At 43.4% G+C, this 144,179-nt stretch overlaps 1 protein-coding gene across 1 annotated transcript; it reads right to left on the minus strand.

The window, feature by feature from the left end:
- Positions 1–19,013: 19,013 nt before the first annotated feature.
- On the minus strand, positions 19,014–119,283 carry Adamts16 (ADAM metallopeptidase with thrombospondin type 1 motif 16). Its single transcript, XM_051182715.1, has 23 exons — positions 119,224–119,283; positions 119,007–119,109; positions 112,780–113,108; positions 82,561–82,822; positions 79,714–79,913; positions 77,570–77,653; positions 75,221–75,380; positions 73,703–73,808; positions 67,784–67,921; positions 61,298–61,451; positions 59,227–59,322; positions 56,162–56,310; positions 55,002–55,174; positions 53,119–53,249; positions 51,620–51,743; positions 50,600–50,844; positions 47,076–47,214; positions 43,343–43,469; positions 29,413–29,614; positions 29,090–29,284; positions 26,530–26,754; positions 20,290–20,437; positions 19,014–19,172 (listed from the first exon to the last, which is right to left on the minus strand). Exons 1-23 carry the CDS (start codon positions 119,281–119,283, stop codon positions 19,057–19,059), a joined length of 3,666 nt encoding a protein of 1,221 aa, XP_051038672.1. The 3' UTR covers positions 19,014–19,056.
- Between the last annotated feature and the right edge of the window lie 24,896 nt (positions 119,284–144,179).

The following is a 144,179-nucleotide window of genomic DNA, read 5'->3' on the forward strand; positions in this document are numbered from 1 at the left end:
ACTACCATCTATCACTATCATCTCCATAGCTTCTTATCTATCCATTTCTTCACCCAGTGCTGCAGTCTCCAGGAAAGAGAATCATTTGCTATCCAGGCAGAAGTCTGCCCCTTAGGCTCCAGAAAGAGAATATCCACTGGAACAACGTGACAATGACAAGAAGTAGAGAAGAAAGTCACCCAAGCATTCTCTGTGGGCCCTATTCTCCAGACATGGCTTGTTAGCCTAGGGTTGTGGAACTGTGAGTCAGACTAGCATACAGACAATGTTGACACTATTCCACAGGATAAAACAGGCTGAGACATTTATGGCCCAGATGGATATTTAGTCTATAAATATCAAACCAGACAGCACAGCCATTTGTCACTCATCTGGACAAATGCTGAAGCTTGTCGCTAGGATCTTAGAGAGCAGATCCTGAGAAAGCCTATGAGTTGTGGAAAGCTGTGCAGGGGCACAAACAGAAGTGAGCAAGAATCTACCATGGGGATCGGTGCTGGCTTCTAGGGCAGCGGGTTGTGCAGTATTCCCCCAGGAAACACTGAAGACAATCTTAAAATAAAGCTTGGGAAACACTGAGGACTCCCTACCCTGTGTTGTGTCGAGGGAGCCCAGGGCTTTCCCTCTGGTGCCACGTGCAGTAGTTTCCATGTCCCCTTCTCACAACCATCTCCTGCTTCCCTTTTGTCATCATCCCAAATTCTGGGGTTTCCCATCCTCAGGTACCCTGGGGCCACAGTGAAGGCTCATGTTTGAGCCCTTTGCCCTGCTCTCTATGTCTTGTTTTTCTCCTTTAAGCACCCCACCCCTGGCATTGCATACAAGAGTTGGATACTATTCACTGTCCATTCTTTTCTTTCTTAATATCTCTTGATACATTTTACCCAGCTGGCTTTGGCAAAGTTGAGGTTGTATGTGAATACACCAAGGTTCTGTGAACAAAGCCTTGGTCAATTCTGTGGATTTCAGAGACACCAACATAGTGTCATCCTTAAAGGAGGTGGAAGGGAAGGCCCTCTTGGTCCTCGGTCCTGTACCCCACCTGCTTTGCATGAAAATGTCATGTGTTATTCTTCCTGTATGTGCCTGTATACATTCACAGCTGTGTGTGCATGCAGGAATTAAGTGTGTGTGCATACGTGTGTTAATATTTTTACAGATATCAGTCAAATTGGGCTAGGGCATAGTCAATTATGTCAGTGCATCAGGATTAAAAGTTTTAAAGACCCCAACTACAGGTCACATTCTGAGATACAGAGAAGTTGGTGCACCTGAAACAATTCAAGATCTGGCCTAGAGAAAAATGAAGCAAAATGGGACCTAAACTGATGTTGGCTAAGTGCTGAATACAGATACCATGGGAGCCTATCAGGGAAACGGCCATGTCAAATATACACTTCATGCTTGTATTCTAAAAGGTAAAGTTTGTATGTATCTGTTAAAGTGAGAGTATGGGAACAAGTGGAGGTTAGTACATGTCAGTGTCCTAGGAGTTGTGTGTGTGTGTGTGTGTGTGTGTTGTGTGTTCTGTGCATGTGTGAGTAAACACACAGCACAGGGGCTAATGGGTGCAGAGGAAGCGTGCTGTCTGGCAGACAAATGGGAATGGAGGTAGAGATACATCTGCACAGCTGAGGTTCTTTCCAATAGAAATTTACTCACATGTCACTTGTATATTTTGTATGGAGATAAGTATAACAATGAATACCTCTAGCCAGAATTATTTTTAGGGACAACTGCAGGAAAATACATGATAAGATGATGGGGAATAAGAAGGGCTCAGGTGTTTTGACTGAGGGCAGCATCTCAATGTCAAGTTCAGCCTTCACAGTCTTTCCATATTCTTTCCATATTTACTTTCCCCAGGGAAGCTTTAGGTTTAAATCCACAACCTTGTCAAGTTTCTTAGATTTCCCAGATGGATTCCAACCTACCTAGTGCTGAATAGCATTTTACCCAGGGGCTTTACTCCAGGTGTTGCTGGAGTGTGTCTCTAAGCTCTCCAGGAGCAGAAATAATCACCATGGAGGCTTTTACTTCAGCAAAAACAATCCTTCCAACACACCCCACAGCCAACCATGATTTAGGTATACACAGAAGAGGCATTGAATAGTTTCTGTGATATCTAACCGGTCTTCTCCATCCCTGTGGAAGGGTTCTTTGATAGCTTCGCTTTCACCATCCAAACCAGGCACAGGAAACAGGAAGAAAAAAACCTTGGTATCCCCAGACTCCTGATGAGGTGGACATGACATGTGGTCCTCTCAGTGAGACTTTTCATGCCTCAGTTACTGTGGATGTGCTTGTGATGTTTATACTGATTGTCAAGTAAGCAGTATCTGGAGTCACCTTGAAGACAAATTTCTGGGAGTGTCCACTGGAGATCTTGATTATACCATTGAGATGGGATGACACCATTCCCTCAGCTGGGGGCCTGGGCTGAACAGGAAGGGGAAGCAAGCTGAGCATGGGAATTATCTCCCTTTTCTTGTTGATGGTGATGTCATGTGACCAGGTGCCTCAAGCCCCTTCTGCCTTCACTTCATCGTCATGATAGACTGCTTCCTCAAGCTGTGAGCTTGTATAAGCTTTTCCTAACTGAAGTTTATCTTGTCATATATTTTGTCACGACAGTAGGACAAGTGACTAACACAATGCAGGTTTTTTTTTTTTTTCTGAATACTGTATTATTTTTATTTTATAGAAACCAGTCAGTCCTGTTGCTGCGTGTTTGGCTAAATTTCCCACAAAACTCAATTATGGGGCCAGGTCTCAAAGACCAGGCCTTAGTTTAGTATGGGTTCTATTGCCTCCTGTTCTCATCTGCCTGTCCTCAGGTCCTATCCACTGTTCATTGCATTATCCTGTGTTTGCTTCTAGGAAAGTCTTCAAAGTCTTTGTTGAGCTAAATTAGCACATATGAAGAGATGGTTCTTTACTGTAGGAAATAAAAAAATGATTAAGTTTCCCAAGCCTCATAAAAGTGTTCTCCAGGACAGTTATGTTGACCATGCAATTGCTCTGGGGAGGGTCAGGGTGTGACATGCACACATCAGGACAGCTGTTCCCAGAAGGGTCAGTGTGTGAAGTGCAGACTAAGGAGTACAAAAAATCAAATCCTTGCATACTTCTGGCCTGTGTGAGAAATGGAGTAGCTGCCTTGAGAGCTGAATGTGCCTTCCTTTCAAAGTTAAACAAAGTTATACCACAGGACCCACTACACTCCTAGTTACAAACCCCAAAGAAACAAAGACACATGCTCACCCAAACATCTGACACAAATATCCAGAACAGCACTGTTCCTCACAGCTAAAGCATGAGAACAACCCATCAACTGAAGAGTGGATAAACAGAATGTCTGCTCTCATTAGATGTGAGAAGGAAAAGTCACCCTGCTCACTACATTAGCGAGAGAGGTCATAGACAGTGGCTGTGTTCTGTATGAGTCTATGTATTTGAAACACTTTGTAGGCAAAATCATAAAGACAGGAGGCCAATTAGTGGTTGCCAGAGGCTGGGAATCTGAGTGCTATAGGATGGAGTTTCGTTGTGGGATGATTAAAATGTTCTGGAATTGGGTGGCGGTGAGAACCGTGGGCTTACTAAAGCAGTCATGGAGGCATGTTAGTGTGTTATGTCTCGATTGTAAAGAAAGCAGAGCAAGAGAAAGTTTCACAGACATTTGTACAGGAGCCAGTGGGAGACACATTAAAGAAACAGAACCTCGGATCATTATCAGGTGTTTCATTTTCATTTCAATTTTTTTTTGAGAATTTCACATACACACTTCTGCATTTACACCATTTTCACCCTTCCTGTCCTACTAAACTATGAAGTCTACGAACCCAAGCAATGACCAATATGGCAAGATATCATCAGGGGTGCAATAGTGAAGCTTGTGTACTAGGAGTAACCAATTGCCATTGAATTAGAATTAAGGTCAGCCAAATAGAGGGGAGTTCATGCCTAGTACTGTAAACCTGGCCAGCTGCCCGTGGCAGGTGTGATCGTGGACCCCAGAAGAGAACATGCTCCTGTATTGTCATTGTCCTAAACTGTATGATTTCTAAATTCTTCTGAAATATATACCCTTACACCCACAGATAAATATAGCTCTCACACCTCATCAATGGGACGTCCTTTTGCAACAGATAGAGACTATTATAGAAATCAGCTGGTAAAAGTGCAGAGAATAGCTGTCAGTGTAGTGTCTAACCTTAACTGACAGCGACAGAACAGGAATCCACTCACTTCAGCCAGTGTCCCAGGTGCTTTGTAGGTGCGCACAGCACAACACAAATGCTCCCGGACTTGTCAGTAGTTTAGTGAAGAAACAGTGCTGCAAGGAAGGAGCTCATGCCTGGGTGTAGAAGGGGGTGGGGGTTGGTCCAAGACAGCTAACCAGCCACAGCCCTAGGTAGACGTTTCTATGCCTGTGGCTTGGTCTACATTGAGAGTGCTCATATGGGGAACGTGAAAAGGTACCATGAGTTTTGATTCATGAAGGCAACTGGGTATTCACACAGGAGATTAAGACACAGAAAATACAATGGGAACAGTTGTGTGGCTCAGGCTCCCCCAAGAAGAGGGATTGCACAGCAGGCCACAGACGACCACACACAGAGGCACCCATGTAGCCAGGAGGCAAGGAGGAGGAGGAATGGGGAGCACAGGCATGAGAGCCCTTGCTGTGTTTGTCAGAAAGTCAGGCTGGGAAGGGCCATGCACATGGTTTGGAGACTCAAGGTTCCAGGGGGTAGTTTCTAGTTGCTGACAAGATAGATCCTGGCTTAGCATGGGAGTTAAAGATGGAAGCTTGCCCCAGCCCTCTGTTGTGTCTCTAGGAACTGAATAGGCCCATGAGGAGAGGACTCTGAAGTCAGTGGAGAGTTGATACATAGAAAGCAGGACTGCTCTCTTCTCCCTACCAGCTGTCCCCCAGAGATACTGAACATTCCTTTAGTGGTTCTGTCACAGGAGCTGTCTCCTATTATCTGTGGTGGTGTTGGTGCAGCCTGAGTCCTTCCTCTGTGGGGACATTCAGAGGCATAGGCTGATTATTTACCCAACAACTCTTCCTTCGTTCATTCGTTCGTTCCTTCCTTTCTTCTTTCCTCCTTCCATCCCTCCCTTCTTACCTCCCTCTCTTTTTCCTCCCATTTCTTCTTTTATTTTGTCTGTGTTTGAGTGTTTGCCTTGCAATTCTATGCAGCACCAGCATGTACTGTCTGCAGAGGCCACTGTATAGCTAGAACTGAGGTTAAAAATGGTTGTTAGCCTCCATGTAGATGCGGGGAATCTTCTTCAGAAGAACACTCAATGCTCTTAGTCATAGAACCATCTTTAGGTCCCCAGCTTACCAGTTCTTAATGTTGCTGAGTTTTGGGATAACTAGTTTTTCTCAAATCCTTCATTAGTTTTAGGGGCTGGACAAGTGGGCAGAATTCATGAATGGAAGGTCATTCCTAGGAACTCGTCCTGGACCATCCGCTTCTAGACTCTAAGAACCCACACTGCAGGAAAGACACAGAGAGAAAGAGGACAAGGCTAGCTATAAGGTTCCATCTGCAATTGATTTTCCATACACTTAGAGATAAACCAGTCAGAGGAGAAGTCAGGAAGGGGTGGTCTGTAGCCTTGTGGGAATGTGAGGGTCCCATGCCGTGTGAAAGCTGAGTAATTATGGGATGAATCATGGTAACAGGAAACAAATGCTTGGAGGATCCCACCAATGGAAGAGGCTGGAGTGGGGCCTGGTGGGACAGAACTCAGGGCGTGGGTGGGCAGGTCGGGGAAAAATATGCTAATGTTTAGCCTCTTCTGTACCACATTCCCTTGTTGCTAATTGTTGCCTTCTTGCTATCTCATCACAACAAATTTTGCCTGCGTGGGTTGGTAGATTAATTGCTGTCCTCACTTACACATTTTGAGATGCTATCCTGCCTCCATGTCCCTCCCTCACACAGTTCTCTTCTGACCTCAGACCCTTCTAGGCCGGAGGGAAACGCCAAAATGGAGATGCTGAGCTCCTTGGTACAAAGCAAAGAGGCCAAATGATAACTGTTTTGTAAATTTGGACTCTATGAACAATGTATGTCTCATCATGAAATAGAGAAATTAGCACCAAAAGGGCCCTGCTTCCTAAAGGGCTAAATGGTACTTTGAGATTAAAAAAGGACCGTAGGCTTGTCTGTGGGTTCTAGACTTAACTCTGGAAAGTGACTACAGAAACCCCTCTGGAGAAGCCCAGGAGGCATTTAGATGAGTCTGCTCTGCTGCATCTAAGAAGCAATGTGAGTGCACACCCTCCTGAGCTGTGGTTACTGAGACCTGGTGATTGCGGTGGTACGGCGGCAGTGTAGTGTAGAACTTTCCAGCCACCACTCACCTGGGCTGATTATCTCGTGGGAAATAAGGTTCACTGGGAGTTGATTGATGTTTATTCGGGGAGAAATCACTTAGACCTGAAACAGATGACTGCCGCGGCGGGTTCCCCTCCAAGCATGCCACCTGGATGCTCTCCACAACCAGATCAGGAAAGAAGAGAGTGAGCTGGGGTCCAGGACCCCAGACCTAGCCTCCTACAGGTCAGGTCCACCCCTGTGCCCATCCCGCAATGGGCATGGTCAGTGCAACAGGAGTGGGAGGGGTAGATATCTCACTACAACTGACCTGACTGTGGTCAGGAAAGCCTGCAGCCAGACTAAAGCCTGTCTGCTGTGACAACCTGTCTGCTGATGGAACAGGCTCTTTGGACTCATAACAAAGGGGCAAGAATAACAGTGGGTCATTAAAGAGCTGAGTCAGGATTCATTCTCATGAAGTCATGTATGTGGCTGACCCTTGAGTGCAGGCTGGGCTGTTATGAACCATGCCATTATGCATATTCATAAGGTTTTCAGTGAAGATGTTTTCAATTTCCTTGTGCTTATACAGAAAAGTTTCATAGCTGTGTCATGTGATGAATCTCTTACACTTTTTGAGGGGCAGCCAAGCTGCTTTCCACAGGGGCTGGCTACAGCATTGTGCATTCTCAATACTTGGCGCTTAGACACTTCATAATGAACTTGTTATTGTAGCTCTGTTCTGATCGTGGGTGTGAAGTACTGGCTCACTGTGGCGTTAGCTTGTAGTTCCCTAATAATTATTAACATTTGTCATCTCTTTATCTGGATAAAGAGATAAAGGTTTCTGGATAGCAGACCTGGTCTTCACCTTTTGGGACCATTACATTATACAGTTGCCTTTTGACTTGGGATGCTGGTACGCTACAGTAAATGTATTAAGTTGAAAATATTATTAAACTAAAAACACACATGCATCCACCCTCACCACCTCATGGTTTAGGCTAGGCTGTATCATATATGTCCTGAACTCTTACTGCAGTCCACAGGTAGATCTGGTCATCAAAGGGGAACCTGCACTGTACACGTTATGATAAAGTGCAGCATGGCTCATGTAATTTAGTTAGCACCATGCTGAAATGGAAAAAATAACAGGTGGGTGGGGATAGATTTGTATTATTATAAAGTTGCAAATGTTCTGGGTCGCCATGAGGCATGGTCAGTTCTCCCTTAGACTGAGAAATCCACAAACCATTGTTTGCCTCACTCCTCTGGGGCTTGAGAAGGTGGAGAATGACAGCCACAGAAGCCAAGCTGTGTTCACTCAGCCATGGCAGTGTCAGTCCCTAGATGGTGAAGGACAGGAAAGGAGGAGAGTAGCTCATGGTGGAGAAAAGCTGCTTCACGCTCTGCATCCAGGAAGCAGGGAGCAAGGGAGCAAAGAGGCTGGCATCCTTCTCTCCTCTCACGGGCACACCTCTTCCGATGTAAATTCCTTATAGGACATGAAGCATCATCTAGTGAAGCTCCACTATCTCCAAGTACTGTCACATGCTAGAGACAAAAGTCCTTAAACACATGGGCCTCTGGGGACATTCAACAACAGTAAGGTCCAGTCCACTTCCTCCCTCCTTCTTCCTCCTTCTTGTATGTGTGTGTGTGTGTCTGTCTGTCTGTCTGTCTATCTATATGTAGTGCATGCTTGTGTAGAATGTGTGTGAGTGAACCCACTCCTGTATGTGTTGGGAAGACAGAGGAGGCCGTGTAGAATCCTGCGCTACCACCCTCTAACTTAAGCCTTTGATACAAGGTCTCTCACTGAACCTGGATAGGCTGGAATCCAGTGAGTACCAGGGTACTACGGCCTCTGCACTCTCAGTTATACATTTTGAAGATGCTATCCTGCCTCCATGTCCCTCCCTCACACAGTTCTCTTCTGACCTCTTAGCCCTGAGGTTACAGATGAGTATGTAGCCATGCCAAGTTGTTATATGGATGCTGGGATTTCAAGCTTGTACTTTCACAGAAAGTGATATTACCACTGAGCCACCTCTACAGGGTTTCTCATATATATATATATATATATGTATCAGTCTGATATATATATCAGTCTGTATCAGACTGCTCTTCTGCTAGGTGCTACTTGGCTCACACTGCAAAGACTCTGTGATAAACAAGGAAGCAGCTCCATCAGCCCCCATACCACCACTCTGTGTAAATAGTAGGGGCAGGTGAGTTTAATGATTACTTGGGCAAGATGCTTTTATGTACTCCCTAGACCTCTAATATTTTGTCTTCATGACCCTAAGGCTAGTACTGCACAAGCACACAGAGTTACTAGGTGTTTTGAATGTTTATTGTGTCAGGAGCTTTAATGTGGCTGAATGGAGTAAAAGGGAGAACAATAAAGAAAATGGGGATTGGGGGAGGATGCACAGAGGTTTTTGGAATGAAAAGCTTCATAGGTTTTGTGACCCTAGGACCACAAGTTTCATGGCCTGATATTCAGTGACATCTTATTAGCCCAGAGGAATGTGCTCTTGTTTGTGACCTGGGAGCACCCACAAGGAATGTCTCCTGGCTCACCAGAGTGTGACCTTTGGGGAGGGGATTTCTGGCACATAGATGCAGAAGGCAATGCCAGAGTCAGGGGCTTGGTTCTGGAAGTGTTCATACCCACTGTCTCCCAGCATGCTCCCCATTCAGTGAGTACTGCCTGTCTAGCAGGATGTCATGGTTGAGAGAGGGCAAAGAGAAGTCACTCCAGTAGTGATGCATTTCTTTATCTGAAGGTAGGAAAGGAGGTGTGATTCCAGAGTCCTGAGGTGTGTGCCTGAGTTTTCTTTTAGAATGGTAGCTGGTCACCCTGAGTGGCAGAAGGCTCAGAACCAACAACATTTGACCTGTGAAAGGCCATTGCCTTCCTCACCTTCTGTGCAGCTAAATACTAACTTTCCTAAAGGAAGCTAGAGCTGGCAAACCAGCCTCCAGACATGGACCCTTCTCTCTCACTGTGGCTGTGCTTGCACAGACATGGACCGTGCAACTTCAAACATTCTTTTGTTGTAGACTTGCCAGTCTACTATTTCATTATATTTACTATTTCATTAACAAAGAAATCAGTGTTCACCCACACCAATTCATTTATTCTTCAACCGTTACCAATGCTTTCCTCCCGACTAACAAAGAAGTTCTGATTTGCATGGTGATCTTTGTTCTTCCATCCTGCATATTTTCTCATTTATGATGCTTATGGAGCATCTGTGATTTTTTTCCATCCTTTCATTTTTGCAAGCTTGTTGCCTGAAAGACTTGGAATGGGAGACACTTGGGCTGTGCACCATCAGCTTTTACAATGCCAAGTCTCCTTTTGTGTAGTGCTAGAGCTCAAACCTGCAGCCTTGTGCTTGCGGCTTAGTGCTCTGTCTGAATATGCTAGCGTAGAGCTCTACCTGAACGCCCCCTCTAGCCTCAAAGACTCCTTGACTTCCGGACATTCCTGGCCTTTTGGACTGGATTTTCTAGCATTTTCTATCCCCTTTTAGTTACTGCAGAAGGCATCCTCAGCAGTGAGGCTTAAATGAGTCCTGAGCAAAAGTTCCTCACATCCTGCCCAGTCTGAAAGTTGCAGGCTGAGCTGCATCCTCAGGAGTAGGTCCAGATTTTCTGAAGCTGCAAGAATGGAGCTTCGCAGTGGCCCTTCCAATTCCACACCCGAGCAAATTCAGACAGTGGAAGTGTTCACAGGCTGCTCCTTCGGCCCAGTATCTCTCATCTGCACCTCAGCTCCTTTCAGAAAATAAAAATTTCTATCAGAGCACAGAGACTAACTCAAAAACGATGTTACTGTGTAACAAGGAAGAAAGACATCTACTGCACTAGCCAAAGCCCTGTGGCAGAGGGCCTATGTGTTAGTATTCAGACATCTGTACTGGCCTGTCCTGGGGGTTCTCATAGGATACACCCTCAGCTGCAGCCACTAAGAGCACCACCTGTGCACATTCACTATTTTCCCTTTTAAAAGGGCCCTGCTCACCTCCCGTCTTTCTCTCTTTCTCTCTCTGCTTCTCTGACTGCCTCTCTGTCTTTCCCTCCCCCCTTTTCTGCTGCTCCTGTCCCCAGAGGCTACTCTTCCTCCTCCCCTTATCCCTTTCCCCATAGAAAACCCCTCCATGTGAACTCTGTTGCATGGCATCTTTTTCTTGCATCACTCCTTTTTATAAATTACAGCACTAGGATGAGATGGTCTTTACACCTCTCCCTGGGCTTCATGTAGCTCAGTATTGACAATGCTACATACCAGCGATGTCTTCATATGATGTCTCCTCAGCTTCGATTATGATGATACTAAAAATGCACAGAGTGTTGCACAATTGCTTTCAACCTATTAGAGTCTGTTTTTAAAACCAGGGTCTTCCTATGTATCCTAGTTGTCCTGGAACTCACTGTGTAGAGTAGATGAGCCTTGAACTCACAGAGATCTACTGCCTTGCCTCTGGAGTGCCATATTGCCTTATCTTGATGACACTTCCAGAAACAAATGGTTATTCCAAGCATCTTAACCTCTATGTGACCACAAATCTCTAGGAACACTAAAAGCTTCATGAGCTATGTTCTCTTTTCTTCATTTAAGCTTGCCCAGGGCTGACTGAGGTATTGAATAGGCAAGTCCTTTAAAGGTAAAAATGAAGGAAATAGTAAGAAAGCTCCTCCAGTAGGTCAGACAGAAAAGGAGAAAGACTAAGCTGTAGGTGGCTCTGGAAGCCAAGATTGATCTTTCTGTAAATCTAGATGTTCAAGATCAAAGTGTCACCAGGGCTGGCTTCAGGGGAGTGCTCTCTTCCCGGCTTATAGATGCAACCTTTGATTGTGTCCTCACATGATGTCTTAGTTAGGGTTTTTATTGCTGTGAAGAGACACTATGGCAACTCTTATAAAGAAAACATTTAGTTGGGGAGGCTCACTTACAGTTTCAGAAGTTCAGTCCATTATCATCATGGCGGGGAGCATGGCAGATGTAGGCAGATGTGATGCTGGAGCCCAGAGTCCTTACATCTTGATAGGCAGACTACAGGAAGTTCACTGGCTGTCAGTCAAGCTTGATGCCCGGCCCCACAGTGATACACTTCCTCCAAGAAGGCCACGCCTCCTACAGAACCATTCCCTTTGGGGGCCATTTTTTTTAAACCACTGCCACACATGACTCTTGCTTGCAGGGGTGGGAGAAACTGGTGGTTGTTCTCTTATGAACAGCGGCCTTGTTACATTAGGGTCACACCCTCCTGACCTCATCAGACTTCAGGGAACTCACTTAAAATCCTGTTTCTGAAGGCAGCTGCCCTGGAGCTTTTAGGGCATTGGTGTGTGGACTTGGGGAATTCACTTAATTCCATACATAACATGTACCAGGAGAAGAGATCTTAGGCTTCCCAGGGTCCTGGAAACAAGGGTAGCAAGGACAGAAGTGTGGCCAAGCACAGTGAATTCCAGAACAATATCAGTCACATAAGAGTGTGTGTGTGTGGGGGGGGGGAGGTGAAATTAAACAAATACTTGGTTCATTTCCTCTCGGTGATACATTGTCAGGGTTATGGGGGAGGTTTGGATATATCCCAGCTACTGAAGAAAATAGAACTGTGTGACCTCATTTGTATTGGTAGATGCTTCTTCCAGGGAGGACAGCTCTGTGATATCAAATGCCTCTACAGAAGGCACGGAGTTCAGTGTGAGAGAGGATTGGCAGCTAATTGCATCCTTGGCACAGAGACACATGGCGGCATGAGCCAGAGGAAGTAATCCTCCCGGGTTTTGTATCGACACATGCGGCATGCCTTCCTTGGCCCTTCAAAGAGGGTGGTGGTGACCAGATGTGAAAGCATAGCAGGCAGCAGACTTCTGGAGCCTGCCCAGGAGCACAGCGGGGTGCAGCTCTTTCCACACTCCTAGCCACAGGGCACAAAATTGCTGCTAGCTCATCCTTCACTTCAGATTAGCATTTATGATTTGTATACCCTCCCTGATCCTCTGTGGGTCTTTGTCCCAGCTGAGGAGACAGCTTAGTCCAGCTGACAAAAGCATAAGATCAGAGGAAGAAATCACCACCACTGTGAGTCATGGCTCAATGCTAGTACCAGGTGGGTGCTCTGAGATGCTCAGCCCAGGCCCTGAGGGAGATTGGCTGCTTTCAGATCCAGTAAAGAGTCAGGCCCACATAGAAATGGTTGCTTGTGGTGGGAGGGACATTGACAGGAGGCTCTCAACCTGCATATCTCCTCCTTCTCCAAGTAGCCATGTAGCTCTGGACTCTACAGACCTGACATGGCCTCTTCCTGCTCTGCCAAAATGATCCCCGAAAAGCCTACAGAATCACTTCACATTTTGTTTTAAAGCAACACCTTCCCACCAGCTACCTGATCAGTGAGGCCTTGATTTCAAGGCTGGTTCATAGCATTAAGTGTTGCTCAGTGGTTATGTGCGCTTTCCACTCTTCCAGAGGACCCAGGTTTGATTGCCAGCACCCATGTGGCTGCTACTGTCTCCAACTCCAGTTCCAGGGATCTGGAACTCTTTATGCAAGCATTGCAATGAATACATATGGTACATAGCTATACATGCTAGCAAAATACCTATTATAAAATGATTAATTAAAGTTGAACTCAATGATAGTAAAACAGAAAGGTTAGCATCTTATGATTTTTTTGGGAAGTCAGAGAGGTTGAATTAATTTGTTTTATAAGCAATAAAACCAACATGTAGAGTGTAAGATAATATAACACCCCTATTATACCACAGGTCCCTGTTATACCCTGGGGCAGGGCTGACACAGTGGGGGGCCTTGCACAGAGGAAGTGTGATCAGTAGCCTTACTGTAAGGGAACTTGGTCATCACAGCAGAAAAAGGATTAGTTGGAGTTTTCTATCTGTGTTAAAACAGAAAGGAAACTTTTAGGTAAATGTTGATGTGAGATTTCTGAGACGTTTAGGTGGTGTATGATGAGGACACAGGGGACACCACTGAATCGCAGTGTGTATTGTGTGAGTTCCTGGTAAGTAGGTAGACAGAGACAAGGCCACCAGGGGCCATCAGTGAATAGCAGTGTGGACTATGTGAGGTATGAACCAATCGGAAAGCCCTTTCTGGCATCAACGGGGAGAAGGATGAGAGGGGAATTGCTATGGGGACTGTGACTTTTGTGACAATCTGGGCTAGGGAAAGGGATGGAGGGCATGCTTGGATGGAGGAGGGTATCAGCAGTGAACGCTTTGGGGACTCGAAAATCCACAATGAGCTTTCTGGTTTCAAACACTTTGAGTAGGACTGAAATTTAGGGCAGACATGAGCAGTACCTAATACCTATGGAAGTGGAGGGGGAGGAAGAGGCTAGCCTGAGGTGTGGGGAAATGCCTAGTCTTGTCACAGGAAAGACAGTGTTTAGAGTGAGTGAGGAGGAGTTTTATGCTGGGGATGGTGCCCATAGCATGGAAGCATGAAGGAATCCACGTAAGAAGTGGCACTGGTCTTTGCTTTGGCAAGCAGGAGGTTTTTAGTGCCTCTTATAATGGATTTCATGGGAAGGCTCAGGGTAGAAGCCAGAAGTAATGGGTGAGGAGTGGGTATTTGACAGTCCTTCAAATCTGGCCATCTTCCTTCTCTGTGATAAGACAGGACAACAGTGAGGAGCTGGCAACAATATCCATGCTGGTCTCTGTGTTATGTTCCAGTGTCCAGACACAGCTATGTTGCCTTCTGGCCTTCTACTGTGTGAAGTATTATGAACCTGGAATCTGCATGTTACAGCCAGACTGTACAAGCCTCTAGAGTGGACCCGGGTAGGATCAGGGACCCCCACACCAGCAGAGTTGTATTCTACCCTCTTTTAGGTTCTTGTCTGGGGCACAGCTGACTGGCTCATGGGGAGGCTCAGGTGCTGTCTTTTACTGTGATGCCCTCTTGGTCTTTGCCCATGGCTCATGCAGACTCAACCAGAGAAACCCTCATCATTGCAAGGAATGATTGGCCTCTCCTTTTGCATGTAGAGAAGAAACAGACACCAGGAATGTGTGGAGAACCCCCCAAACCAGGTGTGTTGGTAGGTTGACCTGCAGGCCTTTCGGGAAGCATAGTCAAGGTCTCTGTTCCCACTAGGACCACTACTTGTAGGACTCTGTAGCCTCAGCCTCCTGAAGTAAGTAAGCGAGAAACAGTTCTAGGGGCATGACACATTTACAGTAAAAGAAGAACACAGGAAGCTTGGGAGAAGGCAACATGTCAGAGTTGGAGTACTAAGGACAGAGCCAAAAAAAGACAGGGGAGAGCCAGGATGTGAAGGATGTCTTTTGTTCTCCAGCCCAAGGCATCAGTGGGCTTGGCTGAAACAGACTCAAGGGGGGCTTTGATGTGTCCCACGAGATACAGAGGCATGAGCACCCACCAGGAGTAAAGCCAGGGGCCGAATCGTGGCTGCTCTGGCTCCCAGACAGTTCCAGAATTACAAAGATAAGCAGCAATCCTGGGTATGGGGTGGGGAAGAGTGAGCTTTGTCATAGGAACTTTGGGGGATATAGGAGGCTTTCTTTATCTTTAAAGTCTCCTACAGATGTTGGGCACTGGAGTTGCTGGGCTAGCCCAGGAGAAACTGCATCAGGGAGCTTTGGCTGGATCTACAGGGACAGGCAGGCAGACAGGGAGGAGAATGCCGCCTGCTCTGCTTTGACCAGTTGGGGCTGGTTCCTCACTTTGTCTCACCACAGCTTTGTTTTGTCTGACTCCCTCACAGCCCCGAATTCCTGGGGTCTGCCTATAGTCCAGATGGCTGTGGTTTCTGCTGCTGGGACATTCCGGAATCACCCAATTGGGTTCCAAAAACGCAGCACCTGGCCTGATTCCCAAGAGGCTGTCTGTGGCTCAGTGATGGTTTCTGAAGACAATTGACAGAGAAGCAGAGAAAATCCCAGCCTAAGCCTCCATGATAAGGTGCAGCCAGCATCCTTACTCACTGTAAAATCATCAATCACCAAGCAGGCTGAGGCTGTAAAGATGTCTCTCAACTCTCTAGTGCTCTGGCTTTGGCCCCTTTGTCAGAATAGATCAGTATACAACATATCAGGATTCAACATCATCACGTGACCACAGCTCCGAGGGGCTCTGAAACATACAATGCTTCCAGGGCAGTGTGAGTAGCTGTGGGTGAGGTACATGAAGGGCCCTGAGAAGGGAGGGATTGGTTGCTGATCATCTCCATGGGCCCACTGGCACCCAATGCTAGACATCCCATGTGGGGTATATGTGTGTATGGGGGTTGAGGGTAGAAAGGCAGGACCCTGCCATCCACTCGGAATTGGGTTCATTCTCTGTGGCATTTACATGCTCTGCACCTAGTACCATTTTCTGGCCCAAAGCTAAAAACTAAAATCAGAACACACAAATTGAAAAAGGTTGAGGAATGTCCCTCAATCAGAAAGAGATTGTCTGATGACCCTGATATTTGTAGACCCTGCAGAGTGACTACAGTGGGGTCCAAGTCCAGGGGATGGGTCCTGGTGCAGTGAACAAGTTCAGCACTTGTCTTTAAGGAGATCCCAGGTCAGGTAATCAGTGGGAGGTCACACAATGCCTATTTATTTTAGAGTGGTCAGTGGAATTTTAAGATATCTCAGGTGATTGGAGTCTGAAGAAAATGCCTGCATGGAGGCAAAGAATCTAGACCATTGTGGGGACAGACATGTCCACCAAGGGGAAGAAGGACCAGAGCAGTGGGATGAAACTGTGTGCTGTGGACATGAGGACAGAGACTGTGGCTGCTGTCACTGCTGGGCTTCTATTTTCTGGACCAAATCAGTTTTGCAGCTTATATATAGCTTGACGGCCTGGGAGCCACCTGGCTGTCCTGTGCTCTCAGCTCCTTACCCTGAAACTGGAATGGCTCCTCGTAATGAGAGTTGCCGATTCAGCATGCTCTCATATCTCTGCTCCATACTCAGCAGACACTGAACATCCAGACCCAAATGCAATCTTGGACAGTTGCAGGCTTCAATGCTGACAGCAGAGAGCAGATAAAGACTCTGGTCAGACCTGGTGCAGCCTGGGAAAGATCCCTTCTGTGTCCTTCTGAAGAAGACCAGAAGTAGGTGATTGCATGGAGTGGGGGAGGCTGAGAAGAGCCCCGGTTTTCCAGTCCTGCCAGCAGATATAGTTCAGGTTTCCTGTTTGTTGTTTTCCCCGAGAGCAGAGTTACAGGCAGATGGTGGTTCCGCCCTTCACTTCCTCACCTTCTCATGGGCCCACCATCACGCTCAGCATCCTCTCAACACTGTTGCTCCCTGTAGAAGTCAGTGTCTGCCTGGTCCTATCCGTGTGGAGTCCTGCCTTGACTGCCTATGTCAATTTAGGACTGCATATTGTCACGTTACGGGATTGTGACCACATCTTGGTCCTATTTGTCATAAATATAGTCATATTGGTCATACAACTAGGCTGACAGGTATCTAAAGAGGAGCCAATGGAGGTAATAACAGGTTTCTAAGAGTCTTTTGCAAAACTGTCTTAGATGATTGATAAATCAACAGGGCTGTGAAGTCTGGAGAACTAGGACTTTGGAACATGCCACTCTAAGTTATACAGCATCCTATAGAAACCTATGAATCCCTTTTCTGGTCTGTGTCATCAGGGAGCGCTCGATGTGTCTGCTAAATGGTTGTGGGGTCTCTCTGTTGGGGTAGATGAGATGGCCTGTGTACTCAAAGCTATAGGGTGCTCTTGCACCAGCAGGGTCATTTGCTAGCAAAGCATATTGTTCTGGTAAGTAGGACAATCATGGGGAGCTGACATTCCCACAGTGGGTTGGTTAATGAGCCCCTGTGGGAAGGCATCTGCCTCAGTCATAGGAACAGCAATGGCTTTCCATGGGCCCCAACTTCTGAACCAGAGGGAGTGATGTGGTCGTTATTCTGATGGGTTAACTTGGCCAGGCCATGGGACGGTCAAATAAATGCCAGACAACGTGTGCTGTGAAAGTGCATTCTAGACATTGTAGCCTTCTAATTATTAGCCTTTAAAGGAAGACCAACAAAAAGACAGAGGTTCCCCCAGAAAAGGGTGGGCCAATACTGGAAATGTAGCTTGGTTGAAAGAAGACTTGCTCAACACCAGCGAAGCTATGGTTCCATTCCTGGCACATCACAAGCCAGGCACAGAAGCACAACCTGGTAATCCAGCAAGGGGTCAGAAGTTCATGGTCCTTGGCTACACAGTGGATTTACAAAGGCCAGTCTGAATGGAAGCGTTGTACCTGAGTTTGTAGCCTGATGTCTTTTGGGAGTCACACTCAAAATGGCCATGTCAACTGCCTTGTTTCCAGACTGCAGGCTTCTACTACAGACCTCAAAGTGCCGGAGCTCTATAATCAGAGGCCGGTCCCTCGAAGAACCCCCTTCTCTCTACACTGCCTGTAACCTCTGCTTCTCAGGGAAGCCCCGCAGGGATAGATGCACAGATGCTGTCCCAGGGCACAAAGCCTCTGTCACCCACCCCTGCCCATCTCTCCTGCAGTTCTCTTTCATCCTTCACGACAAGGGAGGACACTGCTTTCCTGATCCCTTCTGCCAGCCCTTTACCTCAGAATTAAACTTCATGACAAACCATGATGCAGTTTCAAGGCACACCATACAATATAAAATTTATTGTAAAATTTCAGCAAATATAAATATCTAGGTGCCTATTTGAAAGGCCCTAGGTGGGAAGATCAGCAACAAGCACCAGTAATGACAGGGAGGGGTATGGGGAAAGGTTAGAGGTTACCACGAGGCCTTTCATTTGTAGGTCAAAGGCCTTTGCTCTCAGTTCAAAAGCAGTAAGACATGGAATGTGTTTTTAAAACCACCCAACACACAAACCTGAGCACCAACAGCCCATCGGACACTTGACTGACATCTGTTACTGGGGATCCTGACCTTCCGGGGACACCTAGATTTTAGTGTAACCCATACTTCTGATCCCTCATTTAAAACAGAACACAGAGACATGGGTTGAAATAGGAACTCACTGTAAATAACTGAGAAAGAAAACAAAGTATCAAAGTTGCTCTGCCAGCCCAGAGTCTGGAAGCACAGAAAGCACCTTAGTGTGGATTTTATTTCCCATTTCTAATTACACAAAGTCCTACCTCAGAGTCACCAGAGGATACCTACTCTAGGGGTCACTGGGGTAGGAGAGAGCTATCTCACACGGGACCCTCAGTGTCCACAAACCTTTCCTGATCACAGTGGGGTCTCTGAGGTAGGAGGGAGGCTGGTGTGCTGGATGGCAGATGCTGTGAACATTTTCCACATTTCTTGCCCTTCTCTTTTTAGAAATGCATCCAGCGTTTGCTAACTTAGCTCTGCCTGGCTTTGCCATTTGACTTGGCTAAATGCAAACATGGGGGAAGCTACTTCCTGAGCCCTATAGCACAGACCCTCCTGTCCACATGCAGGAGGTCAACCAGAAGGACACCATTTTCCCACCTAACTGCAGAGTAGAGCATGTCTTTGTGGGTGGAAGTGTGTGTTCCCGCACTCAGAAATATGCGGACACACTCAGGGTCAGAAGCCCAATAGTTCTTCTACTTCCGGTGCCTGTTCATGGACACATCCCAATACACTCTGCACAACTCTCTGATCTGGCCTCTCTCTGCCGCCCTCGGGGCATCTTCTTGCTGCTGAGACTGGTCCCAGCTCACAGGTTGGACTTGGAGCAGGTGTTGCAGCACTGTTTGCTGTAGAACCTGTGGCTGCACATGCCGTGCTGAGGTACCAGATAACACCAGTGGAAGAGGTCTTTGCAGAAGGTGTCTAGAAACAAGCACACTGCGCATTAGCCTGAGGCTCCCATAGACAACCCTGGACTCGGCCAGCCATCTCTGTGGCACAAAGAATGAATTTTTTTATTGCCAAAGAGGAGCTCCCCCCACTCCAGGCTAGTTGTTTGATGGTGAAAGGTCCCCCACAGACAGTTTTGTCTGAACTCTTGATCCCCAGTTGGCGGTGCTGTTTTGGAAGGCTATGGAACCTTTAAAGTTGAGCTTCACTAGAAAAAGGGAACCATATGGGATGGGTCTTGAAGTTGTATAGCCTGGCCCTCACTTGCTTTCCCATTATCTGATTTCTGACTATGGATACAATGTGACCAGCTAACTCCTGCCACCATTTCCCTGACTCCTGACATCATTTCCTACTGTATTCCTTTGAACTGTGAGCCAAAGAAAGACAATCCCTAAGTCCCTATAGATACTTAATGTCAGGCATTTGACCACAGCAATGAGACCACAACTAATGTGAGGGGTCAATGGGGTTTGCAGGGCAGTTGCTTTCACAAAACCCTCCCTGCAAACTGGAGGTCTTCTTGTGCTAAACACTCTGGTACAACTCCTTGCCCAGCAAGGATGCATAAAAATGGATACTGAATGCCAACTGCCTAGTTCCCAGAGTGAGTCCAACTAAGGGCTGCCTCCCAGACAATCGGGCCTAAGATTTGGCCCAGGCAGCCAGAGCACCAGGCTCTTCAATTGCCTAAGGCATTTTGTGCATACACATGGATAGCTTTTCGAGCCTACCAGGGAATAAGGAGGTTTTGTGTATTTCAAGGTCTCTTTTGCTAAAACTGTCTTTCTAAAGACCATGAACAGCATATAAGAAGAGGTAAGCATAAGTTTTTTAAAGGACAGATGCATCCATCACAAACGACTGTTCCTTCTGGGGTGGGATGAGAGCCACAGCGATAGCTTTGTGACTATCTCATTGTAAAAGTGGAGGAGGCAAGAGAAGGAAAGGCTATTACAGTTGCAAGGCCCCAACTCCAGGGTGCTCCAGCCAGCAGCCCCGTGTCCTGGGATCTTCTAAGGAACTTCTTCAGAAGTTTGACATCACCACCTCAAACTCCCAGGTCCAGCTGAGGGTCTCTGGCACTCACCTCTCTTCTCTGCAATAGGGCAGAAATGGGTGTTGCAGGCCAAGGAGGTCTCCGGTTTCTGGTGCAGGAAGCAATCTGAGGCGGGCTGTCCTCCCAGCAGGCACTGCACAGTTCTCCTCTGCACACCACCCCCACAGCTGGCTGTGCACTGCAGAGAGAAAGCACCACAGTCACATGCAGGCTGGATGTCAACACAAGCTCAACCACAGGCATGACACTTGTCAGAGGGCAGCACCATCCTCCACAGTGACAGTCAGAGGGACGAAGATCCCTGAAGTGAAGTGATTTTTTTTGTCCTTCTCCCGTAGAACCACAAACTAGTCCATGATGTGTATTGTCCCTTCCCTTGCTCTCCTCTGCCCTGGAGGTAGCTATATTCAGGATCAACTTCAGCTATGAACCTGTATGGAATGTTCTTGGATGAGTTACTGAGGCTTTGATGGACACAGGGGGCTAGTACCTGCAGGAGACTACCAGGTTACTTTCTCGTGGTATGAAGGACAGTGTCTTTTGGGACAAGATGGCACTTTCATTGAGAAGCTGGAGGGAACCTCAGAGGTGTTAAAAGTCAGACCATTTTGGACACCAGGTTCAGGACTCCTATGCCTGGGTCAGCATGCCAGCCATGAGCTCTTTAAGTTAGGGCACCATGTCTCAGCGCCCTAAGCAACAGTAACACAGGGAGAATGGAGAGTGAGCTAAATAGATCTTTTCACTAGATTTCAAGGTGCATACTTCACAGAAACTGCATAGGAATCATCTGACACTGTGTACAAAAGTGTATGGAAGACCGGCTAGGCTCATAGAGTGGCTTCCATGGGCCTAGGGAGATTAATCCACCTAAGAAAACTGCAAAGTCTAGACTGGATTATATAAGCTGTGTTTAGGCAAGACTGGTGCCTCAAGTATGTGAAGAATGTGAGCAATTAAAGGGACACCTGGAAGATGAGGTCAGTTCTCCGCTAGGATGTCCTGGTGTGCTGCAGACAAACTGACCAGTTGCTTAACTCGCAGGAATCATTCTGTGAAGAATCAAGATATGCATGACTTACTCATGCCGCTCACCCACACTTTCAAGGAAACATACTGGAGGAGTCCCAATGCAGGGAACCGGAGCATCGGGCTAGCACCAACTCACTTGCCTAAAGCAGGGTGCCAGTATCAGTCAACTGGATGCTGAACTTGTCCTTGCTGCCTGCCACCATCAGAGCATTCAGAGCAATCTCAGATTCACTGTGACCAGGGTGACCTTGCCACCTCCAGTGAGGAGCGAAATTGGACACACAGAGTACTGGCTATCTCAAGCTGAAAGAATTACTTTTTCTCATTTCTTCCTCATTGGATAAAGCATGGCCAAGCCTGGGTCTGGAACATTTCCTAGATTTGTGCTCCTTTATTTCAAGATCAGAATTAGTGAAAGTGACCCACAGCTCAGTTTCAGCCTGTAACTATGGCAACCAGAAAAAACAATGAAATGGGCAGATGCAGGTCTTATTTCTGAATCTCCAAGGTCAGATGGGTCAGCAGATGTTTCCCACTGTGTGTCATATTTCTGACGTGCTGCAAAATCTCAGTTCAGCCCTTTGTTCTCGGCTTTGTGCACGTCAGGCCCCCCACTCAGCTCACGGGCTATTGAGAGCTATTGGAGTGTAGGCGGACAGGACCAAGCCAGCAATGGGCCTGGTCTCATTGGGGACATCCGTAGCCATTTCTATCCACCTGCCTCTCATCCTTCAAGCTGAACTTGTCCCTGTTCAGCTGAGGAGTGGACTCAGGGTGGCATGACAGTGAGATGTGTCCAGTCCTATAACACAGCTATGTAGTCCCTTCTACAAGGCTCACCCTTGAGAATCCTGCAATCCAGCTACCAAAATAAAGTCCATAAAAATCTAATGTCTGACATAAGTTTATGATTCTGAGTTGGGCTGCGCTCACAGCTGTCCTCTTCTGGCTGAAGCCCACAGGTTGGACTTTCAAAACCAGTCATGTGCGGTTTGGTGTGCTTTGCCATGGATTCCTTTAGTGAACGCATATTAATCACTCATCACTCCTGTAACAGGTAATGTTCTAGGTACTCGAGGCTCCGCGATGAAGACCAGTGACTCAACACCTGGCCTCAGGGGACTTAAAGAAGTCTCTGGTCAGAGTGTGGTCCTTAGCCAGTGCGAGGAGCGGTGGAGCTCAGACAGGCCCTCACCAGTGCCAGCTCTGGCACCTTCACTTCCCAGGCTTCCATCCCTCCCTGCTCCAGGCTTGGCACCATCCCTGGTGATTCAACAGCCCGAGTTTAGAGTCTGAGAATTCCCCACGAGGAAAAAGACATACTTATGTGAGAAATGGTCTCTCAAATTCTCAACATTTGCATTTCTCCACATTAGACTGGAAGAGAAAGGACATTCAGCCCCCAACTTTGGAAAAGTTTTGAATTGATAAAGATTACAATATACAAGGGGATGAGAAGAAAATATGAAACTTAAAAAACAATGTGTCTTCTTTTTCTTCCCAGGAAGGGAAAGTATGGGAATTGTTTATCAATTATGCAAACACAGTGGCTTCAAACTTAACTGTCTGTTTAGGGTTTTTATCACAGAGTACTTGCTGGGTCTTCCATTCACAAACAGATAAGAGGCACCTGGAGCCCTCAAGAGCAGGGCAGGGGGCAGCAGGGGTCAGGAGAAGGCAGGAGGCCAGCAGGGGTCAGGGGAAAGCATGGAGACAGCAGAGCAGAGACCAGCAGGCTCAGTTGGAGGCTTGCTATAGGCAAGTCAATGACAACATCTTTAAGAGAAAGAAAGTCCAAGCAGAGTCTAGAACCCCAAAGCATTGCCATCTTCCTGTAGTTTCTCAGAAATTCTGCTGAGCAGTCTGCTCATGAAGCACACCCCCTCCTGCTTGGTAACCTTGATGGTTACACAGCCACCTATTGCAGACACCAGTACAAACCTCCTGGATTGGTGGTTTCATGTTGCATTTGTGTCTTTCAAAGTAGAAGCACTTGGATTACCCTATATAACAGATTACCACCCAAGAACTCTTGTAAAGACTTTGCCCAGTTCTTGGATGTGACAAGGAGCCACCACTGTATCCACGAAGATGGTCCTCTCTAGGGTCCAGCAAGTGAGGTTCTCTTGCAATTTTTGGATAGGATTATCATGTCCAGTCTGAGCACACCCCCTTCCTTAATAAGAAGACCACCACACTAAATCAACAATCTCAGGGAGACTGCCAATGGGGTTGTTTCTACTCCTATAGAGACAGGCTAGCAGAAGACATTCACTGACCACTTGTCACTCAAGTGTCTCCATTCCTGATTCTCAGACTTCAGGACACTTCTGGATTAGAAGTGGTCCCAATGTTTGAGAGATCAACAACTCACATGCAGAGGTTATTAAGTGCTAGGTGAGTAGCAAGAAGGATTACTCACTCCATCAGTGGTGAAATGGAACAGTTGCATCTCAAATGATAGCATCTGCTTTAGGGGCTTTTGAATGTAATAACACAAAAACTACTCCTCTGTAAAACTGGTCTTTCTGGAACACAGTGGTTGCTAATCTCTCAGTGAGAATGGATATTTATCTGCTGGGTTCCAATGAACTTGTAGGACCATGGAAATGGAGACCATGGGCTCCACACAGTGCAAAGCTCAGCCCTCAAACCCAGAGGACAATAGATAGCTTTCCATTCTGCCACCTCTCTTCTCAGAGCCTCTATTGAGAGGCATCATTAAGTCTGTCCCTTAATGTAGTGCCTTCATCTAAATCCAGAGCATTTCCCAGGTCCATGGAGATTACATGTATAATGGGATTGTACAAACCTCAGTGGCCTTACTCATAACAACTTCTGACATAATAAGGGTGGGGTTGTGAAGTTTTGTGCAAAGACAGAGGTCCCAAACATGAACTCCCATGTCATTAGGAGGTGTAGATTTCGGGTTATCCATCAGTAGCTCTAAGATGGTTCTTAGTTTCCTTGCCCCACTTAGAACTCTGGGAGATAAGAGCAGATGAGTGACTGCACTGTGTGTACAGGGTAGCATCTAGCCGGAATCTTTGCAAGCCTGTCTATACTCTGTGCATTCTCTTCCCCTTCCCCCTACCTGAAGCTGTCATGACATTTCAGTCATAGTTGTCATCTAATGCAATCCAACAGTATCACCTGTGACGTAGCTGCTGACCCCTTATAGTCAATGCCCTTCGCAAATAATCTGTAATGTCCTGGTGAAGTGCTCTGCTCTGCCAACCTTTGACACACACACTCATCTCTGACATGTGGAGTGAGGAGAATGCAACAGGTGATCACATTTAAGCTGTTCCCAGACCCCAAAGCATGGTGGGGAGGTTAGTTCACCAGACCCACAGTGCACATGACCTAACTGATTTAGGTCAACCTTATTCCATGGCGCACCATGAAATGAGAGGCTAAATAAAGCTATTAGAGGCTAAAGAGACCCCAGATAGCAAATCACTACAATGTCCTTCAACTGGGTCAAGAATAAACCTGTCTGCAGTGGAGGGTCAGCCAGTCACAGGCTATCTATTACTACCTGAAAGTTTACCAAACCAAAATAATTTCCATAGTTTATGTGCAGGGTCAAGAGTACAAATGCTTATGGCAAATACACACATGAGTTATTGCTTGCACTATAAAGGTTATGGTATTGAACCACAAGTGGATCACAGTCCATATAAACCTTAGTCAGTTGATACAAATGACCCATTAGACAAATTAGTCATTTCACACCTACCAGAGCTATTGAAAAGGTATGCTGGGTTTTAGGTTTGGGTTTAAGTAAAGTGTCCATAGACCTTTATACCCCCCAAGAGAACAGGCCCAGGCTGGAGAAAGTTGGTCACTGCTGGCAGGCATGGACTATCTGGGTTGGTCAATTCCACTAGTCACTTGGATCACATGACCACAAGACAGGTGAAGTTCTTAGGCTTTGAGCACACACTTGTTCCTACGGTCATTTACTTCTCAGGACAAAGTGTGAAGACTGACATTGCTTTGCCTGTAGTGAGCAGTGACATTGCCTAGCTCTCAAATCCTCATAAACATACCTTCATCAAAAATAGTTACTAGCTGTTGGAACTGAGTAGGTAGGTGGTCATCAGGCAAAGAAGTTAACTGCAACCACCCCCTGAGGTTTGAATGTGAAACACCCTCACAGGATCAGGTGTTTTAACAGGTGACCTTCAACAGGTGGCATGTTTTTGGAGGCCGTGGAAGCTTTAAGAGGTAGGGCTTAGCTAGAGGAAGTGGATCATGGAGGGGGTGAGAAGGTCCTTGAAATGTGTGCTTCTCTCTGGCTACTAGAAGCATAAAAGGACTGTCCTGAGCAGGGTGCTGGAGGTACATCTGTTGCATGCAGGCCTTGGCAGCTCTAGGGTCTGAGTTCACCCAATCTGGCAACTCCAATACTAGATAGTGAGAAAGAAGGATGGGCTTTGATGAATGATGGATATCCAGGGACCAGGGCCTGAGAAACAGAAGGCCACGGGACTAAGTGCTGGGAAATCGAGGAGAAACAAGACAAGCAAAGAAGGCAAGCCAAAACAGTCACAGTAGAGGTGAAGCAGTGTGTAAGGAGCACAGTGTGGGGATGTCAAAAGTCCCTAGAGTAATGGTTCTCAACCTGCGCGTTATAAACCTTTTGGGGTTCAAACAACCTTTTCTAGGGGTCACCTAAGACCATCTGCATATCATATGTTTATAATATGATTCATATTATGAAGTGACAGTAACTTTATCGTTGGGGTCACCACAACATGAGTAACTGTATTAAGAGGTTACAGCATTAGGAAGGTTCAGAACCACTGCCCTAGAGGGACCCTGTATACCGTCAGCCCAGGCTGCTGCTCCAAGGGCCCAGGAACAACAGGAAAATCCCCATCTCATTTTCATAGCCACTTGGCTAGCTATAAACTAACCACTGCTGTTGTTTTTTTAATGGATCTCATAGTTTTTCTGTTCACACCCATCTCTGGGGATCTCTGCCCAGGTTTTACCAAGAGTATTACATTTCCTTACACTTGACGGCATAAACATTTGTAGTGGTCACAGGGGTCCAATAAGGTTCAGCAACATGTGGAGGCAATCCTCAGCATGCCACACCCACCCCTGAGGGGCCACCCACATGTGGGGAGAGAAAAGCCAGGAGGGCCCAATGGGCTTCAGGGAATATACCCCAACAGGGAGTTACCCCTGACCAATGTGAGCCAGTTACCAGCATCAACATCTTACCTGAGACCAGGGTGAGGCAAACCAGCTGCCTCTTGGGGGGCCTGCGGCATGATATGGAGGGTGCTTGGGGCAGGAAAAAGGTCCACAGGCACGTTCCAGTTCCAGGTCCGGCTTTGGCAGATTTAAGCACCTTTTGGAGGCCAGCTCTCGGTACTTTCCAGAGACGTACTTCTCAGCACACCTGAGGACTCTCTGCTGAGTCCCCGTTGCGCATGTCACCGAGCACTGTGAAGAAGAGGACAAAGAAGGGCCTTAGAGTGAACCAAACGGCCAAAGTGTTCCCTGATGATACCAGCTTTAACACTTTCATGCCTTGGACCCTGGCATTTAAAAAAGGCATTTACAATACCCAACATTAAAGGCAATAAGGTGGATTTGTGGTTGTGTGCTGTGGCACAGCAACTCCAAGCATTCTGGACACTATAGCAGGAGGATGGTGAACTTAGGGCCCTGCCTCAAGACAAAACTATAAACAGCAGATCATAGAAGCATGGCATAGCAGGGAATAAATAAGAATGGTGCAGAAAGAAACCTCAAGGGGCTGATTCTGAGGACACTTTTACTGAGAAACTTAAATGCTGGGCTGTCACTGATAACAACATTAGAGAAATAGTAAGACAAAGGTATATAGCGAATCACAGGTACCTGTATCACCTTCACACCTCCTCTGCAGGCACAATATGGGCTACTAGAGTATCCCAGGGTTAAAAAACCTTCCCCAGACACTTGAGTGGTTCAGGAAAAGGAAGCAGCCAGGCCTGGGGGGTGAGAGCATTTGCTCTCTCTGGTGGTGGGGGGGTAAGAGCATTTGCTCCCTCTGGAATGCATGCCAAGCTGGAGCGGTCCCATCTGCCCATCTCCTGCATGATCAGAGTGGCCATAGACAGACTGGTAAGTGGAAAGAAGAGGCTGTAGCATCTGCTGAGCAGAAATGGCAAGTGAAGCAACATCCTCTATTACACAGACCAGTGTTGGTGTCTGCAGCAGGGATCCAGCTCCAAGAGATATTGCTGGGGTAGACAGGCAATGCTGAGCAGACCCAGGACCATTGGGCCAAGCTGCCAACAGGGGATCTAAGGAAGCAGAGGTCCTCATGCTCACTTGTTGGCTTCCAAGTCCCCTTCCTCCAAGACAGAGTCCCCATTGGAAGACTATGCTATGTTACCTATTGAGTATGACACATACAGAAGCTCTGGTATATGTGTGTAAGTCTTTCTGCAAGTGTGTGTGTGTATGTGTGTGTGTGTGTATCACTGTATTCACTGTATGTGTGAATATACATATTCTCTGTGTATGTACATGTGTGTCCATGTATATATACATATATATATATATATATATATAACATATGTGAATGTGTGTGTGTATGTGTGTGTTCAAACACCTGCATGTGTAGTGCTTTAAATTCCATATCAAGAATCTTCTCTCTAGCTGGGCTGTGGTGGTGTACGCCTTTAATCTCAGCGCTCAGGAGGCAGAGACAGGCAGATCTCTGTGAGTTTGAGGCCAGCCTAGTCTACAAAGCTACACAGAGAAACCCTATCTTGAAAAACAAAAACAAAACAAACAAAAAACAAAAAACAAAAAAATCTCCCTGGACAGAGCCCATAGACTACACAGTCTAAGCCTCCCACTATCTAAATGTACAGCTTCAGAAGTTTACCCAGTAGATTCAGCTTTTCCAATAAAGATGGAAATCCATCCAGAGCCACTTACCCACCTGCTCTGGGTGGAAGTGAACCTGTGCACTTGACTAGCAGTGGCTTCCTTACTCAGCCCAATGACAATGCTGCATTTTGTTTTCAGTGACAGTCAGGGTCTCAGAAAGATGCAAAGCCCTGGGTCATCCGTCTTCCTAAAGAAGACACGACCTGAGGTGTGGGGAACATAGGGCACCTTTGGCCCTGCCCTGAGAAGTATGAGCTGAAACAGTTAGTGGCTTCCTTTCCCAGCTGCCATAGAAAGATAGGGGTGTAACCTTGGGGAACAGCACATCCATGGCTGGTGTGGGAAGATTTCCGAGGCCACCTTGAACTAAGTTGGGCCAAAGTTAGTCATGAAACCTCTGTACTCCAAGCTCAGATCTCCTTGGGTTGTCTTCCTGTGGTGTCTGGGCATCTCCCATCAGTATGAGTGGAGATATGGCCTTGTTTCCATCCATGCTGCATTAGCTACACAGCCAGTGGTTCAGCACATGCAACCCAAGACATTTCTGCACACATGAGTTGGCTACCCATGGAGACCCTCTTTAGCAATGTGTACTGTGCTTTCCAAACTAACACATCTTCTCCCTGATGTACACAAGGCTTGTAAAAGGGGTACTGCTGTTCTTCAGTCCCCGGTGTCATTGTGAAGAGGGACTGGATGTTAAGGGAGGTCGGCATGGGTGCCAGTGAAGCAGGTGATCTGAGGCCGTGGCGACTGAGAGAGGTGACTCACTCAAAGCAAAGGAGAGTGACCTCAAACGGTGTGAGAAGACACAGTGAAGGTAGGGGAGGCAGAAGCAGGCAGCTTGGAGAGAAGAGGCTGACCCTATTCTGAGGGGACCTGACAAGCGTACCTGGGACCAGGCGGACACCAGCCATTGTAGCTTCTTGTGTTTGTGGCAGCGTTTGAGCAGGCAGACTTCGTGGGTCCTAGGCTTGGGTTCTGCAGTGCAGGCCGTGTCGTGCAGCAGCTGGGCCCTGGCTGATGGGTTGGTACTCTTGCAGGACACTGTTCTCTTCCTCCATCCCTTCCCACATGTCCGTGAGCACTGCACAAGAGAGCAAGTGAGTGAAACTTTTAGCAAAGGCAGGACAGTTTTCAGACTTGGCTGGATGTCCCAGGCCTCAGATATGGCATTTCACAGTGTGTGGTCTAGCCACCAACCCTTCTGCTTACCTCTGCCCAGGGCCCGCTGCTCCAAGCAGGTGGACAGCTTTGAGAATTGCAGGCTTGGTAGCTTGAGGGTGCAGGCTGTGGACACAGGCTGGCTGAGATGGGCTCTTCACGGTAGTGTGCCCTCCATGTGCACCGCACAGGCCTGCTCTGAGTGCCACCGCCACATGTCCGGCTGCATGTGCTCCAGTTTCCTACAGACCAGCTGGTAGGGGACACAGAAGCCCATAGTGAAGGTTGTGATGGTGTCATGGCTTCCAGTCAATAGATACTGTGTTGACAAGTGGCCTGTGGTTTTCCAGTGACACCTCACACAAATGTCATCCTTTGCAGTTAGTTTTTAGAGAATGGTCATTTCTGCCCATTGTCACTAGTGCTGGATGTGTCCCTCAACCTTTAAGGGGAATCTGGTTTCCCTGCATTTGCAAATAACCCACCTTAGAACACATCTCTAATCTCCCTCTAAACTAAACTTTATTTTTATAAAAATACAAAACTTCAATCATATCCCAAATAAAAGGCCTCTCTGCTTGCGCCCATTCAGCTTCAACAGCCATTAACACCCAACCTTAACCTATGTAACATTTGCGTGCACAACTTGGGTGCAGCTATTTCAATACAACATCTGTTTGCAAATTCCAGACAGTTATTTCTATGTGCATTTGAAGATTCAAATTCTTCGTGTTTTGTAATGCCTTATGGTATTAAACATGTGTATATGGGGGTGAGATACAGAGGAGCTGTTGAGGGTTGAGGGAGTATGCTCAAAATAAATTGTATGAATAAGTGAAGTTCTCAAAGGACTGACTGACTTCCTGTCGGTGACAGGAACTATTTCCTCATCTTTGATGCTTCCTAAATCCATGCTTTCCCCCCTCTCCCTGATTACAGGACATTGGGTACTGTGCCTCTGTCTTCCCTATTATTTAGCAGTTGGATAATCCAGATTTGATCTGACTTCACCTGTAGTCACTCAGGGCTTGCCATGCCCTGTTGATAGGATGCTGTGATATCTCATTGTCTTTCTGGTTACTGCACATTGTTCTCTCCCAAAGCTACACTATGGATTCCATCTCTGGTTTCAAAGCATCCTTGTGGATGAATGTGATGGCTAAAGTGGGGAGGTGGAATGGAGCCATGTTCATCCCAATGGTGCCCTACTAGGTGTGAGCAAAGCTTGGGAATGATTGCACAGCCTTGTGCAAGGGGGCTTTATGGCCATATGTTCAGCCTATACAGGAGACCCTGAGAATACACACTTTGTCATAGTTATGATATTCAACCAGTACAGTGGCCGTGAGCACATACTATGTAGAGTGAACATAACATTCAACCAGTACAGGGGCCCTGAGGACACACACACTATGATGCCCATTAATTCATTTCTGTGGTCCAGTGTGGGCCTCCTTTGACAGTCTTAAGACTAAGGTGGCAAATCTGAGAGGAGAGGAAGCTGACAGAACTTCCTGGAAGATAAAAGGAAGCCCCCACAATTCCTGCAAACTCAGTTGCATCAGGGTGTTTGTGTTTAGTTTTGTTTCAGAGAAATCTTAAGCTGTTTTGCTCCTCAAAAGATCCCATTACATGTTGAAGCATATTATAAAAAGCCTGTACTTTTGAAATGTATAAAAAGAAAGTACACAAGGACTCTAGCAACTGGTCCCATGTCAACATTGGGAACACTTTGGATTCCTGGTATCAGCAAGATGAGTGTTTTTTATTACATGCTAAACCAATGAATGGCACATCCTTCTGGTGAGGGACTGTTGTCTGCTGCTGTGGTGTGATGGCTCTGGACTTGGATCCTCTTGGCTGCTCTTTGGCCACCTCTGTGCACTTTCATGTTGTTTTTATATTTTTCCATTTCTTATGTTTGCTCTCAGCCCTGCAACCTTATAAGTGGTAATTGATGTCCACACTGGAGCTGTGAAAGAGATCTTGGCTGCCCACAGGCTTTCCACACCTCCTCCCTAAGTCTCCTGTCTCCACCATCTCAAGCCACTCCAACTGGGTTGATCCGTTCTCGACCCGTCTCCCTTAACTGCCAGTCATTAAGAAAGCCTCAGAAGAGGGATTGTGCAGATTGCTTTGGCAAGCGCCAAGTGTCTGTTTTGCTTCACAGGGAAAGCTCAGGGGAAATGCCTTCACTCCAGCTCAGGAAAGAGTGGCAGCCCACGCTGTTCCTGTGTTGCTGCCCGAGGGAGGGTTCCCCGTGCCTTGTTCAGCAGCTGACCAGGGACCATAGCAATGATGGCTTTGCTTCATTTGCCTGTGCCTACCAGTGAAAACAAGAAAGCCACCCTTCCTCAGGCAGCCAGGGCACCCAGGCAAGGTAAGGGTGCACTCAGCCTTCACTGTGGAGGCTTCCTTACTGGGCCCTCCCCGTGTGAGCCTCACAGTGGCTCTGAGTCATACAGAGAGTTGCTTTCTCTCAGACTGTGAGTTGTGTTTCTTGGGATAATTTGCTCTACATAACGTATCTGTACTGATCAACAGCGGCTGAGGTTTAAATCTGGAGCGGTCCTCAAAGGCCAGGGTGTTGAAGACTTGGTGCCATACCTTGGTGCTTATGTGATACACAGTAAACATTAAGAGGTGGGGCCTCGTGGCAGGGAATTGGGTCACTGGGACATGACCTTGGATGCTGAGACGCCAGACCCTCTGGTCTCTCATCTGCTTCCGGGATCCTGTGAGGTAGCAGCTTTCTCAGCTTCACATTCCTGCCATGATGTGATGTTTCCCCATTAGCCCATGCAACAGGGTAACAATCTATGGAAACCTTACAAAACTGTAAATCAACATTAGCTTTTCTCCCTTTTTGTTGACTCATTCATGGCATTGTTACAGTAACAGAGTGCTGATTGACACACCGTCTATTGGCTGTTTTTCAATTAAATCTACCCCCTTGTCCAGTCCAGTTTTAAAGCCAAAAACAACATGTGCCTTCATCCTGTTGTTTGTTGGCTTCATTGGCATTTCAAGGTCAGGCATTCTGTTCTGTGTTTTCTAGTTCACTCTCAGCGGATCTTTTGGGGTCCGTAAACATGGGAAATGATGAACACACAGATCCCAGTCACAGCATATCTGTAAGGAGCCATGATGAGAGTTGCCAGCTCACAGAGAGATGTCACCTGACAGATGATGTCACAGAGAACAGTGGCAGCCTTGAAGCTTCTGCTTTAGCATTTATCATGAGGTGAGTCTCTTGCAACCTGGCTTTCACATGGAACAGCATCTGCCCCAATACTCATGTTCTTTCTTATTAAACCATCTTTATGTTTGCGAGTGAGCCATGAGTTCCATGACGCATTCCACCCAGTGCACACACACGCTCAGTGTTTAGCAGATTCCAGCTGCTTCTGTGGTCTGAAAGGGTGCTAGTCATGCTCTGAAGCCACATAAGCCTCATCTGAATGTGTAAGCCACTTGAGATCCGCCACCCTTTTCAAAAGAAATGTTTTAGATATAACAAATCCCATTCAGCAGTAAACACAGGCACTGTGAAGGAGCTGCCCTTTCCATAAGACAAAACCGACGGGGGCCAGTGCATGGAGAGTGTGGAAGGAAGCATGTGGTCAAGGATCTGTAGATAGATCTCCCTTCTCAGGCGATGAGAATGTAGGATTGGTCTCTCTCTCTCTCTGCCAAAGGGCATTTTTTTTTTTGTCATCATCTCTCCACCATCCCCATAGCAAGTTCTAGCTCTGCAGGAGCCAGTGGGCCTGTTAGGTAACCAGACACGCAAATTCCAGACAGGCAAGTTCGAGCAGTGGAACCAAGTGGACAGGTGTGGCAGTCTGTTGTAGTCTTTGAGCATATGTGATCTCTTGAACAATGCACTCAGAATCTCCAGTCCCTTCTAACATGAAGCAAGCACTGGAGGCTCAGTAGTCAGAGTGTACCAGTCTGGTGAACTTGCTCTGACCTCCTCCACCAAAGGTGCTTAACACAGATGATGGACATACACAGATGGTAAGGACCGTCTAAGTCTCCTGTGACACATCCTTCTACGAGTTCACTCAGGGTCTAGTTCTGCTCTCTAGGTCAGAACAGAAAGCCCACTCCTGACAAATGGCTGGCAAGAGGCAAGTGCTGGAAGCCAAGCCCTCCCTGGCACCTTGAGGATTTCCACTTAGCAGTTACTTCATTTTCTTTAGCCTCAAAAAGTTGGACCATTCTTTTTCTTCTGTAGAGCTGAAGGGGGGATTTATAATGAGCCAAACACAGGCCCAGAATTGTTTTCATGTCTAGATGCTGGATTTCTCTGCTGAAGCGTGCAAAGCCAGACATCAAAAGCTTGCTCCGAAGGAGTCCCTGCAGCGTTAATTTTATAAAACATGAGGAGTCATAGGCGTGCAAAGATTCACTTACCAGAGGCCAAAATGCTACTTTTACCAGAATTTCTTCTCCTACTGTCCCATCAATGTTCATTGCATATTACTTTACAAGTAATCAGTAAGGACCCACAGAACTTCATTTACACAGGTAAAGGCAAGGAAAGGAGAATTCCAGGAGACACACAAACAGCAAGCTGACCTCCGTGTTTTGGATGGTCTCAGTTCATCCAGGTTCTGACAAACGGTGTCTGTCTTAGATCTTTCTCTCTGCGGACCACTGGGTGGTCTCAGGAAACTTCTCATGACACCAAAGAGGGACTGATTAGTTCTTGAGTGATGGTGAAATCATGGTTGCTGGGGAATCTGTGCTCCATGCAGATTTCACCAGGAATGGGAGGGGGGGGTGTTTGATATTGCTAGATCAGCAGAAGTGACTTCTGTTCATCAGCTTTGTCTCTGAGGAAGTTTAGCCTAAGAGGTCTGGTAGCCAACACATGAATGAGCTGAAACAGGAGCAGGTAGTAGTCTCAGTCCCAGGCTCTGTCCTCAGACAAAGTCGAGGTCCATGTTTCCCTTGTTTTGTTGGAAATAACCTGGGGCTTCCTGTGTGCAAGTTTCAGTTTGTGGTAGCAACTCCCTTTGGCCTACTGAAGAGGAGGAAGCTACTCCTTGGGAACTTGGGTTTGCAAGGTCATTTGCTTAGGATGCCTGTAGTGAGATATTCACTTTGTCTGTGCCCATGGCATAGACCACGCCCATTGGGGGTGGAGACAGGGGGAACTAAATCTGAGGAGAAGGCTCAGAGAGCTCTCTTGCTTGCAGCACGGGGACAGGAGTACATCCGGAGGCATCCTTGGGACCAGGAACCTGCTGGTGTTCATCTGTCTACGTTGTAAGTTATTTCTCCCTGAATAAGCATCCATTCGGTCTATTTGTTTCTCCTGATCCTTATTAAACATCAATAGATGTCCTCCAGGAACCTAGCCCTTTGTCCTTTGGTGGAAGAAGGTTTTCCGGTGTTGAAGCAAAGCCACCTGGGAAGTTAGGGGAAATTGTCTCCAATAGTTCATTTCTCCAAACCTCCCAGATAATCCACCTTGGGAAGTGGGGGATGTTTTTGTCCATGAAAGGCAAAGGTAGGTGTCTTTTCACCCTGTGCTTGGACAGGCAGGCTGAGGCAGTGGGATGTTTACAGCTGAGGAGTGGCCCAGATTACCCATTCTGTACGTACACCACTCTGCACCAAAGCCTATAAGTACTTCCTCACTGACAGACTCTCACCATACCCTCTCATGTTCCTCTCTTAGTAGAGAACCACTCAGATGGGTTTCTGTCATGGTGGATCCCTGTGCCTGCTGTCTTCTTCCCAAGACATCATCCAATGGCCTGGGTGGTCTTCTCCCTGCCCATGAGCTCACGCTGGTGAGTGCTCACACTGAATGGAGGTATCTACTCCCTGAGACTCTTCACCCTCGAGGGAGCTCCCTGGCCTTGCTCACCCCCGAAGCACCATCCTGGAGATGCCAAACTTGCCCCTGAATGCCCACAGCCTCTACGTCCACTGTTGTCTCTTGGGTCCCATCCACCCCGCTGCGTCAGCCTTTAAAACCTGTTTGTGCCAACTGGTCTTGTCATTGGAACTATGTCATGTAATTAGGTTTGGTGTAACTTCGTGAAACATGAGCAATGAAGAAAAGAGGCTTGTTGCTAAGAAAATGAACTTGAATCTCAGGGAATGAGTCAGTAAGGACCAGTCATCAAGCAGGACTGCTGTCAAATTAGGTGTGGCCCAGGAAAAAGTAAAATGTGGAGAAGAAAAATATAATCCGAGTTGGTTTTGCACTGAGATGAGTGGGGCAAGGTCACCCATTTCGGAATCTTAAACTGCAAACCAGGTGCTCCAAGCTTGTGGGTGCATCTTTATTCGTCAAAAGGGTTGGATCACTAAGAAGCTCAGCAAATGACACAGTTATGGATCCCAATTGAAAATAAATATTCAAGGCCCCTGGTTATCTTGTGAATTCACCAAGTTTTGAAAACCAGTGGGTGGACAGACGTTGTCTTGATGACTCCTCACCCACCCTGCAGACCCTCTGCTTATGAGCAACTTCATCCAACAGCCAATGGTTCATCTCATCTCCTGCTACCCATGCAGGACCCTGCACTACAGCTGGACCCTGACCACTATTTCCTAAACCACAGCCACCATCCCACTCCCTAGCAAAGCTTCTCATTCCAGCTTGAGCCTTGAGGCTTCATGCCATTTCATGCCTTCACTTTAACTTAGCTGAGTAGATGCTGTCCTCAGGGCAGCCCAGGAGCCCTTGCCTATGGACCAAGCAACAGTCCTAGCCAGACAGACTTTGAAAAAGCCTATGGGAAAGACAGCCACATTTAGAATTGTGAGTGTTACTACGGGCTCCATGGGCATCCAAGGTGACAGCATGATATAGTGTGACAGAGACAAGTCTTAGAGAACCAAGGATTGGAGAGGATCTGAGTGTGGCAGGCAGTACAGTACCATGGGGAGTTGGAAGACTTAGATGATATTTGGGATTCTAGAAAATAATGGTGGGGTTGGCATCTAGAGAAGGGCTCTGTGCCTGTGAGATGGATTGGTAGGGGCAGTGTGGCAGGAGATAGGTGGTCCACGCACTGGAGGCCACTGTGGCTGTAGGTGAGGTGCTGATGGCTTGTTCCTGAAGTGCTGATGCTGACTGTCCAAAGAATGCATGCCCCAAAAGCGGCCATTTCATCATCGCATTTGTGACTCACAGGTTGAAGAAAATGCAGTCTCACAAATTGACAGTCTCCACCAACCAAGCACAAACATGAAGTTTCTGTGTGTGAAGCATCATGCTAGCCCTCACAGTTCCCTTTTGTGCTCAGCAAGTAAACTCATGCTGGGGAGAACTCTTTTTTTCTATAGACACAGGAATCAGCTTGTAACCATGTGCCAACAGGATTGTGCTAACCAATGCCTGTCTTTGCTCCTGACCTTGGCTACATTGCTTGCCCTTTTCTGGGTTCTGACCAGTGGCCCTGGGTCAGGATGTCTGGCATCTTATCTCAGCTCCTTTTCCTTGGAAGACCTTAGACAATCATGAACACCAATAACTGTGTCATGGTCTGTAGACCAGAGTTCATTCTAATACCCCCTCCTCCATGCAGTGTTTACAACAGAAGCTGGTATACAGCAGGCTCTGCGGAACCCTGAACTGCTGCTCTCATAGAGGCATCCATCCTCTGCTGTTCCCTCTTGGTCTCTGCTTCATAGCACTTACGCAGAAAAGTAATTATTAGTACACAGGCCCCAATAAACCCAGTCCCTTATCAACTTAACACACAAACAAGGAGACAAAACCATGTTTCCTATAGCATTACATAAATGTAGGCTTTTGGGAAAAAAATCTGTGAAAGGCCATTAAAAGCATGATCAATCAATATGAATTATTTTAAAGCCAAAAATAACCACAGAGACAAGAACTCTGGTTGTGCGGCATCTTACTGCTTTCCCGCCACATATAACTCTAAAGCAATAGAGAGACCATGATGTTGAGATTCTGCAGTTATACTCAGTCTGTCATTAATATTGTAACTTTTTAAATTCTACAAGTGAGAGGAAGGGAAAGAAGAATGAATGAGGAAAGCCATAGTCCACATAAACAAAACCAGGTGCATTGATGCATTTTTAAAGAGGATGAAGTTATTTTCTAAATTAATAAAACCAGCATGATCTGCAAAAGTGCCTTCCATCTCTGCTGGAAAAATGTTCCAGAGCTCATGCAGGTGACTGAGCATTGGAAAGAAACAGTAGCTCTCAAAAATCCTGTGCTTCATATAAAAAACATAACCAACTACTTGAACAGCTCCCAGAAGAAGTTGCAGAGGCCCACAGAGTCAAGAAATGAGAACCCTGGGGTATTTTGTGTTGCTTTTTGGTAGCACCACTGGATGCTCCCAAAGAGGATGAAGTCTTTCTTCCTCTTGTTCATGCTCACACCTATAGGCACAGGCTCCACTAGGCACCATTTTGTTAGCTAGGAAATGTACTAGGTTAAAACAATCTATACAAAACAAGCTTGCCTGATACATAGGTGTGGCAATTCATGTCCTAAGATGTTCCATGTTCCTAGCTGAGGAGAGATGATACCTAAATTGTTCAGAAGATGAATCCACTAATGGACACATCATCTAAACCACACTAAAAGATGCCCATGAGATTTTGCTGAGCAGCCTAGCATCCAAGGCTTTGGTAACAGAAACATTTTGTCAACAAAAGGTGTTTTCTATGAAGTCACTCACTGTGGGATCCAGTCACCTAGCCTGGGGACAGCAAAGATCCTACTAAAAGGGACAGATAATAAAAGGTTTAGTTTAGTGATCCATTTAGGAAGCAGAGATGTACCCACCACATCACCTACAGCCATAACCGTAACCATTTACTAAGATTTGGTGGCAGCTGCATTGGACCTACAGGGCCGAAGTTTACTCTTATGACTTAATTCTATTGATGAATGAAAGGATTAGAACATAGCTATAGATAGCAGCTGAGACATCTGAACAAAAGCCACAGTGTACTTCAACAAGAGAACAAAGCAGGTGCCAACCATGCGTGAGACAACACAAATCTCACCCAAGTCCCTTATACAAAATCTCGACATTCCCATGACAAATACTAAACAACTAAATGAGCTTGTCCACACACTGCACCTCACACCGAATCCCATTAAGTTATAGCCAGCCAACTTAGATCCAAATGCTAGGGGATGTTCTAAGTTACATTAACCTTCCCAGTACTTCAAGGAGGAGGGGACATGGAATCGGGGGGGGGGGGGGAAGACTGAGGCCCAGAGATGCTGAGAAGCTTGGCTGCAGCCACACAGTCTGTGATGGTCAAGCATATGCATGCAGGAACCACAAATTGCCATAAATACAATGAGATTCCAGACAGATTGGATGTGCTTGCTCTCAGACTCAAACCCCAGCCTCCTGACATATTGTATGAAATCAGCCCATGCCCTCCCTGAGTCTCAGTCACAGTCCTCTGCACCAAGGCATGCAGAGGGACTGTAAGAGGGACATGCCAGTCTCAGAACTAGTCCATTTTACCTTCACGGAAAGAAAAATGCTAAGGAATAAAAAAACATACACACAAAAAAAGCAAAACAAAACAAAGCAAACAAACAAAAAACAAAACCCCTGAACATTGTAGTTGCTTGTTTTATATAAAAACCGAGAGCTGTCAGTCAGGGCTGGATGGTGAGGTGTGGGTGTGAGAATTGGAAAGTGTTGGGCAGGAGCAGCAGCAGCAGCAGCAGCAGTTACTATGGCTGCTACATAGTGACAGTAACATCTGAGTTTCAGGATTTCTCATGATCCATCAATCATATCCTCAAAGCTTTTAAGCTGCTGACAAGTAGGGAGCTGAGAGCGAAGGTATGGATCATGGATGGTTCTGCCAGTTGACAGCATGTGGTCGGATCTCTGCTAAGAATCTATGGTTTTTTTAAAAGTCAGACTGTCATTTTTGAGAAAGCTTGAATAATTCCATTTTCTAGGAAGCAGGTCTCCCTGTGTGAAGACAGTGGTAGTCAAAGAACTCAACCCACAGGGCAGATAAGACAGTAACTAGGCATAATTTCCTGGCTCCATGAAAGCCACCTCTTCAGTTGCCTTCACTCATTTCAGGACATCTATAGATTAGTTATTTCCTTTTTTTTTTTAAATTAGGAACTCTCAGGAACCCACTGGCTGCATTCTTCACATCAAGCAGGCTTTGAATACCTTGCTAATATCAGATGATCTAATTATGTAACACCTTAGGCATTACATCTAGCTAGCAGCGGTGGTTTGAATGACTCCTACAGACTCATATATTTGTCATTAGGGAGTGGTATCACTTGAGAAGGATTAGGAGGAGTGGCCATGTTGGAGTAGGTATGGCCTTACTGGAGGAAGTGTGTCACTGGGGTGGGTTTTGAGGTTTCAAAAGCCCAAGCCAGGCCCAGTGACTCTCTTTACCTGCTGTGTGTGGATCCAGACATAGAACTCTCAGCTTCCCCAGTGCCATGCTCCCTGCTATGGTGATTATGGACTAAATCTCTGAAACTAAGCAAGCCTCAATTAAAGGCTTTCTTTTATAAGAGTTGCTGTGGCCGTGGTGTCTCTTGACAGCAATAAAGCACTGACCAGGACACTAGTTAAATATTGATGTTATAGTGTCTGCATCATTCTTTAGAAGCATCCCCCTCAAGAAGCACTTCAATCTTCACATCTCACTGACAGAAGGAGGACAAAGGATGAGAAAAGCTAAGGTTCAGTCGTCTTATGAAGACTTGTCAAAATGGCATGACCATATAGAGAAAGTCATGAGCTACCCTTTTCTTGTAGAGCCTCACATTGTAAGGGGAGATGCTTGAAAAACTCTGTATTTACAGTTGGTTCATGAAATGTCTTAACAAACCAATACAATGTTTTGAAAATATAATATAAACTGTAAAACAAGTCATTAAGGAGGGTGTGGGGGGAGCCAGAAGGGTGACATGGGGATGTGGGTGACCATATTTCATTATATACATGTATGAAATTTTCCAAAAAGTTTTTAAAAAGAAAAAAACCCAACCCTATACATATATTCTAAATATGACTGTCAAGATGTGACAGGTGGTGTGAGACACAAAAGAAACACTCAGTAGATGTAATAAATAGTAGATCTGAAGTGACCTAGTCAGTATCCACAGTTCATACAAGCATATTAAATTCATACATAAAAAGACCTTCTTCATTTGATGAAATCAAAGCCCACTGAAGGAATACACACAGCCATTTAAAAATAAAGAGAAATGGGGTGCAACAACATGAACAAACACAGATGACACAAAGCTGGATCCACAACGTTCATCCCACATAAAGCAGATTGCAAGACAGAATGCAGTCTCAGAGATAAGGATGCCCCCTAGTTAATCACAGAACAATTTGCCGTAGTGAAACTGCAACCCTACCAGCATGGTATAGTTTCAGAGTCAGTTAAGAATGTAAGTTTATGAGGAAATATTGAGAGATGGCCAACTGTAGTGTGAGGTTTTGATATAAAAGACAAACAGAAACGAGGGCACAAAGGATTTGAACCAATACCCTAGGAGTTGTGTTTGATGGTCATGTAAATGGCCTTTCCGAAAAACAGAGCACAGGATCCCAAACCTCCCATTCTCCAGCTATTGAACAAACTCTTCCCAGTGATATAAGTTTAACTCTTCCAGTTGCAACGTAAGAATGCTTGAAAGGGAGAAAACCTCCATCTGGAAACTTCAATAAACTTGGAAGGGCAGAGACACAGCTTTAAATAATTTCAGACCAGAGAATAAAGCAACAGCACCAAGTGTGCCTGGCGACTGCCACTGTCTTGTGTTTGCCTCCCCAAGGTCCTGATTCTGATCAAAGCTTTCAGCTAGCAACACACACACAATGATAATGTGAAAACAGACATGGTGAGTGACACTTGAGCTTCTCCATTTAGATAAGCTGGTGAACACGAAGGAAGTAAATCACATGGTTTATAGTTGCTGCTGGAAAGCAAGTGATAACATGGTCCTGTGTTGTCTGTAAGATGGTGGCTAGGGGATGTGGGTCAAGGATTTTAGCTGTCTGACTATAGCAAGGCCATGAGCAAGAGCAGCAACAGTGAATTAGAGGAGACCCAGGCAGTGTTAGCTGCCTCCTTCCAGCTGGTGAAGCTTGGCTGGTACCTTTTACTAAACACAGCTGGTGCTTAAACTGGCTGTATAAATATGTCTAGACAGACTCTCAGTAAGGAGACTGACAGACTCCCAGTCTGCCCCACTCTGGAATGCTACTCCCCATTCTCAGCTGACTGTGGGGAAGCCCATTTGACTGAGTTCCCCACTATCCTAAGTTCTACACGAACAGGATCTGCATGCTGCCCCAGGGGACATTTCTCTGACCACCAGAGCCTGTCTCCTTTATCATTTAACTTACAAATGAAGACATTTACAAAGTCCCAACCTATATCCCTAGGGACTGTCCTTCAAGCTGAACAGGAAGAATCAGGTTTCTCACACCCTACATTTAGAGCTATCAAGAGCAGTAAGAGAAGCCAGGCGTTAGTGGTGCATGCCTTTAATCCCAGTACTCAGGAGGCAGAGACAGCCAGAGCTCTGTGAGTTCGAGGCTAGCCTGGTCTACAAAGCAATACAGAGAGGGGTAAAATAAATCGATCGATCGATAGATAGATAGATAGATACCTAGATAGATAGATAAAATAAAAGAGCAGTAAGAGGAACCATGGATGGTTTATTCCACAGAACAAGCCACTGAACACTAAGGATTGGGAAAGTGTCAGAGTACCATACAGGGAAGTAAAGAGGTCACCAGGACACCTTTTGTTGCCAGAAAGGTACTCTTGGGCTCACTGCCTAATAGCCAGGCACAAAGTTATAAGTGACTTTCTGAAGCTGTGATAAAACCTCATGACCAAGAGTGACTTAAGGAAGGAAAGGCTTTACATTAATTCATTAGCACACATTTCCAGGGGCAGAGAACACTTACACTATGGGAAACATGACACCTAAAGGACCCTCCTAAAGGGACAAAGACAGAGAGCCTGGTTCTCACTGATTCTAAAGAGTGGAGAGCCAGCAATGAGCCCTTTCTCCTGTGCTTAACTATTGATGCCATATGAATAGTCACATGCTTTAGCAGAGCATTTTGTTCCCTCAGACTGAGGATCCGTTGGCCATTCTCTGTGGATCTCCACATAAACTTATTTTTGGATTGTCTTCTTTTGTTGTTGTTGTTTTTTTTTTTTTCAAGACAGGGTTTCCCTTGTAGCCCTGGTGATCCTGGAACTTGCTCTGTAGACCAGGATGGCCTTGAACTTACAGAGATCTGCACACTGCTGCCTCCTGAATGCTGGGATTAAAGGCATGTGCCACCACCACCCAGCAAAATTGTCTTTATTAACTGTCTGAGTTCCCTTGGCACTGTGAAGGCTCTCACTGAAGTTAGAGTTCCATCATGTCAAGTGAGTTTTCACCTCCCATGTGACCTGTCCCCACTTATGACAAAGACAGTGAAGACCCAGGATCAGGTCTTACATGGCCAGTTGCTCCTGTTTCTCAGGAAACTCTCCAACCCCATATCTCAGAGAACAGAGGGTTGGCAATCACTAGGGCAGAAATAAGATGGCGACAGTCTGGTTCACCCATGCACAAGAGTGTGACAATAAATCCCAATCACTTAAGAGTTAGGCAGACTTTGGGAGTGGCTCTTCCAGTTCCTGTCACCATTAAGTGAGCAGCAAACTGTAGTGACCAATGCAGGAGACTTCAGGAGAATCCAATGCTGCCACCATTGATGTTTATAAAATCATCAGGATGCTAAGGTGAGAACTCCCTCTCACAGGTGAAAGAACTTACAGGCTACTCATCACCCCAAAGTCTTTTTCCTGGTCCTACATTAAGGCAGCTCTTGTTTCATTTGCCTCTTTGTTGCATGGAACCAGCAAATGGCATTGACCAACTCTCAGTCTCCAGACTCAAGAGCTCCAATGATCCCTGAACCCCGAGCCTTCTTACCTGGGAGGACAAGCTGACACCTTGCAGGGCACCAGCCCTGTGGCAGGTCGTGTCTTGGGGTTGCAGAAGGATGCATTCACTTGAACCCTCAGGTCTCTGTAGCACCCCTCCTTTGAGTTCATCTTGCCTGTAGAAAGGGGGCACTTGATAAAAAGACTTGCAACCATGCCCAGAGATGAAGATGCAAAAGAACTAACAAATCCATTTTAGAAATCTTTTGAAAAACCTCAGCTGTGTTTGCATGCCTTCATGGTAATACCCAACATTCCAGAAGGTGCATAACTTCTCCCTGCATATTAACATTTTTAAACTCAGTGTGCTTTTCACTGAGGGAACACCTAAGTGGTAAAGTGCTTTCTTGTGAGCATGAAGCCAAGGTTCAATCACCAGGACTGCAATGAATGGACAAACAAAATAATAAATAAACTTAGTATAGACAGCCAATGCTGTCATTCATTTGATCAAATAAAGTCAAAGTAGTTAATTTTCCCAATGCTTTAATTTAATTTTTAAATTTTAATGTTTAAAAATTGTATACATGGATACTACATTTATATCATTCCCATCCCCTTTCTTTCTACTCTCATGCTCCCCCTGTCCTTCTCAAATTCATGACTTCATCATTTTTTAATTATTATCGTTAATGTATTTAAGCTACTGAGTTGATTTTTAATAAATACTAATGTTAATATGTTAGTTTCATGTTTCTGTTCACGAAATGACAAGGGGAACCAATTCCTGATGAATAAATCCAGAAGAACAAAACAAGATGATGAGTAGTTTATCAGCCAAGAACCCATAGCTAAATATCACTAGATATATCAAGCTTCTCACAGTTACAACTTAGGGGTTGTAGCAAGAGATCATCATTGAAGTTAGGTTTGATACTCAGCCTTCATAAATCTACTATGTGAGTGTGCTACATTCTTCCAACAGACATATATAAGATATAAGGAATGGCCAAATAGAGAGACAGAAATCAGAATGGTTACTGCCAGGGCAAGAAAGTGCAAGAATGGGTGCTTGGTCTTTAATGAACACAGAGATCTAGGAGGATAAAGATGGCCTGGTGATGCAAAGTGGTAATGGCTGTGCAGCAAAATAAATGCACTTACTTCCATGAAACCCTACTCTCAAAAATGGTTAAAAGAGTGGATTTTATGTTACATATATGGTAATGATATAAAAACAGGCTCTTACTAGAGATATACATTGAAAATTGACAAGTGTTTTCAACAGAAAAAATAAAGAAAAAGGAAATATTAGAGTCTATAAAATGGACATAAACATGTGAAGACCAATGAACAGCTTTCCAACCAGGGCCCTCTGTTCTCCACTCAGCAGTTCCCCTGCATAGGACTCTGCCTGACTTCTCAGCACATGCCTTTGCAACCTCATATCTATCTGTCAATCTTGGAAGGGCTCAGCTTGACATCTTACCATGTCCCTCTCAACCCCAACTCTTTTGGTCATAGGCTGTCAGAGCTTTCCATGTGCAAATGGACAAGATGGTTTCCAGAAATGAAAGCAACTCAGCAACTCCTAAGACTTTCTTTCACAGGACCATTAGAAACCACCAAGCCTGGATTTGAGAGATTTTGGGGTCCAGGACACTGATGCTGACTGCTGAGATGCTGTGGCTGTTATTGTGATGTTCACTCCAGGTAAAAAGTCCATAAGGGACTGTCAAAGGGACAAGATGGAAGCAGAGACATATAGGAAGAGGTCCCATGATCCCGTGTGTGTAGAGAGATGTTGAAGAGGTGAGGACAAGCCATGTCTCCCAGGGAGGGTGCAGAGAAAGAAGCCCAGTCACTCAGCCCATCTACAGTAAGGAGTTGAGAAGAATGGATGGTGAACGGTAGAGGGTCATGGGGTCAAGAAAGACAAGCTGAGAAAGACTTGGGCAGGTACCTTGGTGGTTTGACTGGAGATTCTCAAAGATGAAGCTGTCAGAGAGAAACCATGAGGACCGGGAGAAGAGCAACTGTCCAGGGGGGAACACAGATGCAGGGAATGTGGGTGACTTGTGTGGAAAGAGATGGCAATACCAAAATCTCCAAAGTGCCGAGGACGGCTGACTCATGGCATTTATCATCTCCCAGAACCCTCAGCTTTACAGACAAGAAGGAAGTCTCAAATGTTTTTCAAAAGTGACCTCTGAATCTGAACTGGCTGCAACATTCCTACTCTGAGCCCCACTTGGTGGTTTCTACAAGATACTGTATGTGAAGTAATAGTGAGTGTACACAGAGGGCAATATGGGACTTGTAACTTGACTGCAATGAGTTTCTGGGAGGTGCAGAGAGAGAATGTGTAGTGATACATTCCTTGTGATTTATTAAAGCTTGACTGAGGATTCAGAAAGCAAAGTCAGGCACACACTGTAGAAGCCGGACACATACCTTTAATCCCAGCAGCCTGAATCTAGGAGGTGATAGTACACACCTTTAATCACAGGACTCAGGATAAAGAGATGGATGGATCTCTGTGAGTCCAAGGCCAGCCAGATCTACATAAGAGTGAATCAGTCTGAAAGACAATTATAGCTCACACCTTTAGTCCACACATTAGGGAAGTATATGAGACAAAAGCAAGGTCCCCATAAGAGTCATTTGTTCTCTAGCCATGGAGAAGAGAGGCTACAGTCTAAGGCTTGGTGAGAGCTCATAGAGACAGGATAAATCTCTTCAGCCTGAGGTAAAGGTAAAAAGCTAGTGGCTTTGCTTTTCTGATATTCAGCTTGAAATTTGAACTGCAGTATCGTCTCTCGGTCTTTTATTCATTCATGTTATCAGAAAGAGAGAGAGAGAGAAAGAGAAAGAGAGAGAGAGAGGATGAGAGAGAGAGAGAGAGAGAGGCAGAGGGAGAGAGATTGTATGATATTAGATAGTTAGCTTGTTGTCAACTTGACTGACCTGGAGAGGGTCTCAGTAAGGACCTATGTGTATATGTTGAGTTGCCCTGTGAAACCCTGTCTGAATTAAGTTAATTGATAATGTGAAAACTCAGTCCATTGAAGGTAAGCATCAATTCAGGCAGGGGATCCTGAATCGTGTAAGAATGCAGAGACTGACCTGAGCATATATAAGCTCTCAGATCTCCACTCAGGGTGTGATGTGATGGTTACGCCACACTCCTGCCAACAGTGATGGACTAGAATCTGGAACTGTAAGTTAAGATAAACTTCTGTTCCTATAAGTCACCTATTGCCATTGTCTTTTATCATAATGATGGAAATGAAACAGGAACAGACTGTAACTCTGCATCCACACAGAGGTGGGTGTCTCAGGTAACCTGAGCACTGGGCTGTGATTTTTAATGACAAAACGTGTCTTCAGAACATTCAAGCTAAGAGTCAGCAAGCCTACTTTCAGAAGCTCAGGGAGCTTTCTCTGAAGACAGATGATACATTAAACTACAGACAAAATCCCAATAAGCTCACAAAAAGAGTTTCTTGGACCTGACACTATTAATTGCTGTGATACTAAAGAAGTAAGTCTATTAACTACCATGTTTTTCTGTACTTTTTATAACATCCATAACATTTCGTAGTGGATTTGAGTCTATAAGTTGGTGACAAATTACTTTCTAGTTAATTTCAGGTATAAGATTGAATTAAAAATCTCACTGTCACTATATTTCTATGTATGATTCTGTTTCTCATCACTTATGGCCTGATTTCACTCAGTAGCCATACCCCACCTCTGCGGCAGCATGAGAAGTGACCTACCCCCTCCACAGGAGACAGAACACTCTGAGCGTACGATGGCCCATGTGTAGCTGGGCTGGGCAATTGGGGTCTTCTTATCCCTTGACCTTGGCAATGAGAATTCCCAGGCCACACCAGGGTTCCTTCCCTGGAACAAAAGCTATAAAAGAAGAAAAAGAAAACTCTAAGTGAATTACAGTTAAATCAATGGCTATCTGATAACTAGTTTGCGTTAAACTAACCATATGATAAAAAACTGTCCATTTTCTAAAATGTCCATCAGATACATGCAGCAAAATCATTTTTTAATCATCTTCTAAAACAAGTATGAATACACATGAATGAATAAATAAATAAAATAAAACTTATGGAGAACTAAAGACATTTAAGGCAAGTACAAATGAAACAAGACATGGCCATAGGCAGCCATTGCAGTGGATAGTTAGAGGAGCTTTACACACACACAATGAAGAATGAAGAAAGGCAGTATCCATTATAAGCACATAGGAAAGAATACATTTTATGTGGGGAAGAGATTGTAAAAAGGAACTATAGGACTATAGGAAAACACTATAATGTCCCACACAGCAAACCACCAAAATGCTAATATGGGTAAAGGAGAAACAAATTGGATCTACTAGGAAAAGAACCAACAAAATTACAGGACTCAACAAAGCCCTCTCAGCAGGAAACCTTTAGCTCTCCAGTTAAAAGATGTGGAGCAACTGGTTTACCTACACAGTAAGGATGGATTGTTTGCGAGGAACTAGCAAAGACCTGTTCATACTGAGAGTGAAGACATAGAAGTGAAGCAGAAAAAAGCAGGGACAGCTACACTCTCTGACAAACTGACACTAAGCCAAAATTAGAAGAGGTAAAGAAGGTCACTACACATTAATAAAGAAAATAATCCATCAGGATGATTAAAGAATCATATATGCATGGGCATCAGAGACTGACAAATTCAAATTAATGAAACAAACATAAATAGACATAGAGGCAATGGAAATTATTAAAAACATATTTACAAAGAAGTCGGTTTTCTCCAAATAGTGAGCATGCCAAGAAAAAAGTTAGAAAAGCAAATCCATTCATAACTTTATTCCTAGGAATAAAGTTAACTGTATGTCTGACAGAAATTAATGTGGAAAACTTCAAAACACTTCATAAAGAAATCAAAAAATAAACTAGAATGTGTAAAGACCTGATGGTTCAGCAGAATTAATACTGTGAGAAAGGCTACACCATCAAGAGAAATTTACAGATGCAGTAAATCCCTGTCAGAATTCCAATGACATTCTCCACAGAGATATGGGAAATAATTCCTAAACTCACCAGGGATCATAAAACATCCCAGATGGCCAACACACAAAAAAAGTGGCACTGGAGACATCATAATTCCCAATATAAGCTTATAACACAGCGCCATAGCAACAAAAACAACTTGGTACTGGTCAAAGAGACCAATGAGATAAAATACAGAATGAAATAGCTCTCTCAGATAGAGGATTCTCACTTTCAACAAATTTTCTAAAACTTACACTACTTTAAAAAAACACCATAAAATTGGTCAATGACTTTGACTACGGGATCAGGATCTCAGAAATTGCTACAGGAAAGTGTGGAGACTATGTTCACGATATAGTTGTAGGTAAAAAATTCTAAAAAGCCTCCACAGCTCAAGAAATACCAAAAACTGATGAATGGAACAGCACAGTATATATATATTTTAAAATAAGCATAGCACATAAAATAAATACAATCCAGAAAGGAAGGGCAAAACAAACAAATTACTATTATTATTATTTATTATTATCACTACTATTATTATTATATGTCTTCCTTTTTCTAATGAGAGAGATAGCATGGGTATGGAATTGCATGGGTGGAAAAGTGGGAGGACCTGGGAGGAGTTGGAGGGAAAACTGTAATCAGAACACATCATATCAAAAATCAATTAATAAAAGAACAGCACAGTAGAAGAACCACCCTCAGCATTAGGCGGCAAAGTGATAGAAAATAATTGCCCATATACACTAGATAAGTAATTAATATCTAGTATACTAGAATTACCTAACTCAGACCATTCAGTCAATATATGAGCAAATGAACTGAATAGATAGCTACCAAAAACAAGATATACAAGTGGCCAACAAATGCTAAAAAGTGTCCAACATCCTTGACCATCAAGGAAATGCAAATTAAAATTTCTCTAAGTTTATCACTACAGTCAGACAATGGCTGGCCTCAGAAAGACAAATGATGGTTAATAAACCCTATAGAGGCCCAGTAGATTGTTGTTGGGAGGAAAAGTGATGAAGCCACTACAGGAGGCAGTATGAAGTTTCCTGACACAACAAACACTAGAACAGCACATGCTATAGTACCTCTTGTATACAAGAAAGAATCTAAGTCAGCACACCACAGAGATGATGCATGTGCATGCATGGTTACTGTAGCACTGTCCACAATGGCCAACATATGGAATTAGTCTAGCTGTTCATCCACAGGCAAGTGGTACAAATATTCAACTGGACTTTATTCAGACATCAAGAAAAAGGAAATTATGCTATTTAGAGGAAAGTGGATAGAACTGGAGATCACAATCCAGGCAAATAAGTTCATCTCAGGTTGGCAACATTGATGTTTTATCTCCTATCTGTGATGCACAATATATACACACATATATACATATATGACATGAAAGTAGAAGGATGATGTAGTGGCAGAATGAACATAATAAGATGGGAAGGAGGGCAAGCAAGACACAGGAATAGGAAGACAAAATAATACCATATATAATTTCTGCCTAACATCCATCCATCCATCATCAGTGTGTCCATCTATCATTATAATATACCTCTACCTATAATCTATAATTTGTCTATGTTGCTATCTATCTTTCCTCTATCATCTATGTACCTATGACTTATTATCTTTATATTAGTCATCTATCCATCATCTATTTATCTATCTACCATGTATTTCTACTTATCAGTCATCTTTATCTATCCAACCATGACTTACATCAGAAGGGGGACTATGTGGATGGAGAATAGCATGAGGGGAAGAGGGACAAGAGAGGTTAATGAGGGAGTAGGTACAAGGATACACATATACAGAAATATTATTACACAACCTGTAAGTTTGTGTGCTAATTAAACTATTAGAGTAAATTAGCTATCACCCACAAAATATTCTGATAAAGACCCAGAGATGGTACAAGGATACACATATACAGAAATATTATTACACAACCTGTAAGTTTGTGTGCTAATTAAACTATTAGAGTAAATTAGCTATCACCCACAAAATATTCTGATAAAGACCCAGAGATGGTAACACAGGTAAGTACGTATACACACACACACACCAAGCAAGGGAAGACAATAGCAATAGGTCTACTGCCCCCATGAGTCCGCTGGATGTATTGCTACTGTTTCTGATAGCTACAATTCATCTGCATCCAATTTGGACCACAACAATAAACTGACAGAAGCTCCAGGCCACCACATCCAGCCCCCAAACCAAAAGTTGGTCTCTACCTCCACAATCAGTGTTTCGTTGGTTGGTCCAGTGGAGGTTAAACTCTCAGGCTCCTTGTGGGACCGTCTGTAGTTGAAGGCGGTACCTGAAAACTTGTATCGTCCTGGCCAGTCCACACTCCAGTGTCCGTTCAGGTAATATCTCTTGAGAGAATTGCGCACAGAGATGTAGGAGGTAGATATGTTTGTTTCATAGATGTGAATGCTCCGAGCTCCAGAAGGGATGGTTACCACGTGGTAGTACTCTGGGTAGAGGAATGCAGCATTTAGTTTAACTTAGCTTCCCCACAGTTGAATGTGGCAGCCTGTGCTTAGAGCTAGTGGATCTCCTGCTAGATCTGGGTGTCCTTTTTCATCAGTTGGAGGGAAGGTCTTGTAATCTGCAGCTTTACCAAGGATCTGCTTCCAGACAAAACCTTCTTAACACTGTGACCCTTTAATACAGTTCCTTGTGTTGTGGTGACCCCCAACCATAAAATTATTTTTATTGCTACTTTGTAACTATAATTTTGCTACTGTTATGAATTGTAATATAAATATCTGTCTTTCTGACACTCTGAGGTGACTCCTGGGAAAAGGTCATTTGGCTCCCAAAGAGGTTACACCCCAGAGGTTGAGAACCACTATAGTAGTGGCCACACCCCTTTTTATATTGCTTCAGGTGAGGACAACATGACTTGGAGTGCTCTCTCTCTCTCTCTCTCTCTCTCTCTCTCTTTCTGTCTCTTTCTCTCTGGTCAGGGAGAGCTTCTGAGGGGCAGAGACTGCATCTTCTGGAGCAGGAATGCTGGAGTGGTTCTTTACTATTAACTGTATAAGTTTTAATAAAACACCCATTTATCATTCATCTGGGGTCATGTGAATTCATTAATACCTCGCCCTCAAACCACTGCTCCAGATGTAAAGGGGAAGCCACAGTAGACCCTCAGTCCTCGAATCTCTCACAGTTTACTCTCCCTTAGCAATTCCCAACTAAAGCTCTGACTGTGCTCCCCTGGCTCAGATGTACATGGTACTCACGGTTGGTACGGTGGTGCTTACTGTAGAGTCCCCTGTGCACCATGCAGTCTGAGTTATTCCCCTTGCAGACCCCACAAGAGTCCTCAGCAGCATCTGATCCAAGGACATTGTCACAGCCAACTTTCTGGAGGCCCCAACAGGTCGCAAATCATTCATGGAAAAAAAGGATAATAGATGCAACAACATCACCAACCTTATGACGAAATCTTCCTCCCACTCCAGCTGAACAAATTTCCAACAGGGAATAGTTAACAGATAGTTGTTGGATACCCAGTATGTGCACAGCATGGCTGGTCCTGGTCTCCTGGCATCTTTTTTTTTTTTTTTTTTTTTTTTTTTGTGATATGCTATCTGTCTTCTGTAGTTTTCATCCCCAATTGTAGCACTTAAGCCCTAAGTTAAATCTCCAGACTGTGTTGTAGTGACTATCTTATCAGAGCCATGCTGGTACTTGGTGAGATGACTATCAGTGTGTTCACACAAGGCTCTGCTGAAGTGAGCTTATGATTGGAAGTGGTTGACACAGAAATTCTCCCATCAATGACTTGTGGAAGCTAGATCTGCTCATGATTGTTTGATTTAAGGAGCTTGTCACTGTCTGTGATGCTTGCTGCTTTCATATTCCCTATTAAGGCATGTCTAAGAACAAAATCCATTCACAAACAAAGCAATCATGGTCTTAGTACCATGCTGGAAATCTTCATGGCCAGACATATTTTGTAATGCTGTTGCGTGTGAATTTAGAAAGGTCAACTCTATCAAGTGTGTATGGGTCCCCACATGGCTTGAGGCCATGCTCTAAAAATTACACATTGATATTTCTATTGCAAATCTCTACATGAAGTGGGACAAAGAAAGCTCACCAGCAGTGAGTACAGGGGACATTATGCCACCCAGTGAATTCAGGTTTCCCAAATTTATCATAGATTTTTGGGTTAGTTTTTTCCTGCCGGTGAGGTCTTGGTAGACCATCATATAGAGATCATTACGATAGCTGAAAAATGACCCCCCCCCACTGACTGCTCATAACACTGCCCAGGAACTGTATACCCCTTGTAGATCTGCTGTCCCCAAGTCCAATTCCTAATCTACACGGCAGTGGTCACACTTGGTGAGTTCTTGTCCATGCCCTTATTCACACAGAACCCCAAATCCTGGCTGGCTTTCTAAAACCACCATGCACTGTTCTCAGTACACCTTTGTCCCAGTGCGCCCTTCCAGACAGAGCTCAGGTGTAGATGCTCCCTCCTCCTAGGACCCCACAAATGCTCCAGACCCACACCTGAGAGTCATCTCTCCCCTCTGCTCATGCTCTGTACACACCTCAATCACAAAGCAGTGCCATCAACATGAGCTCTTCTGGCTTTTCTCTCCCTGGGCTGGGACTTGGAGGGAATGGACTCCTCTCATATGTCTGGTCTTTCTAGCCCTTACAGGAAGCCTGGCACAAAGCAGACTGTCTGGAGACATTTGTTGAATGAATAAGCAATCATTATTACCTCACATATCCCATCTATACAAACATTACGGCTATCCTCCGAGCATGGAGTCCCATCTTTCACTTTATTTGACAAAGAAAAGAAGAAATCAAATCCTTCTGCGATACAGTAGAGTTTGCATAAGTCCTGATCTTAAAAAGAAATACACACACAAACACAAATAGAAAGATACTTAAGCTCGGTTGTTTTGCTCTGAGGTTTAGATAGATTTTTCTTTGGTTGTATCCCCCCATAAAATAAGTCCCACACAATAACACATTATAAAGACATTTTTTTAAAAAAAGACAGAACCTTACCACATAGCCCTGCCTGGCTGTTTTGGAATGTGTTAGTAGACCAGTCTAGCCTTGGACTCACATAGATTTATCTGCCTCTATGTCCCAAGTGCAGGATTAAAGGTATGTGCCACCGTTCTGGGCCTTGCAAGGAAATTTTAATGTTTATTTTTAGAAAAATCCTTCGAATGTATTATTATTTATTACTACTTCACTGTTGTAGTTTTTTTTTTCTTTAGTATCCCTTGCCTAACAGTTCCTTTACACAGTTGCTGGCACATAGTAGGCATTCAATAAGCAATGGTTGACTGGACTGCAACATTCATGATCTACTGTATAAAGACTTTGTTACAGGAATGCAAACTCATCTGTAGTGGTTTGCAACACTATGCAAAATCCTTACAAATCAGATGCAATAAGTATTAAACCATGTCTTTAAACTGATAGAAGAAGTGTTAATGAAAACTCCAGGGTGCAATGTGTGTTGTAGGAACACTGGTAGAGCCCCAGGGATCTGAACTCCCTCAGGCTTCAATGTTTTGCAGTTCATATGGCTAATTGAAGTTTTTGTAGGGACCTTCTTTCTATTTTTTTGGGGGGGGGTCTGGATAAAATCAGGATAAAGGACTCTGGGAAGCCTTACTGTCTTGGTAATTTCCTCAAGTCTAAGATTCACTCATAGATTCTTGTGCTGGTTTTTTTTTTGGGGGGGGGGATTACCTAAGGGTTTGAAAAATGAAATTTGCATGTGCTTTGCCACAGACTAGCAAAGTCAAGCATAGTGCACACATTCCACCCTGATGTCACAGGTCAGTCCTGTTTTCCTCATATCCCACAGACCGTTTTCTTCTGTCCCAGTGCTGTGCTTCTCATGGGCTTTAGTTTTGGATCCGAAGTAAGTGTGTGAGCCTGCTTGTGACTCCCTACAGAGGGCTTAGTAACTTCAAAACTCACTACCATGAGCGCATGTACTGAAATGATGGATGTATAGCCATACAGAACATGTCTGCTTTTGTACTTCCCCAGAACATCTGCCACTTGCCTGGACAGAATTCTCAGTTTCAAGTAATGAGATAATTAGATGTTCTTTAAATATATTTGAACCATGACTCTTGAATGACCAACATTTTTATAGTTTTAGCTACTGTATCCAAACGCAAGGCTCGCTTCTCTCTCACTAGTAAGTGTAAATCTAATTCACTCCATGGATACATTTCTTATTGTGGAGTTACAGAATAAGATTTCATTGCTCTAGTATACTTGAAAAAGTATTCATTTTCTATAAAGCATACTAGAATTTTCTTTCAGCTTTTACTATTGTAGTGTGGTGGGTGACATTTTTATGGTAACACCAGCATCAACTACAGTCATTGTTAACTATTCATTTGACACAATTTGCCTGTGGACTTTTGGCTGTGGGTCAAGTATAGGTAAGATGCAACAGCAGTGGGGTAGGCCAGATCAAACCAGTCCCCCAAAAGAAGTATGTCCAATGGCCTCCCAGGTCTACAGTATCTGCCCATCTGAATGTGGCAGTGATAGACACATCATATATTAAGAACAGGTAACAAAGCATGGGATACCCACAGAGTGGGGCTGGAAACTTACCTTCCACTTGGGTGTAAGGCTTCCACTTGTAGAGCCACCCTCGGAAATGCTTGCTGTTGTACTCAGCACACTGGGCAGCACGGAAGTCTACACTGTCCAGAGGGCATTTCTGACTGTTGCAAAGCTTCAGAGTACGTGTGGAGCCCTGGCAAAACTTCCCTCCATGAGATGGTCTGAAATGCATATTGTAGCCAGAGATTAGCTCTTCCTGGATATTAAGTGTACTGGGGTGACGTAGCTGCTAATATCAACTGTTTAGAGTGAGCCATGAAGCAAAGCATCCTGGGTCCATCCTGAGTGTTGTGGTCCTGATGATGAAGGACAAGGTGGAGTGCAAGATTCAGGCTTCTGTGTACTTGTTCCTTGTCCTCCAGCATCCTCTGGGGAAGGCAGAAAAATGAGCTGTTCTTCATACCCTATGGAGGTTATGTTTGCTACTCAAAATGAGAGTGGCCTTCCAGGGTGCCCCAAGCAGAGTGAGATACTAAGGCAGAGAGTCAACATCATCTTCTTCCTACTGCCAGATCCCTTGTGACAAGGCCAGGGCACTGGGCCTGTGGACCAAGTCAGAGAATCACTGAACAACCCAAGAGAATCTTCTGCTGGTTTCTGGAGAATCTTCATGTGCTTGGGTGGGTACACTCAAGAGGACAGTGGGGCAATTGGTGACTTACAGATAAAAGTGACAGAATAACATGACTTATTTCTGAAACAAGCCATACATCCCTTTATTTCCCTGGCTAGGAGACTACCTCTCCTCCTCTAGTCCCTACAATTAGTCTGCTTTGCTGAAAATTGAATATATTTAATGGAAAAGCAATATTTTTTTCATGAAAGAATGGTCCTTATTGGAATTTTTCAATCATATTTTATTTCTTTTTTCTTTAAACAAAGTAGCCAGTTAGATAGCATCTTAGTTTCAGGTCATGTAGTTAAAACCCAGTTCTGACCTGGCTCTGCTGGCTCAATTATATTTTGCTGGGAGTCAGGAAGTGGTAAGCATCATAAACCACATGAAAGAGAGAGAGAATTGCTTAGGGAATGGAGTGGAATTCCCTTCTTAGTGTTCTCTATAGTACTTTGTAAGTTACAGTGTTGCTGTTAACAAGCTTGGATGCTGTGGGAAGGCTCAGTCAGAAGGAATTAGGCCATGTACATACCTGGGATTGGTACAGAGACGGTCTCTGTGAGATACTCCTCCCCCACAGGTCCGGGAGCAGGGGGACCAGGGGGACCATTCTGACCAATGGCCGTGGATAGGCTTGGGGCCTTCTTCACCATACTTCACACACTGTCCTCCACGACACCACTAAATATTTTAAACATAAATTTAAAATAATTTACATTAGTCCTGCATAGTTTGATTCATTTCATTTCTCGTGTAACACCAGGGGAAGTTGTCTTGTAAAATATTCAAACACCAGCATCTCTGTACTCAAGTGGTGTCTGCTAAAGACACATTTTAGTGTTTTTGTTTTTGTTTTTTTTTTTCCATTTGTCTTTCTAAACCAAGCACTGCCTGATGATTAATATGTGTGAATGGAAGATGCATGGATCAGTCCCAGTACAGACAGAACTGAAAAACTGTCAGGAACATCTGCTCTGATTACTCATCTTTAAAGTCATGACCCCTGACTTATAAAGGGGGAAAATGGGTTCTTTTTCTAGTTTGCATTTCGAAGAGTCTCAGACAGAAAAGTCCAGCTGGAGGAGACCCGAGAGTCATTTCTGGTCAGTACCTGAATTTTATTCCAAAACACCTGTGCTCAGGGAAGATAGCTTGTTCATTTAGGGAAGGTTGGATGTCACCCAGCTTTCTGCAGAGATGAGGTGATTACTCAGGAACCCCATCTGTTCCCAAGAGGACTGGGGATGCTACCAGCTCCCCTTTTGTAAAAGAATAGCCCACTGGTCTGAATTACCAATGAACTCCACATGGCACCTTTATCTCCATCACATACACGTTGCTACTTTTTGATACTGTGTTCTTGAACCCCCCCCCCCGTAGTATTATAGTATGGCACTAACATCAAGGAGCATAGTGATCCAGTGATCCAGTGATCTATTAAGAAGAGGGAAGACAGATACCTTATCTGGTTGCTGTCTGCATTAAATAAACAGAGCCTGGTTTATGGGCAGTAGGTGTAGGCAACACAGCAGAGAGGACTTGAGCCAATAGCTTGGCACTGAGAGAAAGCAATGCTACTTCTGAAAAAGAAAGTGACACCATTTTGATTGCCTATCACTGGTGCATGGGGTAAAACACATCAAATCAACTACTAACATCTGACCATTGTTGATCCATGGAAATAGTTTCAATCAATATTAAAGAAATAGCAGGATACATGGAAGATGAAGCAGGGAGTGGAAAAATGAGGCCAGTGATTCGAAGGAGGTCAATACAGAAGGAGAAGGAGGGAAGAAGGACAAAAGACACCAAGGTTGCTTGATAAAGGAATCATGCTATTATACATAATACATATATGAGTGCATGCATGTACACACACATGCATACACACATACATACATACGTGTGTATGTGTGTGTGCATGTGTGTGTGTGAGAGAGTGTGTATATCTTAAAGGAAGTTATGCCACCAAGGCTGACAATGCTTGCCCCAAAAGCCAAAGACTAAGAAAACCCTTTGAACCAGGCATGAGAAATCCTCAGAGTAGTCCAAGTGATTCCCAAAACAGTACAAAATGTGACAGCTGGTTCTCAGCTGTTGAAGGTGAGACACTGTTGCTGAAGACACTACATACTTAGGACACAGGGCTCGGGTAATTTGAGCTGGATCTAACTTGAAAGCTTCCTCTCTTAAGGCTAGATTAAAAGGTGCCAGAAATTCCTATGCCATATACTAAGGGAGGATAATTAACAGTCTAGCACCTGTCTGTGATGCCACAACAATGACCAACATGGTAATACATCAATAAAGGTGTCATAGCTGCCCGTCATAAGTCAGTGATAACCAACAACTGACCCATACTGCTCTAGCAAAGAGGTAGTAGTACATTCCCTTCCAAGACCCGGGACCTCACAAGCCCAGGTAGTTGTCTAGGTTTCCAGTACCGACATGTTTTCTTCCCATTGAAATGGGCTTAGGTCAAGTCAGCAGAATCGTCCTTAACTACATTCTGAATCCCATATTTATGTCTATGGATAGATAGAGCCAGTTCCCATCATCAAAGAAGCCCCTCTTTACAGTAAGGTGAGACCACCACAGAAAACCACACCTGGGCACAATGTCATGATCAATCTATTATGGAGTTCAGCCTCAGTGGATACATCTACTTCACAGCTCTTGCATTTATGGCTCAGGGAATGTCTCAAAAGAGGGAGCAGGAAGAACGTAGGAGCCAGAAAGCCAGGGAGTCTGGTGTGAAACAGCCTCTTCTAAAAATGGCTGCATAAACAACATCTGAACAGCGACACAGTCAATACACATGCAAACACGGAAAGGGGACAATCTCACAGTGTCCAGCCACTAGACAAGGAACTACAGACAACTATCAACTACTAGGAAAGGGAGAGTTAGACTCTGCCAGGGATGAGACCCCTAATTGGTTGTCCAGTACAGAGTGGTTGCCCTTGAAACAATACACACACACACTAAAAATTCAGAGCTAATTAATACTATGTTAGACTGAGTAGTTGTTGGATGCTAGTCACAGAGAAGTTCATCTCCTTCTTCCCTGTAGTGTTCCAATCTGAAAGCATGCTTTGGCTTTGTGCCTGAAGCCAGATTCAAGTGTGTTTGGCCTGTGACATACTCGGGAATTTGAACTTGGCAGGTAAGTGACATGTTTACATACGCATTTCTCTTTTATTCCCTTAGTATCATGAAAAACAGACCTACTACATAAAAAATGGACATTGGCAGTGATTGCTTTGGTACAATATATTTCTGTTTTCACCAATATTCTTGAGGCCAAAGCATCATTGAATTGATACCAGTCCTTTGCTGGTTAGGGGTTTGGTGTTTGTCTTTCCCTTTGTGGAGTACATTCAGTCATACCTATTATCTGACTGCTCCGTCTACCAAGTCTATATGATTTATTAATAGAGATATCAACATAGAAGGGTCACAGTGTTTTAGCAATGATGTAGGTGTACACATGTGTATGAGAAATGCTCTTTCAGATGTCAGTGTAAGAAAAGGAGAGGTATGTGGGTTACAAGATTGAGGTCTGAATGGAGGATGCTGCTTGAGTTGGCACCTTACCATGTCCTGTCCACACTGGGTACCCTCTGCTGCTGGCATGAACTTTGTCTCACATTTCCTTCCAATCCGATGGCACCACAAGGCCTTACAGATATCCTAAAGGGGAAGAAGCCATTAGAGTTGCAAATGCTCTACATACCTGTGGCAAAATCCCAAGTCTGTCAACAAAGGGAGGGGATATTCCCCCAGCCACAGGGAGGAAATGTCAGGAAGAAGCCAGAAAACCTGAACTCTGGCCTCCACTCCCATGAACTCCATCCATGCAACTTCACTATTTGTCTTTATGCAGTCATGCAATCTGTAAATCATATTTTCTAAACCAAAAGGTAAGATTGGATTAATCTAGGCATTAAGGAATCCCATAAAAAGTATTTTTTTTTAAAAAAAATCCAAGTAACACTTTACCATGTATTCTTCTCTAACTCAATTTTCACCAACTTCCTCACGTATGAAAATTAATTTTTATTCTCTTTATCAATCCCTTTACATTTAGTGTCAGAGTCTTGCGTTGTTATTCAGGTTATCCCTGAAGTACCCCACCCCCACTCCAGGATCGAATGAACCTCTTACCTCAGATTCCTAAGTATCTGAGACCATAGATACTTAACACTGTACCTATTGAACTAACAATGATTAAGACATTGTTGGCATATCCATCATTTATTCACCTGTGTATGCTTGCATCTGTCTATCCATGCAAGCACCTACCCATTCACTGATCCATCCATTCCAGAGTCAAGGAGATACAGAGTTCTCACCCTATATGCACCTACTTGCAGAGTTACTGGCTATACAAAGCAACAGCTACCAGAAATAAGACCAAGAGGAGGAATGGGAACACAAGGGAGGTATTTATATTGAATTGCTAAAACAGATGGCAACACACAGGACCAAAGACACATGCAATATCATCAGACAAAAACGAGTCATTTGTTGAACAGTAAATATGGTCAAAACTGACCTCCCAATGCCTGTGGTTTGTTTAAGCAAATGCCTTGTTTTGGATACTGATAATGGCAATGTGTGTCCTGTAACAAATTTGAGTTAAAGTGATTTCATTTCACTTCATGTAACTATCTCATCAATAACAGAATGACAACCTACAGTCAGCTTGATATGGTTTATGTCTTGTAAACGGCCTTGGGTACCATTGGTACAGTGCACCTTCATGAAGTCGATGCTATGGAGACTTGGAGTGCCACCTAAAACGTCTAATCTTTATCAGAGTCTTTAGTTGTTTTTTTCTTCTTCAAAAACTTTAGTTTTGGTCTTTAGGAGAACCCCAGTTGAGCATAGGAGATGATTGTGCTGGATAGCAGAGAGGCAGGGGCATGACTAACACTTCTGACATGCTGAGGGCTTTCTGGAAGACTGCATATATTTTTTTGTTTTCTTCTTGGTTTCATTATAAACTAGAATAAAAGAAACCTCAAAACTAGTTACTTTCATTTGATTTATGAGTACCTTTCCTTGTGGTTTTAAATAGAGCAAATTCCTAAATCTGGACGCTCCCTGTCAAGCCAGAATGTGTATCTATCCTCTGTGAAGGATTTATGTGGGAAATCACCAGGGTGACATCCCTAGGGCTGCAGAGGCAGCATCACCTTCTGTGAGGAACTGCTCTACAAACACTTTACTTGGGAAATTCAATAGGCAGGAGCCCCATGATGCACTGTCGCCTTGTAGTAGACTGTGCTCATGTTGGGACAGGGGGTAGGCGGTGGGGAACACTGTTTCCTTAATACTATCTGAAAAAATGCAGAGTATTAATTTGCCAACTTAAACCAACTAAAAGTTATTACTGTGCTCCCATGTGATAAATCATAAAGAAAGATCTGATCTAACAAGCCAAGTCAGCTCTGAAATGAAAGCTGATACCCACAGCAGTATCTAGCAGCATCTGTTCTGCCAGGAGAGCATGTGTTTCCTGTTACATCAGGCCAGTCCCCGCATATAGGGTTTGACATTTGGTAGGTGCCCAATAAATGCGGAATACATCACCGTCAGATACACTAAATAAAGTGGTTTTTATGAATCATGGTGAAGTGAGCATGTGACAGTAACTACTTGCCTTTCTGAAATCCAGCATGCAGAGCTTGGCTTTCTCTCCGAATTGCCACTTGCACTGTGTGTTTGCATCGTACAACTGTCCTGGCAGCTTCTCGGGGTATTTGTACTCTTGCACAGGCTTTGGCTGATCCACAAGACATATAGCTTGGGTGGTGCTGAAGCAAACAGGAAGAGTTATCAAGGGATACACATCATTCTTCATGCAATCCGATAACACATTTTGTCCAGAAAGAAGCTTATATTCTTTCGCCCAAAGCTCAAGCACATTATCTGTCTTAACCCTATTTAAATACGGAAGCCACATTTTTTGGGAATTATTCATAAAATATTTTACCTATCTAAGACAAATTGCTCCTCATTAGATGTCTCAAGCTTATCATCAAGGAGAATGGAACTGAGTAATTGCAACCAGATGTTTAATGTGAGAAGCTTCTACCACAGAAATATTTACACACACTTCTTGTCAGAAACGAACTACAGAAATTGCCGTGAAAATCAAATCATAATCAAACTGTCTCAATATAGCATTTCACTTCCTTCCCTTCCCTTTCCTTCCTTTCTTCCCTCCCTCCCTCTACTCCTTCCTTTCCATCCCCTTTTCTCTTTTCACCCTCCACTTCTGCGCAGGTTGAGGGGCACCTCTGCAGCACCTACAGCTTCTTCTTCAAGGATTGCATTTCCACTTGCCGTTATCAGTACTCAGGGTGGTTATTGGTTCAGAACACCTGACACCTGGTGTCATTTGTTTGTTTAAGGTGAGTATTTAATAGTTTTATGCTTGCAAGTAGCAAATAAGTCATGCCTACAAGTTCCAAGAGCCCACATCTCTCAGAACATCTTACTAAATCCAAATGCTGTAATTATGACAGACTGAATCCTGGATTGGAAAAAACTTTGGCTGTATTCTCCATAATGTCACTTCTAGATCCCATGCCTTATATTTCATCAGAAGTAGTGTATATTTCCAAAGGGTTCATTGTGGATTCCACCAAGTATTGTGGGTAAACTACTGTGTCTCTCTGAAATCTTTTTAGAATGGGGGAGGGCAAAACTAAGTCTATCAGGTCGGCACTACCAAAACCAAGCACAGAAAAAGGTATTAGAGGAAACTACAGACAAAAATAGTTAGTTGCAAAAATCTTTAACAAAACATAGTGAAAAATTCAAAATTACATAATATAAGTATATGCCACAGCCAAATAAACTATCTACTGTTCATTTCCCAGAATGCATAGGGTGGCTTGTAATTCCAGTTCCCAGGGATCTAACATCCTTTTTTTTTTTTTTTTTTTTTTTTTGCATTCATATGGTATATATACATACATGCAGGCAAAACCAGCCTTGCACATAAAATAAAAACCTTTAAAAATTAAAAAAAAAAACTTTAAGTTAGTTGGCATAATCCACTTTGTCAGTATCACATGACATAAACAGATGCAAGAAAAACATGTAGTAAAATCCAGCACCCATTCCTAGCAAACTAGGAGAAAAAGAAAACCCCTTTGACTTCATAAAGAACATCTAGAAAAGCTAAAGTCATAATCAGTCTGGTGAAATGATGAAACCTTGCCATCAAGACCAGACACTGATCATTCACAGCACTGTGCCAGAGGTCATAGATAAGCTGAGAGTGAAATCTGGAGAAGAGGGTGTCTGCAGATATGGAGAGAGGAAACGAGATGTCTACATGTGCAGATGACATGGCTATAGTTGGAGGTTTCTTGTCCCACCCACCAGTTTCCAAATAACCACTCCAAGGTTTAATGTTACTTATAATTGTTTGCCCAATGTCTCAGGTTTCTTACTGGATAGCTCTACATATAAACTGATCCACTTCTACTAATCTGCGTATCACCATATGACTGTGGCTTACTGGTAATATTCTGGCATCTTACTTCTACTGTGACTACATGGTGTCTCCCTGACTTCGCCTTCTTTCTCTCTGTAACTCTGTTTGAACTTTCTGCCTAGCTATATTCTGCCTGACTATTGGCCAAAACAGTTTTATTCATCAATTGATAAAAAGCAACACATCTTTGCAGCATACAGAAGGTCACCCAAATCACACGGCTGTCTATGAAGAATATTTGGAACTAGAAGAAAACTTCCTGGAAATAATAAGTGAATTTAGGAAAGCTGCAATATGAAAGCCTTATACACAAGATCAATTGCTTTACATGAACCAGCAAGGAAAAGTAGCATTCATTTGAAATTGAAAGCATAGTGCCATTTACATTGATACTCCAAAAATGAAGCAGGAGTATAAATCTATATAACTATTTATGCTGTCTTTAACTTACTATGCAATAAACTCTGATGAAATAAATCAGAGAAGTGAACAAATGGGGAGACAACATCCTTAGAGAGGAAGGAGAGCCAATACAACGGAGATAGAGTCTGACAGTTCTTCTTGCTTTAACTAATTAATTACAATTAAAATTCAAACAAATTATTTTGTGAATATGAAAATTGGCTCTCAAATTTATGTGGAGAAGAAAGAGATTCATAATTATCTACACAAAATTTAAGGATAGGCACAAAGTTGAGGGATGATAACTCCCAATCGTAAGACTTCCTGGGCACTCGTGGTAATTAGTAAAAGGCTCCAGCAGCAAAAGGGCAGAGAACTCAATCAATTGGAACAAAATAGAGAGCACAGCAAGTCCCATATAGATGTACTCAACTCATGCTTGACAGAGGAGCCAAAAAATAAAAAAATAAAAAATAAAGGAAAGGATAACCTTTTTAACAAATGAAGTTAGATAGTCACATACAAAATCACACACACACATACACACACAGAGAGAGAGAGAGAGAGTGAGAGAGAGAGAGAGAGAGAGAGAGAGAGAGAGGAGAAGGGATAGGGAGGGAAGGAGAGAGATAGAGATTCTCAACATGTTAGAGAGCTCACATCATCTGATTTCAAGATTCGCTATAAACTCCTGGTAGTTAAATTTTTCTCATTTTTTTTTTTTTTACAAAAGTTTCAGCTATTTGAGGCTCTAGAATTAAGTCAGCTCTAAGTGGCCAGCTAACTTTTAAGACTTTTCACTAACTTCGTTGCAAAATAATATGGACCTTTACATAAAATAGTTTAGTGTGTCACTACCATTATATGCTGCCTGTTCATACAATAAAAATAAACTAATCTGATATCTACATGTAGTAAATAGGATGAATCTCACACATGTATCTCATGATTCTTTGCATAGCAAGTTAAAAAGACAAAGAACAATAACCCCAAGATTCTATACTTGGAGACGGGCTGTTGTGGGGTGGATATTAGCTAGAGAAGAGTGAGGGGTTTAGATCAAGATTGCATAGCTTGACCTGAAAGAACTTACAGGGCTTTGCCCACCATAGAAAGCCACTGAGTCCCACTCTTACTGTCTGTCTGTGATACCATGACAGAAGTAATATTCTGTAAACAATGGCTGAGGCCAGAGACAGCAGAAGGATGTTTGAAAATCCTTTGCCACTCTCATGACTCTGTCACATAATGTAAAGATCTTGACACTGTTCAGCTTAGTCATAGTCCCCAATTTTCCAAGTGAGAAAGTGGGGGCTCTTAGAAAACTTATCATCTGTTAACACAGATGCCTTTGAGAGGCTGGTGTTGCTTCTGCTTGCTAACTCCTATCCATCTGTTTTTCTTTCCCTACACAGTGGTCCCTGTTTTCTCATCTTGTATCTTTAGCACCAGTGTCAGCGGTGGCCAGCATTCCTCAAGGTAAACACTGGGCAGCATCTGGATACAACAGAAAGGGAAAACATCCCATTGGTCTCTCAGTGGGAATTCTACTTCCTCACCCACAGAGTGATACTGGGTATGGCAGTTGAATCCATTCTGCTGCACATCTCTAGTTCCTCAAGGTGGTCCATTTCCAGTGCATCATTTACAAAACTCATAGACTAACACTGGGGAGGGGTCAGGCATAGGCATTGGTCCATAGGGCATGGTCCCAATTGAAGGAAAATAATAAACAAGATGAGTCCGTGTTGTGAAATGCAACATGACAGGCTGGAGTCTTCCTAGGTCACTGACTCCTGTATACAGACACGAGTAACTGAATGACAGGCTGTACTCTCCCTGGATCATAGAACTCACTGATTCAGACATGAATAACTGAAGATCTTTGTGTGTATTAATGGTAAATGACACATGACTTCACTGGGTGAATTTACCCAGACAAATATCTGTTCTTCTTGACCCCACCTAGAAAGGAGAAAAGCTGCTGCCCTGACCACCCCAGACCCATTGGGTTCCTATATTGTGTGATTTTCCATTTCCCACATGCTTGGCTGTTGACAGAGGACCACAGCGGCAGCTTACTCATGGCTGGGACTGCATCCCAAAGGCTACCTAATTGGTGAAGGATAGAACGCTCTTTTGACTATGTGGAAATCAGGAAATCAGGAAGCCATCAACCAAGTCAGACAGAGAAGGCAGCACTGGGCTCCTGGTGACTGAAAACTCTATGAAAGCTCTAAGTTTCCATACATGCTGAGGCTGTCCAATCTGCAACTATGTTTTCAATTTAAATGAACCTCCACCATGGATTTGACAATGAGATGCTCTCTTGGAAAGTTTGACATTAAAAAGAATAATGGTGTAAAATATTACACGTTTACATGTAATTGTAAGATCTACAAATCAGTATATTCCCTGAAGATAGTTTCATTACAAAAATCATTGAAAAATGCTTTATTGATTAACATAAAACCAAAACAGCATGCTTTGACATCTAATTTTACTCTTTCAGTATTGCTGAACAAAACTAGATTTTAATCTTAATAATAATTCTGAGAACCTCTTTCTGATTTGAAGATTGTGGCACACTTCTAATATCCTCAAATGGTTTTTCTGTGACTAGGCATTGGTTTCCCTTGCCATGGGTCTTCATCCCTGCATTTTGGCTCTCTCATGATGTAAATTATTACTATATACCCAAACTTTCATGCTCTAATTTTCCAAGTTGGCAGATTACAATTTAAAATTCTAAAAATGTTGAGATGCTTGTCTCATAGACACTGAGCTGAAAGAGAGCTTTGTGAAATCTGGAACAAGAACCATGAAGATTATGGGGACACTGACACTTTTGAGTAAAGAAGCTGCAAATCTCCCCCTGTTCATACAAGTAAGAGCAGAGTGACCTTAAAGGGCTAACTCTTCCTCATTACAGAAAGCTTCACTCACACTAGTAAACAATGAATAATTGCAAGAAAGTGCTAAAGATACTCTGACCAGCCCCCAGTGTGGGAGGAGGGTCACAGAGAACTCTCAGTGAATGGAAGAAATCTAGAGTAGAGGCCAATCAATGTAGCACTCATCTCATTTAATGTAGTAATGGTTAGCAAGAGACTTATACTGATGTAAGTGTGAGACTAAGTGGATGTGGGTGCTCAGCTTTTCATGGGACACCAACACCATCCCTTCTAAGTGGAAGAGGGTCCAGAAAGAATGTGAGAGCCAGGTTGTGGGAAGGAGGTGGGCCGTCATGAAACTCTGATGTGCTTTGGGAATCATATGGCCTTGAATTTATAAACTCTTAGAAACTGTGGTTCTCTGTACAAGATAAAACAATACCAGGGCCTGTTGACATCCCAGCACGGAGTCCCAGGTATCATTGAGGACCCCTAGCCACTTAAAGATGACTGTTGAAAGGGGGAATACTTCCTTTTTCAGTGGTATACTCACCATTAACTTACCCATGCTCCAATAAGTAACCCCAGCCTTGCAAACTGAACCCACCCTAATTAAACTCAATGTGTCACAAAATCAAAGCAACAAGAAAATAAACCAGAAACAGAAGGGATGTGAAGGGTTGGTGGGAAGGGGGGGGGCGTTACTTAATCAGAAATGTGCCAGACACAGAAGACAAGGACCTGAATTCAGATCTCCACATCCTTTATACAAAACCAGGTAAACAGCAGGTGTCTGTAATCCCTTGTGGGGTGGGTAGCAGAGGACCAGAAGGCTGATAGATCCTTGAAGCTCATTGCCATTCCAACATAGTCAAACCTGAACACCAGATTCAGAAACAAAGTTTGCCTCAAAAAAAAGGAGAACGTAAATGAAGAATGATACTTGATGTCAGTCTTGGGCCTTCATATCCATGTGTACTCCACACCCTACACTTAAGCAAATGTGCACACACACACACACACACACACACACACACACACACACACACACGAGAGAGAGAGAGAGAGATACACACAGACAGAAAAACAGAGACCAGTGTACTTGATGGGGAGAAGAATGGATTTAGCGTGAGTGAAAGGGGATGGGAGGGGATAATAGGGGATAAATGATGAAAATACATTTTATACATAACTATAAAATTGTTAAACAAATAAATCAAATTCCAAAATAAAAACACATGAATAAAAATGTATATTAATCAAGAATGTTGATATTAAAAAGAAAAAGCCAACCCTCCACCTTGTTCAGAGTGATCACAGAGCCAGGTCGAGGGATCCATACCTTAGAAACTTGTGCAGATACTGACGGCTGCAGGAGGACCAGGAGAAGACACCATTTCGTCCTGCCAATGTTGGGGACATTATGTTGCCCTCAGACTTTTTGCACATGTTTCCTTCTCCATCGTGGACCATACCAAAGCTAAGAAAGAGAGAAAATGGTTATTTCAAACCAATCAGAGATGGGGTTGTAGTATCTATTAAATACTGTGGGAGCAAATTGAGTATGTGAAGGCTATCCATCTTCAAAAAAGTTGTATCAGCCAAATTGTGGAGAATGTTTGTGTGTTCATAGAGCCTTCTGGAAGAATGAATGATGTCTCACATAGCTTCAAAGGACAAAGTATTAAATTTCAGAGGTCTCAAGATACTGTCAGGACTGGGAGAATTTTCAGAGGTATGTGTTGGAAATACAGAAGTCATTTGTTTATGTGCTTATGGCTGGCAACTTGGGATTTGATATCAGAGAGGTTTTCTTGAAATACAGTGAATCTCTATTTCAGGAACCACTGATTATCTGTGACTCTTGATCTGGGGGGTGCCTCCCATCCATGTTAGAATGCTACCTGATGCTGTCATTGTGCTAGTCTTGTTTAGGTAGTTATATTGTTGTTATTTCATGTGGATAACTTCCAATTAGCATTAAGTGGACTCAGAAGGTTGTATTTATATATATGCATGTGTGTATGTATGTATGTGTATGTATGTATAAATGTGTATATATGTAACAACAGCAATTAAAGAAGAAGTCATAAATTTGACAGGGAGTGGGGTATACACAGGAGGACTTGGAGGAGGATACTAAGAGGGAGAAATTATGTGAATACAGTTATTCACATATGAAATTCTCAAAAAATTAAAAAAATATAAATGAGAGAAAATATAGAAGTCAGGTTTCCAGCTGGAAGTTCTTTAGTCATGGAGAAAAAAAAAGATGCAGGCATTTGAGTTTTTCAAATAAGCTTCCCTGGGGATGTGAGTGCTTGGCCAGATTTAGAATGACTGAGCAGCCACAGGTATTTCTCAGGTAGGTAACATCTGCCTCCACAACCATTCAAGGCTTCTTCTTGGTACTGGAGGCTGTGGAAGATGGGCAGTACTAAACTCACTGACCCAAACCTCTATATTGCTCTGGAGGGCATTTCTCTGCAAACAGTGAGGAAGGTTAGGAACGTAAGTGGAAAGTGTTTAAATAGGTACTGATTTAATTAAATGCTGATGGAGTAGAAACCAGGACAGTTTGGGGCTTCTACCCTGGCCTCCTCTATGGACACACCTCAAGCTACAATAGATGGGAACGAGAGTATTACAGATGCCCATGTATCCCTCACTGCCAAACAGCATGTTCTTCGGGAGAGTTGTGGCAACTGCAGCCCTGAACCTAGGTGGACTGGTGGCTTGAGCAGTCACCTCTTACAAAAGCTCTGCATCTTTCACATTCCCAGAGTTTTGCCTGCAGAAGGGCTCACATCACCATTTTCAGCCATCCGAGAAAACACTTCAAACTGTCTTGAAGGAAAACCGGGATACCTGGAAGAACCTCAGGAAGAACCCCATGGTGCTGAAACCCTCTACTAGTGTAAGAACATTTTTGGAGGACCATTTTCTACTGGCTGCTGCTATGTGATGCTCTGTCCTTATATTGACTCCCCAAGAACTGGAACTGAGTGAAGGAGACTCACTGGGAAAATGAAAGACTCATGGAATCAAACAGAAATTGGCAAGATAGCTGTTTGATTAGGAGCCACCATCAAGACCCCCTGATGAGTCTAAGGCAACAAAGACAGGAAGACCCTCAATGGGGTTGGGGTGGTCTCTAAAGGGAACTAGAGAATATGTCCTTGTGCAAAGGCTGAGAATGCATGCATGCACTTAGATGTTTGCTTAGAACCATAAGGAAATGTAAGTTTTAAAACGTAGATAACATTTAGTAACACCATTTTACAGGCATGACATTAAACATAGGACTTATAATTGGTAGCTTGCTATACTAGACCCCAATGAAGATGAACTAAAGATGGGGATAATAGTATTTATCCAGAGTGAAGCCAGGAGTTCAGACATTCAGATATCAAGGCTCACAGGATCCATGCAATGGTCTAAGTAGAGCGTGATTGGAGGGAGTATCCTAGGAGATTTTACAGGCAAACATTGTCAGATTTTTGCAAAATTCCTGGTCAGTACCAAGGGTGATGTGGATGTGGTCATTTTAACCTCCACCCATTCTCTGAAGTTGTTTTAAAGGCAATTAATCAAGGCCAAGTCAACCACATGGCAGGGGAAATGTGTCATGACTGTGAGAAGGATTTGGGCTGAAATCCCAGAAGGGAGGCTGCACAGGGGAGAGCAGAGAGCAATGACAACCAAATGCCAAAGCACGCTGTCCTGGCTGGCCCTTGACCTGCTCTCAGTGGAGAATGTTTCAGCCCCACACATGACCTAGATAATTTTACTACCATTTCAGCCTACATGATGAGGAATGCAAATAACAATGCCTGGAGTCTGGAGATTTCTTGGTTTTCATTTCTTCTCTTTTCTTTCATCAAAATTATTTTCAAAGATCATATTTCAAAATCTGATAGTTTTAAAACATCAGAGAAATATACTGCATACTTTGGCTACACAAAGCCCGCCCTGGGAGACTTCTGGCATACTAGTAGGTTGTGAGATAGGTGCAAGCATCTGATGGTGTGCTCACCCAACCCATATGGTTCTGGTGCCTGCAAAATCTGCGTACCACTGTATCGTAAGTTTTCTTTCCAATCAGAGCATCATGCACAGATATGATGGACGTGTTTATCACATAAAAATGCCATAGGGGTCACATTTGATACTAATGTGAAAGCTATGGAAGAAAGATTAGACATATCTCAAAGATAGGATAGGTATTTGTCACCAAGAAGTATAATTCAAGCTACGCGTACCAGATAACTCTTCTTTTCCCGTGAACAATGGCACTCTCCATTTTAAATGATTTCCCCCATTGGATAAATAATAATTAGTATTTTCCCATTAATCCTTAATAGTTTGTTTCTGAAGGATCTAGGTACCTACCTGCCACCTATGCTCACACACATGCTGCCTGTGAACACAGAAATCCATAGCTGCTTATCCATTTTTGCGTGTTGACTAAAGGGCAATCTTCCAGGGATGACTATGTCTCAGATATGAAAGTATTAGCCTGGAGGTCACTTTGCTAAGTGACATAAACCAGATTCAGGAAGACAAAATAGTTTTTGTTTTATCTTGCTTTTGGAGTCTAGATTTAAATATGTGCATAAGCACACACACACACATATAATGAAATGGAAGTATAAGGTGGGCTATAAGGGTAAAGGAAGAGATATAAAGAGATGAGTAACAAGACAGGGTAGTTGGGAAAGAAGGGGAAATGGTGCCCGCTTTCTCTCATATGGAGAATGCAGATGTGTGTGTGCGTGTGTGTGTGTGTGTGTGTGTGTGTGTGTGTGTGTGTGTGTGAGAGAGGAAATCAGGAAGGGGCTATGGGGAGTAATGGGACCCCCAGCAAGGTGGAGTATGGCGAAAGCCAGTGGCAAGTGAAAATAAGAGCAGGATACAACAATGTATGTATAAGAAAATCTCATCACAAACCCAATACTTAGTAGAAAAACTAAATAATAAAATGATAACATGAAGAAAACAAAAAAGAATTACAAGCATAAATTCAGATAAACTGGCTTTTAGAAGCACACTCAACATTTGATGCCTTTTGTATCTTCCACTAGTCTCTCTGAGGTTGCCCATACCTCAGATAGACTTCCCTAGACAAGAAGCACCCTCACAAGAGGCAGGGGCAGAAGTGGAAAGAACAGATGGGCTGAAACCTCAAACACGTTTCTGGAGGGAGCAGTTGCTGTGGAGGTGTGTGTTGGGGGAGGGAGCTTAGTCAACATCTTGGCTCAATCACACAGGAGTTGCTTGGTATTGGGCAAATTGTTGAACTCACTGAGCCTCAGTTTCTCCCTGTGTAAACTGAGAGGACAAAGCCTCCTGTAAACACCGAACATGCACCGTGCTCCTGACATATCACCCACCAGAGACATATCTTCATCTGCTAACAGTAGGGATATGTGCGGTGGTAGGTTAGTGGGGTAAGGAATTCAAATATAAGAACTGTTGAGAGGAATAGCAACGAATAATCCAACATAAACACTGGATCTTCTCTGAGGGCAATGGCAATCACAAGGGTAGGTGATGGTTCTACAGGTGGCTTGCTCTCATGTTTTACAAATCCATTGGGTCAGTTGAAACTGAAGACTGAGAGCTCCAATTAGGAAGAATCAAGTTACAGTTCACACCTGCAATAGTGTATAGTCCTGCCAATGCTTATACCTCTGTCTCACTGCTCATCAAACTCTTGCAGGATGAATTGTAGTAACTTAAATATTTCCTGCCTTGGTTGTTTAATTAAGTTCAGGTATGGTTGAAAGGGCAACAAGAGCCCAGTATCATTATGATAGGTTTCTAACTCTAGCAGAGTATTAAAATTACAATTATGTTTTAACTGAAAGCCTTCTAGAGTGCAGGTGTAATTTTCTAGGCAATGAAATTGTCAGTCATTACCTGGAATGATGAAGGGATTGGTACTTGGATGTACAGCTTTTTCTTCAGGTCAATAGTTCACACAAAGCTAAAACCTAAGGTGTATTCAATTGAACAAAGGAACACACACTTGCACCTGTGGTGTGTGGTTGTGTGTGTGTGTGTGTGTGTGTGTGTGTGTGTGTGCGTGCACGCACGCGCGCACGTGTGTGCACATGTGAGTACACATATATGCATATTATCCTGAAAATAGGTGTATTGAGTTCATTTTCCAATAGGAGATGGAAAAAGTAGCTTTGTCAAAACACACATAAGAAACACACAGAAAAACTAAGCTTCAAGAAAGGTAATTAGCAGAAAAGGGGGAAATCTCAAGTTGTACAGTTCCTAAGTGAAATTTCCACACAATCTCAACAGAGAAGGAATGCCATGTATGATGGCAGTCGAGCTCTGTACTCCTCGGGCACTCAGAAGACATTCACAGCATCAGGGAAGTCAATGGGGCTTTTGAACACATTTCAATCCACCACTCCCCAAGGTGAAACAGCTGTCATGATTATGAGCATGAAATCTTATATGAAAATAACAACTTCTAAAAGCCATTGTGTGTATAATTACAAGATTCTTTTACACAAAAAGGACATCACAAGTGACTTATCATCCCTGTTTATCACTCCTCCTTTCTCTTTCTCTCGTTGTGTGTCTCTGTGTGGATGCACACATGCTAAGGCCTGAGTGTGGAAGCCATAGAGCAGTGTGTAGGGGTTGGAGCTCTCTTTCTACCCTGTGTTTCTTGGGATCAATCTCAGATAGTCAGGTGTGGTAACAAGTATCTTAAGCACTGAGCCTTCTCACTAGTCCAATACCCACCATCAATATTGTTGATTGCTGCTTGCCTAGGTGTCCATGAATCCAGGATGAGCCACTCAACTCACAGCACAACTGATGCCATCTCATTTCAGAAGACACAGCTCGGGTGTAAGTCAGTGTCAGAACATGGGATATCAACCATGTCCTACCAGGGCAACTTCTCAGTGCCCACACTCCCAAGCTCCACTTACATGCTTCCAAGTACAGCATGTTTACAAGTCATATAGTGTGTGTGTGTGCGTGTGAATGTGTGTAGGTATCTATTAATTGTGTGTATATGTGTGTGTGTGTGGGTGTATGGGGGGGGCAGAGAGAGAGAGAGAAACTCCAGAGTAGCTACTATTGACAAGAAGTCCTGTTCCTTTGTTCAGTCAAAAGGATTACCACCACAACAGCCAGTTGGAAAATGAGATGAAACCACAGAGCTGATGCTGAAACTCATAAATCACATAGTCAGGCGACAGCCTCCCTCCCAGTGAGACAGACTTACTTGTGTCCAGACTCATGGGCAATGGTGAAGGCCAGTCCAAGTCCTGAATCCTCATTGATCGTGCAGCTCCGGTACTTACTGCACATCCCACTGATGGGTGCAAACCCTACAGGACACAAAGACAAAGAGAATACACAGTAGTGTTTATATGTAATGAGTGACTACGAGTTTATTCTGTAGGACACAAAGGTAAAGAGAATACAAAGTAATGTTGATATATAATGAGCGACTGTGGATTTATTTTCTAATATTTGGGAAAGTTTGGTTCTCATCTTCATTTGGTGAAATGCAAGATGGGCTGTCCCTGGGCAGTCATGTGACTATGATGTGTTGATATGGGAGAAGGGAATGTATCTTATGTATTCTCAGGAGTCCAGGGACTCCGTCTTCTGGAAAGCAGGCTGAGTTTCTGTGCAATATTCCTGGAAAAGACTAAAGTTGGCACAAAGTAGAAGAGAGGATTAAAGGCAGATGAGGATGTTTTCTGCCTTTTTCCTAGAAATATCTGTGCACTAAAGCCTCGGAGGGGGGGGGGAAGGGGGACAGTAGAGAATGGGTGTTTTGTGAGGTCCCTAGGATCACACCCCAAGCTCGGTGATTCACTTTTGCCATGATAAGCACTGGCCATTTATGATTCATGATTTCATACTGCAGAAAGACAAAGGGCAAAGAAGGAAAAGCTCAGGGAGACATGAAGAAAAACTGTGCTGGGTTTCTAAGACTTCCCCTCAGGCAATCACACAGGGCATACTGCAGTCCCTAGCAAGGAATGGTAACATCCACGAAGAGTCATCTACCGAGAAATATCACTAGATTTTCAGTGTCCCTGGGAGCTGGTAATGGAGACACTTGGTACCTGACACACAGAACATTTTCAGGCCTCTAGAGAAAGAAAGTAGGTGGGAAGCAGTATGCCAGCAGTCCAGACACTATGAGCCATGCTGTCTGCCTGATTGGTATTTCCAAGGCCAGCTGAGTGTCATCCTTGTAAGCAGGCCTTGGTGAGAAACAGACCAAATTTCTGCTAAACTGAGTCCTATCTAGAATCTTCTAAAATAAAGCTCTACTCCTCTGAACTTGGGGAAGAAATAGAGTTCAAAAGAGAAGCTCTGCAGAGTCTGGGTTAGTAGCACACTCGCTCTTTGGCCATGTGGGAAAATGTCACTGTGAGAACACCTGGAACATGTATGGATCGCTGAGGCTCAGGTCTTTACAGAGCAATATGGGAATGGACACTACAGAATTACTGTGGTCTCCCCATCAGGATCAATAAATCCACTACTCTTACCACTTCATGAGATGGGCTTGAATCTCCTGGTCCCATTTGGAATGGTAGGAGATCTGGGAAATGGGCAGTTCTTATTTGATAAAGGGTATGAACTCTGGAATTTGAGATGGACTTTTTCTTGTAACACATTAGTCGATAGATAAAAGAAAACTGTTGTGGTGATGGTAACTTCACCACCCTGCAATGTGACAACCTTCCACATCCCTCTTAACCCTACTGGAGGATCTTACCCAATGTGTCACAGGGTTCATTCTTCCAGGAACATATGTCCAGACCAGTCAGTAAGATGGCGTGGTCATGTCGAGTCCCATCTTTCCCCATCAGTCCAGATTGCCACTGGCAGAAGCTGCTTAAAGTGTGGTCGGCATGGTGACTAATCGCCAGCCCTGGCTAGGCAAGAGAGGCCAAGATATCCATGAAAATGTAAAGAAAATGTGCTAAAGTTTTTTCAACAGAAAAGGATATTCTTAATGGAGATTTAAAAGACACAGACAGACCCAGAAGGTATGTAATATAAGAGTTACATAGGTGCATTATCGTCCCAAAGACAGTGTATTGTACAAGCCTGTATGGATTCAGAGATCACACTTATGTGCATTTCTATATGCAGTCAATTGGAATGTATCTTATTGACTCTTGGATTCAATGACCAAGAAAGACAAAATATGTGTATGAACCTCTTGCATAAAAATATCTTTGAATAATACTTTGCAAAATTGTAGCTACAGTAGAATCTCTTGTGTATGGCTTGTACAGCACACACACTCACACACACACACACACACACACACACACACACAACTTTACTGGTGTTGAATTCACAACCAAATGAACACCAGCATTTCCATCTCTACTGTAACAATGTTAAACTAGTAACTTTTCTACACAGAGGCAACCTGTTTACAGAAAGAGGTTAAATGCTAAAGCTTTATTCCTGAAAATTCAGCATCAAGGAAACAATATAGAATCCCGCTAAATCTATTCACTCATACCAAGTGCTGATAGAGCAGCAGTGAACTATGGGCATGAAGTCTAGAACTATGAGGGATGGAGGATGTAGGACTAGGAACACCATGACAACAGGGGTGTTGAGTTATTGAACCAGCTTGTAGGTTTGCCACTGTGTATGTAATGGGGCAAATAGAAAATACCAGTTTACATGACCCTGTTTCAGAATGCTATCTTGTAAAAAGCCTTAGCCACTTTTGAAAGAGCTGTCTCTTAGTCACTTAAATACATTCTTCCTTTAAATGTTTGTCTTCCCAGAGTCACATGCACCCAAGCAACCCGCTGCACATAAGTGCAGAAACATGCCTGCATTCCTCAGCTGGTGACTTCCAGGAAACTGTTGCTAATTAAAGTGAACACAGGTGTATGATCAAACGATAACCTGGCTGCTTATTCTTTCAGCTTGGATGGATTCCAAAGTAAAAACGTTTTAATGCAGGGAATAATTAACCTGTCACCTGAGAAGCCTGACTGGCTCAGCAAAGCCTCCCAGCTGCACACTCAGAGCAGACAATGGCATTAGACTGGCCAGACAGCCTGCCCTGCTGCATCCCTCCTGTGTGGAAGAGGGGTGTCCCACAGATATGATGAATCATCTCTGATTCCATCTAAAACATTCTTTGCCTTATAAACAAGAAAGCCACGGCTACCACAAGACACTGAAGACATCACCAAGGGTGGGAGCAGATGCTGGGTATCGAGCTCAGGCCTGGGGCCCACATGCCTTTGCTGAGTCAGTAGTCAGCATGGCAGACATAGAAGCGGAGCCCATGTTTAATGAAGAATTCCATACAACTAATGCTGTTATGTGGGATGCACAGCATACAGCTGTGTGGGGTGACAGCAGGCTTGGGTTAGAGGAGAGGGCCTGGGAATTGTGAGGATGTGGGAAGCAATAGGTGTCAGGGTAAAACAACACAGTGTGGTGGCTCACAGCACAGTTTGCTATCCATGCTGGGTCATGCTGAATTTTCTAGCAAAGCACACACAGGAAACTCATTGTGGCTGAAGACACATTTGTCCTTCAAACTATCAGTGTTTCCTTCCCACAGTCTTATGACAAATGCATCCTCTGTTCTGTTTTCCCATGAGCCCACATATACCACACACACACACACACACACACACACAGATACTCATACACATACATACACACACACTCATACACACACACACACACACCACATGCACACAGAACCTCACCATCACACTAAGATACATCAAACACATACACACATAAACCACACACACACACACACTCATAAACCACACACATAAAACCCCATCACTACCTTCACACATACACCTGCATTAATATACACTATGCATATGTATTTTCTCAGAACGATACAAACTCATACATGCACATACATACACCACACATACTCTACATGTACTGTAAGAAAGAACTGAAAACAAATGAGTAATTTTAAACACAAGTATGAAATTCTTCTTCTCCCAAGCAAAAGAGAAATTAAGACATGCTACACAGAGAAATTGTATTTAACAAAAATCATTTCACACTCATTTTCCTCCAGGGGACTTAAAGCTGCTGCTTTTGAAGTGATTACCTGTTCATCTTCTAGCAAAATGAGTCCTACAATGGCAATGTTGATGTTTCCTCCAATTGTTCCATCTTTGAATAAAGCAGACACCTGAAACAGAAAGTCAGCATTAGCCATGAGTGTGTCATAGCTTAGCCATGGCCCAACTCTTGCCTGCAAGAGCAAACCCTACTTCTTCAGAGCCTTAGCTAAGTGACTATAACACCCTTGCATTTCTCAAATAGTGCAGATATGTGGGAAGGCTGGTGATGCAATCCTTACTGTGGAAGCCTAGGAGTCTAAAACTAAGGTTTGAGGAGCAGGAGGTCAATCTGTTACCTAATACAAAGCAGAGACAGCTTCCAGAAATCCTCCTCACCCTCCTCCTCATAATCACTATCATCATCACCCTCTTCTTCTTCCTGCTTCTCCTCACCATCATCATCCCCACCATCATCACATGTCTCATCATCACCATCATCATCATCACCATCATTGTCATCAGCCTCTTCCTTCTCATCACCATCATCACCATCACTGTCATCATCATCACCATCATCACCCTCTTCCTTTTCCTCATCACCCTCTTCCTCCTTATCACCATAATCACCATCATCACCCTCCTCATTATCACCATCACCATTATCATTACTTTCCTCCTCTTCATCATACCCCTCACCAATAATGGTACTGCAACAGTTTTCTAAGTAGCTTAGCTGGCCTTTGTTTCACATTCCATTGATCTTAGCTTCCTTCCTGAATACTAGGATTACATAGATTACACACATGTGCCTTTGTGTCTTGCTAGAAGGATTATTCTGGTCTTAGTGGTGACAGAAAATATACCAAGTACACGACAAGGACTTCTGGAACCACAGGGAAAACACTTAGACCAAAACCAAGAAGACACAACAGAGAGAAGGGAACAGGAGTCAAGAGGATGAGTGAAGAGTGAAGATAAAAGGCGATGGCACACAGAAACAAAGGCCTAGAGTGGCATTCAGGGTTAGGAGAGGGGTAGAGTGGTAATCATGGAGGCTACAGATTACCATGGTAGACCTTTGCTACCAAGGTAAAGAAATATTGGAACATTTCTACGGGCAAATGATAGCTGCCACAGATCATGGGTGTAGGGCCCTGTGATTCTATACAGGCTATAGCCTCAGAGCCAGGTGCTTTGTGAGGAGAGATCCATGGGCATATTCTGTGGGAAGAGAGCCATGTGGGTACTCTGTGGGGAGAAAGCAATGGGGATACTCTGAGGAGAGAGCCATGTGGGTACTATGGAAAGAGAGAGCTATGTGAATATTCTGTGAGGAGAGAGATATCCATTAAGTTTCTTTGTGAGAAAAGAGAAAACTTGGGTTACTGTGGGGAGTGAGGCATATTTGGGGTACTCTGGGGAGACACAGACTCATGTGGGGTACTCAGTTCACAGATTTAGGAGGTCCAAATACATATTTGAAACACTGTCTCGTTAACTTTTTCTGACATGTGGGCAGCCCACCTTTTCTCTGTGGGATGTGGATTTTGTTCACCAGTGGCAGGTGTAAATCACCCTCTCTTGACATGTCAACAACTACAGGTATTCTTTAAGACAGGTTTTATCTAGGAAGATATTCTAAAATCATAGTTTCTCAGTTTCTGCAGATAAAGTAATTTATATTAAACACCTGAACATTAACATTCTTTAAAAGGCAGGAATTATCTGAATCTAAAATGTTAATCTGATAAATAGTTGTTGCCTCCAAATACATCATTGTTTATTCTGATGAGACTTTTAGTATGCAAAGGTGTCAGTGAACCTTCGAGTGCCTCAGAAACAAACCAAGTTGTGACAATGATCAAATGAGGTTTCTCCTATTTAATTCCTCAAAGTTCTGAAGTTTCACCTTTTGATTGGAAAGCAGTAAAAATAAGAGTTTCTGATACCAAGAGTCATGTGTTCAAGTAAGAAACAAACCATACATTGGTGCACACGCATACAAACACACACATACAATCAAACAATCATGCACACATGAAAAAGTACACAGTGTACACAAGGACATATGAAGGCACACACACACATACACACATTCACACACACACACACACACACACACACACACACACACACACACGGTGCTCACGTGCACACATGCCTGTGACTTCAGAGAGGACAGCCCTACCATGTTGAGTACAGTGAGGACGTAGGTGGTAATGTTCTCATGGCCATGGCTTTGCATCATCTTTCTGTCAACCACCACCAGTGTCTCCACGTTCAGCTCTTCATTTCTATGGGACTTCAGGAGGGAGCGCTTGTGTCGGGAGCTAGGCTTGTACTCATCAGGCAAGATGTAGAGGTCATCCTTGGGAGGCTGTGGCATGTCTATGGAGGATTGTATGGAGAAACAGCTAAAGCAAACACAGAACCAGAGGCACAGCTGCTCCTACAGAAATGCCCACTAAATGGATGTCCATGCTGAGAAAAAGGAACCTAGGTTTAAAGACAACCTATGCTACACAAAGAAACCAAAACAAGGCAATAGGATTCTCACATTAGAAGAACACAGAACTGCCAAATCTTTACAACACAAGACTCATTAAAGTCACCTTCTAAATTTAAATGAGGTTCATATAACCTGGGTATCTCAGAAACCATTGCCAGAGATGACTTCACATTGTTTTGTTCTGACCTAAAATGAGACCTGAATCCTAACGAGCATGTCTTAGCACCAAGCACATGAGGGCACAGGGATTTACAGAGCAGGGCTTCTCCACACCATCACTGATAGAGCAGCAAGCAGTTTGCAGTCTTTCCAGAGCTGATGCTGGTATCTGGACATAACTAACTTTCCAATATTCTTCCCAGTCAATCATATGCTGTTGGTGGCAGTTGCACTCAGTTGGTGAATAATAATCTAACAAATGCCAGACTTACTTACACAGCAAACTGTGTGTGATCCCTTTAACATGCTTTTGCAATTATGGTGATTAATGCTACATTAAAAACAGTTAACTTTAGAAGATAGCAGACACCGGATCATTTCATGGAAAAGCATGCTTCAGTCCCCCATCCTTGAACTTCCAACTGCACAGGTTTATCCATGGAACCTGCTCAGAACAGACATGACTCTACCTGACTGGGGCTCACAGCAATGAATTGTAAAGTCTTATGGGTTGGTAGTTGGAAATACAGAGTGAGCATCCTTAATTAAAAACTCTGAATCTGGAAGTGACACAATATCCAAAATTGAGTTTAAACACGAATCCACAAGTAGAAACCCTATATCCTGTCATTGGGACAAGTTACAACTGTAACCCATGTACACAAAAACATTCGCTAGAATCACCCTTAGGGTACATGTTAAGGCACACAGGCAATAATGACATCTCTGTTTAGTTTTGGGATCCATCCCCAAGGCCCTTCATTGTGTATACATTCAAGTGTTCAATAATTCAAAACATGATGGAATATGTAAAAGTTTTCATCATAGATATCTTGTCTGCAGTAAAGTCAGCTTGTATCTCAAACCTAGGCAAGCCCTAGATAATGTTGATGGAGCCTTTGTGACCTTTGTAACTTGCACATGCATGGACACCCTTGTGGAGTTGTCCTGGGTCACTCAGCCTCTATATCAGCTAATGTATGGGATCCTGTGGTATCACAGAGGCACAGGGAGTAAACATAGCCAACCCCTGGTTCTTCTCTAGAAAGTATTAGAAAAGGATTCCAGAAGCCCCTGAGAGAAAACGCTGTCAGTCTTAGGTCAGTGCTTTCCAAATGCCCTGGGGACCAGTGAGTCTAGTTAGCCCCATGTGAGAAGATGTCTACAGCTGAGATGACAAAGATCCCTTCACCAACCATACCAACCTCAGCATCCACTTTAACAAATCATCTGCATTGTTCACTTGTTTCCAAACAGATGCCTCAGGGAGTACAGAGAATGCACTCACATTTCTTTGAGAGCAGGGATTCTGGTGGGGACAGCCTTTCTGTGAGTAAGATCCACTTAGAAGTCTAACAGGACCCACCCACAAGAAGCCAAGCAGGCAAAAGAGGAATCCCACTGAACTTGATTTACTCTGAGATTTTCAGGCCCATCTGCACACAGACTTTGTATTTTGTTCATGGGGCAAAATAGGTTCCAACACTGTGTGGGCTCTGATACCTAAATGGCACTTGTTCCTTCATCAAGCACCAGTGGCCTTGTCCATCCTCCTTACCTACCAAGAACACGTGCCAAGCTCTCTCTCATGCTTCAGAGAAGCTGATAAAGCAACATTGAGAGCCAGAGAAGGTTGGGGCTGGAGGCTTAGGTTTTCTCTGTCTTGCCTGGGAAGGGCCAACCAGGTGATGATCAGAGGCTCAGGCAAAGACAAGGGCCAACCAGGTGATGTCCAGAGACTTAGGCAAAGACAAAGGCCAACCAGGTGATGCCTGGAGGTCAGGCAAAGAGAAGGGTCCCAACCAGGTGATGCCCAGAGGCTCAGGCAAAGTGGAGAATCCAGAGAACTTTCTGGTTCCTAGACATGAGAACTAGACAACATGCAAACAAGAGTTCTAACTAAGGGATCAAAACAACAGGATGCTCTTAAAGGCTTGCTGACAAATTGCAGGTGAGTTCAGTCCTCCGCTCACCTCTTTGATGTGGTGGTGCAAAGCTCCACAAGCGCATATAAATAAGTTACCTCAGCAAGGAAACTATGCCAGCATTCACTTGTCTAAACCTCAAGTATAGAATTACTAAGGGGTGGGGGGCGCCAGGGCTCTCATTTTTTTTTAAGATGTCTGGCAGGCTCTATACTTCTGAGAAGTGTGTCATTTTAATCTGCTCGTGTGTGTGTGTGTGTGTGTGTGTTTTAAAGTCATCTGCCACAACCATCCTCCACTCAAGAGAGATATAACACCACCACTACACTCACCCCTGATGGCAGCAGTGACAGTATATTTCACCTTGTGGGAAGACAAGCTTCAAATGAAAGTATTCCATTATCTTACACAGTTACCCAAAACATTAAATGCCCTTACATACATTTCTTGCGTCTACCACAGAAATGCTGCTTTTGTGAGAGGCTGTGGTGGAAGTTGCCATGGTGAAGATGAGGTCTTGCTGGATCTCGCTTCCTGGTGACCATCAGGACTTCATTTTCTCTGAGAGCCTGGGGCTCTGTGGATCTTTTGTACAATACATGGGAAGGAGAGCCAGTCTGTGCAGACCTGTTGGGTTTGCCTGATAGGTGTGGAGGAAGTGGCTCTAAGAAGTAGTCAGCATCCTTTGTTCTTATCATGCCTAACTGGAGAAAAGGAGGGGGAGAGAAAACACACTAAGTTAGAAACAACACTAGTTCTCCATACTGGATTTGCTATCATCATTCCTCCAATATGGCTTCCCCACCAATAGAACCTTGTGTGGGAAGGGCTCAATAGCCTGGGAGGGTAGGAAGGTCCCTACATACAACCCAAGTTCCTCTATCTGCACCTTCCCAGAGAGCTTGGGGTATAGACTGGATTTGTGACCTGAGTATAAATGGCATGGGGCAGGGATCACAACATATCAAATTTAAGTCATAATTACTTGAGCTTTGAGAAAACATGTGCATAGGATTAGATATTGATATTGGCATGTAATCTTGGCAAAGAGAGAAAATTAAAATCCTAGTAATTTCCAAAAGTCCATTCAAAATAACTTCAAATTTTTAATAGCATGTGATACGTTCCAGAAAACATGTTACAGAAATAACCCAGAACAAAACATGAAGACTTCTCTTAGCATACAGGAAGATCTTTTTATACAACATATTATAGGAAACAAGAGATAAAACACTTTATGAAAACAATAAAACACCTATATAGCATAATTGAATAAGTAAAATAACATTTAAAAATGAGAAGACAAAATTGAGAGATTGTACTTTCAGCCTTTTAAAATGGCAAACACTTTTAAAGTTTGATAACATGGCCGTTAATCAGAATGAGAACAAATATTTGAAAGTAGGGACCTAGGCTACACTCAAGAGGCATGCTCCACAGCTATCCAACACATAAAGATTATAAACACAGCTCAGTCCTGGGATTTAAGCCTTCACAACCCCTGTCAAATTATTTCTTGAAAGCATGACTTTGAATTGGAAAACACAGCACGTTAGAAGGCTGATTCACCACAATCAAGTAGGGTACCCCAGAGATGCAAGGATGGTTCAATATGCACCAGTTAATAACGTCACATCAAGACAAGAAAGGCCCAAAACACGTGATCATCACCACAAATACAGGAAAGGCACTGGATAAGATTAATTTTTTTTTTCATGACAGAATTACTGAACAAGTTAGGCGTGAAGGACTGAACCCCAATGGATTAAAGGCTATACTCAAACGCACACCTAGTACCAGTATTTTAACTGGAGAAATGATAAATGTGTATGCACTATGGCCTGAGCTAATGCAGAGATGTTATTTCAACACTCTTATCCGATAAATTATTAGAAATCTTATTCAGAGCCATTAAGTAAGAGGAAGAAATAAAGGACATTCAAATAGGAAAGGAGAACTTTGCCTTGTTACATGTATAGATGACCGTGGTGTTAGTTTTCCCCCTTTGCCTATTTGTCTTCACTATCAAAAGGTATACATAGAAAATCCCCAGAATCCATCAAAAAATATTTGCAGGGCACAAAGTCAACACAGAAAAATCAGTAGCCTTGGGAAATGGTTTGAAAAATCAGGAAAGTGATCGTACGTAATAGGTACAAAGAGGAAAGAAATATCTGCAAGGCTTCCCACAAGGGGAATCACCACACAATAGAGGACTGAAGAGGACACAGAGAAAAGCACTATTAGGGCTCATGACTGCTGAAGAATATTCAACACTCTGTCTAACTTGCTCTTACATACAGGAATTTTGTATTGATATTATGCCATTGTTATTTGAGCCTATCTTGACCATTCAGTACATGCTAGATGAAGTGAACACATTGCTAAGTTTGTCCATGATTCCAGGAGCCTGCGACCCATTCTTATGGGGGGGTAGGTGTGGGGATGGGTCGTCTCTCTTTCACACTGATGCACCACATTCTGAAACTGTGTGTTCCCCAGGCCGACAATATGAGCTTGTGGATTCACACAGGCCAGGTTGACAGGCATGGAAAAGCATTCTCTAGATATTGGGAAATGGCCAATTTCAGTCATAGGGAGCAGTGGTTTGGAGGGGGAGGTTTAACAGAAAGAGCAGGCTTCCCACGCCAGGATGGTTAAGCATTACCCACACAGCTCCTGTTGGAGAAGCATAAAGGACAAAGGAAAACTTGGTTAAACTATCAGAGAAACAATCAAGACCATGGGGGGTTGGCCTCCTGGGGCCCAGATTTCTCCCCAGGCTGGGAAGTGGAAATGCTTAAAATACCTAATCTGAACCAGGCAGAGCAAGAGCAAGCTGCCACCCTTGAGCAGCAAATTTGGCCTTCTGGGACTTTCCCTGAAAGAAGGCTGGCTGTGCTTTGTAGTACCTGTGAGCAGCTGCATTTGGAATTCCACAGCAGCTGTAGCCAGCTGAGTTTCATTCTTTTGGTATTTTAGTAGACCCCAAAGTAGCATAAGCAATCATGAAATATTCAGCTTCATGTGCTACTCACACTGACTTTCTACATTATTAAAGGCAACCAGTTTGTGTAAATATTAAATTTAAAGACAAATCATGGTCTACTTTTATAAGCTTTCTCATCTGTGGACAATTCCTTGGTTTCCAAACCAACCCTTAGGGAAAAACAGACCCTCAAATCATTAAGGCCCAGCACACATGGTCCCTCTGCCTTTCCAGAGAGCCCAAGGTGGATGTAAGGCAGTTTTGCCCCAGCTTTTTCTTGTGGTTCTAACATATATTTGCTGTGTGACCGTGGATGGTATTTTGTCATCTAGTGAGGAGACAAAGAGCTAGTAGTCTATTCAAAGTACATGTTCTGGTAAAGAGTCAGGAAAAGATGGGGAATTAAACAAACAACAAAATGTGGTATTCTTCCCTCCTGATAATCTCAGAGCCTCTTCCAGTGATTCTGGGGTCCTTGAAGGGTTTTCCAGTCCTTCTGAAACCCTGGTTCCTGTAGCATCTAACACCACAACCAAACTCCACCCAACTTCGTGGTGGGCTTGTCCTGGGTTCCTTGTGTGATGTTGTATTCTATGATAACTGTCTAGATCAATTCTCTGGTGGCTGGGCTAATGAACTTCACATTCAAGCTATGGTCCCCAAGACAGCAAGAGGAATCTGTGTTTTTCTTTTTTACTGAACAAGTATTCAAGCATCACATTTGTTTAATTAGTAACTCAGTTGGTTATGATATCTTGTATTTTAATAAGTTCCAACTTCACTAACCATCTAGAGCACAGTAAATGATAAAAATGATATTTTGGTAACCTTTGGAAAGCAATGGATGGTGAAATATTTTAAAAGTTACTCTATTGCCTTGTTTTTTTTGCCAGCTTGTTCAAGAGAATTGGTAAATTATGGAAGATGAATGTTTCCTCCCCTGAAAGTGTTTCTTTACTGAACCAAGAGGATTAATTTAGTAACTCATAAAGTAGCTAGTGCATACCCTGCCTATACCACCTCCTAGTGCTCTCAGAGAGTAGATTATTAACCAGGTTTCAGCCCAAGTTGGCACCTCCTGAACTTGCCTAAGGAGCCCTCCCGGGGCCTGTACCTCACAGCCAGCCAGCCCTGTCAGTCAATGTCACTGGAAACTTTGTAGTCTCCTGCAGTCCCCATAAGGGAGGGAAGGACACAGGTATGTGATCCCTGAAGCCTGCTGCTTCCTAGCAATAGATGCACATTACTAAAGTGTCAAAACGGAACATCTACCTTCTGGTATTTGCTATTCACAATTTCAAATTGGCTGATTTTTATGACCTGTGCACTTGTTGACTACACACATAGATATGGAAACACAAGGTACCTATGTAAGTTCAGTGAGTCAAACATACATAGGAATGGCTGTATGTTCCATCCATGAGCCATCTCTCCTGCATTGTGATAAAGTCCTGCTGACCAGGTTCCTCATGAAAGGCTCTCAGATGATACTGGGTGCCCTTTTGAGAGAGCTGTCTATCCATAGACACAGTGAAGAAAGAATTGTGTCAGCATTAACACATGCCATGCTTAACTCCTAAATGATGCTTCTGGAACATGCCCCCAGTTCTCAAAGCCTGAATGGAGATGTAACATTATACTCATTTCAGGAGTTCTCGGTGATACTCCAGAAACTCTACAACAGTCTCAGCATCCAACAAGCATCCATCAAAGCCCAGCTGCTCCCCATTTCCTCATAACTTTAGGATCAAAATGAACCTGGCCCTCGCCTGCACATTGCTTGCCACATTTGCCCCAGGCCACAGTCAGTTTGGTCCAAGATGACAGATGATGGTCTGAAAACAAAAACTGAGCCAAAATCATTGTACAAGCTAAAGAAGCCCAAGCACTTGCCCTCCCCTAGGCGTCTCCGGTTGGGTTTTTTTTTTTTCTCATACCCACACCTGGCTAAGGCTCTGGACTTTCTCAATGCCGCTGCTGCCTCAGACAATAGGCCAATGTGCTGCTGACCGGGGCCACTGTCAGCCTAAACCCAGACAAACCTGGGCTTCAGCCTTTCTGTGATTTAGTCAGGTCTGTACTTGGTTCCTGGACACTTTCCAGTTGCTTGTCTGTCAATGTGGTGAAGCACTGATATTTTGACACTTGACACCTTAGCAAGGTTTCTAGTTCAAGTTTAATCTTGTTAGTTATGGTATTACTCATGTCACTAGAATGCAATGAAGGGGACTCAACCCTGGGTTTCACACACACTTGAGTTACTGCTGCAGTGATACCGGATCATAGCACTGACTGCTGGGACATGGGAAGGAGAAAGAGAGAAAACCATAGGAAGAGAAGCCTATGTGCTGTGAGTCATCTGCGGGCTGATTGGCAATACCCATAGAGGCTTGTCACCCCACTCCTTCCAAGAATGCCTCCAACGAACCCTTCTCCGCAAGTATGGTTCTAACAAATGCATCTGGGTAATTTCTCCCATGCTGCACAGACGTGCTTGTCTCAGATCTGAGCTACTCAGGCTCTGGATACATTTTACAGCATCAGGAACCCTGGAGGGAGCAGAATTCATTTCTTTAGACAACCATAATTCTCTAGCTGTGCTAAAGTCAACGCTCACACGGGTTCATTACAGAGCATTCTAGAATATACACACTGTTGGATACTTCGAAGGATTTTTTTTTTTTTTGTCTTATAGATTCACTGTTGTGCACACACTATGAACATGGAGCTCTCCAGGCTTAGCTCCTGAAGGCTCAGGGAGCTTGTGCCTTGTTAGCTTGTAGCACTTTCTTCACTTGGGCCTCTTTCAACCTATTCTGTGACTGAACTGAAGCAGAGACCCAACATACAGTTAAAGCTTAGATGGGAACGATGCTTGTGACTTCCTTAGGATTCTGGCTAAGGAACAAAGCTAGACTGAGTTGTTAAGAGTAAAGGCTTCTCCCTTAGTTCTTGATCTCCAAGAAGAGTCTGACTGGCGTGTGTGATTTGAGTTAAGACCAGAACAAGCATAGCACAGCATTTTCCCCTCAGGAGAAGCAAGCCCCAAGCAAGTACATGTTGTAAGTGGGGCTTGGTTATGGCATAAGCTTATCTATCATGTGCACAGTCCTGGGTAGTAACTACTTGAAGTAGGTGACAACCAGAGATGTGGTGCCTTTTAAAACCCAGAGGATGCTCTAAACATGGAGTGCTCTAAACATGGAGTGCAGCTTTAGAAACTCCACTTGTACGAGGATCTCACTTTATCCAAAACTAATTTTATCAGTGTTGTGATGTGATTACCAGCTCTATTTGAGTTAATCTTTTAAGTTTATGTTTTTTATTTAACTTGTAATAAAGATAAAGGAAACATGTATTAATCTAACCCAAATCACACCCTCTTTTATCTGCTTTTAGGTGGATTGTTAATTAGTAAAGTGTGGGGGTGTCTTAGCCCAACACAGAAAACTGAGCTGGGTCCCAGGAAAGGTAAGTGTGTTGCCCTCCTGTTCCCCAGCCTCCAAGAATCTAGGAGACAATCAGATGTAGCAGGGAATCTAGTAAAGCAGGAATTCATTTATTGTCCCATAGCAGGCATCTTTTAAAGGAAAAAAAACTGCAGAGTGGGAAAACAGCCAGCCAATGGTTTTAAAGGTCAGTCTATCACGTGTCTAGGTGTCCTATGCTTTACCTAGGGATCAGGAGCTATTCATTCAGTGACCTCATCTGGTTCGATCTAGGCAACCAATCGTATTTTTTTGTAAACAACTCAGGACTAGCTCTCTTGACTTCCCCTCAGCACCATCTTTGATTGGCTACCCTTTGATTGGTGTACCCTACAGTAAGTATTTGCCTACCATACTTTTGACTAGATAAAAATAAATGACAACAAACACAAATATAAAAGTGACTTTGTCTTTGGCACCCTCCCCAGGACAGGGAGTGTACTTAGTCTTATGAGATATTTATTATTTCTGTGCAAATACTAAGGTGGGAAATGGTGCTTTGTTGTGACTTTAATCTGCTTAGCCGGTGTTGTGATTTTAATCCATTTGGCCAGTGACTTTTGGGGCAGCAAGCCCTCTATGCCTTAGGGCTTGCCTGCCCATGTGAGAACTTAAACGCCAAAGGACAGGGTTGTGTGGCTCTGTGGCTCTCATACTTTCTATGGTGATGGTCAGACACGGTAGCAACTGCAGTGGGTCTCTACCTTTATGAGTGTTTCCCAAATAAATATTTCCTATTCTTTTGTTCAGGCTTTGTGAACTCCCTTATTCTGCCCATAGTGCTTCTATTCTTTACTTTTTTATTTTTGGCTTTTTGAGACAGGACTTCTCTGGCTGTCCTCAAATGCACCCTGAAGACCAGGCTGGCCTTGAACTCACAGAGATCTGCCTGCCTCTACCCTCAAAGTGCTGGGATTAAAGGCATGCACCATCACTACCCAGCTCTGGGGTTCCTATTTAAAGAAGTGAGCATTAAATGAAGAATTGTTATTGACAGGGAACCTTCTGTATACATGTTTCTCTTATTGATTGATGAATAAAATACTGTAGGCTGATAAGGCAGGAAGATAGGTGGGACTAGAAGATGAGGAGAATTCTAGGAAACATAGGCAAGAGTGTTGCCATGTGAGCTGTGAAAGGAATTAGAGGTCCCTACTCTTCTACAGTAAGATAAGACCACGTGGACATACTTAGATTAATATAAATGGGTTAATAATTAAGACAGAGCTAGCCAATAAGAAGCCCTAGCCACCAGCCAACAGCTTTATAATTAATATATGTTTCCATGTGTTTAATTTGGGGCTGAAGCGACGGTGGGAACCCAGCAGGAAAGATGCTCCCATAACATGTCCTAGCAGAGGAGCCAGTGTAACAGCTGATGGAAGCTCAGGTCCTGTGACTTCTGCATCCTGTCCTTTCCATGCCTTGTTCCTTCTTTGCCACCACCTTGGCCTTGCTTTAAGTGAATAAGAAACCAGGTACACACAAAGGATCTGGTGCTGGAGGCTTACAGGAAGGGACTGGCATGGACCAGGTAGGCTGAGAAGCAAGAAGAGTATTTGGTGACAAACGAGACAGAGAAGAAAGATAGAAAGGCAAGAATGGGGGGGGGGGAGAGAACAAGTTATCACCTGAAGGCATTTGTACTTATGAATTTCACAGTGACATCATACAGTCTTTAAATATAACTTATTTCTAAGCTATGCGTATAAATGGACATTACTCAAAAGGTCCCGTGTGTCAGGCAATGGGCAATGAATGTGGAGGCTCTTCCTGGTATCTCCCTTGGTGCTCACATGGCAGTCACAACAACACCTAAGACTTGAATCATAAGAGCACAGAGTAGCCAAGACTGGACAATTTCCCCATGACCTTTAAGTCATCCCCACCCCTACCCCATCACAAATTTTATCATGGCAACATTCTAATCATCACTAATACAGTTTCCATTTTATGAACTTATACTCTACATCAGGATGATATTTTCTGTTTATTAGGACACAGGTCAGCGGTTCTCAGCCTGTGGGTAGCAACCCCCTTGAGGTCCAAGCAACCCTTTCACAGGGGTCACCAAAAGCCATCGGAAAACAGATTTTTACATTACAATTCATAGCAGTAGCAATATTACAGTGATGAGGTAGCAACACCATTAATTTTATGTCTGGGGTCACCATAACATGAGGACTGTGTTAAAGGGGCCCAGCACTAGGAAGCCCTGGCTGTTGATTTAAAAGTTTCAGGAACTGACTCCAACAAGGCTGAAATAATCCATATACATTCAAAAGTCATGGAAGGAAAAGCCACCTGTCCCTGGTGCTGTGGAGGTGAGAGTGGATGGCCACACCCAGATATTGGAGGAGGCTGTTAGCTTAGAAATGAGCCTGGAGCTCTGGAGTTCATCCACGTTCAGTATCAAAAACCAACATAGCATGGGCCTCTGATGAAGATCGGGGTGGCTGAATACCAATCTAGAGGATGGCTACATTGAAGAACAAGCTCCACCCCTTCCCCCTCCCCACTGTGTTAAAGCACATTCCCAGTCAGTGCTCTCAAAAAACTTCTTGGTTCATGCATATAGTTGTGTACCATGTACATTTTTTTCTCTTTTCACACCAAACATTCCTTGGATATTCTTCATGATACACGCAAACGCAAGCTCTTCCTAGGTCTAGAATATAAATCGCCAATGGTCTTCTGGAGGGAGTCTTCTCAACAGGGACGGGCAATATCCTAGTGTGCTTCTCTGTAGACACCATGACCATAGTGACTTAGGCAGGAAGAGTTTTACCTTGACTCACTAATTATAGACCACAATCCGGGAAAGTCAGGGCAGGAACTAAATGCATGAGCTTAGAGTCAAGAATTGAGGCAGAGACCATGGAGGAATCTCGCTTATTGCTTTGTTCACCATGGCCTGTGTAGCTGGCTTTCTCACACAATCCAGTACCATCTGCCCAGCATGGCACTGCCTGGGTCATCCCACATCTACCATTAGTCAAGAAAATGACCCCAAACTTGCCTACTAACAGAGGCGCCATCCCATTTGAGGTCCCCTCTTCCCAGGTGACTCCACTTTGTGTCAAGCTGACAAAAACCAAGCAGCGCAGGCAGGAAATGACTGAATTCAGGAGACAGAGCCATGTAGTGAGAGTTCTTGGTCCACTCAGGGCTGAAACATCATGAGGCCACCAAAGTTTTCACATCTACCACTTAGCTAACTCATGTCCTATGTCTCCAAGTTAGTTATGTGCCCTTAATTTCAGTTTATACACCAGGAAATCATGGCAGCTTGTTTACAGCCTTATAAAATCATTAATTTACTTGTAAAATGGTGTCAGGACACATGAAAAGAAGTCCATTTCATTTTTACTAAAGGTCAGAGAGTTTTAAAAAAAAAATGTCCTTAAGTCTATAGCTTGGCTACAGGATGTTTTGGCCTTGGTAGTGGATGTCTCTTAACTAAAACAACAGACTTGGGGCCCAGGTGTGTTTACTGTCAGCCCTGAAGGCCAGATGGCAAGTGTGGTTCCCAAATACCTGGAGGATTAAGGGAAGTAAGTCTCTTTGCCCCTTATACATACACGATAATAGAAGTCTTCCGCCATTTTATCCCTACTGTTGGTTGAATACTTATGATGGCGAAAGAATAAACCACGGGCATTCAGTATGGATTGAATGTCCCTCCTGACAGCCATCCTGTGTCTCTGCCTTTCTTTCATCCACACTACCCTGCCTCAGGTACAAGCCATGGGCTGGTTGGCTGGCTCTGACTGCGGCCTGGCAAAGACAGCTTCCGACAAGAAGGTTCAGATGGAAGTCATACATATGGAATACAAATGGCAAATGTTTAGACATCATGTGTGAGACTGAATCTGCCTGGGGAATGAGCCAGTTTCCCTGCTGAGAACAAAGCCACTGACTGTAAAGCACAGTCAATAGATGGCTCTGTCATCAGAGAGAAGTAGCAAAGGATGCCAGAGACTAAGAGACCAAGGCTACACAACATGACCCTTCTGCTCAGGGTTCAAGGCCCCTCTGGAGCAGAGTCAGTAAAGACCAAGGCTACACAACCTGACTTGCTGCATCATAGGGCATTCTGTGAAAACAGGAGCCATTGCCCCCATTAAACACCCTCTTTCCAACCTATTATGGGTGACAACTTCTAGCAACAGAAGGGTTAGGGCCATACGTGACTCCCTGGAAACATAATTGTCTTAGAAGTAAAAGCAATGTGAGCTTGGTGGTAGCCTTGGAGTGAGTAAGTACAAGGAGAATGGGACATTAAGGCAGCTCTCCCTCTCTGACACCAGTCCCTTAAAGTCAGAGAATTAAACTTTGTAGATGTGGATCATTGTCTCACACCAGTTCAGCAGGAGAAACAAGAGTATGACTGTTCTTTGCTGAGCTGATGTGCTGTTATCCACCATCAGAGTCCAAGCCAGGCCCTGATGATGCAAAGCCCAGGAAAGAGGCTCAACAAGCAACATGGTGTTATTTGTCAGTGGGTCAAAAAGCTCAAGGAGAGGCTGAGGATATACAGGAAAGGACAACTTTGCACACGGTCAGGGTGAAATGTGCATACTCTGTTTGAATGCTCTTTTAGTAAGATCAGGGAACACTTTTAAAATTCTTATTTTACATATGAGCACCTGCATCTACATCACTCCTATCTCCCTCCCAACCAATCCCTCCTTTCTGACTTTTCTTCTATTCTTCTAAATTCATGGCATCTTCTTATATAATTATTCTTGTTACACACACACACACACACACACACACACACACACTCATGAGTCCATTCAGCATTGATTAAATGTATATATCCAAAAATGACCACTTTGGGTTACAAACAATTCAGTTTTTAAAAACACAAGCCAGACTTTGGTGGTGCGTGCCTTTAATCCCAGAAGTTAGGAGGCAGAGGCAGGTGGATCTCTGTAAGTTTGAGGCCATCCTGGTCTACAGAGCTAGTTCCAGCTTCAAAACAATACAGAGAGACCCTGTCTCAAAAAACAAAAACGAACAAAGAGTTTTTAAAAACACTATGAATGACCACCAAAACCCATGAAGGTGTTGATGTAAAATAAATTAGAATTTCTAATTTATTCATTAGAATAAATGAATCAGGAAAATAGTAAAATTCGATGTAAGGAACAGAAGATGTCCAACACCTCAAGATTTGGCTTTTATGCTAAAATGAGCATCATCATGGAAAATTAGTGAGCAAAACTCTGAAAAAGAGACAAGAGAGATAATACCATAATAAGATATGGCCAAGAATTTCTGTGGCAGGTCTCACCATGAGAGACTAAATACACAATTACCTGCATTCTACCCCTGTCAATTTTATGATCTCTCTTGGATCAACCTGCTGCAAGCTATTAGTCCATTACACAAAACCTTCTATCTGTACTGTTACATAGACATGGCAATGTATCACTATATGCAGCTATATAAATTTAATTTAATGAAAATTTAAAAAAAATAAAACTTAGTTCTGGGTTGCTCAATATATACAGTAGGCATCAGGATCAACTTTAACAAAAGGAAACTTCAACTTTAGTCTGTCAGTCCTCAGATGTAGCCACCATATCAAACAGCACATATTCCTATCATGCATGATATAAAGCTCTGCTGGACAATTTCAGAGCACAGCTACTTATTGACAGGTTTCTTATGGCACTTATCTGTAATGGAGAGCATATGATGTATATAAGGAACAGTTCTGTTTCAGTTGTATTGAGGATTGAACTCAGAACCTTATGCATGGTAGGTGTTTTGCAACTGAGGTATACACTCAGGCCAAGAAGAATCTTCACAACCACACAATGTCGCATTTTAATAATATTGTCCCAGTTAAAATATTTAGAACATGTAATCCTATACTGTTTACTTAATAAGACAGCTCTGGGTTGGTTCAAAACTGTGTGTACTAACAGAAACAGACAGAAATGGTCAAGCAAATGATTGTCTACTTAAAGCACTGGACATTATTGCTATTATCAAATGTTATCTAGGAAATATGTCACTGTTGGAATTTATCTTTCCAGAATTGTCTGATACTTAGACATTGGTTCAGGTCCATAGAGTGGAGGAAACTCAGTCCTTTTAATCAAAGTTCATGGGTATATCTGTGCACCACACTCTTCAGTGGGTCAGTTACAAGAACACACACAGGCATGTGTCCATACTGTAGCTCCCTAGCCAGCAGTGGCTTCCATTGGATATGACTCCAGTACTTAGTATGCTTTTCTCTAGGGCTTGAGCTGTACATGTGTCTTTGTGTGTCATCCATGTGTAACAGAGCAGAGCGTATGTTGATGTTGAAAGACTTGCTTTCTATTTTTGGAAACAGGATAAATCTGTAGCCATTTTACTTTGTCACCATGCATGTTCAATATGCGTACTTCAAAGGTGGAAGGAAAAATTGAAGTTACTATGAAAGATCACGGGACAGACTTTTGGAGAAGGAAGAACTGCTTAGAACCTGCAAAGGAGGTAAACATAGCTTGTGTGGGACTCAGTGAATTGAGGAAATGACCAGAATCTCAAGGGCAGTGTGGCAAGTCACAGAGGAGGACACTCATTGCTAGGTACCTTCTGGCAGGAGTTGGCCTCAGTGGTAAGGGGACTCTGGAAAAAGCCAGAACAGCACACATGTTTTCTAGTAGAAGCTGTGTCCTGAGGTTATAGACACTTGGCCTTGCAGGATGGTTCTGAATTCATGCCTGTTTCCCCCATACACTGCACCACCCCTGCGTGACTGCTGGGCTCCTGTCCCTCTTCTTAAGGAGAGGCTGGGGAAATCTGTGATGGAGTCATGTAGCTGACACTTAGCTCATGAGTCAGCTGCTTTTCCTCTGTCAACATAGTCCCTGATGCAGTGTTTCCTTTCTCCAAAGTCATGCTATGTACGTCATCTACAACTGAGCCCCTGGATGGGTGTGTTGTGTATCTATGGATGGTATCTATGGATGGACTGTGCTGTGCTCTTTCATTTATTACCTATAATGTAATTCCTTCTGTCCCATGTTATCACCAAGAACCCGGGGAACAGATGCACAGTGGTGATTGGCAGCTATTGTTAGGAAGAAATAGAAGCAGGAAGAATCTGCATGCCTATTCACTGGCAAGTGAAGAGACACTCTAGACACACTCACAGAGTAGATGCCCCTTAGTAATGAAATGAATGGAGAAGATGAGACACAACATGGAGGAGTCCAGACACATTATGCTGAGAGAGGGGAATCAGAGCAACAGTCCACAGCTGGTGGGATACCTAAAGCAGGCAGGAGAGGTGGGAATCAGGTTGCATGATTGACATGCTTGAGTGGGAACCAGGAATGAGTGCCAAGGTGAATGTGCTCTTTCTGGGGCAACAGCAATGGCTACAATCAGATTTTGGAGACCAGAGATATGGACCAATAGTTCAAAGTACCTGCTGCGCTTGCAGGGGACCTAGGTTCAGGTCCTAGCCCTCATGTCAGCTGCACAACAACCTATAACTCCAGCTCCAGGGGAGGTGGCCCTCTCTTCTGACCTCTTTGGGTACCTGCACACAATCACACAGCAGACACACATGCACACAGACATAAACCTTTAAAACCAGATTATACAGAAGGTATTGGATGATGATGTAAAATACTGAAATGTTAGTAAATTATGCTCTTGAGGTGGTAAGGTCTTGTTATATCAACTATAAGTCAAGCAAAAATTTAGAAAATAAACAGTAGGCCCTGGGAGTGTGACTGAGAAACTGGGGATCATGCACCTCTGGGATCCTATGCTGACCTTTATGTCAGTTGCTTCTTGGGAGTTCAGTAGAGCTAAGATGATGTCATCATGCAAAGCATCTTGGGAGGCACATAAGCTAGCCAGCAACATACAGATATCTAAATGATGATGGAGGGCCGCACTGTCTTCAAAAGGACAGTTGCAAAAGCCAGCAGGGGTGGGGACATAGTCAGCCCCAGGAGCAAGCAAGAAGTGTGCTCAAGTAGCTTCCCTTAACCCTGGACAGGACAGAAGGGTCAGTCTGATATGCTTTTGAGCACCATCCCTCTAGAAGGCAGCTGGTATCTGAAAGCATCTGACTTCCCATGCGGCCCGGGAAAGGTGGTGAGAAGGTCCCTGAATTCCTTGATGTAGAGACAACAATGGAGCTGAACATTACTGAAGAAGGTATGAGGTGAAGAGTGTTACTTATGAATGTGCCACCCCTCCTTGTCCACCCACATCCCAAACCCTTTTATTGAAGGAATCTAAGATGTGTTCCTTTCTCTGAATGATCTGAATCAGCAGGTAGGGGCTGTGCTACAAAAGCATGAATGTTCCCTGAAATTCACAAAGGCATATAGCTTGCCTACGTACATGCCCTGTGCTCTGTTGTCTGTGTTTTCCATAGCTGAGGGCAGATGCTATTGATGAAGGAAAGAGCGTGGTTTTCTAAGTTATCTGCCAAGTACAATCTGATTTTATACAGAGTTTAATATAATGACATTTCCTAACCTATTTTCAAACAAGTGAGCTTTAGACACCCAAGCTTCCTGATGCAAAAGTTGTTGAGAAATTTCAAAATGCAAGCTGACCACTGCCTCATACCTTCACTGTAAGAACTCAATGGCCATTTGCTCTTAGCCTGGAGGTGATCATCTCTACCAGTGCTGTCTAACCTTGCTTCTGTTACACATGCAGAAACCTAAGCAGTTGCTTTAAACATCTGTTACTAAGGAGACCAAATTGCACCATTCATAAATTCCAGACTCAGTTATGCATTTGCCTACATATGTTCTTGGTCACGTCAGCATCCCAGGAGAATTATAAATGTTAGGACAGATGGTATTTTCAGACTTTTAAACTCAAATTGCCTAATCTTTATCAACTTGATGTGGCCACTGATACTCAAGAAGGTCTTTGTAGATGTAGCAATGCATACAAAAATGGACTTTTAAAGAATATCTCCCTAATATGCTGCTGTCAAGAATTTAGTATTCAAACAGTATCTTCCTTTTCTCCTTGAAGCAATGATACCACAGAAACCCAATTAGCCCTGGAATATTATCATCTGAAGGATGTTTATTTGCTGTCAAAATGCCTGGACTGACCCATTGATCCTAGAAGAACAAATGTGAAAAACAAGACAAGCAAAAGAAAGGGTGGGAACTAAAGTTAGCAAACAAACACCCAGCAAACAACAAAAAAACTGCCCAGTCTAACTAAGTTGACTGCAGCAGTCAGTCACTGCTATCTCTCCAAGCCACCATGGCGCTGTCTTTGGGAGCCTTTACTTCCAGTGAGGAGAGGATGGTTTGGCAATAAAGATTCAAGAGAACCACAAAGACATAGCAATGTTTTCTTCTTGCCATCTCAGGGCCAGAAAGTCAATCTTGTTGGAGATAATAGAAGTAGGTTGGCCAGAATGCTTCATACACCAGTACTGTATCTGATTTTTATATATTTTCTTATGGTATAGCTACTTTATTGTCCCAACCATAGACACCTTAAACACAGCTGAGGGTCATCTATGTTATCTTTCTCATAACCATCTCACTCAGTGACTATCTGGTAGCTTTGGTAGTCATCTGGAGAGTTAGGACCCACAGAAAATTCAAAAGATAACTACCATGGTTCTATCCAGCCCCTACAGACTTTCTAGCTCTTCATACATTTTTGGTTCAAAGAATTCCACAGACTCTTTCCAAGTTATTAGTTGGGACACAGATACAGAACCTCTGGGAATGGTAGGTGGAATTTCAAAGAAGAGATACATACGTAAGACCTTAAAACAGTAAATGGTCCATAGAGGAGAGTCAAGTTCTTTCCCAGACATCAACCGTGGTGTTCTCAGGAGAGCTCTCAGATAGCAAGGTCTTTCCTTCACAGGTCACTCCAGAGTCATTCTCCACAATGATGTCCCTGAAAGGACAGCCTTGTGAAGCCATTACATATGAGTGTGTGAGAGTAAGTGTTGGTGGGCATGGCATGGGTGAGTGTGAGGTGTGTATGTGTGTGTGTGTGCATGCACACACACACAGAGCAAGAATGTGTATATGAATTGTGAGGTGTGTATGGTGTGTGGATATGTAGGTTGGAACATATGGGTGTGCTTTACCATGGCACTTTTTCAATGTCTGTTGTTGGCATAGTCACACTGGAAGAGTTGGAAGAGTTACTGCTAGGTCAACAGCTGTGCACAGGCCGAGACAGCTGTGAACCCCCTGAAGTAAGGGAATGAATGTGGATGTGGTTTAAACGTCTGGGTTTCTGCTTTGCTTTTTGATGTAGTGCATTGCACTACTTTATCTGCTTCTTTCCTCCTCTCTTCTTCTTCCCTTCTCATCCACAACTAAATAACCTAATTAATGCCGTGTCAGGAGTATGATTGCTAGAGCTGTGATTGCCACAGATGCCTTCCAAACTATTTCAAGGAAATGATTTACTGAACTAGGTTGTGTAGTATTTCCAAACTGTACCCCGTATGCACAACACAATGATTATGACATGGGGTGTATATATTTAAATTCTTTAGTTAATAGGATCCTTTGTTACTCAGCTAGTCATCAAGACTCCAGAGATATTGATGGAAAATGTCCTTGAGAGGCCAAACATGTGCTGGGTGGAAAATTCTTTACATTCCAGAGTCCTGTGGCATGAGGCTGGAATTTGGGCTCTTCTTGTTAGATGTCAGCTTTTGGCAGGTCACATGCTTCATTCCCTTTATTTAAAACGGTGTGCTACTTAATATTCATTGCCAGCTTGACTCAAGTTCTAATCAACTACTAGGCAAACCACTGAGTGTGTCTGTAAGGTGCTTCCAAAGAGAATTTCATGAGGAGGGAAGACACGTCCTGGTGGCTCTCCAGACTGGATTAAAAGTAGAGAGGAGAAAACCAGTTGAAGAGCAGCAGTTCCTGGTCTCAGTTTCCTGACAGTGGCAGCATTGTCATTAACTGACCCTTTAGCCACATGTCCTCACCCAGGAATAAAGTACCAATTACACCTCCAGCTCCACAACCTCACCCATGTGTGCACTGTATCTATCACAGAGAAGTCATGGCCACTGGAACCCATGGCAGAGCATGATATGTTTACACCTTTCACGTGTGGATGGAAAGATGAAACTAGAGAGAGCAGAAGTGGTTGGGGGTTGGCACTGAAACCAAGATCAAAGAGAAAAGACTTCTTAGAAATCTCCAAAACCAATCCACTTTGCAGTTAGTGGCATGAAATTGAAATGTAATCTGTGAATAATTGCCAAATAAGAGGTTTAAATTGCAAACTATACAAACGGATGGGATATGCTGTTAAAATGAAGCTATCACACTTCCCTCATGGTTGGAAATGGATTTGGGATAGAATCCATACTATAGTATTGCTGCCATTTATAGTATTATCACTTCACAAATGGTGTAAGATACATTTAGAAAAGCTGACACATGATATTGTAATTTTAACCGTAATATTGCAATACTGTAATTGTGCATGCCTTTAAGACCTTTCAACATTTAAATTACAGTCTGGAAGACTAGTGACTTTCTCACACTTAAAAACAAAAGTGTCTAAGTTGTCTCAGACCCTGTGATTTCCAAATGCATGCTATAGCACAGGGCACACAGGGCTTGTAGATTCACCGGTGAGGTGTAGGCTGAATTTTCTAGTTTGGTCACTGCTGATAGGACTCAGTCAGATGCTTTGCAAGGCACTTTGCAACTGTCTACCTTTCACTTTCTACAGTTTTCAGTCAATATTAGTAATAATTTCCCCAATTTAAGTAAATGACAACTTTTACATAATTCCAGTCAGTATTTTAGACTCAAATTCTTTGGAAAATGTAACTCTATTGAGTCCTGTATCAGTGTTGCTATTTTTTCCAAACAGTAGAGTTGAAATTGTTTAGAAAACAAATGCATTTTTAATCCTAAAACTTTCAGGAACCAAGAGGTATTTGTGTTTCTTCCAAGAGGAGGAGACATGACAAGCTACTGGTGTCCATTTCTACTTGTTTGGAGAGCGGGGAAACTTCAATCAACCATGGGAAATCTGAAGGCTGAATTTTATTAAATGAGTAACCACAGGAGGTCTTTCCTAATTAGCATATCAGACTGTTGGAGTAGAGGTGGGAAGCCATTATTGACATTAGATCCAAACCACTTTGGATGCAGGTTACAGCCTTGTAATGGATCCCAGCAACATTAGAGATGAAGACAGTATTGGGGATGGGCACAGAAAATGTTAAATTCTAGCACTGGCCTTCAGGAAAAATTACTGCGACCCTGCACATGACATGTGCACTGCCCTTTATAATTGAGCATTTACTAGTTATTTTCCACATGTGTACATTTCAACTACAAATAGAACTGGGCTATAAAACATGCAAGCTTCTCTTTTGGCTTATTATTCCACAATCCATCACTCTTTATTTTATTGCCTAGTGATGACCTTCAGAGAGAATAGCCAAAACTCCCCAGGCTTTGGTTACATAATCTCTGCAAATAAAACAAGGGTTATAGCTCCTTTGGCTGCTGCACTGGGAATACAGAATCAGATGTTAGCTGTTCTAGGCATTTTATTCATTTATGACTCCTTGTTACACACAAAGTGATCTCCCAGGTGTTGAGGATATATAGCCTTTTTTTTCAAAAGCACAGGCGTATACAGCAGTCCTAAAAATGTGTAAATGATGCCTTACATTGGAGAAGGCCTGGCCAAAGGGCTGACATTTATACTTCTAATTGATCACTATAATTCTATAGTGTTTCTGGTGAAAATAAAATATTTTGGAATTCTTTTTACATTCCATCATGGGGCTTCACTAAAGGCTAGCATCAGCCATATTCGAATCACAAAGTGTGATGATTTTCATCGCCTTGTCTGTGCTATATCCTTCACTAATAGGCAGGAAGAGGCTGAGGAGCGCACTATCACACAATCCCTCTGCATGGTGTCCTGTGGTAGGGACTGTGACTAGCCTCACTCAGCTGTCATGCACTCACCTGAGATCCACACTAACCACCAATAATGCAGACTGAAGCTCTGTGGAAAGGAGCCGGGCTAGTATCATCCCCACACAGGATGCTCTTTTCTACCCTGCTTTCATTTCATATTGCACTTTTATCCAGCTTCTTAATTAAATCCCCCAGTCTCATCTCTGACTTAAGTGATCTATCAAGTTTCGCAGGTAGGGCCATGGTTCTTGGTTGTCTGTGCTCTAAAAGGAGGGTTCACACTCAGTCCTTATGATGTTAACATCTTAATTGTGTCACCTGAGGGTGAGGGGCCGTATGGATCAGGGTCTACTTATTATTTATTGAGAAATATATTTTTGAGGCAGGGTTTCTCTGTGTGTCTCTGGCTATTCTGAAACTTATTCTGTAGATTGTGCTGGTCTTGAGCTCACAGAGAGCCGCCTGCCTCTGCCTCCTGAGCTAGAGAGATGGCACAGCTTTTAAAGGCTAGGTTCACAATAAAAAACAGAGTGATGACTTTTAAACCAGCTATGTTTCATTTAATTTTCTATAGTTCTCAAAGAAAAAAAATACAAAATTATCACCAATTTTGCTAATGACTTAAATTTGGATTTATTTGATCTAGTGTATGTTAAAACACTCTTGATATTATTCTATAAAAAATTTTAGAGAAATGAGTTTCCTAAAAATTAAAAAAAAAAAAAAACTCATAAACTCCAACCACCAACAAAACATGACAGCAGTAAGTGCCAAGGGATATTATTCCAGATTGTAATAAAATGTGGTAAATTAATGATACCTAATAAAACAGTGGCTGGTGGTTTAGAGTTTACTCCAGGTGTGGGTGCCTGACAATTGCTCACAAGCAGGAAGGGCAGTTTCACTCTTGAGGAGTGGGTGCCTGACAATTGTTCACAGGAGGAAGAACAGTCCTCTGCTGATGCATAAACTCACTTTGATTCAGATTCTGGCCTTAGGTCAAAGATAATGATTCCCCAGCTGCTCCTTCAAAAATGATTTAGGTCTGCCAAACTCACAGATGGAAAACACACACATACACTTGTATGTACAAGTCCCCCGAGCTGCAGTTCATCCCTGTATGTGTCATTAGATACAGCCCGAAAGCCTCTTGGGAAAAAAATTACACTGCTTTTCATTTCACACAAAGAACACACTCTGTAACCAGTAAGACCGGGCAACCACAGCCTGACTGGAAACACCTGTGTAGGTCAGGTCCAATAGTTCCATCCCACCTACAAACATGCTCACCCTGCCTAGCAAAACCTACTCCCTGAGACAGGCTTTCCCTTCCCTTGTATAGAAGTAGAGTGTGTAGCTTGTGGGGTCTTCTTCGGCCCCATGAACCTGAGGCTCTGTCTATTATTTCTGTCAAGCAACAGAATTCTTGGCTCTGTGTTAAGAACAATTCCTTCATTTGACGATCTTTTATGTAAGGCTTTATTGCCTGCTTTACACAATTAAAATATAAAATGTGACAGAAGAAAATTCAGTCATCCCTTATGTCCTCACCATCATCACACTGAAGAGCTTGCCCACAGTCTCTCCCTTTTACATTTTCTTTCTTGTGCTGATAGCTTACTCCTCAAATCCCACTGTGCTTTGCCCCTCCTTAATCACTTCTGCCAGTGCCACACGAGGAGACCAGGGAGTCTGGATTCGGGAAGGCAGAATTCCAGGTTTTTGCTCTGTGACCCTGTGTATTTCCAGTCTTCATTCTCACTTCCTGTGTGTCTCCTATGGACTTCCTGATTGCTTCCTATTTCACCTGGTCTCACCTCCATCTGGCAGTGGAAGTTTGCTCTGGTAACTAGAGATGACTCTGGATTGCAGTTATCCCAAAGGTCCTAACGTACATTGCTGCCTCATAATTCTAGCAACAGCTAGCCAGCTTCTTATATTCAGAGGTTTGAGGCCAGTTTCTGAATTTTAATGATGCAAAATACTGCCTTGGTTCCCTTGGTTCGCTGCTTCCTGCTGGTCCCCGGTGACTTTAAAGTATTTGAAACTCAGTTCTCTTACGCCTTCTTAGTGTATTGTATTGATTTTCCCTACATTTTATGTAGTTTCTGTCACCTTAATGGACTGTCCTTAGTGGACACAATTCATGATTATAAATAGAAATCAAAAAAGGGGGACATGAAGTGTGTGAAGCTGTAGGTAGAGTAAGGGATGTAGTGAGGATGCCTTGTGTACGTTACCAGCAATGTTTGGTGAGTAGGCTAGGGAAACATTCACAACACTAGTGATGCTTAAGAATATAAGATCCTGTGAACAAACAATCACCTCCTCTGCCACGAGCCCACAGCTCAGGCTCTGAAGTGCTTCTTTTCTTTTGACTCTGCTTTGGACTGGGATTTGCTCACACATCTGCTCCTTCACAGTGTGTTTGGGAAATAGCCCTGCAAACTAACCATCCCTCACAGTCTCCCATCACAGTTACCATACTCCTTCCATCTCATGGGGTCATTTGTTGGGTTCAGAGAGATCTTGGTCATGGAGGATCTTCTGGATACACTGGGACTCCACATGCCCACTGGAACTTCACCATCATGATAGAAATTGTTGCTATAAGGATGACTACAGTAAGAAAGCACATGGTGCTTCCCTGGTGGAGTGAGGATCAGCACTGCTTCATAACAAAAGGAAATTAGAACCTTCACAGGTTGACCTTGAGGGAGGCCTGTCACTCCATCCTCCCAGCCTGCTGCTTGGTGAATGCTGCAGACAAAGGCTCCAGTTGTTTTACCATCAAGGTCTCTACACAAAGTCTACTATCTAAGGGCTTTCAGGTGTTTGTATTTTAACAACAATACAATATCACACAGAGCATTTCAATGGACAGAACCTTGTGTGCACGCACGTGCTCACATACACACATGCACTCATGCACACGATGTTGGTAGCCTTACCCTAGACTGTATAAACTCCACACTGTTTTGGAGTGCTGGAAAAAGCACATGACTGCTTCACCTCTCAGTTTTATAACCTCAAAAAATGAGGTAAGAATAATAGAACATAACTTTGAGGTTAAATTTATCTAATTACCTAACTCTTATTTGCATCTTATGTCGAGCCCCCAGGAAAATGCATATTCTGTTCAAACACAAAAGGTTATCTCATGAAACATGATTTTGATCTACTTCCAGTGATGCTACTTTTATTCCAATTCAAAATTTAAGGGTGAAGTAGTAGCACACATATCTTGGTAGCAACCAACAGATCTCTAATTGGACTTAGGATCCTTACAACAAGAAGGAAACTGTGCCTGCTACTGGAAACCCTGCTAGCTACTCCATGCTAGTGAAGTCACAGTTATTAGAGGATAATCTACAACCACTAAATTACTAAACCAGCATATTTTAACCACAATCTATAAGTATTTGTTCATATAATGGCAGATAAATGTAGCTTTCACCAATCATAAAGAAAACTTCTCTTTTTAACAGGTGGATAACACTACAGAATGATGGGGGTTGTCCTTCTGTACATATGTTTCTCTTATTGGCTGATGAATAAAATGTCGTGGGCAATGAGGCAGGAAGATAGTTGGGGCTGGGAAAGGGCAAGAGGTAGGCAGAGTGGGCTCTTCCAGGACAGTTGCTATGTGAGCTGCCTAGAAGTTAGATGTCTGGACCCGTCTCAGATAAGATAAGGCCACATGAAAATACTTAGGTTGATAGATATAGGTTAATAGGCAGAGCTAGCCAATAAGAAGCCCTAGCCATTGGCCAACAATAGTGTAACTAATATAGCCTCTATGTGTTTATTTGGAGCTCAAGGGCCATGGGACCAGCCAGAACAAAGAAACTTCGTTACAACAAAAAACCACAACCAATCAAAAATGCAGAGCTGTGGTACCCAGTCCCAGTGGCTCCATCTACACACACTTTTGCATTTAAGTCTTAGGGAACATTGCAGAAGAAGGATCAGAAAGCTTATGACAGTCAAAGGTTCAGGGAGTTTTCTGTAATTCCTGGTAACATCTGAAGATATACTCATAAAGTCTCATTGACATGCCTGCCCAAGGCATGTGATATGAACAAGGGTGACACCACTCGGCACGTCAAAGTTGATGGGAACAGCCCGTAAGTCCTTAGTTCTACACAGTGAACTATTGGCAACTAAAGAAATGTTGGAGAGGGAGAGGCAGTCTTCCCTCAGGAAGAGCACACTAGTTGTTTTTCCAGTATGAAATGGTCAGTCCTGAAAACATAGAGACAAGTAGCATTATGTGAACTGAACAGGTTATATTCCTGATTATATATGTATATACATATATGCATACAATAACAACTAATGAGAAAACAGGCCATGAATTTGAAGGAGAGCAAAGACAGTTATATGAGAGAGTTTGGAGGAAGGAAAAAGAAGGGAGAGAAATGTTGTAATTAAAGTATAATCTGAAAAAAAATTAAAAATCAAGCTTTTTTTTTAACCATTGTAACAACTAGAGGCTTCTGAAATCTCTTATTATTTTCTCACAGCTGTCTGACAAACTTCCTCATCATAATCTACTTTGAGCACAGGCCCCACCTCCCAAGGTAGAGTTAGAATCTGCAGATGCCATTGCCAGACCACGCTTTAAGACTTGTATCATCTCTGTTGTCTCCTCGTTGCTGACTCCTTCCTTTCTACTCCTGCTTTCTCATTTTCCTGGCCCAGGAGTATTTTTCCATCAGTTGAAAGTCTGGCAGGACTTCAGCATTTTCTAGGATTTATTGGCTGCTTTAGAGAAATCTCTCAATGATTGGAGTTTCCAGGGAATTCCTGGAGTTTGTGGATGGAAATACAACCTAGCACAATTTAAGCCAGTTCCCCAAGCAACTCTTCAACCATATGAGGGGACTCTTAAATAGGAAGGATCATTGTGACATGCATGTGTTCTTATTTATTTTTGAAAGTGAGAGGATAATTTGATTTTTGGAGAAATGATACCTACGCCACAATGGCAAAGCCAAATGATACCTATACCACAATGGCAAAGCCAAAAGAAAGTTAATGCCTTAAGTCAGGGAAACTAAAGTTCATGCAAATATTATGCCAAATATCATTAAGAAATTGCATTTACTTTTTAGATAAAAGGAAAACCCAAGTACAGAACTAGCTTGGGATACCTTAAGGAAATATATTCTTATCATGAGCAACAAGACAGATTTCTGAACAAACTCATTTGGGAGTATTGACTGACAGGGTTTCTAAAATGGCTTTATGAAAACACCTAGTGGCCAGTCAATCACTCTACACTCTATAGACTTCAGAGGAGGATTCAGAGTGCTTAGCATCCATCATAGAAAGAAATAAAATGGGATGGATTGTAAAACTAATTTTATCTTTAGGTGTATCCCAAAATAATGTCCCTCCTCTCTATCTATCATTTCCCCTCTCTCCATGTCCCTCTCCATCTCCCCCCCCTTTCATTAGTGGTGGTTCTCAGGTTGAATTGAGGGATGGCCAGGTGTTTGCCACACAAATTTAGCCACTGTACTACCTCCAAGACCTAATGTTTCTATTTATAATTAATAATAATTGTAATTCATTGTAAGAAAAATGATTTTAGTTAGTAAATAACAATTTGAAGACACAAAGACAAGAACACAATAGTCTTAAAGAATTCATAGGCCAGACTAAAGAGCCTGGCTTCTCTAACACGGTCAACAATTTGTAGCTAGGAAGGACACAGGCCTTAGAAGAGAACCTGAGGCTTTTACTGTGCTAAAGTTTACATAGTAGCTAACCAACTCCTCCTAATGTCTTATTATTATGCCCATATATTGTGTATCTCATCAAAGAAGGGTGTTTTTCAGTAGGTGACAATCAAGACAGAGTCTCACATCTGGTCATTGAGCAGAGAACGAGAGATTGCAAAGTGCTCTCCCTAAGAGGGATATCCATATCAGGCTCATTCCCCCAGCTCCTGGGGAACACCATGAAGAAGGAGATGGAAAACTGTGAGAGGTCATGAATCACTACAATGAAATGGTGTTTTCTGGACACCACAGGGCAGCTTCACACAGACACAGACAGAAGCCAGGAGCAGGGGACCAGGGAAAGGGTCAGATGGTATAAAGTTATTTTCCGGGGTTGATGTGTCTGTGTCAGGTTAGAGTTGTGGTGTTAGCTGCACAATTCTGATTACACTAAAGCACACTACATTGCACATATTGACAAGCTGCATGCATTGTCAATAAAGAATTTTAACCAAAGAACAGGTAGTATTTACCTCTGAGTAGGCTGTGTGGACACACGCATTCTCTAAGCTAATATTATACTTACTGCATTTCCATCATTACCTCTAGCCCAAGAAATCTAGTCACTAAACATTCCCTTATCTGAAAAGAGACAACAGGGCTCATGCCCATCCTTTTGTCCTTAAATTTGTTTCTTATGCTGTCAAAGTGTCTGAAGACACACACTGAGAGCTGCACCTTAGCACATTTATGGTAGGTGGTGACAGCAGACGTGATGACCATTTGATAGAGAACACAGTATAACAGATTCATCTTTTGTTGGAAAGTATGTTTATTTAGCAATATGCATTTCTAATCAAACTATTCGGGGGCAGTAACAACACACTTAGAAATAATTTCATCAGTTAGAGATCTTATCCAGTGTAATATTCTTAAGTTTAATGTGTAAAAATCAGTCCCTCAGCTCTCCTTGGTAGTGGTAGCAGGTGCAATAGTTTACCAGTGTTGGCTGTCTGCCCCCTGTTACTGCTCGCTGTGACTCTATTTTTGGTCATAACAACTCAAGTCTACATGTGACAGGAGCTTGGACTTAACTTTCGGACATTCCCCATTCCTACCAAGATGGGCTGAGGCACCTTCCTTCTGGTTCTCCTCCAGCCAGCCCACACTTCTAGTTTTCTGACCTATCCCCTTGTCTCAGACAGCAAGTATCTTCTGGGATGCAGAGTGAGCAAACTGCAGAGTTACCATGTTGAGGGCCACTCATTATTAAAACTGTTCCAGATTGCTTTTATGTTGCTATGATAAAACACTGCCTAAAATCAACTTGGCGGGAAAGGTTTACTTCACATGTTAGCTTCAGGTTGCAGCTTACCTCTAAGGGAAATCAAGGCAGAAACTCAAGAAGGAATGCAAACAGAAATTGTGGAGGAATGCTACTTACTGACTTGCTCTGTTGTTCATGTTCAGCTCTCTCCTACTCAGCCCAGGCCTACCTGCTTAGGGATGGTGCCACCCACAGGGGGCTGGGCCCTCTAACATTAATCACCAATCAAATCAGTCTCTCACAGACATGGCCACAAGCCAACCCAATGGAGATGATTTATTTATTCTTCTAATAGTTTTCCTATCTCTGGTGACTCCACTACTGCCAAGAAGAGAACAAAAACTAACCAGGACAGAACCCAATGATCTGACTGTAACTTCCAAAGAACTGTTTGTTTTTGCTTTTAAATTTTTTTCTGGGGAATATTTATTTATTACCAACAGGACATAACCATCAACTAACTTTCACTGCCACCCTCATTCTCTAGAGGACTTCCAAGATCAAAATTTGAGGAAGGAGGCAGGGAGGGCAGTGCTCTGCACATACATGTTTGAAAATTGTATTTTCTTACAGCCATACAACATTCTCTCTAGCTGGATGGTAAACATACTACATCCTTAGGCTATACGTTTTTGAATGAATAGTAATATTTTCATCCTGTGGGTTAAGCAGGGGCTACACACAATATTTCCTGTTAGACAAGTTATTGCCTCTAGCATATTCACTGAACTCAGTCAATGGGTAATAATGAAATCGATGGCTATGGCCTGTGCACACTAGATACAAATCCTTTAAATAACAAAATGCTTAAGCTGCCTTACCAGAAAAGACCTCCAGATACCACTTGAGGACAATTTAGAGCTGTCTCTACAAGATTGGATATGTGCAGAAATCAGACTGCCCATGTAAAGGTCTTCAACTGTCTCAAGCTCAAGATTTCCCCTGTAGAACCTGACATGCCAACATAAAACCACAGAGACAATCTATGTTTGCACAAAGAAGTATAAAGCCTGACCTCATCATCCAGTTAACAACAGCTTCTCCTCCCTCTTACCTCACAAAATCCCAACACAGCTAGCCAAGAGGCCAAGCTGAACTTACAGTTCCCCTCTCCTTGCTGACTGTCAGTGCGGGGAGAAAAATCTCATCATTACCATGGATGCACGTCAGCGAGCTCTGGCTTCATGTCAAGAAGAGGGCAAAAGCTTCTCTGGCTTCCTGCCTCCCATTACAGAGTAGAGTCAGTGGGGCCAATGGGAGAAAACCTGTGCAAATCTTAGCTCAAGTGTTGGATATTTCACAGGGAACAGAATTCGCCTGGCAGCAGGGAGGCCCTGGTTGTATCTTCAATATAACCAGCAAATATAAACCTAGAGAATTCAGCTGAGAGCAGATATCTACCATTGACTTCAATTGAATATGAGGGTCAATATTGACAAGGGACATGAAAGGAGCTGTCATTCAATGTGCGCAGATTTGAAAGATAGGGTAATCGCATTAAGGAATGCAGGACAGACATAACAGCTTGTCTTAATTAGGCTTTCCATCCTTGCTACGAAACATCACGATGGAAAGAAAGTTGGGGAGGAAAGGGTTTCTTCACTTTACACTTCAGCATTGCTGCTGCTTATTGGCTTGCTGTTCATGGATTGTTCTTCCTGCTTTCTTATAGAACCCAGGACCACCTGCTCAAGAATGGCACTACCCACAATGGTCTGGGATTTAAGAAAATGCCTTTCAGGCTTGTCTACAGCTGGATCTTATGAAAGCATTTTCTCAACTGAGGTTCCCTCCTTTCAGATAACTCTGGCTTCTTTAAAGCTGACATAGAATCAGCCAGCACACAGCTTGTTAGGGACCAGCTGAATGCTTGTATATCTAAAGATAGAGGATATGTGTGATTTTGTTTAAAATACCTTTGATCTGTCCTATATTACATTAACACCTCTAATCCTTTTGCTAGGAGAGAAAGAAAAGTTGCACTCTGCATTTGAAAGGTCAAGGGTAAATCATACTCTCATAGTCCTAATATTAACTTCCATTGATTATAGCCTAGAAGAAGCCTTCTGATCTACCCTTTATCACTTTTCTATCTTCCAACAATGCATGTTTACAAGTTTTGCTGTTAATTCCTATCAAGTTAAAAGAGAATTAAAAAAACAAAAAACAAAAAAAAAAAAAAAAAAAAAAAAAAAAAAAAAAAACTACCGCCAGCTATCTAGACTCATGGACAGATTACAGGGAATAACTAAGCTACTAGGGATGGCTCTGCTGCTGGGAACTGCTGGGTCATCAGGACACCTTCATCCCCAAGCTGACAGGAAGTACCTTCCCCAATCTCAATGGATACATTCTTTTTTCTGTCTTGAGTCTTTTGGGAAGAAAGCTAGGGATACCTTGAATTGTGTGTGTGTGTGTGTGTGTGTGTGTGTGTGTGTGTTACCCAAGAAGTTTGGGTCTTTAATTGCTGAGTATTTATTTTTCTTGGTAATGTAGAATAAATCACCCATGTGTCTTCATGCTTAACTAGAATGCTGAGTAACCTCTACCCTAGCTTGGGCCACTGCTTTGTCTACTCTTTAACCCAAATTTCTTACAAATAGAAGAAGAATGAGATCAGCTTATATCAGATTTCACTAAAGGAAAAATACTAATGTGTTAAAAGCATTTTAAAACATTTTATTTTTGCATGTGCTATAAGGAACTGGCTGTGAATATCCGTTTGGCATCTACTGCTTTTACACACATACACAGATTTCTTATGAGACACAGGGACTGAAATATCCTTTTCCAAAGAGAAATTTCAGTATAAGACAGAGTAGAAGTCTTTTCTAGAGGTACAGTTGATGCCCAGATATTTTCTGTGAAATATTTAACCTCCTCAAGACTTAGAAACATTTTGCCTCTATGTATTTTCAATTCCCTAAATTGCACATTGCTCATCCATCCCTAAAATTATTTTTGCCTTTTTTTTTTTAAAATATAGGGATATCATAAGCAAAGTAAAAGAAAGTCATCCAGTTCTCTACCTGTGTGAGCCTAAGGGATACTGGCAGTGATGGTTAATATTCACTGTCAACTTGACAGGATTGAGTTGCCATGGAAACAAACCTCTGGTGACACCTGTGGCAGACCATTTTGATTAGGTTAACTGAGACGGGCACAATTCCATGGGCCTAGACTGTACACAAAGGGGAAAGCAAGCTGAGCACAGGGAGACATCACCCTCATCTTCCTGACTGTAGGTGTTAATCTCACCAGCTGCCTCAAACTCCTACCACTGTGGCCTCCTGGCCATGTTGAACTGAACTGAAAACAGAAAAAAAAAAATAAACCATCTTTTCCTTAAGTCATTTTTGTGTGTGGGGGCCATCTCATCTTAGCAACAAGACAAACAACTAAAGACACAAAATCCCAGTTGATCCACACGCTCTTTATTCTGATCTCCCTGGAGCTGGGAGCAATGTCTGCTTAGATACTCAGAGATTAGGAAACACCTAGATAGACTCATGAAGTCTGACAAAACCACCATGGCCCCTGCATAGGCGAATACCCTGATTTGTAAGTACACAGGCATTGTCAAGATGGCACACACACCATTCTACTGGGCTCAGACATCCCATCAAGTAGCCAAGACAACCAACTCATTAACACTGTGACTGGGACTTACAGTGAGAACCGTCTACATTTTCCATTGTGGTCTCACACACGAAAATAACAACAATGGCAGTAGCAGCAAATCATTAATGTATTCAGACATGGCCACAATTTTCTTATGTGTTTCTTTCAAACAGATGTGCTAATTAATATATATATTATATATAATATAATTTATACATATACATATACATATACACATGTGTGTATATGTATATGTATATGTATATGTATATGTATATGTATATGTATATGTATATGTATATGTATATGTATATGTATATGTGTATACATATACATATATATATATGAGAATGGCTGTAGACTCCATTCTATTGGCCCAAGAAAAGAGCACAGACTATTTTAAAGAGTTACTTGGCAATTTCCACCTGATGCCACAGATCACAAAAAATGTCTCCTGGGGATTAGAGGTAGTGAAAATGTTCTCAGGGAACCTGATTTTGCCTCTTCCTCCTCCCCTCTAGGTGCCTCACTCGCTGTGGACAGCTAATACCGTCATTACTCACCAAACCTTGGCAGGTAGAAAGGGCCACTGAAGAATTCCCCTGGGACCTTAAGGAGCCTTGATAAAAGCACAACTCCTCTGGTGGAAACATCTGCACAGATGTGGTGCCTCCCTTCCCCAGAGTTTGCACCATGAATCCAGGAGCCACTAAGTTGCTGGCAGCTTTCAAGTCTAGATAGAGGTCATGCCTGGGACCCTTCAGGCGCAGGTGCAGGGCATCTCCTGCCTGGGCCACGGCTCTCCGCCGTCGCCGCCGCTGGTGGTGCATGATGTCATGGGATACATAATCTCCCTTGTGGTCCACTTCATAGGCAGACACCAGGTCATACTCTGAAATTGAGAAAGGAGAAGAGGCTGAGTAACCCTGGAGTTCTGAGATGAACCTCGGATTGACTACATGTGATAGCCATTTTGTCAGTAGTGAAATATAATCGCGAAGGAGCAGCTATTGTTTGAGGTGGCATTTGTTCCCCCTTTTATGTATCAGTAATAAAGTGTCACGGCAGCAGAGATTTACATGAAGATTGTTTTCACCTCTCCCTGTGAACTTGAGACTGGCTGGATGTTGGAATCCCCCCCCCCATTTCTTACTGAATGGAAATGGCAAGATGGTCTTCTGTTTTATAATAGTTATGAAGCATTCCTTTCTTCGTACACTTTCTATCTTGCATCAAAACCTCTACTGAACTGACAAGAAATTTTGGCTTCTGGTACCATAACTAAAAGAAAAAAACAGGATAGATATTCTTGTTATTCATTTAATTCTGAAATCAATCATTGAGGAAATGCAGACTAGAGGCACACCCTTGGACTCACAGATTACCACACAGAGATACTCATCATCTACTGAATGTGAGATACCGAACCACCATAGAGCTTCCTGCTGCCCTGGTTTCCCTTTCGTCCACCTGGGTTCTTAAGACACCATCAGTAGCATGTCTCTGGGTCAGGTCTTATCACTATACTTATTGGTGTCTTGGTTCAAAGAAGATTCAGCTAAACTAATTCATAAAGGTAAAAGGAATTCCCTAAGATACTCACAGACCTACATAGCTAAGATCACAGAGCCATCTAGAACTGCACCCAGAGTCACCACTCTCAGCAGAAAGCAGAGACAGGGGTTTTGTTTCTGAACTCCACCATGATCCTATGTACATTGAAGCATCTTCTGCCATTCCAGGAAATCATCTTTTACTTTTAAAGATGATAACCAAGACTTTACCACCATTTACAGTATCTATTTTTGTGTCCACAATCTGTGCAGGCTATTTCCAGGAGGGTAGGAGCCAAGGGCTGGGATTCTAGATCAGGGTCACAGCTGGCTGCTCAGCCATGCTATCAGCTGAGACCTGTGGCCAAGGTAGCTTTGTCAAGGCCAAGGTTAAAAAAATATTTTAGTTTGAGATTAGCTAGCTGGGTTTATATATTTAAAATATTTAATTAAACACGCAGTGTGTGTGTGTGTTTGTTTGTGTATGTGTGTTCAATTGTATATGAGTGTTAACTGGCTTTTGTGTTTGTATTTTTTTTTCTAGTAGCTAAAAATAACATGTCAGCATGCTGCCAGGCACTTCCTCTGAACATACTGTGAGGTGTCTTTGCAAAGCAAAGACAACCAGGCAAGGACAGAAAGACTATGGCACCTGCCACCTATCAGAGGGTTGGCCAGGGCTTCCCTGCTTCTCCAGTCCCAAGGTTAGTGTACAGGTGGAGCAAGTGAGAACACCTGGCCGGGCTGGGCAGCAGCCTGTAGATAGATGAGGGAGGCAGCAGGTTCTATAATCTGGACATGCGCATCAGAGCAGGGGATTGAGCTATAGTGGGGTAAGACACACTGGCTTATAACTACTTAGTGTAGGGGTGTGGAGCACCAGACAATGTGGTACATGGTGAAGGGGGACAGGCAGGCACACCAGGACTGAGCAAGTCTGAAGCGAGGACGAAGGCGCATACTCTGTCTGCACACTGTTGGTTTGTAGTTCCCCACAGCGCTTCCCTTAGACGGACACCTCCACTATCCATGCACTGTGCGGCAGGCGTGTCTGCTGTGGTGTTGTTAGCTATCACACCTGGCTCCTCGTGGGGGAGTTCCCCATATCGATTCTAGATTCTTCTCCCTCCCACAGGGGTAGTAGAATAAAGTCAAGAGGCACTGATCTTGTGGTAAACCTAATCGTATAAAGAAAGATGATCATGCCCATATCATCCAGCCATACCTCTCTTCACTCTTCTGTGCATGCCCAGAGAATCCTCAGTCAACATACTGCAGAGATGCCCATCACTTCTCATAGAATCAGCCTAGGTCTTGACCACCAGGTGAACAGATATTGAAAATGGTAGAGCTATGCACACACACACACACACACACACACACACACACACACACACTCACGCACGCACGCAGGCACGCACACACGCACTACTTGGGGCAATGAGTGAGAATTGGTGAGGGGCAGAGATGGGAGAAAGGAGAGGGCTAGAGAGTGAATGTGTCAAGGTACATGGTACACTCACGTGCAGAAGTCTTTATGAAGCCCGCTGGTATATACAATGAAAATATGCCACTCAATGAATAAGGAAGTGACTGCTATCTAACAGTGTAAGCAACTCTCCAATGATATAACCTATATTCTCATGGCCTTTATCATGGAGTAGAGATAATATATTTTATTTGAGTAAGGGGCACATAGTATTGTGCCAGCAACTATTGATAATTTCCTTTTATATAAACAAGCCATGTTTTGATAAATGTCTGACACCCAACTGCCTGGTGTGAGTGGCCTGGTGTGCAGCATTGAAAAACATTTGCAAACACTCCCAATGGAGGTGATTTAATGACCAGTGTGACACAAAGGAAAAAAAGCATTCAGGAGAACCCTGCTATAAACACCACGGGCTCAATAACTTCAGCATCAAGGGGGCTTTACATGTCTCCAAACTTTTAAGCATTTTGATATCTGGTAATTATTTTTAATACAATTCATTTCACTGTACTTATTGAACTCTCTGGAAAGGTCAGTACCAGCTCTCAGGAGAAACCGTGTGCTAGATCTGGGACAGAATGCCTTGCTGTGGTCAGGATCTGCCTTAGCAAGGGTGCAGCTCTCAGGAAAGTGCTCTACTCTCTGTGGAGATGGTCTTGGCTGTCACAAAAGGATAGAAGGGAAAATTCTGCTCCTGCATCTAGGGAGGCTAGTGGACATTGAGCATCTACAGCCAGCCCCTCAAGAGCAAAGTGTTCCCCCTGCCAGGGCTTGAGAAACCTTCATTTTCTCAAGAAAGTCAAGCCTAGAATCAAATACTTGCAAATGCATGTGGATGGATCAGGGCTGGGAGGATGCAGTAAATGAGCTCTTGGTGGTCCATACTTGCTGGACCAGAGAAGCCAAAGAATAGCTGTAGGACACTGAAAGCCACAACCTAACTTACTGTGCAATGTGTTAAGATAATCACTCCCCAAACCTACAGCTTGTGATTTAAAAAGAGACAAGATTCCCACAGTTTGATAATCTTTTAAATAAGGCTTCGTCCTTGCAAAGGTTTGCAATGAGAAAAGCTCACAAAGGGATCCCTGACTCAGAACCCCATGTGGCTGGATCACAAGAAGTTTCTTGAGCACAACCTCAAGGTTGGGAAGGCTCCTGTCTGGAAATGATGGCATGAAGTTCAGGCATAGCAGTGGGCATGCCAGGTCAGCAGGGGACAGTCAGTAGAGGGGACAGCAAACACTTCTATGAAGGCTGGTCTGGGATACCCACTCAGCACATGTGTTCATACTGGTTGTTTGAAATTGGCCATGGTAGGAATATCCACAGCACAGGAATCATGCACACCATGAGTCAGAGCCCCACGTCCTACCATAAGCCTCTAACACTCATGAACACAGCCTGGACTTGCTCTATCTCAGGGTCTGTATGTCTAAATGTAAGTCTTGTAAACCTGGAATATTCAAGAACAAATATACATCCTTTTTGCTTAAAAAAGTGCTATAAAAAGTTTTTCTTTTTCTGTGCACGTGTGTGTGTGTGAATGTGTGTTTGTGTGTATGTGTGGTGTGTGTATGTGTGAATGTGTGTGTGTGTGAATGTGTGTGTGTGTGTGTGTGTGTGTGTGTGTGTGTGTGCCACATAGGTGCTGGGACCCAACTCAGGACCTTTGGAAAAGCAGTGAACACTCGGATAACCTTGAAGCCATCTCTCTAGCACCCCCTTCCCATTAAAATTCTAAAGAACTTCTGAACTTTGCCTCGGATCTGGAAACCCCAGGTTTTTAAAAAGCTAAACGTCTGTGGTATCCTCTTGACAGTAACCGTGGATGTTATTACAAAGATAGCAGTGTAAGAGAACCATTGAGTAATAAAAAATAAAAAGCAGTAGTCATCAAAAAACTATATCGATGCATTCATGTTTGATAATCAGATGTATCTCAATTTAGTTATCCATCATTGCCTCCAGGAGTGAGGCTCTCTTTCCAACTATATAATCTCCTCACACACCCATAAAAATAGCCAGAAATCTTGTCTCATATTTGGCCTAACTCATATCTTGAAGGAGTTAATTAAACAATCAGCAGGAATCATAGAGACTGGGCTTCCTATCATATGCAGACCAGATCATTGAGTGCTCTTGGCCTTGTTACTCTCCTCTGCCACACCCTGCCTCTGCTGTGTGACTGCTGTTCACTTTCTCACTTTGTTTTCTGATAACTAAGGGCTGACAGCACCAGCAGGGGGTTTGCAGGCATCCTGTCTCCACTGAGTTAGCACCACCCTGGCAATCACTCACACCCTTGGTGCTGGATGCTCTGATCAGGTCTGTAATGTCTGCCATGGAAACACTGCCCTTGGGATCCAGAAATAAGATGCCAGTCAGTGAGAGGCTCAGGCAGTGAGCTTGTCTTCTCTTCCTGAATAGTGCTAGATCTACAGTGTTATTGTCTTAGAAAAGCCTTCATTAGTGCAATAAACAGGTTCCAGGTGGGATGTCTGGATTGCCCAGCATGCTTCACGCTAAGCTCGACAACCAGAGTTTTATCTCTGGACCTCCCACAAGTTGTCCTGTGACCTCCACAGCACCCTGCACCCTACACACAAAATAAATAAATGTCAAAATTGTCATGAGTCCCTATGGGATTTTCATGATTTTATTATGAAAATAGGGCAAAGTCCATACACCTCCAATAGGTCATGATGTTGAGGAATGCGAAGAGTTTGGAGATGAAGCCAACAGAAGCCGGGCTTCAAACACCACAGCTATCTATCCCTTCCAAAGGCGCGGGGCACGGGTCTAGTGCACTGTACTCTTTGCGTCTGGCGCCCTCCAGTGGTGCTCAGAGTCCTAAGATCGAGACTCAGCTATCCCTTCCTAACTACCCCCTCCGAATTCAGAAAGGGGAGATTACAGCATCCAATGTACATATTCAGTTCTTGTACGTTTATCATGATTAAGAAAACGATGATGAGAATTTCCAAAGTGTCAATTCTTTAATGGTGTAAAATTTCCGAAAACCCACCAAGAAGATTAAACCTGGATCGCCGCTAATCTCCAGTCCTGCTAACACTCTCTGCTAATTAGTCCCGGGAAAGGACACTAGGGTAACAAACATCCTGCCTGTGCTGCAGACCCAGCGGGGACTACAACCTCCTAGCCACCCGTGCTAGACTGATTTCTCAGCCACCAGGCATCACTGTTGGGACACCTCGCAAGCGAAAGCCTCTTGTGAACCACACTGGCAGCTGTACCTTTCAGAAAACTCAGAATCAAGTTCATGCCAAAGGTGCCCCAGGGAACGAACATGCCTTGGGATGTCCTCCTGCTAGTGATACTAATGTGGTCACCTTCTGTCTCCCGCGGTGACCACCAAAGGTGGAGAAGGCTTCAGTGGGAAAGAAAGGCAAGGGGGAAGATGCTGGAGTGGGGACTACGCTGCTTAGGGTAGGTTTGTTGTTTGCATCAATGATACGTTCATTATGTAAATATATAGAGTGATCTGGAGTCTCCCTGTGTTTACTGTAAGTCTGGAAGCCCTTACCGTTTTACTGGTAAACATGATACAGATATTGGTGGGAGGTCTTCCATGAACAGAAGCTCATGTAAAGAAAAAGCAAGATTGCATCTTCAAAGCTCTTGGCGCTCTGAGCCCCCAGAGACTTGCAGACCACCTTCAGTGGGTTGCAGAGCGCTTACCTGGGAGGATCCGAGGATCCGAGCCCCCACCTCGCGAACTTACCTTCTGCTTCTAGCCAGTCCAACCCGGAGGACGGCGGAGGTTGCACGTCTCCCTGACTCCCAGACGCTGCAGCTGAGGGTCCCAGGGCGCAGGCAGGTGTCTGCTAGAAAAAGTGAGAGAGCACCTCAGAGAGAATGAGGGACTACCTGCAAAGCCCAGCCACCAGAGGAATGCACTTCCCACTATCAGGGGCTCAGCTGGTCCCTGCGCCACTCACCTGCTCACTGACCTGCGCCAGCAGCAGCACCCAGAGCGCTGCACAACCAAGGGGCTGCATGGCCCCGCTCCCCGAGGGCTCACAGTACTCTGCTCAGCGGGTCTCAGCGGCGGGGTCACTGGATGGTCCCGGTGCAGGCGGTGTGCTAGGGAGCAGAAGCACGGGGATTCCAGGCAGCGACACCAGTTATCACTGTAGCCTCGCTCTCCACCAGGGGTGGAGTGGCAGCGGTGGCGGGGGCGGTGGAGCACCCGCCCCAACCATGGGACAGCAAGGAGGAGGGCAGGGAAGGAGAGGGCAGGGCGAGGGAGGGCAAAGGAGAGGAGAGGGGGGAAGAAAGGAGGGAGCAAAGCTGGGGGGGAGGGGTACCAGGAGGAGAAAGGCCAGGGAGGAGTGGTAGGGTGGAGAGATCAAGACACAAAAGATCTACAGCAGGGAGTGGGCATCCTTCACACATATAACCCATCACAAGGGTGTTTTGTCCATCTACCTGGAAGCCAGGACAGTGCAGTATCTAGCCAGCCATCTGCCCCTGCGTCCTTGTGGCTAACTGTCCTGGTGTGGGACTTCCAAGTGCTATGCTATTACTGGAGTTCTGTGGGGCTTCTCACCTAAGGGCAGGAGTGTGCAGCCTAGGGGCAGGGCCTTGTTGCCCTTGCCTGGCCGTTGCCCAATCTGGAGCCTGCCTTCTCTTCTGATGGGGGATGTACAGGGGTGGTGTTGGATCTGTTTATGAATGAGAGTCCTTAGCTGTACTGGGGTATGTGGAGTGAAGGGGTGAATGGTGGCAAGATAGGACAGGGTAGGATAGGGCAGGGCAGGGCAGGGCAGGGCAGGGCAGGGTAGGGCAGGGCAGGGCAAGCTATTGAGGAAGCTAAGTCTCCCACGTAATTAATTTAGTATTGGACAGCAATGACTGGTTTCAGGTTCACCGTAGCGTTTGGCTGGCCAGGATATCCTATTAGGAAGTCTAGGGACCCTAACCTAAAGAAGGCCAAGACAACCAGTGAATGTTCTCCCTCCAGGGCTGTGTTCTGGTCCATCCATGACCTGTGTATGTTTTGATTATGAGTGCCCACCAATAACTGATAGCGTCTGCTGCAGTGTGGGTACAGGTACATATAGCACTGAGTGCACACGTAGGTGTTTGTACATGTGTGACCCCCCCAACAACTTCCCACCCCAACAGCTGCCTTCCACATACCTTCTGTGGGTCCTATGTCCCAGGCTCCCATGCACCTTCAAGTTTAGGTTCCCTCATTTGTGGCTGGAGTGAGCTTGCCTGGTCTGTAAGGGTGAGTAGGATACGAGGGCAGTGGTAGCTGTATTTTGCAGGATTCTTGCCTCAGCCTACATTGAGCCGAGGCTCCCCAGGATAGCTCTTCCTAAAGTGTCCTACATTTCAGAAAGGACAGAGTAGAATGGAGATTGGCTGATGTATCTGAGTGTGCATATCCATACCGCCAGCCCTCTGCCCTGTTCTCTTGTCTTTCCTAGCTGCTCTTTTTCTCTCTGTCACACTTGGGACTCTCTTCAAAAAGTTTATTATTTCATTCTTTTACAATTATATGCACATATACCAAGTTCTTCTATCAAAACTCCCCATTATCTTCTCTTTCCCCCCTCTACTCCACCAGACCTGGCCCCATTATTCCCATCTCTCCTCTATCACCACCCCTGCCCCACGTGTGTGTTCCACTGCACTTGATTAGGGTTACCTGAATGAATGTGGAGGTTATTCATTGAAGCATGGGCCCAGTGTCATGGAGGAATATGAATCCCTCACTCCTGCAACCTTTAACTTTGTCTAGATCCTCTGGGAGGGGAGGGGCCAATAAGACTTGTCTGTGATGGAACATTGATGGGACCAGTCTAAAGAAGGTTTCATGCAAGCAGCCACTGATATAATGAATTCATAATACAAGTCTGTCTGTAAGGCACGGATTACCCACTGGTGCATGATTGCTTTGGGGATAATCACATGCTTCCTTGTTAGGTTTTAGGCCCACTCCACAGGAGGAGCTCATACCTGATACTATAAAGCAGTTCAGAGCTCATAGCTAGAGGATTCAGAGGTCCTAGGGAGGGAACTACTATGGCTAAATGGACAGAGTGTCCAACTGCCTTCTAAACTTTTATGCTTATGCCCCATAGTCTTAGTTAGTGTTTATGTGTGTGTTGCTGTGACAAAACACTAAGAGCAAATCCACCTTGGAGAGGACATGGTTTATTTCATGTGACAGCTTGCATTCCATCATCTGGGGAAGTCTGGGCAGGAGTCTGGAGTCAGGAACTGGTGCAGAAGGCACAGAGAGGAGTTTTGCCCTATTGGCTTGCTCTCCATGGCTTGCTCAACCTGCCTACTTACAGCACATAGTATTGCCAGCCCAGGAGCAGCTCTGCCTACAGAGTTTGTCTTTCTCACACTAATTATCTGTCTAGAAAATGTAACACAGGCTTGCCCATAGGCCAATCTCGTGGGGCATTTTATCAGTTGAGATTCCCTCTTCCCAGGTGACTCCAGTTTGTGTTGAGCCGGCATACCCACGGAATGTTCTCAACCTTAGTCACAAGAAATGTGTGCGTACTTTTATGTAAAGATCTGAGTTTGAGACTGTCCTTAAAACACACCTGTCACTCCTCTCTGCCCCCACCCCCAGTGCCATAGAGCCATAAAGGTGTCCTCCCTGGTTTGTACCTCATGATATATGCTCTTACCCATCAGTAGGGACAGACTAAGGTGGAAAGTGCCCAAAGTTCTCCAAAATGTCCCCCATGACGAGAAGTTAGTTGATCTTTCTTCTGGGTGCAGATCCTCATGTGTTTGGTAAATGGGGTTTCTAATTATCCCCAGTCCTGTCCAGGGCAACATGAAGGGAACCAGACTGTCCTGTGGTAGATGCCTGGGGCTTTCTTCCACAAGTTCCAGCAATTACAAAAAATGAATGGCTGCCATTAAGCATTCAGTCTTACAATGTAACCTAACACAGTCTTAATGAGACTCTTTCCACTGTGAAGTAAGATGCAATGCTCTTTACAAGGATTGGCCCTTTCTATTTCCCTTGACTGTGCAAGGAATCTCGTCTTCATTCTAGAACCAGCCTCTTAGGACAGCACATAGGCAGATTGAGACTGAGACAAGAAGGAGGTCATGGGTTGTAGTGCAGTAACCCACCCCCTCAGTCTTAGGGGGAGCCACAGGGTAGGGTGGGGAATGGGGCAAACAGCAGAAACAGGTCCTCCTCCAAAGGGGTTGGTGGAATTGAATGGCCATATTGGCCTTACAGTATTGGGGCCAGGACTTCTGAATGTATATAGAGAAGATACAGTGAAAATCAGAATGCGAATTGCTCTAATATAATAATGTCCCACCTTAAAGCACTGGGGACACATGATCCGAGGACTCAGCCTTCACCTTGCAGCTTAACTCTGATAATAATCACAATTTACACTGTGGTGTACTGTCCCCTCGATTTACACTATCTATAATAGTAATTGCATATTGTCAAACTGTAAGTATTTATAGTAAAAGTATATACTTTTTGGTCATGTAAGCAATGGTCATGTAAGCAGTCCTGACTGAGGCCTCCACTTAGGTGAAGCTGGGTTCATGATTTCACTGCACAAAGAAATTTTCAGAATATGCCAGCCTGAAGTAGAGTTAGAGTTTATTAAAGAGGGTTAGTGTGTGTATGTGTGTGTGTGTGTGTGTTTGCACATAGATTTAAGTGTGTGGGGGTATGGTTACTAGAAAAGGGGGTTCTTGGTAGAGGAACAGGATATGCACAAAACCTTGTCCCAAGTGAGGGTCGTACTTCATTGTCTTTGTCTTAGCGACATACAAGAGTTTGATGGGTTCTGAAGGGTTATCTTTAAAGCCTGCTAAGGATTTGAATGAGTTCACAGGGTGGTTCCTAAGGAGCATGGGGCAGCACAGGATTATACCTGACAAGGTAAAAATGCTGCATCACAAGGGCTGTGTAGGAACTTAGGATATATTCAATGTAACATTGTGATTGTGAGATTTTTAAAAATAAATACCTGGGAAAGGAGTAAGGCCACATTCAAGGTCACATAAGCCCCGGCAGGCATTAGGTGCTTTAACATTCTTGTTCAGAAATATCTCCATATGAAAAGAGTATTGTCCATGCTGACAGCTTTCACAGCAAACAGAAACTGTACAGCCATTGTTGATATCCAGCTGGTGAGACACTGCAATCAGACTCCGGATTGAGGGGTTTTTCCTCTCCTGTATGTTTGTCCCTTGCATTTCCTCTTTCTCTCCTATCACAGTTATTGTACTAATTTTCATCATGAATTGTGATACCCACCATCACACACAAAATAATTTGCCAGCATGTGCCGCATTCCACATTCCCCTGTAGTGATGTCCTTGTTCGGCCTCCCACAATGTGGATTCTGTAGCCGACTTGCTTTACTCCACTGGGCTCAGAGGTAACAGTAACTGGGCAATCTTGGCTATCTCTCAGCTGCTGCCACACAGGAACCATCAGAATCTGAAAGAGCCTCCAGTGAGAGGACATATCTGGCTCACAGTCTTGCATTTGCTTTGGCCTGTGGTTCTCATCCTACCCGGCAGGCTGGCATGGGAATATTGTCAGGTGGTTGCCAGGTTTCCTGGAAGTAGCTGCATGAGAGACATGAGTGGTCTCAGTCAGAGGCTGTCACACTGCCTCTGTGCCATATTCTGCTGACCAAGGGATGACCACAAGCTGCCCTGATGCAGGGGGATGTACTCTATGGATTTGCAGCAGAGGTTCATGTGAAGAAAAGGGTAAAAAAGAGGTAACAGTAACTGGGCAATCTCGGATCTTCTCACCTCCAACCTACTGCAGTTTGTTAAAGAACCAATCCTTGTATGGTGCTACTGTTCTCCATGTATATTCGTTCCAACATCCCAACCTCCAAGGACTTGATTCAGAGTAAAATCCCCAGAACTTGTTGCTTTTTTTTTTTTTTTTTTTTTGAGAGATGTCCTTGTTCAACCCCCTGCCACACCCACCCTCCACACCCCCTTTGGTGGAAGGAAAACCTGGACGCAAGCATGCCTTTATAGTTTTGTTGGTCAGCCAGTGAGTCTCCATCAGTTTTGAGTTTGTGCTTTTCAAGATGGGTCTAGTGGACTGCCTTGCCATCACTTTTGCGGGGAACATCTTAAACTCACACTCTGTGCTCAGATCCTATCCCTCCTGCTTGGGAACCATTATTTTACACGTGGGCATGTTTGTGGTTGGGCAGGTATAGCATTAAATGATGAATAGTGATCCATAAACTGAGAGGGCAGTTACTAATGAAACCCTAAAATGACCAGGGCAGTTACTGAAATAACCACAATACATATGTGCATGTGAGTAAATGAGGTTAATAAAATACTGTGCTTGTTATTTTCTAAAATGCTTTCAAGGCTCAGCAAGGGAAGAGGATATCAAATCCCCACTAAAACGCTTCATGTAAAGCTTAAGAACCCATGAAATCCATCTTAATATTAGCAGTAATATTAACCCACAGTATTCCTCCCTGGTGATATCTAACTTGAGCTCAGCCTTCAACTCAGTATGGGGAATAACTCCCCACAGTAATTAAAGAAGACGCACAGAATATATGGAAGATAACAGCATGAAGAGGTTTCTAGTAATAAAACACAAGGCAGCAAACTAGGAAACAAAAACGAGAAGGCAAGGTCAGGGACAGACGATGCTTAAACATTGTTGGGTCTGATTCATGAAGCAGAGTACCTCAAAGGTCTTATATTTCATTTCAGAATTAAATTTTAATCATATATTCAAAATACTCGTTACTGCAAAATGTGGGCTATTGTTAAACAATATTAATTTATATTTGTTAGGTAGACATGAGAAAATTGTTCAGTAACACTAAGCTAGTTTATATTTGTCAGGTAAACATAAGACAATGGAGAACAGGATATAGCCCTTGGTAAATTTTACCTCCCAGGAGGATTCTTCATTTTCTCATCTCTATAATGGTCATGATGAAAATAGTGCTCACACCCAAATCCCAGCACTGCTGTGTGCTGGAGACCAGTCTGGGACTCACTCCCTTTCTCCACCTTCCTCTCCCTCTCTTCTCTCTCCTCCCTCTCTCCTCCTTCTCCCTCCTTCTCTCTCTCCCTACCCCCTATCTCCATAGGTGGCTTTAAGAATTTGGTTGAGTTATCCTCTCCTCCCCTTCTCTTTCTCCCAACTCCCTCTCCACTCACTGCCCCCATCCACTCCCAATATGCTCAGAAGATCTTGTTCCTATTCCCTTCTGAGAGGGACCTTGTATGAATCTCTTAGGTTCCTCCTTGTATCCTAGTTCCTCTGGTGGTATGAATTATAGGCTGGTGATCCTTTGCTCTATGTCTAAAATCCATATATGAGTGAGTTTATACAATGTTCCTTTTTTTGTGACTGGGTTACTTCACTCAGGATGGTTTCTTCAAATTCCATCCATTTGACTGTGGATTTCAAGATTCCCGTTTTTTTTTTTTTTTTTAACACTGAGTAGTATTCCATTGTGTAAATGTGCCACATCTTCTTTATCCATTCTTCAGTTGAGGGGCATCTAGGTTTCTTCCAGGTTCTTGCTATTACAAATAATGCTGCTATGAAGATAGTTGAACAGATGTCTTTATTGCATGGAAGTGGATCATTGTTTCTAATTTTAGCCATTCTGATAGAAGGAGTAAGATGGTATCTCAGAGTTGTTTTGATTTGCATTTCTCTGATGGTTAAGGATGTTGAGTACTTTCTTAAGTGTCTTTCAGCCATTTTGGATCCCTCTATTGAGAATTCTCTATTCAGTTCTGTACCCCATATTTTAATGGGGTTATTTGGTGTTTTGGTGATTAGTTTCTTGAGTTCTTTGCATATTTTGGAGATCAGCCTTCTGTCAGATGTGGGATCTTTTCCCAGTCTGTGGACTGCTGTTTGGTCTTGTCGACGGTGTTCTTTGCCTTACAGAAGCTTCTCAGTCTGTATTAATTTATTAATTGTCTATCTCAGTTTCTGTGCTAGGAAGATTGAGTCTGGGGAAGAATAGACGAGAACATATAATAATAATAATAATGAGAGGTCATAATAGAGGGAGCTATTATAGGTTTGAAGAGAAAACTGACTCTAGAGAAATGTCCAGAGACCTGCAAGGATGACCCCAACTAACAATCTGAGCAACAGTGGAAAGGCTACTTTAAATGTTCTTCCCTAATAATGAGGTTGATAACTAACTTATATGCCATCATAGAGCCCCCATCTAGTAGCTGATGGAAACAAAAGCAGACACCCATCGCTAAACACTGAGCCGAACTCCTGGAGTCCAGCTGCAGAGAGGGAGGAGCGATAAGAAATGGGGTCAAGACCAGGTTACAGAAACCCAAAGAGACAGCTTACCTGAACAAGGGGAGCTCATGGACCCCCAGATTGATAGCTGAGAAACCAATATTGGACCTACTCAGACCCCCTGAATGTAGGCCTCAGTTGGAGGGCCTGCGTAGTCTAAGGGACCTCTGACAGTGAAACAGGATATATCTCTGGTGCACAAAAGGACTTTGGGAGCACATTCCCCATGGAGGGATACTCCCTTAGCCTAGAGGCAGGAGGGAGGGCCTAGTCCCTACTCAAAATGACTTGACAGATTTTGATGATCCCTCTTGGAAGGCATCACCCTCCCTGTAGAGTGGGGGGGTTGGGATGGGAGGGAACTGGGGGGGGGCATGGGAGGGAAGGAGAGGGAACTGGGATTGATATGTAAAATAAGAAAAAAATAGCAAATATATAAAAAAGAAAGAAAATAGAGATTACCACTTTAAATATGAAATTAAAAGAAAGAATTGGTTGAGTTAATATTCATAAAGACATAGAACAGAACATAGAATGTATAAACTACTGTAAGTCTAACACAACTTTGATTTTAAAACAATGAAATGTTTTTGATGGGCCACCTTCCCTACTTCTGTATGAATGCTTGGAGTCTGAACTCGATCCTCATTGTCCATGCTTCTTAGTGAACAAAACTGTCTGAAAAAAAAAAGAAAAGAAAAGAAAAAAGAAAAAAAATCTCTCAAATGTGAAAATTTTCATTGGCTTTTGATAACTGCGACACAATTTCCCAAGAAATTCACCCACTCAGTTTTCAAATCTCACCTGAAACTCAGCAGCTCCAGTTTTCTATGACTCTGCTGTTAAAATGATAGACATGTCTGACCAGCCTGTTTGACACCCAAGTCTTAAAATGTCCTACAATGTAACCTAGAATTCAAAAGTAGCTGATACTATAATAAGTAAAGAAAGTTAGTGAAAGTGAAAATTATGCCTCTTTAAGAATTTTTCTCACTCAAATATGCAGTAAACCACTCTTAACAAATCAGAAGTCCTGAATTCTCAGGCTAACCTTAAACCAAACACTGAAAAACAAACCATTTTTCCTAAGTTACCTCTGTGAAGCTGCCATGGGCAATGCCATTCTCGTTTTCCCAAGTCTGTTCTACGCCCAAGGTTTGAGCAATTGCTTTTTTTTTTTTTTTTTTTTTTTTTAATAGATAACCCACACACTCCTTACCCTGGCCTACTTTCCTCATTGTTCTTCTACTACTACTTGGGATCATTGCCTCCTTGTTTATTACCGAGCTTATCTCAGAATCCTTTGATCCTTGTTCTCTGTTATACAGAATGAACCCTACTTGCTCTTTGCCTGGATGATGGAATAGGTCTAAAATCAAGTGTCACTTCCTATGACATTAAAAAAAAAAAAAACTCAAGAATTCCCTTCCTTGGGAAGTAGCTAATAGATTGTGTGTGTGCGTGCGTGCGTGCGTGTGTGTATACAGAGCTGGAAATCAGTGGGAGGTGGATCTGAGAGAAGTTAGGGGGAGGAATGATGGTTGAAAATGATAAAACAAATGTAATGTGACGTTCTGCAATACATAATAAAATGTTACATTTAAAAAGAAAGGCTGGTGTCTTTCAGGGTGTCTTCAAGCTGCATTCATTACAAGCAGGTAGCAGCCAACTTTTTCATGGTAGTGTGTAGACTGCTGGAACTTCATTGTTTTGCCCCAAAAAGGGCTGGTCTGGAAGACAGTTTCTCTGGTGGGATGTGACTTAACTGCAGATATTTAATCCCTGGCCCCTTCCCTCACCTGTACTCTTGGCCCCTTCCATCAGTTAGATTGGACCTTCATGTTTTAGAACAAGAATAAGACCTAAGCCCTCTGATCTACATTGCTATTTCCACATATTTCCTGGCATTTAGATTTTACCCTTTTCATCTTCAGGATAGATTGACTATAAGGAGGAAAAACAGTGTATAGTTTCAAGGGTTCTAATCCACTTGAGGGCCCTGTAGTGCTTGCAGACTTGAGCAGACATGACAAGGACTCTTTGGTTACAACGAGCATAACCAAGATACACACAAAACAGCTGAGTCAAAATCAAGGGGCAAGAGTGGTCCAAGGCTAAGATGGAGCAGTCAAGCAAGGGCAGATGCTAATCCAAAACTCTGAGCAAAGGAGAGGTCTGAGCCATAAGCACCTTCCTGCTTTGGACAGATAACAGCTATCCAGAGAAAACCATCTTGTCTTTGATGTATCCTAGGGTTTCTGTGAAGTGATTACAAGGCTACACTGCGTCAGCAATTTCTTCCACTGTCTGCCCTCATCTCAGATTACCTGAGGTCTTTGACACAACTCCCAACATGCGTAGGATTCTTTGGGCTAGGTGGGTTTTCATTTATGATACATAACACGTACTGCAGCATCACACACAACATTGTTACCAAGTCATCAAGTTCATGGTCAATAATCTCTGTTGGGTGTATGAGTACCCTCCATGGGCCAGTGTCTAATGATTTATGTCTCTTTCCAGACAATTCTGGCTAGCACACTCCTTACGGACCTGGAAGTTACAAAGTAAACATTGTTCCTCTGTAAGTGTGTTGGGCTTTTACAAGAAGTCTGTGTCTGTGGGACCATGGATTGAGATAAGGCAATACTAAGGAAGCAGATGTTTCTTTATTGGGTGAAACTCCATTGGCAGTTGGACAATGTCTGTGTTCCCTCAGGTCTACTAGACTCTGTGGGTGTCCTACACTGTGACATTCTGCAAGCCTAAGCTACAATATGCCATTTGTAACATATCAGCTCACCAAATCTCTCCAGTGTGCCTACTCTTCCTCTGTACAGAAATGACAAGTTAATCCATGCTTCTCAAGAAGATGCTGTGGCTGGTTGGGACAGTTTTTATGAGTTTAGGAACTGGGTACCCTGCTTCTGTAGTCCAGAATTCTCAGAACTATGTGGGCAATGGATTTCACAGACTGTTCCCAAGGCCTGCTATCAGTCAAGGAGCTCCAGCCCCAGGAAGAGGTAGTGGGTAGGACTACGGTCCTTGCTGGGTGGACCAGATGTCTGCTGGAGAGAAAGTGTTCTACCCTCAGTCAGGAATACAAAAATGGAGTTTGAGAGGACTAGAATGGAAGTGGCCTATGAGGGTACTGAACCCTCAGCCTAGGCCACTGATTCTGAGGAAACCTCATGGTAGTTCTGCAGTTGGCTGAGGTGACCACAGTGTCCCTGTAGCCATTTGAAGACACTTGTCATGTATGAATATCTGTAGGCATACCTGCTGGTAGCAGCTGGTGCCCATGGGCTGGTACCGAATGTCTGTGGTACTTGGTTTAGAGAGTCTAGGCTTTGGAACAGAAAGTGTGTGTTTGGGATCCGTGGACCAGGGGAGAGAAGAGAAGAGAGGAGAGGAGGGGAGTGGAGGGGAGGGGAGTGGAGAAGAGGGGACTGGAGAGATATACAGGATGATTTTAAATTCCCAACAACCCTCCTATTTCTTCTCACACTTGCTGGGATTACAGATGTGCAGCCATCATGGTCAGGCTGAAGTTCAGCTCTTGGGAGAGATGATCTTCCTCAAAGATTCAGAAAACTGGACTGTCACTGGCTAGAAGCAGTATTCACAGACCTCAGTCTAAATGTTGGAGAAAGGAAATATCCTAGACTAATGCACAAAGAATTCCTCTTGCCTGGAAGGGCCTGGGACCTGCCCTGGCCTGGAGGGAGAAGCTAGGGTGAATTATTACACTTTGATTTCCATGCTGTCAGGGCTAGAAGGATAGGTATACCCAAGGAGTTCAGGGAACTCACAGGAAAGAGGGCATTTCCTGGGTACTTTCAGAACCCCAGGCCAGGCTACCAAAACAATGCCTCTAGTTCCAAAACTCAAATGCTACCTTGAGCAAGTGGGTAATAGACAAAGGGAGGGGCTGGTTGGTGGGGACTTGGAACTTTGTTTTAAATTAAGAGATAAAAGCAGTTATAATAATACAGAACTATACTTAGTGTGAATTTCTTTGATTATTATAATTAGCCTAGCAATTGAGGCATGTGGAGAACTCAAATATGGGCAACGATTGAAGCCCCATTTCATTTATGCACATTGGGAATTGTTTTCAGTTTTAAATCTGCCACAAAGAGATAAGTGACCACAGGCTAATGCCTGGCAAGTGAGGCGGACTGGCGTTGTGAGTAGCAAATGTGTATCCGTGGTACAGGTTTGTGGTTGACAAGTGGGAGGAGAAGAGATCGGTGACTGACAGATGAGATGGGTAGAAGCTAATGGCTGCTAAGTGTGGGGTAGAGATTAGAGGCTGACAATTAGAGCTGCCAAAGGCCTACTGATGTCCACAAGTTCTTCATTGCTCCATTTGTGGAGATTTGTTCTCCATTATTGTCATGTTATCTCCTCTGAGTGTTTTTCTTTTCTTTTCTTTTCTTTTTTTTTTTAATAGAATGTTCTACATATTTGGATTACTGAAGAAATAGCTGGGGGTGCATACAATTTTCTATTTACTGAAATATATATATATATATATATATATATATATATATATATTTGTTTTTCTATTTCTAGCCACATTGATTTCCCACAGTATATACTTGAAGTACAAATATCCCTAATGATGACACATTGGGACATTCCATGATTTCTCAGAGGACATTCTGGAATTCCCAGGCAGGGGAAAGGCTGAGAAGCAGGACACAGCAGGAGGTCTTTCCTCCTCCAAAACTGGCTCTGAGGTCACTTAAACTCAGTGCTTGTCCGTGTGCTTATGTCTCTGCTATCAGCACAATGCTGAGGCTCTCTGTCTCATCACCTTCTGGGCACCCTGTTAGATCTGATTTCACACTGTGCCTTCACTCCTGTGCTTATCGGTTCTTTTAAATATTTAAATTTTTATTGTAACAAAAAGGGAACTCCATATACCTCTGCATAGTGAGTAGTTACACTCTCTGTTATAAGCTAGATTCCCCAGTGGGAACACTACATACTCACATCAGGTGAATTGCGGTTGTGGTGTAGCCTGTCAGCTTCTCTGTTGTTTCTTTGTTCATTTAATTTAGTTATTTGGCTTCAGAGAATACATTTTCTGATGTCTTTGAGAAGAGTTGAAAATGTCAACACTGTGTTACAGGGTCTCACTGACATACTGTATTTGCTGTCATTTTACAACACGAGGAATTGTAGTAAGGTAAGCTTGGACATTTGAGGAAGCATCTTGACCTCTCAAGCATCCCAGAAAGTGGAGGGAAAGGATACAGAGTCACCTAACTCAGGTGGTAAGGACCCACAGCCCTTATTGGCTCTACCAATAAATGGAAGCTTGCCTCACTCATCTGTGCTGGATTCAGCTGTGACTTTGTGGTTTACACAGAAACCCACTGGGTCTCAATCTCTGGGAGATCCATGCTACAAGATTATCATTTATTTCTGACTTAGGTGATGTTTAAATGAGGTGTTAGACTTTTTAGAGTTGATACCAGACAATCAATATTTCGGGGAGTCAATATGTGGGAGCTGTTGTGATGGAGTGAGTGCATTTAACATTCAAGAAAGACATGCATTATGGGGTCCAAGTGTGGAATGCTATGGACTAAACATGCTTTCCCAAATTAGTATGTTAAAGCCCAACCCACAAATGTAGCTGTGCAGGACATGTGAGCTGATGAAAGTTTATTGACATCCTGAGAATTTCCCATAAATAGATAGAGGTGGAGCCATCATATGAGCAGGAAGAAACACAAGACCTTCCCCATTTTTTGTACATGAGCTGAGAACACAGTAGTAGCCTTCTGAAAACCAGGACACACACACATACACACACAAAAACAAAACAAAACAAAACAAAAACAGACACTTTAACCCCATTATTCCTTTATCTGGGTCTTCTAGGCCCAGATATGTAAGTATTTAATAATGTTTCAGCCATCTTTAATTCTTGGAAGCTATACTCTCTACTGGTCTGCCAAGCGACACAGATGTTACAGAAGTAACCAACCATTCTCTGAATGGATTTAAAGCTCACACAAAAACAGAGCTCATGCCTGGTACTGTTTACTGAATCAAAACCCTATGACTGGCGATGTCATGTGCCCTAGGGGAGACTCTAGCACTATTTTTCTGGTAAATGAGCATAATAATAACCTGCACTTACATTCTTGTTCTTACCAATATATTAGTGAATCTTCCAGCCCTCACTGGAAAAGTTTCTTTTTGCAGTAAATTGAGAATAATATAGAGACCCACAAATGGCCAAAATGTAGAGAAAAGAGTCCATAGAGTTCCTAGCTCTATGCCACATCTCTCCTCCCCAAGGCTAATGGATCAAGACACAGCAAAAACAATTGTAAGAGACTTAAGGCCAGAGATATCTATGATGAAGCAATTTCCAAAAGAGTGTTGCCCACATGAGCTCATAGCAGCTAAGACTGAATATGAAAGACATGCTTGAGACCCTGGTATGGATTGGGGAAGGACTGATGAAACTATAGGAAGATGAGAAGCTATTGGTAATTGATGGCATCCATCCATCCATCCCTCCATCCATCATCCATCCATTCATCCATTCCTTCCTCTCTCTCTTGTTCCTTCTCTCCCTCCTTCCCTTCCTTCTTCCTTCCCTCCCTCTCTCCCTTTCTCCCTCTCCTCTGTCTTTCTTTATAGAGCATATGAAGTCTGGAGTGAAAAATCATGGGAAAGATATGGGAGAGATAGGAGGAGAAGAAATGATGTGGGACTTGATGGAAACACATTATATTCCTGCGTGAGTTTTCAAACAAAAAGAGAAAAAGAAAGAAGGATATTCTGTGGGTTACACTATGCAGCTTGTGGTACTGTGCAGCCTGGGGGGAAAGAACAAATAAAGGGCCTGGCAAATCCAGAATCCCAGTCTTTTTTTTCTTCAGAGTGAGAGATGGGAGTCAACCTTCAATCCACATGTACCCATCCATTTTTTCCCCAGCACCACCTGTAAAGAGGCTGTCTTTTATCCAGTATGGTTTTGGCAACTTTGTCCAACCAGCTAGCTGTAAATGCATGTTTATTTCTGAGCTCTGTATTCTCTTCCAATTGTCTATAACCTGGTTGCTGTCAGCACCATGCCTGCCATGTAACTGTGATGCTGTAGTATGATTTCAAGTAAGGCATTGTGATACCTCTCACTTGGATTTTGTTTTCTTATGATTGCTTTGAGTACCTGAGACTTTGTGTTTCACACACAAATTTTAGGAATGCTTTTCTCCAGTTCTGTTAATAATACAACTGGTGTTTGTGATAGTGATTGAACTGAACAGATAATAAAGATAATTCTGTGGATAATAAAGATACTTTAACAATATTGACTGTACTTATCCATTTATGTGAGGAATGTCTTTCCATCTTTTAGTATCTTTGATTCTTTTTATCAGGGTTTTGTAATTTTACTTAGTTAAATTCGCTTCTAGGTTTTTTGTATTTTCTAACCATGTTGAATGGGTTCTGCCCACTAGTTCTTGCTCAGCATTTTTAATGTTGGAATCATAAAGAATATATTGGGTTTATGTCCTGCCACTTGATCAAATCTGCAGATGCCTTAACAGCTTTATGTGGATAGGTGTGTGTGTGTGTGTGTGTGTGTAGATGTCTTAGGGTTTATATTGCTGGGATATAATAGCATTTCCAGAAGCAACCCTGGGAGGAAAGGGTTCTTTTCAGCTTATGTGTGTTCTGATCACAGTCCATCATGATGTAAACTTGGGGAAAGAACTCAAGGCAGAAACCTGGAGACCTGGAGGAAGGAGTTTTGCAGAGACCATGGAGAACTGCTTACTGGCTTATTCCCTATTGCTTATTCAACCTTCTTTCTTTGTTTCTTTGTTGGCCAGTTTATTTGTTTGTTTCTCTCCCCCATTCTTCCTTTTTCCCTCCCTTCCTCCCTTTCTCCCTCCCTTTCTTCCTTTCTCTCTCCCTGCCTTTCTTTCTTCCTGTTTGTTTGTTTATTTATTTATTATTGTTCTTACTTCCCAACTGAAATTTCCCTCCTCTCCCTCCTTCCATTCTCCCTCTTACCTCCCTTGACTGTGCTGTTTCCATGTTGATTGTTCTTGTATGGATGATGGGGTCTATTGGTCAGCATGGGTAACTGAAGTCTCTCACTCTTTGTGCACTGGTGTATATTTCCCCTTCTAGGTCTAAGGCTGCTCATTTTGTAAACCTCATTCTGTTATAAAGATTCGCAACTGTTCTGTTGTTATGAATTCATTCTGTTATGAATGAACCCACTCTTTTTGTGATTACACACTTTTCTGTGGTTTTTTCCTTGAAGTTTCTTTGCTAGATCTTAAATGTAGCTACAACTTCTCACTTTAGGATCTAATTTTTCTTGCCATGAACACTCAGCCAGAGTGATTTCACTAGTGAGTTGGGTTTCTTGCTGGAAACATGATGATGAATTATTTGTAAAAATTGATTTAGCTAAACTCATATTTCTTGTATGATCTATTGTACTGTTGTTCAAGTTTCGTTCTGGAAAGTAAACAATTAACTCATTTTGTTGCTTTTCTTCTAGCTGATAGGATTTTTCTCCCTTTTCTTCTTATTTAAATGTCTGCGTTGTTTGGTGACTTAGGGTATTCAACCTTTCTCATTTCTCATTTGAATGTCTGTTAATATATTGTCTTTTCACCCTTTCAAAAGCCATCACCACCAGAGTAGCTCTCTTTCTGTCACTTCTGCATATTCCCCCTGCTAAGTATCCTCTGTAAAGTGGCTTGGAGGTTATAATTTCCATCTGTTTCTGTTTATCTTGTAAGGCCTTTATTTATCCTTTATTTATTGCTGAGTGTGAAAATTCTGATTACCTTTATTTTTATTTATTTATCTTTTTGAGAAGCTGTAATTATGTCATTCCTTTTCCTCCTAGCCTTCAAAATTTCTGCTGAAAAACATGTTCTTAGTCTAAGGCAACTATTCTCTTCTCAAATTGTGGTTCCTGACCCTTTTGGGGATCAAATGACCATTTCATGGTTTTCCTAAGACCATCAGAAAACACAGATATTTGCATTATGATCCATAACAGTAACAAAATTACAGTCATAAAGTAACAACAAAAATAATTTTATGGTTGGGGTCACCACAACATGAGGAACTGCATTAAGGGGTCGAAGCAGCAGGAAGGTTGAGGACCAATAGCCTCAATAGTTGTCCTGGAATTTTCCTGGGTCCTTTCCTCTTGATGACTTAAAATTCTTTCTTTGTCCTACACATTTGTCAGTTGGATTGTAATTTGTGATGGTGAAGAGATATTTTCTGATGACCTTGTCTATTAGAAGTTCCACATACCTCTTAAACATGACATATATATTCTCAAGATGAGGTAATTTTGTTTTTGTTTTATGGAATTGTTTTCTATGCTATTATCCTCTGTATTCTTGCTTTCAGATAGACATTCCACTGATGTAGATATTTTCTCTTTTAATATTTTCCCAAATATCTCCAAAAATCTCTTTCTTACTTTTTATTTATGAATACTTGACTTCTATCTCCAGCATTTCCTTTAACTTGCAGCACCTAACGCTGAGACTTTTCAATTGAAATTTTGGTTTGACATCTTGAGCTCTTCTTTTTGAAGGGTTTCCATTTGGCTCTTTTTAAAAGTGTCTTGCTGACTTTCTCATTCACATTCTGTAGTTTCTTAATTTTATTTAACCAAATCTTGTTAGATTCTATCAGTCTGTTAAAAATCATTCTTTTTGTTTTCTTTGTGTAGTTTTTTTTTTTTTTAAATCTCTGGACAGGGTCTTGCTGTGTAGAGTGAAAAGATTTAGAATTCACAGTCTTCTGGCTCCAGTTTCCCAAGAGCTGAGAGGATTATAGGTATACAGGATAACACTACTCTCTTGAGTGTTTGTTTCCCCCCTTTGTCTCCTCAACCTAAATTTCTTTTGGAGCTGTTACCACTGGGCTTTAATCTTTTGTAGGCAACTTTTTTCTTGTCCCTCTCTGCCCCCCAGTTCTCATGTGACTTGAGGCTTGCACATTTGGTAAACTGGATATATCCACTAGTTTTATGGAACAGATTTTGTATTAAGTAGCTTTGTCCCAAAGTGTTCCTGGGTTACAAATTTATGAAGCAACAAAAGAAACTTTCTTTTCTACCTGGCACCTTAGTGTAGTACCCCTATAGATTAATGAGTTTAAATACAGGTCATGATGTGTCAGGGTTGGGCTATCTACTGTCTACCAATGTGCCCAGGAAGCTGTGGAAAGGACATGCTCCATGGGGGAATCCACACTGTTTGATGACTTCTTACAGTGGGGATGGTGGTCTCCATTAGTGATGAGTGTCTCCTCAAGCCCTGTTAACAATGACTTTGTTGATAAAAGGCTCTGTGGTACTGGTGGCAGGGGTTGCAGAACACCTGAAGGAATATTCTCTCTGATTAGATAATGGCATAGGCCTGTGTGTTTCACAGGCAGAGACCACAGCAGGAACCATGGCACCACCTAGGTGTATTGCCAATAGGAGCTGTAATGTTTTGTTCTTCGCCAAATCCCCTAGGGAACAGGGCTTTGGGTTCCCCCAGCTACCATCCCTGAGGACACAGCAATGTCTGGAACTTTTCTTCTTCCTGCTGGCTCTTTTCATCTCTAGTTCCTGCCAGGGATCAAGCAGGAGATGGAAGCCAGCTTGCTTTCAGGGCATCCCTGAACTGTACACACTTGGGCAATGGCCAAAACTTTTGTCCCCTTGACTTATTTTACTGCAGCCAGCAGGAGATAGTGCAAGCAGAACATGGCTGGTGCTGGACAATGGTTTTACTGCAGGCTTTTTCAGGTCAAGTGCCCCATTGGTAAGGTGACAATTGGTTTTCTGTATAACTGAAGAACGCCCAGGACACACACACACACACACACACACACACACACACACACACAGCAGATGTGGAGTCATGGAACTGGTACCCTGACTTATCATGTATAGTGCTTGCGAGAGGGGTGGTGGGTGGTTACATGTGCCTCTGGTGACTGGGGAGTTGGTAAGGGCAGATGCTTAGATGTCCCACTTTCTGAGGAGGTGCCGTGTGGTGTGGGCTCCACAGAAATGTTCAGAAATGCTGGAGTTAGTTCAGTCACACAACTGAGAACCTCTTGATTCACACATCCACTGCCTTTCTTAGCCTTCTCTCTATGTTCCAGGCTTCCCTGCCAGTACGTTTTTCAACCTGCCTACAAGCTCTCTGTATTTGACCTCTTGTCTTAAAAATTTGTTCTTTGCAAGATCCAAATAAGAAATATTGGTGTATAAATGTCCTAGTTTCAATTCTGTTGCTGTGGTAAATATCCTGAAAAGGAAAAAAAAAAAAAAAAAAAAAAAAAGGAATGAATGGATCTATTTGGCTTAAAATTCACAGTTAGAGTCCATTATTGCTTGGATATTAGATACCAAACTTAAAACATCACATCCTGAATAAACAGCTGAGTTAAAATAGACAGCCATGCTGTCTGCCTACTTGGCATGTTAACTCTCTTCATTCTTACACTGTTCAAGGCCCAGCATTGGTAATGGTGCTGTCCACAGTGGACTGGGTCTTCCTCTATCAATAAACAGCCTAGACAATCCCTCACAAATTTGCATACAAGGCAACCTGATTTAGGTAACTTCTCTGTTGAGATTATGGCATGTTGAGGTTGTGGCATGTTGACATTTGAAAGTAACCACCACATTATTGCAATTTAGGAGGGATTCTCCTACTAGTCCTAGTACCATCAGTGCGAGGAAGTGTTGAATGGAATCACATTGTTAGTTTTATAGGATCATAAAGAATCTGTAAGATTGAGCCATCAGCAGGCAGTTACTAAAAAAGAAGCAAATGCTGGAATTGGATACAGTGAGTACCATTTTCTTATCCCCAAACCAGTTACTTAAGGAGGTATGTAAAGGCCGCTTGCCTGTTGCCAGTTAGGGAGCCAAAACACAGTCTGCAATTTAAATAGGGGTCATAGTTGAAGTGTGATCTTTTAAACTTGAATTCATTTATAAGAACGTAGAGGCTTTGTGTGTGTGTGTGTGTGTGTGTGTGTGTGTGTGTGTGTGTGTGTGTGTGTGTAGAATAAATTGCTAGAAAAAAAATCCAAGGAACAGATAACTGGGCAAGCAAGGTCTTGCATGAGTTGCTAACCAATTTCTGGCCAATTGATCTGCAGGCTCCCTGCTATGCCCAGCTTGCCCTTGGAAAATTGGATTCTGAGTTCATGTTGGCATGTGGCCACTTCACAATGTTGGCCCAAGTTTTCTTCTCTTTGATGTTTGAATTTCAGCATCATTGGGTAGTTTTCTAGCATTTAAAAGCACATGAAAACTGCATAGTACAAAATAATGAAAATAACATCATTAAATCTGGCTCAAATATATCCATTAAGAATTATTGAAATATAGAAATAGATTTTATGGAGAATTTCTTAGAAAAGGGGGCTGAGTGTTCAGAATTCCCTCAAAGCAAAACTACAAAATACCAACACCCCTAGAAGTTGAGTGGCCACATCTCTATTCATATATCCACAGAGCTAAGCCAAGGCTGATGGGAGGCTAGAAGATGCCGGTTTTCTTTCCCAGGTCCCTTTGGAGATTGTGTCTTCTGAGGGAATCAGTTCTAGGAAATGCATGTTGAAGGAATGCCCTTGCTGTATGTGCTGTATACCCCATGATGTGAAGTACCTTGGTTTCTTGAATCTATGAAGTCAACTATGATCTTCTAGAGTTGTATCTGTAAAGAGTCTCTAGTCTGTCATTATTGTGACAGAACCATCAAGGCTTCTCTATATAGCAGAGCATGGAGACTCACATGATGTTGTTATCAGAGGTCAGCAAAGGACACAGCTGGCTTTAAGTATATATGGATACCTTTGCTATACATGGGAGCCCTGCCTATCAATTACCTGGACTGAACTCCCTCCATGTTATGATGTTTCAGAGTCAGACTTAATCTTGGTGTCTGAGTGATCAGTGGGAGACATAGAAATCCATGGTTCAATGTGGAAAGACCATCACTGGTAATTCATGAACACACATTTCCACCTGTGTCAGAGATCCTTCTGGATCTTCAGGCTTGCCAACCAACTGGCTCTGTCAAACATAGGTCTCATATTTTATGTCCAGAATGGCCAACACATGGTTAGATGACTTTAGTTGTGTATTTGTAGGATCCTTGTTTTGTATTTGGAAAGGATAATTAATCTTTAAGTTTTCTAATTGCCAAAATGAAGACCTTTGCATATAAAATGACTGAAAATTTGTACTATTGTTCTCTTAGCATCCTCAGATTTATAATTTTTATAAACTATGCTTATATTCATAGATATAGTTCCTTCATTTAATTTGTTAAGATACAGTCAATTCTGTCTATGGATATATTTTCATTGTGACAATGGTAGGAGCCAAGGCCCTGATTTTGGAGCCTTGTCAATCTGACATGCGTGACTACAAAGCCACTAAGGATTGTCCAGGGTAGGAAGAGTCAGTTATATCCAGTAATGATCCTTCTGACTAGTTAATCACACTTCAGTGGTTATACAGGAATGCCTCAGAAAGCTCAGTGGGTCACACACACACACACACACACACACACACACACACACACACACACACACCAAACAAACAAAAAAAAACCTTATGAGATGGTCCAATGAGTAAGACCCTCCTGATGTCAAGATTGATGACCTACTTTCAATTCCAGAGATCCAGATGCTAGAAGGACAGAAGCAACTCCCACCCAGACAGCTGACTCAGCAATTAAGAATGCATATCACACTTGTACAGGACCCGAGTTTGGTTCCCAGCATCCACATCAGACAGCTTACAAGTTGTAACCAGCTCCAGAAAGGACACACCACTTCCAGCTTCCAGAATCAGTTGCTATCACTTCTACACACCCATTCACAAACATGTATATATATTAAAAATATGCTTACTAGAATGAATGGAACATAGAAATCTAAAGAGAATTTGAGCACGTAGGAGACTTGAATAAAGCCACTACTGACTTTGGGACAGTACAGCAGAAAGAAGATGACAGTGATTTGGATAGGATGCCACCATCACCTTCGTCTGACCATGCTTACAGAGAAGCATGGGTAAATTCCGTGACATCTTGAGAATGGTTCATTTTAGTTTTGCTTTGTTTCAAAGCTATGAAAAGCAGTAGAAGTGAAACTATGGCTCAGAATTCATATTTCACAAGCTGAATGACCAGTTCCTTACAGCATCACCTATGACAACTTGACCAAGAGTTAACATCTTCAGACCTCATGGTCACATCTGTAAAATGTGACTGAGGAAGTAACTTTACCAAACATTTAACACCTTTAAGGAAAATAATTCATGATATTAAATGACCTTCACTTTTTGTGTATGTTTTACACATGTGCTCGTATATATGGGTCTTGCACCTGTTCAGATGTGTGCACATGCAGAAATGTGGGTTATGTCAGGAATATCTTCCACGCTTTTCCATCTTAGTCATTGATGTACAATTTCTCAAGCACATAGATCACTAATACGTTCGGTCCTGCTACCCAGCTTGATCTGGGTATCCCTGACGTTTGCCTTCTGAGATTGCAATTACAGGTAGGTAACTATATCCATCTGGCATTTACATGGGTGTATGGGGATCGAACTCTGCCCTTCAGACTTGCACAGCAAGCACTTTAATTGTGGGGCCATCTCTTCAGTCCCTGAAAGGGTTTTAGTGCTGTCTGCTGGGTGACATCACCAGTATGTAAGAGGGAAGGTATGTGGCACAGCACACTGATGTTGGCTTCTCTTGGCCCTTAAGAGCAGACCTTGTAGAGAGATTCCTACTTTAGCTATAGCTGAATTGCTTGGTTCAAGAATATTAGGGCACCAGAGAGAAGGGTGCTACTCAAAGCTGGGTTAACCATTTACTCATCACACGAGTTATTTCTAACCCCAAGTGGTGTTTCCCACTGTTCCACTGACTACCCTGTCACTAAGTAACTGTGGGTTTACACAAAGTACACACTGGTCCCTCTAAAGTTTCCAGGGCCCCCTGCATGGATTGTGCAGGGAAACTCAGTTCTCCTCACCTGGTAACTGACTACCTCAACCCTGTAGAGTGAGCCTTGGATGGATGGATGGCCCATTAGTGACAATTGTAATGCAGGCTCTGAGCAAGCTAACTCCTAGGAGCCAACCTGGCAGGGGGCTGCTGATGGGGTGAGAGGGCAGGGCAATAAGGGCTTTGTTTGGAGAGCTACAGCTGAACCTCTGCAGCCAAACATTTTGGGTGGCAACAGGAAGAGGCATGCAGGAAGAGTGCTTGCTACACCAACTCAGTGGTGTCCTTGCTTTCTCAGGAGCAATGCTGGCTTCTCTCTGTCAGCTGAGTGGCTGAGTCCATCAGTGTGAAAGTCACCAGAGTGTGGCAGCATTGAAAAGGTATAAGCGTTTGTCGAAAATCATTTTCAAGCAAACCAGAGTGTGTGGTGTGTGTGTGTGTGTGTGTGTGTGTGTGTGTGTGTGTGTGTGTGTGTGTATCTTTCTTCCTAAGTAATAGGAGCCCTGGTTTTAATTCTTTGTTAATGCAGCCACCTTGAATAAAAACTACATTCCCCAATTTCCTTCTAAGATTGTTATGGTCAAGATAACAAGTCGATCACATATGATTTGAGGTGTAGCATGTCTACCTTCATGTGATAACTGTCTGTGAAGGGGGTATGTGGTTTCTCTCTTCCTTCCAGCTGTCTGAAGGTTAGGATGGACAATGGAATAGTAGGTGTGTGCTGAAGACCACAGCAATTAAAACCCAGGCATGTTATGAGTATGTTTTTCCCTCCTGCCTGGTCCCAGAGCCGTGCCAGATGCAAATAACACACAGAGACACTGTATTAGATATAAAGCTGTTAGCCTGTTACTAGCATTTCTATTGGGTAGCTCTGTCTTAACTATTAACTTATTTCTATTAATCTAAGTATTTCTACATGGTCTTATCTTACCAGAGAGGGGGCCTGGAGTTCTACACTGTTGGACTTACATCTTGAGACTCCTCCTACCTCTCCACAATCCTCCTTGTCTCCTAGTCCCACCTATTGGCCAACAGTGCTTTATTCATTAACCAATAAGAGAAACATATTTACAGAATGACATCTCCCATCACAGGCGGATGAGCAGGGTTAGGCAGAAGGCCTGACAGTAACCCACACACTAACTCCTCCAGGTGGTCAGTCATGTTCTGTGTGCATGGGTACAGACTCCTAAACCTAGGGCCATGCCCGCACTCCAGCATCCCTCCCAGAGACAGTGAATTTGCTTATGCCCCTGAATGCCACAGCTTCAAGCTGGAGAAGTCTGTTTAACCAAGCTTCAGGGAAGGGTGCTGTCCTGAATCTATGCTGAAAATCTACCAGTGGGTCCTGCTATGGAAAAGAGTGGACACTGGCAGTAGAATCTGGAGACTCCAAGGTTGCCACACTTCTCCCCAGGCAGAGGCATCCTTAAAATGATGATTAGCTCCCAGGGAAAAGCTGTAGTGACTTGAATATGAAATAGGCTCATTGACTGAACCCTTGGTCCTCAGCTGGGGCTGTTGTGTGGATAGAGTGAGAAGCCCCCAGGGAACAGAGCCTGGCTCTACCAGGGTCCTTGCAATGGACCCTAAGGCTTTAGCATTACTTCCTGTTCACTCTTGGCTCCCACAGTGCAGATGCACTTTGGCAGGCAGCCTCCCCAGCACCTACCTCCCAGCCTTCCCTGCCTGCTTCCATGTCTATCCCCTGCCGTGGTGGACTGTGTCCCTGTGGAATCACAAGACAGAATAAGCCCTTTCTCTCTCATGCTGATTTTATCACAGCAATGAGAGAAGAACAGCTCAGACAATAGCTGAGGTCTGCTGACTAACTGTCACAACCTCCCCCTTCCCCTGAAGCTCTTTCAACATCTCTGGGCTGTGCTTGCTCTTATGGAGGCTGTCTGCTGGACACTGTTCATCAATAAAGGAGTTTCTTCCGAAGAACAATTGGTTGAGCACTATCTCCCAGTTATCCTGGTGACTTTCTTTTTTTTTTTTTTTTTTAAATGTGTCTGCCCTCTGGCTTTCTGTGACTATCCCAGCCCTCCCTGGGACTATCACTGAGAGCAGCATGCTTCTTGTTGCTGCTTAAGTCTTTGCCAATGAATTGTCATGCAAACGCATGGTGCACACTTGCTATTTTAGTTTATTTATTTATTTAATCTTTTTTTGCTTGGAAATGAGGAAGTGTAAAGGACTCACCACATCAACAGTCTGGCTTTCTTTCAGTGGAACAAATGATATGACTTTGTTTGGCAATCAAGGCATCAACGGTGCCCAGCTTTTATTTCAGGTTTGCACACTTATTTAGAGCAAAGCATCGGTTTCTTCTGGGGAACAATTCTAATTTCTGGGGAATCTTCTGGGTTGCCTAGGAGTCACCTGAAAGTGAACAATGGGCACTTAGTTAAGGGGACAAAGGTCACAGAAAATGTGTAATCCTCATGTGATGCCCTTGTGTTGAGTTGTTCATGCGAATGGGCTTTGGCATGTGCCCACTTTTGTTTGAATTTCCTATGCCTTGGTGAGT

The sequence above is a fragment of the Phodopus roborovskii genome, unplaced genomic scaffold (genome assembly GCF_943737965.1).
Source record: "Phodopus roborovskii unplaced genomic scaffold, PHOROB, whole genome shotgun sequence".
NCBI classification, from domain to species: Eukaryota; Metazoa; Chordata; class Mammalia; order Rodentia; family Cricetidae; genus Phodopus; species Phodopus roborovskii.

Excerpts from the sequence above, each read along its gene's own strand:
- Adamts16 (XM_051182715.1), bottom strand. The coding sequence starts at position 119,283 with ATGCAGCCCCTTGGTTGTGCAGCGCTCTGGGTGCTGCTGCTGGCGCAG. Across the intron at positions 50,845-51,619 it reads TAAGCACCACCGTACCAACC|AGTACTACCACGTGGTAACC; the intron begins GTGAGTACCATG and ends TCCTCTACCCAG. Across the intron at positions 47,215-50,599 it reads ACGAAACACTGATTGTGGAG|CTTTTGTTCCAGGGAAGGAA; the intron begins GTAGAGACCAAC and ends CTTCTTTTATAG.